This window comes from Streptopelia decaocto (genome assembly GCF_964273445.1).
Source record: "Streptopelia decaocto genome assembly, chromosome: 2".
Classification (NCBI taxonomy): domain Eukaryota; kingdom Metazoa; phylum Chordata; class Aves; order Columbiformes; family Columbidae; genus Streptopelia; species Streptopelia decaocto.
Window position 1 is genome coordinate 90,364,737 of NC_138655.1, and position 144,179 is coordinate 90,508,915.

Consider the following 144,179-nt stretch of genomic DNA (forward strand, 5'->3'; position numbering starts at 1 on the left):
CAAAGTGGCTCAGAGATGAAGGCAAATAGTTTGTTTAACATATGCTGGTGCAACTTAATACAGATAAGCTGATTGTGAAACACAACCTTGGAGGAACTGCCATTTTTAACTCAAAATTTCCCTTTGGTTGATGAGAAGAGGCAGTGTCAGGCAGGGCCCGCTGCAATAAACGGCATTGTTTGAGGAACAGGCACTAGCGTTCAACACGAATGGAGGTAGTGGGGTTTGACCTGCAGTTTCTATCGAGTGCTCAGATTCATCTCCACAGTCTTTGGCCTCTAAGTAGACAGCGGCATAATGCGGCTGTAATTTAGCCCTGGTGAGCATTGAATGCAAATGTGACTTCCTATCAATTAAGCAGGAAGAAACATTCATTTGGCTGCAAATATCTTGACTGTTAAAGAAGGCAGTTTAATTATTGAATCTTGGTGAAATTCAGCTTCATTGAGAAATGAAGTCTAGTTCTCTTCCCATGGGGGTGACTGCACTTCTGTTCCCTCAAGGAGCGTCGTAATTTCTTTCTGTGGTCCTCATGGTTGCTTAAAAATCAATTTTCTTTATCCTAATTCTGTCTACATAAAATCCTGCTGTGTGCTAACTGCAGCCACTCCCTTGAGCCCAAATGGCTACCCGTGTTGACTTTTCTTAGGAGAACTTTACCTCCCAAGCATTGTGTCATTATTTAATGTGATCAAAAGCTATTATAATGGGTCTATGTAATTAAAGTAATTAATTTAACTAATTACTTTTTTTAAATAAGGAAAACAGCTATACATAATAAATCAGTGATCATGTCTTAATCTTCCATCTTATTTCTGTACAAATCCAACCTCCAGCACATAGACCTTTTTCTCATTTAGTAAAAATAGAATAAAGTAATTTAACAGGATCTAGAAATTCTCCAGGACAGGTAATTAAGGGCTTGGTCTATCTGTCCGCCTAGCTTTCATAATTTGCCAAATATACTTATATTACCGCTCCTAGTCTAAAAGCTGGGGGATATGCTCTAGCAGAAGGTCTGTGCTGGATTGTGTTCTTTTCAGATTAGCACACACTGAAATGTTTCATATGCAAATATTTGGGATTTTGACACTTAACATGAAAAAATAACAGAGGTGGAACTTCTTATTAAGAAACAATATTCACCTGTTTTTTGTTATTCACCCCACCTGCTGCTTCAAACGGCTCAAATCCAAATGTTTTGACACCAAAATCCTGATATCAACCTGGGACTGTGGAGTTAGTGTCTTTTTTAGCTGTTGAGATGTAACATGTTGCTAGTTCCTCACACACTGTAAATTGACACACCTTTATTGAAGCCAGTTGTGCTCTGTTGGCTTCACACTAAATGAATAGTTGGTCCATTGTACTCTGAGTCTTTATCAAATTCTCATTAAAATCAAACAATACTCTTGCGACTTTCCTAGAGAGTTAGATCAGACTCTGGGAAATAAAGGCAAAACTTATTTCTGTGATTTTTTTTAATATCATACCCAAGGAAGATATATATGCAAATATGCTTGGCTAAAATCCAACAAGCACAGCTGGTGACTTCAAACAGCCTTCATCCCCTACCTTAAGGGTCCTAGAACCAATGCAAAGACCTGTGACGGCATAAGAAAAATCTTAAAGTTTAAAATTTGTCCTTTCACCTTATCAACAAGCCACAATTGATGAAAGCAGCATGCTACACGATTCTAGTTCAGTGAGAAGAGGGAAAATAAGTGTGACAATGAGTCATCTGGTACAAAGCACCAGAATTCAATAAATAAAGCAATTTATTTTTTTTTTTCAGGCAAACTGCTTTTATCTGATAAGGTCTCCATGACAGCTGTGTATTTCCAAGAGTGCCACTCTCTAGAGGCAAGAGAGCGTAAGAATACTGGTAACTCAGGGGTAACCCACTTCTCTTGTGTATTAGCTCACATGCTCTTTTTAGCAGAGCTTCTATCTCAGTAAACCAGGGGAATCACGGGCAGCGCACATTCTTATAAAGCTTTTCTCCTCTGAAACTGACCTTCGGACTCTAACTCAAGTCCTTGGACTGCTCACTGACAGATTTACAGTGCCCTCAATCAGTCTTACAAATAAAAACAAGGAACAAGGACTGCTGTTAATAAAAGGCTCTGAATTTGAAACCTTGTGATTTGCTACTGGCACAGGCAGACTGGCACAACCTTGTCAGCCCTGCTAATAAACTTCAGTCACAGTGCTGACCTGCTGACAGGCTCCACAAGCTGATGACATCTTGCAGCTTTTGAGCAAAGACTGTTTTGCATGTCAATGTGGAAGTCTTCTTTATTATATTATTTTTAGTTTAATGTTTTTATTTAGGGAGCCAGAGTTAAAACAGCACGTGAGGAAGAGGGGACGGCTGTGACATCAGTATTTTCAAATACTTCTCCCTCCTCCTTGTCCCTTAATCTATGCTGATTCACCATTCAGCGATGGAGTCTTGCAAGTCCACTCGTCCCTCAGCAAAAAAGTCAAGGACCACAACATGGCAGTTCTGGATACTGAACAAAACACGGTTCATGAAGGGGGTCCCAACCCCAGGAACCTGCTGTCTCAGTAGAGCATGAGAGGTAATGCATGGCTGTTGGCAGGCAGGGAACAGTGAACTAAATAACTACAGGGGTCAATGTAACCATCCTGGCACAGCTTTACATAGGGGTGCCCAATGACATCACTCTGCCTGTGTCCTCTCCCCTCATTAGCCGCCTGCCCCAAGTGCAGCCACACTGCACAACACCAGATACACCTGCTGAGGCTGCCCCTGCCCTGTGCAACACCTCTCAAAATCTTCCCTGTAGTACTGGGCATGGGTGCTGCCCCTCAGTGCACCCACTCCTACCACTGCACTAGCATGTGGCATCTGGATGGAGTCTGCTTGGCATTAGGTGACTGACACCTACCACACCTTGCGAGCTTTGTGCACATGTCATGCAGTCTCCACCTGAGAGATGTGAGTGGGGATAAATGAAAGAGGTGAGAATCAGAGTCAAACAAAGGAGCAGGGACAATTCTTCATTCAGCAGCAACTAGACCTGGGGGATTAGGATTAGGACAGGGAACTGCTGGAGAGAGTCCAGCACAGGGCAACAAAGTTGATTAAGGGAGTGGAACATCTCCCTTATGAGGAAAGGCTGAGGGAGCTGGGGTTCTTTAGTTTGGAGGAGACTGAGGGGTGACCTTATTAATGTTTACAAATATATAAAGGGTGAGTGTCATGAGGATGGAGCCAGGCTCTTCTAGGTGACAACCAATGGTAAGACAAGGGGTAATGAGTGTAAACCAGAACACAAGAGGTTCCACTTAAATTTGAGAAGACACTTCTTCTCAGTGAGGGTGACAGAACACTGGAACAGGTTGCCCAGGGAGGCTGTGGAGTCTCCTTCTCTGGAGACATTCAAAACCTGCCTGGACGCCTTCCTGTGTAACCTCATCTGGGTGTTCCTGCTCCGGCAGGGGGATTGGACTAGATGATCTTTTGAGGTCCCTTCCAGTCCCTAACATTCTGTGATTCTATGATTCCTTGCCAAAGGAGGCTGAAGCTTCTAGTGATTTGCACGAGTTCATGAAGGTTGAGGTAACCATTTAATAACTGGTGGAAGTTACTAAGTGTACGTAGAAACCTTCAGCTCAAAAGGCCATGAGCAAAAAACAGTTGAATCCTGGGTAGGTGCTAGTAGCAGGTACGATATATTCCATTGTGCTGGGATCAACAGTGGGGCACACTATCCTATCCTGTGATCTGACTTTCTACCTCAAGCTAATATAACCAGGTCACTACTGAGCTTTTGACTCAAAGTTGAATGTGTTGAGGGGAGGGATTAGACCAGCACCAGTATAACAGAATATAAATTCTTGCCTCACATAACTCCCAGATTCGAAGACCTGCTCATCAGCCCTACTTAATGTGCTTCTCTACTTTCTACTGTCTTCTGTGCATAATCTGGAGACAGATGTGAGCTGTAGCAGAGTCTTCACAGCTGAATTAATGCAGCAGCCTTGTAAATCTTGTGTGCCCCTGTGAGTCACAGCTTGAATGCTGCATAGTGCCCTCAGGGTCCCTTGATCATGCTATAGTCCAAGGCCATTCAGAGAACAGACCTTTATGCTACACAACATTTTTGTTCAATGGATTATTTGTTGAACTGGGCCTAGCTGGACATTCACACAATTATGCACAACTATGCACAATGTTTTGGAGAATACAGTAGTACTGGGACTCATGCAAAGCGTATTACAAAATATTTTCCATTGAATTACCAGAGAAGTCCAAAATGATGAAACTTGTTTGTTATCAGGGCCTGCATGGATGCCACAGTGAAGGCTGGGGTGAGACATTTCTAAAGATCTCCGCACTTGTTGTGGGAGGAAGGTCTGTCTGGCAGGTGCAGGTCACAAAGGAAATGTTAGCTGCAGCTTTCTTGTCGACACTCTTATTGCACCGAGGTTAGGGGATCACATATGACCTCACCCTTAGAAAGTTCTTACTGTTGACTGAGTGGGACATCCAAACATCTCTCTCCCCAGCCAGCACTGCCCAATGTAGGCTTGGTCCTCTTCATGTAGATACTTCAGCATAAAGATGAGCAGGAAACTGGGCAGTTTGGTTCCTTAATACAGCCCTCATCACTGGTGGGCAGCTGATCAGGCAATTGCATGAATTTCTGTATATGTCTTACACAGATATGTCCGGAATGTGAGGTAACTTTACATGTAATTTGCTCTCTTGGACCTCTGTTGAAGTATTCTTTGCTTTGCTACAAGCTCATGCCATGAGAGAAATGCTTGCAGGGCCAGCCCATGCTGTGGTGCAGAAGTCCCTGCATAAATTGGACCCTGCACGGGCAATGACGCCTACATGTTCGCTGGTGAATGGGTGCCCTTCTGCCACCACTGGAGCAAGGTGCATGGTGTGCTCAGCCAGAATAGCTGTGCACCACTTGACTGGTAGTGATGTATTATTTTCATTAAAGGCAATGCTGTGGTCTTGATCCTGGTGTGACCATTTAGGCTTTGTGCCAGCGAATACCTCACCTCCCCCACTCACCCAGAGCACTGTCCTGTGTAGATGACTGGTGACTTGCTATGGCTGACCAACAGGGCCAGCCTGGGACCTGGGCAAGAGCCACAGGGAGGCTCTCCTGACTGTTTAAAATGGTGGAATAGGAAATGGTGCCCTGGGGTGTGTCCTGGTTTTGTTAAAAAACCAAGTTTCTCTTTTGGTGAATTTTGCCTGTCAGCTAAAGCTTCATATTAGCTGCATTTTCCTGGAGAACCAGACACATGTTTTGGTAAACATAGAAATGGAGTGCAAAGTTATTGATAAGCATGGATGGACATCTCACGAGAGGGGCAACAAGAAGGAGGTGACCAAGAAACCGACCAACTGTGTATAACATTCCATTCACGTGAATACTTCATAAAAAAGTGGGAGATCACGAGGATCTCGTCCCTTTTGCTTATGGCTGATATTAGGAGAGGACCTTGCTAGTCGTCCCTGCGAACTGAGGCCTAGTGAGAGACTGAATCCAGCTCCAGTTGGCCACAGAGTCTAATCCAGGACTTTGGGTGCCAGCTCTGCAGTTGCTGAGACTTTCAAGATTGGTTTTGTATATTTTGTATTACTTTCTCTATTCTTATTAGTAGCATTAGTAAAACATTTTTAATTTTTCCAACTCTTTTCTCTCTGTCCTTCTTTCCCTCCCAATCACCTGTCCTTAGTGGGAAGGGGGGAGAGGGAGGGGAAAAAAGGGGAAGGGGTGGGGAGAGGAGGTTAAACAATACATCTGCCAGGGTTTTATTGTCACCCCGCAATCTAAACCCTCAACAGGGTGCCCAGCTGACATTTGCCAGGCAAGGTTCTAGCCCTGTAGATTTTCATAGGTGTAGCAAGACAAGATGTTGTCCTGTGTAGATTTTCATAGGTGTAGCAAGACAAGATGTTGTCCTGGTAATAGAATGAGGAAGGCTGAAAATAAATATTTACCAGGCAGCATCCCTTTAAACCCATGACTCATCAGCACAAGTGCATTTCTGATTCTCTTTCCATTCATGTTACAAGGACCAATATCTCAGTTAATGAAAAATTTAGGCAGTTGCTTTTCTGCCTGGTGTTACAAACTCTGTCTAATGGATGTGGGTAGTGCAGGTGACTTCGTTATGAATGAACAGTGCTCTGTTGAGGAAGTCCACGCACTTTCTCCAGCTCCTCACCAGAACATGTGAGGCTGCGTGTGGGTCTGACAAGGGGCCAAACCTCAAATTCTGAAATGGAGCACTAAGGGAGGAACTGCTGGTTCACATGCTTATCAGTCATAGCCTCAGACAGCAAAACAACCTGGATTTCAGGGGTTTGATTTAGAGGGAAAATCCTTCTAATCAAGGTGCAGGTCTAGTTATAATACAAGGCCTAATCCCACATTATTGCACTAATTATTGTATTTATGCCCTTTCAGGACTTTTTCAAGTGACACTATATCCAATTATAGCTGTTTTAAATACTTTTGTACTGTACACTGTGTGGTGCTGGAGAAAAGAGGTAATAGATGTATTTTATTTAGCTTCCTGTTCTTACAGTAAGGCTTTTTATGGATGAGCTGGCATTATTAATATTCTTTATTTCACTGATGGCTATATCTGAAGCTATCTTTCTGAGCACCATGCCAACAATGTACTTATCTGTCCTCCTGCTGGCAGAGTGTCGAATTTTAAAAAAGGATGAGGAATAGGCCCTCCATACTCTTGGCCCATTCTTTTGTGGTAGGATTTATACACTGATTTTTTCCACACACTTCATTTGCAACAGAATACTTGAAATTGTGGCATCACTGAAGTTCAAAGCAGCAGTGGAGTTGACTTCAACAGGAACAGGATTTTTCTTTGAATGTCTCCTTATGTTGATCAGTACTGCTTAGAGGAGTGAAACCTTCTGGGCTTCCTATGCAAGGGAACAACTTTCCTAGGAGAGTGCTTCTAAATTTCCTTTCCTTTCCTTTCCTTTCCTTTCCTTTCCTTTCCTTTCCTTTCCTTTCCTTTCCTTTCCTTTCCTTTCCTTTCCTTTCCTTTCCTTTCCTTTCCTTTCCTTTCCTTTCCTTTCCTTTCCTTTCCTTCCCTTCCCTTCCCTTCCCTTCCCTTCCCTTCCCTTCCCTTCCCTTCCCTTCCCTTCCCTTCCCTTCCCTTCCCTTCCCTTCCCTTCCCTTCCCTTCCCTTCCCTTCCCTTCCCTTCCCTTCCCTTCCCTTCCCTTCCCTCCCTTCCCTTTCCCCTTCCCTTTCCCCTTCCCTTTCCCCTTCCCTTTCCCCTTCCCTTCCCTTTCCCCTTCCCTTTCCCCTTTCCCCTTCCCTTTCCCCTTTCCCCTTTCCCCTTTCCCCTTTCCCCTTTCCCCTTTCCCCTTTCCCCTTTCCCCTTTCCTTTCCTCTTTCCCCTTTCCCCTTTCCCCTTTCTCCTTTCCTTTCCCCTTTCCTTTCCTCTTTCCTTTCCTCTTTCCTTTCCTTCCTTTCCCTCTCTACACTCCTTTCTTTTTTGCCTTTGTTCCTTTCCCCATTCAACAGGCAAATAGCAGAGTCATTATTGGAGACGTCAAGTTTTCCTCCTAGGATGCCTTGTTTCTTCTATACACACCTGGTACAATGAACATGCTTCACCCTGTTCATATGCATATGGTTACTTCATATGTAGACATCATCACATGCTGAACCAGAACCAGATGTAGTTTTACAACTGAAATCTCAAGTGTTCCTATGAGATATAGTTTTTCCTCTGCTAGAGTACCAGCAAGCCCATTCTGGGTGCTGCAAATTACTCTCCCCTGCTCTTATCTGTCATCCCTCCTTCCTAGACTGAGACCCTCCACCCCTTCTGCCCTGATCCTGCCGGTCGCTGTCAGCTCTGCCAGCCTCTGAATCAGGCCCATTGGTTGCAAATGGCCAAAAGTTCCCAGCTGCTGAGCAGATGACTTGCCAGACAGGGCTCTCACCATGGCACAGTTTGAGGCATTGATGGCTCCCACTGGGGCAGAGAAAGAAGAGGAAAAGCAGGCCTGTACTGTTTGGCAGCCTGCTGGGTCAAGCCTGTTGGTTTAAAGAGGAAAAGAAAGGGAAAGGGATTAGAAAAAAAAAAGAAAAAAAGGATAATAATCCCTTATGAGTTCTCCCTCTGCACTTTCAAATAGCGGAGGTCAAAACTGAATGCCAGGGTTTCCTGTGAATGTCATCATGTGTCACCAGGGAAACAGACCCCAGGTGAGAGTCTGCAGATGTCCCAGGCACCCTGCTGATCCGACTGCTCAACACTCAGTGGTGCTGGCCCACCATGGCTGGTTTATGCTATGAATTCCTCCAACCGCTTCAGGCTTCAAATTGCATTTGGGAACATCAGACTCAGTTTGTGTTGTTATGAGTTAATGTCTTCTGGTCTCTGAGTCACTGCTGGTGAGTATTCTGATGTTTGGAGCCTCATTCCCTTGCATACATGAACATTTTCCAGCAATGTTAATGAGCTACACAATCAATTGTTCCAAAGAGCAATGCAGAGCCAAGCAGTGCAAACTATGCAGGAGCAAAGTAGGACCCTGTCATAATCCAGACATCCTGACTGCCAAATTCTGACCTGCTGACCATAAGACTTCTAGAGTCACATATCTCAAAAATTACCCATACTTTTGCTTTATCCTGCATCAAAACACTAATTTCTAGTCAAAAACAGAAAATCAGAAGGCCATACAAAGTCCAAGAACTACCTCTGTAATATGTCTGAAAAATACTGACTTGAGTTAGGACTTGCTACAAAGCAAGAATATAAAGTTTCAGTAATTCAGGAAGGGATATATGATGCTAAAAGGTTCTATATCTCCTGAATATAAAGAAAAATAAAGGTGACCAGAATTGTGACAGATTTTTATGCAGACCTACTAGTCTCTATAGTTGCTCTTCTTATAGTATCAGGCACTGAGATCCTGTATGTAAATCATGTTGCAGACTCATTAGTGTTACCGCTGCTTGGTTGCTAGCTGAGACACTGTTCTGATTTAGGGTATTTTGACACTTAGCAACAAACTAAGCTTTAGTGAGCAGGTGGCTGAGCCAAAATAGTAGCAGAGTTCTCAGCTGAAATAATAACAAGGAATTGCTGGTCAGAATATGCTTTATTTCTTGATTTATTAAAACAGCCTAGGAAAAACTCATTTGCAAAGGATCCACTCCCACAAGACACCTGCTTCAAAACCACAGTGGTACAGGTATGTTGCTTTGAATGCATGGGAACAGTTCCTACACTAAGACTGTCCAACCAGTAGACCCACTCACCTGTGGTCACCAAAGCAATCCGTGTGTATGTTGTATGGGGATATAACGGAAGATTTGGCGAGGAGGTTAGTTAAATGTAAATATGTTCAAGTGACTTGCACCTGTCTGTAGAAAAAGCACATACATCACACTAATTGTTTTACTGACCTTGTGCTTGATGAGTAGAACCTCTGTGTTAGATAACATGGGCCTGTGAGAAACTCTAGGCACCATATCACTATGTCTGAGATTCCTCCTTTGTTGTGAGAAAGAGTGGGAGGCTGCGCCTGCCTGAAGCCTTGAAATACAGGCGAGCTCAGCAGGCCCAGTGATCTTCCTGCAGGGCTGAACTGACCAGCACCTGCGTCCCCGCTTGTGTCACCTCCGCCTGGGAGCTCAGGTGTGGCTTTGGAGATCCCCCAGTAGAGAGGTAACTAAAACAAAACCTGCTCTTTGCAAATGCATTTGTGGCCTCTGGCTCTTCTTGCGATGTGCCTGAGTATGTGAACACCTATGTCTTGCCTATTCAGGAGTTCTTTAACAGGTCAGTTCTAGGCTCTCCCAGCAGCCAACAGCTGCTTCTTGCACCTGTAAATCTAAAGCCACTCTTCTTTGGAGACCTGCATTGAAGAAATGGGGTATGTCTCAGGTGGTATGTAGGATAGTTTCTCCCAGCTTTGGTGTGGCATTGCCCCTTCTCTCACCCCACTCAGGCTGTGCAGAGAGGCTAAGGGCATCTACCTTTCTCTTGAGGGTCTCAATGCTACCTTGGACCGCAGACCTCTTCTCACTGGTTTCCAGCCTGACTGTCAAAGTTGACCGTCATCTGCCCAGCTCCACACACAAAACAGCTTTATGAGCAATGAAGACAGCATGAAGCTGTAGCTCTGCTGTGCAGTGGACACAACCTTTACCTTTCTGAGAGGGAAGGACACCACTGCTCCTAAGAGCAAGACCCTCTCAATGTGTCAGAGAGCCAAATTAAAAAAGAAGAAGCCTGAAAATCTGAGGAGAACCCAGCTCTTCACTCCAGACAATGTGTACTCAGTTGTACGGTCTGGTCACTCTTTATTCCTTTATGCTGCATGTTTGTGGTCTAATGCAGGAGTATGAAACCCAGGGCTAAAGGTCAGACTGAAAATTCATCTCTCATGGCCTGTGGCCACTAAACTTTTTAAGCCATAACCACCGGTTTGCCTGAAACCCTGTGCTCCTCGAGTGGCCAGTTCAGGAGGTCTGAGCATCTGGCTGCTCATTGCAGCTCTGATTTCATTGTGAGGCCATAAGCAAGCCTCTTCCAGAGTTCTTGTGTTCTGCAAAATGAGGCTAGAAATAGAAGTTTTTCTCATGCGTGAGACTTGCCATCTGTTTGGGAACCTTACTGGCAGGTTTACTGGCTGAAAGTTAAGTGTTACAGGCTTTGTATGGGAGGATGAGAAGGTGTTTGTGTGTGTTGGGGTAGGCAAGTTGGGTTGGTAGCTTTGCAAGGACTCATGCAGCGATCGCACCAGCAGCAGGGGGGCTGGGTGTACAGCCTTGATACAGGCTGCTGCAGGTATTTCCAGCGTGCTGAGTTGGACATGAGACTCCATGCTCAGGCCATAGGCCAGTGTGTGGTAGGTACTTGTCAGCAGGCCTCCATTTTCTTGGTCACTTCATTCTGAGCATCCAACTTGAACTACTTCAGAGAGGCAAAACTAATTTTCAGAAGACTGAGGAATATTGTCTGGGAAAAAAAGCTTTCTTGCAGTATCTCAGTTTGAACTTGCAAAAATCACTCGTCATTTTCAAAAGTACTGGCAGTTTACATTTACAGATAGCTATGTATAAAGAACTAAGTGTTATTAACATTTCCATAAGAAATCAAATAACATATTGCAGAGAATTATGATCTCGAAGAGGAAATAAGCTGCACGAGAAGAGGAATGGTTAACAAGCAAGGAGCTTTTCCCAGAAAAATACCATTGCCATTATTAGGAAAGCATGTGGAAAAGTGATATATATATATATATATATATATATATATAACTCAGGACATGGGTGAATTGTCTGACTTAGGGGAGAAGGTAAAGGAGAATTGTTTTCTAAAATGTTATTTTTAGGATGTAAGCACAGTCTTTAAAAAACAGGCAAGCATTCTGCATCTTACATTCAGTAGCACAGGGAATTCAGCAAATAAACACCAAACCCAAAGGGCTCCATCCCAGATGATGATTCTCATGAAAGAGATATATAAGTGTACCCCTGGGGTCACATGGAGAGATTGGGCAGGTACCTTTACAAAAATTGCTCTGCAGAGAAAGATGAGGAATGATCAGCAAATCTTTGCAGTAGCTCTTGAATAGCCCTTTACATGTTCATGAAGGGACATTAAAAAAATGCAAGCTGCTTTCTTACCAACCTGGGACATCCTAAAGGGCCAGGGCTCAACACCGTCAGACATCTGAGTGCTTCGGAGATGCCTGTTCATGTATGTGTGTGTAATGCATTTGTGTGGAGACCTTGAGGGCATTTTGATAGGTGGTGTCCAAATATTTAACCAGAACGACTTGAAATGCCTAAGATAAAATGAACGCAGTTTTGGCAGACAGACAAGACAGACAGACAAGAAGCAAGAAACACCGACCTTTGGGCTTCTCGTGCTCTTGTCCTCACATCTCAGTGCCTGATTTCTGAGTTGTTTGGGAACTCAATAACATACTCAAGGCTACTGAGTCAAACAAAGCCAGATTCAAAGTTCAAAGGTATTATAAATCTTCCTTGTCAAACCATCAGGGGACCAGGCTAACATTCAAGCTACAGGACATATAACGTACTTTACCACAAAGTTGATTAATTTTCACATCAACAGTCTGTATATGTGTTAATATTTCAAAATTCAGTAGGTCAGTTTAAAGGCAAAACTATTGGTGATGCTTTAGAATCAATATTGACTGAAGTGACTGACTCAAATACAGCAGAAAACCATCAGGGCTGTGGCAATAGAATGAAACAAGCTTTTATGGAGATATATCTGTGGCTAATCCTGAATGAAATGCATCAAAACATGACTGGATGTTCTACTACGGTGCCAAAAAAATTGTATTACTGTGTTGCTCTATATCACTCTGAGCCACTCTGGACCAGCCTTCAGTGTAGTGAGACACTTAAGACAATTTAGAAATGTATTGAGAGAGGAAACAGGTGAAAAATTTGATGAAAAATGAAAACCTGTTTGGAGTATGGAGATGTTGTTTCACTTTGCTTGTCATACAGTAATGCTCAACTGATGTACTTCTCAAGACAATTTTCTGACTCAAAGATGAAACAATGTCAAGTTCAGTGTTTGCACTAGTACCAAATTAAATTTGTCAAACACATAGGATACACACGTCCAAACTAGGACAATTAAAAGTAGATCTCTCTGTTGCAGTCCAACACTAACTGTTAGTCAATAAAGAGCACAAAGACAAACCAAGACCTTATCTAAGCTAGTCCAACTCTGACACAACAGCTACTTTTGGAATTACTTTTACTTGTCTTTACAATGCAACAAAACATAGTTAATATTGATTATTTTAAAAGCTAGCACATTATCAATGCTCTTGTATGTGTTCTGGTAAGACACATCTCTTCCTGAGAGGGGCCATGTGCTTTCACTGAAGGCAGTGGGAGCCAAGCACTTCTCACTCAGCACCTTTAAAAAACAGCCCTGTACCCTGTACCTTGCTGCAAATCAGCACTCACCAAAAGCAGCCATCTGGGGCATTTGTTGCTGGAGATGTTACATGCATGATGACTTTAACTCCTCTGCTTTATTCTACATTACATGAAGAATTTATAATAACCTATTGTAATAAAACCATGTTTCTAAAACCTTTTAAAATCCACAGCTCATGCAAGTCTTTGGAAAAAACAACCAACCAAACAGTAACAAAGAAAACAACACCCCCACCGCAAAAAACACCACCAAAAAAACCCAAAACCAAACCCCAACTTTCTGACCATCACACAGTTTTTCATTTAAAGCCAGGTAAGAATTAGCCCATGCTTTAAAAGATTTTTTTCATTCTTGTTATTTCTCTCGTTTGTTTCCCTGCAAGTGTGAAGTTTTTGTAAAAAAAACCAAACCAAACCAAACCAAACCAAACCAAACCAAACCAAACCAAACCAAACCAAACCAAACCAGTAGTGATTGTTCTAGGGATCCCTTTCTGGAGTCTGTGGCTCAGCATTAGTCCTTGGCTCCAGACAATGCTTGTGAGCAGTGTCATCCCTTCCCAGCTCCAAAACCAGGACACAAAAAGGATGTCTAAAAAATCAGCTGCAGGATCACCTTCCAGTTCTGTCTGGTTGGTTTTCTTGCCTATGTTGGTAAATGACTTATCAGAAGAAATGTTTCCCCCTTCCTCTGGCTTCAGCAGTGGGTTCACTTCTTTCCTAGAGTACAGATCTATGGCCCCTGTTCAGTTTCTCCGATTTCATTCCCTTGATTTTCCTGTAAAATCTGGAAGTCCCTGAAAGTCAGTATATGTGACAAGAGAAGCAACAGCCAGAATTTTGAAGAAGATTTACCAGCTCTTCTTTGTGTTATTATCCATGTTTTCTGGTGTGCACCAGGAAGACTAGTGCTGCTCCTGGAGCTGACTTAATTGCCTCATATCCTTTACTAGTAGCCTAGTATGGCAGCTTGCAAGAGTGAATTGATCTACTGTAACCCAGACAGACATCAACAGTATGCCTCAAAATTCACGAAACAGAAGAAACAAACAAGGAAGAGGAAAAGGACTGCTGTCTTTTAGTTATTTGATGTTCTCACAGTTTTTATTTTCAAGAGACGGAGAGGGAAGTGCACAGTCAAATCTCTCTCTCCTCTCACTGATCATTATGGTGAGTCTTCATGGCCAAGTGGAAGAGAAAGGATTTTCTGATCTCTGCCGCTACAGCCACTTGCCAAACTAATCTCAGCTATGTCAGCCTTCAAATCAGGCTTTAGCTCCGTCACCCGGTGTTTGTGTTGTATCAAATCTCCAAATTGGTAGGCTTTCTGTGGGGCTGAAGAACCAATAGCTTCCTGACTGTGTCACACATATGCATCCACATTGTGCAAGTCCAGCAGCCTTGCTGACAGTGACTTTCCCTAGGGAAGCTCACCAGGACGGCATTTGCCTGAAAGCCCTGATCTTATTGGAAGACAAAATTGTTCAACTGTCCAGATACACACATCAATTACCATAATAAATAATAAAAATAATTATAAGAACAGAACAGTGAAGTCTTTGTGAAGTTAGTTATTGCAACGGCCCATCGTTTCGGACACTGTATTGTCCCACTGAATGCAAGGTGGGATACTCCCACACTCAAGCTGCTATTGCAGACGTTTTACCCCAAGTGTGTGTCACTGCAGAGGCTCAGGGTTGAAAGTGCTGATCCCACCACTGGTATGATGTCCACAGGCAACCCACACCTTGGCCAGGAATTTTTCCTTCATCCTTTCAGCTCTATGACACACCCTTCCTTTTGGTTTCTGTTGACACTGCATCATGTCTGAAGTTTCTGCCCTAAACTCAGTAAGGCCAAGGAAAAAGAGAGGGAACCTCAGCAAGGGCTGGGGGAAGGGGTCAAGGAATACCACAAGCCCCAGCTTGCCCCACTTTCCCTCCCCACCGGCTATTCAAGCGCTGCTCAGAAAGCAGAGTTACTTTTTCTTCACAAACTTTCTGTTGCATACCATGACTGCATTTTCCCAGTAAGCCCCATAATGCACAGAGAGACAAGAAGCCAAAAGCTACCTGGGAAGTTGGGATGCTCAATTAACAGCTGATTCTTAACAGGAGTTAGACTTCCTGCCGCATTTTACGGATTCAGTGCATGACCGTCATTACCTTCTCCTGTAGCAGTGAGTACCCTGTCTCTGCACACAGAAACCTTGTGCCTGCAATCAGTCATCCAGAGCTGCAAACACCTAAATCACTCATCCCAAATGGACCCACCCACTCACCACCAGTGAGTGCAGTGCCAGTGAGGGCACACACAGCCTAAACAGTCATGACCCTCATCTTGTTCTTCTGCTAATCCTTTCCCTTGTCCACTACATTTTCCCCCACTCTTGCAGTAGATGAGGCTGTGGCCCAGTAGGCAGAGGCTGCACTCTCTTCACAGTCCTCCTGTCTGCCACATTGCCCACCCATCCTGGCCAAAGGAGGGACTACTCCTGAAGGAAAAATAAGTGTGTAATTAGTGTATACAGTGGTGATGACTGCCCTGCAAAGGGGCTCACTTAGGATGAGTCATGAACTCCTGTTTCTGAGCACTTAACTTTGTGACTGATTAATGTCTTCTACACAGAGCCAGCAAGAGCAGGGGATGGTGAGTACCTAGGACAGGTGAATTCCCCAGACTCTCTTTACATGCTTAGACCTGTCAGGTCAGAGCTGCCAAGCATGCACAAAACAGACAGAATCAGGGGGAACACAGCTTCTAAAATCTTGGAAAGATTGCAGCTTTAGTCTGTAGCTGAATGGCCAGCATGCAACACGCATGCAGCCCATTATTTTAGCCCATGGTTTGTCCCTAAGTGTCCTTTTCTAGGGACGAGTTTTGTGCAAGAGACCGATGGGCTGAACAAATATCACCTTTTCAAGGCCTTTCAGTTCTGGTACTGAGCTCAAACGATGTACTTCTGAGGCAGTGGGAAGGACAGAAAGCTGAAAGGTGATGTGGGAAGGAGAGGGGCCACCTGGTACCCAGCTTTCCTCTGGCACTGCAGGGACACCTGTCACCTTCTCAGCTTGGCCACCACTGCTCTAAGGTGCTATGAACATGTTCAGGGAGAACAATTTTCCTAAGGCTTGCAGTCCAGCTTGGAAAAATACTGTCAACTGTGTTTCTGTTGAGTGTTCATAGCATTAGGCCCTTTGGAACAGCAGAAGACACACAGATGTGGGCAACATTGCAGACAGCAGTGTCGTCCAAGCAGATAAGTGAAGTGCAACACTTTTCCTCTCCACACTTTTTTTTTTTTCTATAAGGCCTAAGCTCATCCTTAGCTCTTTCTTCACATACCATTAAATGCCACTTTCCGTAATTGCATAATTTTTCAAGATCTGATCAAGCATTACCCTATTTAACAAATCTTCCCACTGAAAAAATTACACAGTCACATCCCAACTGGCAGATACGAGTTGTGTTCTCAACAGTTTCTTTGACACAGTGGCAAAATCACATCAGAACCAGAAAACCCAGAAAGAAATCAGAAGCTGAAATTTTACAATCTATTTTAGAAGTTCCCAAACACAGGCCTGTTTGGAATCATATAAAGTAGCTGAAGAAAGGCTATATAAAATTATTGTTGTAAAGACATTCATATAGACAAAAGAAGAAAAATAAACCAGTTTCTTTTCAATCCAGATCAGCCTCCTGGGATCTGATACCATGGGTACTGCTGTGTGTGTTTCTCATTAATCATATAGTGCTGCACTTGCTCTAAAAGCCAGAGTGGCCTATCTTGGCAGTGCTTGCTTAGAAGATGGGTAATATCCATTCCATGTTCAATACAGAAGATGTGATAGAACAATTTCATACCGCTCTAATGCTCTAAAACACTCAAGCTATTGGTAATGGTATCTGGCCAAGAGCTTGCAGCTGATCTCCTTGAAAGCAAAGCAAGCCCATTCCATGGGTTTTGCTACTCTGCTGTAATATTGTCTCTTTTATGACGTTGGTTCTGCACAAAGTACAAGAAACTGGAAATAAAATGAAACATTGTTCATCTTAATATAATTTGTCCCTGTGCCCATTGTTTAGATAAAATTGTTCTCAAAAGATTTCCCTTTAATTTGGGATGGCCAGAAGTCGCATCTTCTGAAATCGGTAACATAGGATTTCTGCATCTGTCCCAAATACTGCACAGCTGGTGACTTGGATGCCAAATTTGGGACTTCCCAAAGCATAGCTCACTTATGGCTGCAACAAACCTAAACTAGCCCTTCCCAGGAGAGGAAAATACCTCTGTAGAGAAGCCTGGCAGCTCCAGTGACTGTAGAGTGATTGAAACTAATCCCCACACCGATCTCCAGAAACATGAATCCAATAAATTCCCAATAGCAAAGCTTTTATCCTGGCACCTGCCTAGTACCTCTTCCTTAGAGGGTAGCTCCAGTTCTGACAAAGGAGGAGAACAATAGTGCCAGAATGCATAGCTTTCCAAATATTTCCAGAAGACTGGAGGGAAAGGGTTTCTCATAATTCCCAGTCCAAACCTATAATGTAATCTGTATAAAGCACTTATTACAGCATTTTGAAGAAAAGATGGACTGAATTGGCAGAAGGTAATAGAGATGTTCTTGTTACACAAGAAGGGGTGTAAGCCATGAAGTCACTATCCTGCTCCAGGGAGAGAGGTATTTGACCACTGTTTTTTTGACCAGTGACATAAAGGAACCAAGATCCATTTGGTGACAGGAATTACAGATGTCAGAAAGAAATCCGCATGATCAGTTTGCCTGCTACCATATCTATGTTTTTCTAGATACAGCCCCTTCTGTCCCTCTCCCTCATTGTCGGCTGCAGTTGTTGCACTTTTTCTCTGGGAATCAGCATGTATTACTTAAAAATCAGATGTGGATTTTCAGCAATCTGTGCCCTATGGGATATAACAGACAAACTGCTGAGTGTAAGAAACTTTCACATCAACAACTACCCTACAATGCAAGCTATGTTCTTGGGATTTAAAAATCTGACCAGTCATGGAGAGGTCTGGTTGGCACTATAGGCTAGCATATGATGACAGCCAGAAATTTATTAGTGACAAAAATGCAATGAGAGAGACCTCCTCCTTCTACAAAGCACTGAGATTATGCTTCATACATTCCAACTGGTGTGAGGCAGTGTTGGGAGATGCACTGGCACCCAGGACACGGAACCCACCGTACTAAGGGGTGCATAATAGTGGAGCAGCCTTGGGGCCACACCAAAGAGGCAGATGAGGGATGCAGGGAGCTGTTGAAAACGGGATCATGGAGAGAGAAGAAGCTGGTGTCTTTTTCTGCACTAGTAAGGAGTTACAAGTACTGCAAAGATGAATGCAGTGTCTTCACCTGGTCCATTAGCTCAGTGGGGTTTTAGAAGTCCAGCTAACAAAAAGATGAACAAACTAAATGCCATTTCTCAGAAAAACTGATGTCTTACAAGAACATCCTGATGTTACACAGCTTCATTAGAAAGACAACAATAAGACAATAGTTTTACTTTCTTACATTCCTGACCCCCCACAGTCTGAAGTCTGCTTGCTTTTTTTTTTTTTCCCTTTTCCTCAAAAGGATGGCTTTTCCTATTTGCCTAACCTCACACCTTCAGTTGTAACCATGGTTGGATGCAAGTTAATTTGCAGTTGATGATGACACTTCCCCAGTGCTGAATGTCTCTAAACGCAAACACATTTTTTTTTTCTTGGGCACTAGTAACACTGATGAGGCCAACAGAGCTTTGGGAATAGGTTTTATTAGTTAAAAGCTCTGCCAGAGATAACTGATTGGAGCACAAAGTATTATAAAATGCAAAAACTGTGGCTACCTTACTTAAACAGTTGAAAGGCAGAAAATCATTCAGTAACATGTTGCAGTGGGGTTTATAATGATCCTGTGCAAAGCTTATCTTAGTACATGAAAATGTTTTCCTATAAACTAAACTAACAGCAGTGAACAGCAGAGGCTTTGGCACATGATCTTTATAACAGTCCCTAAATTAGCTCAAGTTGTTTGCTTTATAAACAACAACAAACCCAACAACGTTTTAAGCAAACAGCAGGGTAAACTTAGAGCTGCAGATAGGATTTTGAGCCACTGTACATCACTGATGATGTACATTGTACTTGGTTGAAATGAGACAAGTTCCCAAAACATGCATCTTGGTCCAATCACAAGCACAGAAACAGCTAGATCAGTGTAAAGATACTCCCAATGATCAAATGGGATCAGAGTGTGCTGATAAGAAACTAGACTTCTGGGAGACTAGAGATATTTTCTCTTAAAGTATGGCTAGTAAGAGTTCATACTATTACTTCTGAAGATGCTTACAGTGTAGAGACTATTTGTGCCTCCTGGAGTAGTGTGCAGTATCGGTGTGAGAACTTTTGCACCAGTACACAGCGAAACATCAAATGCTTCAATGTTCTTGGATTGCGCTGCCCAGGCAGGACTTTGCCGTGCAGCTGCATGAATGCAAATGTCAGCCATTTCACTCTACAAATCTACTCCTGTTAAAGATACTAATGCAAATATAGCTTAAGAATATTAATATTGAGTTACAGCTCACTGGATTTACCCTTTACTCCAAGAGGTCTTCTCTGTTCAGTTGTCTGAAATTCACAGCAGTGTTTCGCTATTATTCTGTAAGCTATTTCCAAACAGAGAATTTTGGAATCTGACAAAACAACCTAAATGGCACCACATAACCACTGTGATATGGAGACATACGTACTTTGAAGAAGAATAGAACGCAGATAACATTTAAGAGCATCTCAGAACCCTATGAATCCACATAGTGATGAGAAATCAACTGTTTTTCAAATGTTAATGCCCTATTCCTTATCAATTAATTGTTGTAGAAAGCTGATCCATGGTCTTTCCAAGGGCAGTCACACTGGTTGTTATATGAGACAGTGGAGGATTTCATTAAACACTCCATGTGAAAGAATAAAATGTGTTCAACCTTGACCATACAGAGGTTGTAACTAGGGCAGGTTTTGAATTTATTTATTCCAGTCACAGTTGGGTCCAGGTTAGCCTCATGAACGTGGATCCCAACAGACCCACATTCTCCTTGCACAGGAAGACCATTCACTCATTATCACTGTCCTTCCAAAATACAGATACTTAAAACAGCTGTCTTGTTTTCAAATGTTGCTTAAAATGACATAATATTTGGAAAGGTCTAGAGAGGGAAAAAAGAATGATCACAGGTGAGGAACAGTTTCTATGTCCAAAGTGATGAAGGTAGGACTCCTAAGTCTGAAAAAGAAGTGATTTTGGGGAAATAGAGTACAGAGGTCTAAGAAATCATATATAGACAGCATGTTGAAGAGGGAAGAAATTTTCCCCGATTCTTCCCGTACTGGATATACATGGTGTCAAAGGAGGTCAATAGGAGAATGAGGTTCAAATCGAATATGAGATGATTCTTTACATCTGTTGGTAGTACACCTGGGAAATGCCTTTCCCAAGCATGTGGTAGATGCTAAAAGCGAACAAAACTACCAGAGCAGCCATGCTGCATTTGTGCCTAATGAGGAGGCTACTGTAGCATGAATAAAATACCTGCATTTGCAATGCCATTCACTGCTACTACAGTTTTCACGAGACCAGACATTTCCTGCTTCTCATGATCAGGGTGTCATGATCTGTTTGGATGTCTTACATTTACAGGACAAAGTATTCTGTAAATTAAACTCTGTTTTATGAACACACTAGGAAAGAAAAAAAACAAAACAACAAGACAAGCAAGGGCTAAATCCTCTTTGTACACACTAGTCTAGCATGTGACTTCACTGATTCTTCACTTAATTAACGATGTTTCTAATTCACAAGTTCTCTAATTCATAATGCACAACTCATGCAGCTATGAGCAAAATGGTTACCTAGTCAACAGTGAGAGTGCTCATTCTTCCTCCTCCATCACCTGTGGGTGTCCCCTGTATCACACCTGGAAAGCACAAAATCCTTAGCAGTCTGGCTGGTGTTGGACCTGCTTCAAAAGATTGTTGGGTAAGCTGATGTATGTATACCTTCCAGCTTGGAAGCATGAAAGCAATATGCTGAAGAAAGGGCAGTATGTAAGTCTACAGCAGGAGAAAAGAGTGGGGACTGGGGTGTCACCCATTTGGCAAAGCATTTATTGATCAGTTTCAGTTCAAACCAATTATCACTGGCAGCACCAGTCATTAGAAAAGCCAGTGCTCAGACACATTCTCTGATTCTGCTTTACAAATAAGATTCTGCCATTGCTTGTGGAAGGTCACAGTTTGGTGATAAGCTGGCAGCACAGGTATCAGGACTTGTCAGGACTTTTTGTGCTTTGTGCAGCTATAAGAGCAATTATCTAATGACCTGATGTTTATTACTGACTTTGATTTAGCTGTTGCTTTGCTTCGTCCAACTGCATGGTGAAATGTTTACTGTTACATGTGCTTTTTGTAACTAGTAGACAGTAATAGCATGTAGTTATTCTGTGTAGAACAAACTATTTATGACCTCCAAATTTAGCATAAATGTTCACCAGCATGGGATGATAACAGGGGCCCTGACAGTACAGGTATAGGATGACATTGGAGGCCCCAGGCTGCAAATAGCCCACCAGGGGTCAAATCCTTGTCATCAAAGGGTGCAACCTTAGCAGGTGGATGAGACAAATTTTACATGTAACAAAGAAGAACAAACAACAAGTACCCAACACACATAAAATGCGTCGCATACAGCAAATGCAGATCTACTGTGGAGTTGTGAACCGACGAAGAAGTAACAAGATGTGGAGTGAATCAGTGAGCATGTAAAAATGACTTCTGGTGGACCATATGGTGAGAAGGAAAAAATTTTCAGATATGCTTATCCAAGCAAAGAGGAAGAGAAACCTTCCACACTAATATCAGGCTACACTTGGTGGAAGACCTGGGACACTGGTGACTTGCTGTTACACACACATCCAACCAGACTGAGAGCATTAGAAGGGCAGCATAGTGGTGCATAAAAGAGCAGAGAAAGGGGAGTATACTAAAAGGTTTATGTATGTCAGTTTTACCTGATATAGTTTGGTCTATAACAGTTAGTATCATTGTTAGAAAAATATAAAAATATAATTTCATCACATAATTATCTCAGTTAACAATAATTCTTTGATTATGCTATTTTTAATAAGACTAACAAGATATTCTTCCTAGGTTTGCATGTAAGATATGTTTCCTTTTGCTCATAACAAAATTTTAAACCTGACAAAGTGATCAGAATTGAAGCAACCTGCTCTATAGCTTGGATGTAACAAGTTGGCAAAAAATGAGGCGTGCTTTCAGGAGTGTGCAGACTTTTGTTTGCACTTGGCTTCTCTGAACTGGTGGAACACGGGATATGCAGAGGCAGGTGTTTAGCTATGGACTCTTTTCTCCCCAGTCTGTCTCTAAAATGTGATGAGTGTGTTGAGGACACAAGTTTACCGCAATTAAAAGAGACCCTCAGCTGAAGAAGTTGATCTCCAACTCTTCTCAGGTTCAAAGACCAACCAGATCTGGGGTTGCCAATCTGACCTTACTATTGATTAATTATTTCCTATTAATACATATAGTGCTATCACAGCACTCACTGTATTTTCAATCAGATTTTACCCATGATTCATGTGACAGCCCATCCACTGGGTGATGAGTGAATTAAATCCTAGAGGCCACCTTCGTTTTGTCCTCGTTTGGTAGGGTTTTTTTGTGTGTTTGTTTTGGTTTGGTTTTGGTTTGTTCTTGTTGTTGTTGGTTTGTGGGTTGGTTTGTTTTTTGTTTGTTTGTTTGTTTTATGAGCAGCTCTGTACAGAGCACCCTGGCTGCTAATGCCAAGTGCTGTTGACATCCTTGGCCTCTATTCCCAGGCCACGTTCACAGTCATCACTGAACTTCTCTTTGCTTCAGTATACCCCTCTGTCAACTCTCAAAATACTTCCTGTCTCCTCATGAACAGCATTCAGCTTAATAACTGTTAGTAAAATGCCTTGAAATATTTTGCTGAGAAGCACACTTCAGAAAAGGGAGGTAGGTAAGGTTTCATTAGGAGCATACTAGTCACTTAATGGGCTCTGACATGTTAAAACCATTTCCAGGGGAATCTGGGGATTCTCTTTGCTGGCACTGTGATGTGCTCTGGAAATTGTCACCTTTTCCAATGCGTTGGGTAGTCAGTTGTTAAAACAGAAAGAAAAACAAAGGCAAATTTTTTGTTTGTTTTTTAGTTCATTTAGATAAAGATAGGGTTTTCTCCTTAGCCCCCCCAAAAAGGCAGCTTTGTAAGCATGGCTCTGAAGCAAATCTTTTAACTTTTACAATTAAGATGCAGGGAGTGGTGTCAATAGCACTACTATAAAGAAGTAAATCGAAATACAGAACAAAAGACACAAGTGAAATTAGACGTGCTTTATTTTAAATTCTTATTATACTATAGTTATAAGAAGTCTGGAATTGAAAGCAGGTTTATATGCAGGAGCAAAAAATAGATAATTTTATTAGAAGATGTAGGCTCTGGTGGGAGTGCTTAATTACTTAACAGAGATTCTCACCTTGCATTTGCAACACATTGCTCAGTTCCTTGTACCCCAGAGGACTTATATGGGAGACTTTGACATGCGGAGTTTCTAATGTGGTCACATAAGCTGTACAAAATGAGTGTGTGCCCATGCCTGAAGTGAAAGCCCCCAAAAGTCTGCTGTTCCTGGATCCAGGGCTATTCATTGAGCATATGAAGTGGTATGAATCTTTGCTTTGTTCCATATACTTTAGCAAAACAGTAGCCTGTATTTCTCTCCTCCCAGGACTTTCTTATTTTTAACAGCTGGTCACAGGTTTTGCAAGAACCAACGTGTGGCAAGAAGAGGAGCAGAAAGTAAGTGACCTCCCTTGTTTTCTCACCAATAAAACCACAAAATGACACAACCATACACAGCATAATAAAGCCCCAGTGTTTAATGAGCATGAGGCTCCTTTTAACTTCTTTGGAAGCTCAGTTAGCTCACCTGGGCTGTTAGTACGGGACATGTGCTTATACACTATAGCCAGTGGAGAGGAATTGCCACAGCTTGTGGCATGTGTGTCCTTGACTTATGGGAAAAGATCCTGAGAAGGATTTCAGGGGACGTGAGAAATTCATACACACACATACGCTCTGCTGCTCTAGCATGATGGGGTACATGGCTTAGGATGGAGCGGTATTCTGCACAGAAGACTAATGGGAACCACAGATTCAGGGTGACTTCTGAGCCAGAAGGTCCTCAGAGGAGCGATGCCTTAGGAGGCCCAGTTGAACCTCGCAGAGGAATTTGCTGTGAGAAAGGCAGGATGCAGGCCCAGCTTGTTGAGTTTCTGACTCTCAGGTTACATCTTTATTCCTTTTCCAGCTGAGCTGTTGTCCCTGGGTATTCCTGGGGTTGCTCCTGTAAAATGACTTAATTGTGCAGTAGCTGTGTTTCCTGGGAACTTTCAGGCATGATTTAATCTAAACTCATCCCCAGGTGGCAGCTCCAGTGCAGGATATTTGCTAGGCTTGTGGGACTGGCAGGACAAGAGCCTCAAGTTGCCCCTTCTGCTTCTCTCTCCTTCACCCCATTGATCAGCCGGGAAAGCCTGGGCTGCTTTGGGGCAGTGAACCCTCCAACATACACACCTGTGGGAAACAAGGCTACAGGGCAGGTTCAGAAGAGAAGGCAGAAAAGGATAAAGCTGGACCACACCAAACTCATAAGATGTGACCAGGAAATGCAAGTTTGGTGTGATGAACTCTGAGCAAGGGCATGTAAAACTCTGGACTTTCATCAAGCAAAGGAGAAAAACAGTGTATCAACACTGTGGATGAACACATGAAATACAGGAGTGAGTATGTGTGGGTGCCTGCGCATGTGAAAGGGTTAAAAAAAAAAAAAGGCATAGGGAAGCAGCAAGAGGAAAAAAAGAACTGGGAATATTCTGGAGATAACACATCCTGAGAGATGCTTCCAGCAAAGTGAGCTCTCCATGAACTGGAAAATTATAACACTGTGAGATGAAGTAGTCCATTTAGCTAGAAATACCTGTTTTTACTGCAGTCTGAATGATCTAACACAGGGTTGTGTAATTCAGTCTAAGAATTTATGATACTGGGCTTTTTTTTTTTTTTTCTTTTTCCTTTTCAGTGAAATATCAGACCTTAATTAAAACTAAAGTTCAGACTATGGTGAATGGAGCTTTTCAGATTCCCTTGCAGCACTAATGCAAAAGACCATAAATACAAGTGAACTATAGGAATAATATGGCCTAGAATTGCCTTTAACTACATGTATCTAATTTTAAATCATTTGCTATCCAGGTGCCTTTTCAAATTCTCCCTAATCTTACCAATTACCTTTCTTTATCAAATTTTGTTCAGTACAAGGATGACCAAATTAATGATGAGTAGCTTTCCACTTTTTTTTTTTTCCCCTCCCTAATGTGATATTTTGCAATATAGCTAAATGAGAAATGAAGGCAGGACCTTTGTTCATGGTTTCTGAATCTGGACGTTCAGCTCACCATACACGTGCCTCAAAGCATCACAATTTAGGCTTGCAATCAGCTTTCGTAACCCTGGTACTTTTGGGATGCATTTTACTTCCCAGATCAAGGTAGAGTTCATTGGGATTTGCCTGTAAGGAAGAAGAAAAGTAACAATATCAGGATCAGTCAGCCGATGCTCTCAACCTGACCCACAACTGGAGAAACTGAAGGTGGGCAGTATAACACACCTCAAACTTTTTATGTTTCACTCATTCTCATAAGTGTCCTATAAATTATTCCCTCCATCTTCTGTACCTCATAGAACTGACTCTGTCAAAGCCTTTTCTAGCCTTTCCTCCAGGCTAATTTTAATTTCTGAAATGAATCCATTTTCTTCTGTCTCCTGTCACTTCCTCCCACAATCACTTTCCGAATGACCTTCTATATAGCTAGCACATATTTGTTCTACTTTATAAATCCATTTTACGTGTTTATCATAGCCTGTAGCCTGTTGATGATTGCTTAAATGGTTAAGTAAGTTCTTGTTGTGAAATGTCTAGGGAATTCCCATGCAAACCTGATGCAGTGCTGATGAGGTGCTGACACCCTCCACCAGCTCCTATCCTGAACCACCCTGTCACAGTTACAACATCAGTAGATCTCCTCACTGGTCACTTCAAATGACTTCTTCATGTCCATACAAGTAAGTCAAAGTGTTCTTGGGACTCCTACTGTTAGCAGTTGCTCTTTTACGTCATGTATGACTCTTGATAACTCATACTATAAAGCAAATATATTCTGTGCTGCTCTTGATTTTTCAGTTTCTGCTACAATCAAGATTCACAGAGAGCCTCAAGTACTGGGTTTCTGTGTTTTCTTAGTGCTTTCACTATGTTCTGTGTGCAGATTTTGAAGGCTGATACTGATTGATTATGTTTGGGGGATGTCAGGATACAGCTTCTCCAAAGGAACCAAAGGAGAAGGTAGCATAGTGGAACTCTATTTATAAAACTGAATGTTCTTTTCCTCAGCATTAAGTAAGTAGATTATGAATTTAGCCAGTGTTCTCATCTCACATGGCTATGGTATTCTGTAAACAACTAAATAAACTGAGAGTAAAGTAAGCCTAAACTTTAGTCACTGTTTCAAATTATCATCTGGTAAGTTTTGGTTCTCAGATGCCATGTCCTATGACAAGGTCAGGACAGAAGTGGCTGGCCAGGCTTAGCACAAGTTGCTACAAGAAACCTTAATTAGCTCTAAATGAGATAACCTGGGATCCTCTCACCTGAATATTTGTTTCAGTGCAAGTCTGCCCCTGCTGAAATTAGATATTTTAGCTTCTTAGAAGTTAGCTTAGGCTAGCACTGCATTTTGCATGCACAGTCATAGGGACCCTGGGGCACATACCCAGTTTTAGAAAAGGAAAAGTAGAGGAAGATCATATTTTCAGTGTGAGCATGTGCAGACCACTTCCAGCAAGTGTTTTATCTCTTTTTATCTTTGTTCTTAATGAGAGACTTGCTGTTCCCCTCAGCTGACCTGCCTGCTCCACGAAATGCCCACTCAAACGGTAGTATGAGAAAGCAATGACTTCATTTGCTGCACAAGGTTAAATACCTTTTGAAATTTAGAGTTTATGGGAATGTTCTGTAAGGGATTCTCTGTATGGAAAGTGAAGAGGATATTATACCAATTTGCCGAGCAGTAAGGTTTGGTCTACTTTCTTGAGTACTTGGGGGTCACATTCTCTAAGGATGAAGGTTTCCAGACCACATCTTCACAGTGTCACACTGAGAGAGGGTAGCACTACCATTGCTAATTTACAGGGCTATCAACTCTGCATGTATATATATGTACTTATATCTATATGTGTGTGTGCAGGAAGACAAAGGATGTGCTGGAAAGCACAACACAGTTTTTCCTGTTTCTGTACTGCCCTACTTCAAAACCAATTTGCTTCTCTCTACAAATGCTAATACTAGCTGAACTTTGACATCTAGAAATACTCAAAATGACTTACAAGCTAGTGTGAATACATGTTTGGTTAAAATCCTTTTAACACTATCCATCACTGCCAGGTTAATTCTCATTTGTCATACAAAGTCTATGCCCCATGTAGGAACTGCTGCTGCCAAAGGCTTTTCCATAAGTCATGCTCCTCTTGTCTGAGGCTAATAGCTAAATATCACCATATATATAGTCTTTATAAATGATCAAGACTGAAGACCTCAAGCCACTTCATTCCCGGAATAATGTTGCATCAGCTGGATCACACACAGCTCTTTCGTGGAGTCACCCAAGTGACACAGAAAAGCTACCCTAAAAATCCAGGGAGGTCAAAAGTCTCATCCCCACAAAGAATTGCAAAGACACATCCCATATATGACAGTCCCTGATGGACAGGGAAGCAGTGGAAGAGTGAGGAAAGCCTAGAATGAGTTTAATTCTCTTTGCAAATGGAGTAAAGCCACCCTAATCTGATTTTCCAGGAGAGAATTCAGTGATGAATGGTTCTGCGTAATATGCTGAGCCATCACCACACTCAGCCATTTATCACTTTGAATGCACGGAGGCAAATGTGATTATTATTTAAATAAACTACAACTGCCCCCCTGCTCTGTCCTCAGTGTGTATAACCTGCAGCCTTCATTCTTCTCATAGAAGTTCAATCTTAAAATGACTAAGCGGATCCATTTCCATTTGAAATTATGGCAAGGGCACTACTGAAAAGGGGAAAACATGGTGACTTGAAGGAAAATTACATCTGTTCTATGAACCATTTTTCTCCCTAACTCCTGTGCCTTTGACGCACCTGGCAACTTCTGCATCCTTGAAGGCTGGAGCTGGCCCACAGCAGCTTTTGGATTGAGAAGGATGCAGAACAACAGGGGAGGCTGGCACAGCTGGGTAGCAACGAGGGCTATTGCTGCAACTTGTGTAACTCGTGTGGACCGTGCTGAGTCGTGTTCAGCAGCATCTGTGACAAACCACGTGCACAAAGCAAGCACAGTATGATGCCCTTTCACAGTCATTTTTCTATCCAGCTCCACGTCAGAGACTGGTTTTGATCTTTTTATCCCTGGCCCAGGTGCAGTCAGGCTCAGACCTCCTTTATTGGCTGCAGATAATGCTGACAATTTACGCAGCTGCTGAAGCACAGGCTATTTTTCAAACTCCTTTTGCACACACCTGGGGACCATCAGTGCAGGTAATGATAGATAACATTGCTTTGGCTGCCCAAGACTAAGTAACGGCTGCAAAATTTTCCACGGATCTCAGTTATATATCATGGAACTGGCTAATACTGAGCTTATAACACTGAACTCAAATGGAAAGAGGGTTTAGGAAACAACTTGCTTAGTGTATGGGTATCACTCAGCGTGAGATGCAAATCTGAGCACAATGAAGGTGGCTGATGGACTTTCCTTTCCTGAGGCTTGAGAGCACCCTGTGTTGGAACCACCCCTCTGTGCCAGGGCAGCCCTCTGCAGTGTTGCTGCTGGGACGACCTGTGTGCTCATAGACCTGCTGCAGCCATCCCAGCAGGCTCTGCTGCATCCGACACATGTTTCGTGTCTTGGCATAAGCTTGCAAAGATCATCTGAGGTATCTGAATGTCTTGTATAATTGTGATTAACACGAGTGGAGAAAAGCCCTTTTTTAAAAACAGCACAGGACTTGATTTGCACATACTGAGCGAGTGTCAGTAAACACTTCATGTGTAGGATATATCTGTCTTTCTGTGATAGCGGCTTACAGGTGCTATTGTCAAGAGCTAAAAATAATGTAACACAGTGAAAAAGTAAACTCAGGCTGCATTAGCAACTACCCACAACCACTACCCCTTCCTCCAGCACTGGTACTGAACAGATTAAACACTGTCATAGTCTCTCTGCACAGACTCTCTGGACAGCCTGACTCCTGACTATTGAGACCTATAGGTCCCCTGTGCATTGAATTTTAAAGTAAGGAGAGAGTGTCTGAACTGAATCACTCAGCACAGCATTAGTTAACTGTGTCCTGTGAGCTTTCTCCTGTGAGCAAGCAGGGGGCAAACTCCCAGCTAGTTGTGCTGTTGTGTTTTCTTCTTCCCTACCTGAACTCCTTTTTCGTCGTTCTCAGCACGCCGGGTCCCTCAAGGCGGAGTGTGACATTCTCCAGGGTTTGTTTCAGGGGATTGGTGAATTCCACAGTCACAGACATTTCTTTGCCAGCTACCATCTCACCTTGGGTCTGCAAGACAAGGAAAAGACAATGCTCCACAAGCTGATAATAATAAAATGCCCCATGGTGAAATCTGTGGAGTTAAACACATAGTACTTGCAAGGAAGGAGAGGAGGTGGAATGGAGCACACAGCAAAATAGCATGAGGCAGAGAAAACTTAGCCAGAAAAGTATTGTTGGATGGGCCCATGAGTACCACTGCAGATTTTTCTATCCATTGCAATTTTCCCTCAAGCCCCACGGCAGGTCAAGAGGCAGGCCCTAATTTCCATAGGAAAAGTGGAAATCTGCATGCACAGTCCTGGAGCTGAGTGTCCAGCTGAGGGGGCCTCTCTCCCAGACTTTGCCCCCCTTTCCAGGCTCCCTACCAGCACTGAAGTGGATGGCCTGCTCCGGACATAAGCTCTAGAAGAGAAAGGCAGGTGTTATTACCCTAAATCAGAACCAGGTCGCATTGCTTGCACCCCTCAAAAGGGTTGTGCCCATCTTTGCCCTGCCTTGTGCTCTGAAGGTTTTCTAACCTTGCACATGCAAAGATCTGAGAGCCAGTTGTCCTCCAAAAACCTTACATAGCGAAAAACCAATACATTTTGCACTGAAAAATGTTAAACTGCAAGACTAACGAACAGGGATTGCATTGATTTCCATGTGTATTACAGGATCTGTCTGTTCCTTGACATCAACGCTGGCAGTACAGCCACCTGGAAAACACCAAGTGAATGTGTTTTTAAACAAATTCTACATGCTTGGGTACTTTTTCCTTTTTATTTTTTTATTTTTATTTTTTCCTCCTAGAAACACAATAGTTCTCACAGAATATAAAAGGCTCAGGCAAGGGTTTCCAGCTTACGAGTTGCAGATCCCAGCTGCTCCATGGACTACTTTAAAGGGTCTTGAGGAAGGTAAGTAAGAAAAACAAGTACCTTGTCAATAAATTTAAGGTGTTCTTCTGGGGTCTGCAGCCCTACTGAAAATTTTTACAGAGTAAGACAGTTGCAAAAAGCTGGAAAGCCTCTGATCTCAGGGACCACTCTGCACCAAATACAGATATATTGACTGGAGTAAAGGACGAGATGCCCACAGCCAAGTTCTCAACAGCTTTTGGACACTTGAATTTAGAAAAATACACCAGTGGTATTTTCAGAATTCCTAGCCCACTTAGAGGTCTTATGTCCTCCTTATTCCAACTGTCCATTTAAGATCACTGTTACATGGGAGGATTCAAAATTATCCTGAACTTCTACACATGCAACTGAGACCATGATATGCATTATATTTGCTGAGCCTATTTTTGTAACCTAGTCTCAAGCTAAATTAGAATATGGTGTAATTTTGTCAACTGTTATCTCTGACAGTCTCCTTAGACCAACAGAGTAAGATCAAAGGTGTATCCAAAGACATGAGGAGAAATAAGTTTTTTCATTCTTTTCTCTTACATTAAGAACTCTAGTCTGCCAGTCACATTCAGTGAAGAAATCTGACAAAAAAACTAGGGAGATAAACTTCCTCAAATTTCTTAAAAAGAAATAAAACAAAGTTTCCTATATAAATACATAGGTATATATACATACACTTAAAAAACCCAGCTATTAAAATTTCAGCGTATTTTTACACATCACAAAGAAGCAGAGAAAAGACAAACTCAGTTTACCAGCAAACATGGTTATTGAACAAGAACTTATCCTATATAATAAACATTCTTCCTTCATAACAGCAGGGAGGACAAAGTATTTTGAACCTGGAACTGGGGATGTTGTATAAGACATTCTGCTTTAAGTATTGAATGGAAAGAACTCTCTGCTTTTAAAATTTGGTTACTGAAGACAGGTATTTGTAGTAGAGTTCGTGTGTCTTGTTTGCCTCCTCTAGAGTGCTCAGTAAATCAGAAATATTTTGTTTGAAAACACCAATAATCTGATTAGATCATCATGACATTTCTGCAAACCATTAAATTGAGTACATTTTTTTGCAGATTTCACTGTAGTTTTGATCTATGTTTTTTAGAAAGCATTTTCTGCAGAAGGCTGCAGGTACTACATAAAATATTATACGGAATCCTGAACATTGGTGCAAATAAATATACAGGGGGGAGAAAGGCCTATAAACTTGGATTTCTTTCAAGGTCCTGAATTTTAGGAAGCTGCGTTCCTGTGTACATAAAGCTTCCTGAACAGGTGTTCTGATTTTTATTTTTATTTTTATTTTTTTTTTTTAGTATTAGGAAAAAAGCAGATGCAAATGACATCATTCAAAGCAGATGAAGGCTCAGCACTTTTGAAAATGAGGCAATTTATTTGGATGCCCAGTTATGGATTGAGAACTCTCAATCTCAGCCCTGCCTTTGCCATATGGGATAGGGTCCTTGTCCTATCACAAACATTACACTTCTGCATTTTCATAGGTACCATGCCACCATCTGCAGAGATGCCTGAACTTGCAAGGAACATCACTGACAGAACATTGACAGAGTGGCAGCAAAGCACTGAAATCCTTCAAGTTGTCTCAAATTGGTGCTGCCCAATACAAGTTTGGAGAAACTTTCCACAACACCTGCAGGAGTTTTCCAAGAAAATTCAATAGCAGTGCCCTTCATTCTCCAGTAAGAGGCCTCTGTGCTGTCTTGCTTTAAGTATAATGGACTTCTGAAGTAGTTAAGGACTTGAGTGACTTGAGTGAGCCATTACTCTTACCCTTCAAGTTTCTCAAGCTTTCTCAGATCTTTTCCCCTCCTTCCTCCACTGAGATCACTTCAGCTCTCTACTACTGGAGATGCAGTCAGACTCAGACTTCAATGTAGGGATACTCAATACAGTCTATAACACACCTCTACACCCCCATACACTCCAGTCAGCCACTGCTTTATAAGGGCCATGTTAGACTGAAGGTCTAACGTGCACACACGCACACGTACACCCCTCCATCCTAGAAGTCAATGTGACAGCCTTGTACAGAACAGCCTGCACGTCATGATGGTCACTCCCCTCCACCACAGGCTTGAGCTACCTTGATCCGCAGGGTGGGAATTTCCAGGACTGTTGCCTTCTGCATAGCCAGAATCTTCCCCGTTTCATTGATCCGTGCCGTCACGAAGAAATGAAAGGAGGCTTGGTCCAGCAGGTCGCTCAGGTACTCACTTGATTTGATCATAACATCAAAAGCGCTCGCTGAGGAGAGAAACAGGAAAGAAAAAAGGCACCTGAAGCAATCTAGTGACTGATTGCTCCTCCTGTCATGGCCAGTGGTAGTTACACGAGTGCCTTGGAAAACAGGTGTCCCACAACCAAAGGATGGCTTTGATTTTTTTCACCCAAACTATCTTCATCTCTTTAACTCGACGTCTCCCCTCTTATCTTACCCTCTTTCCATTTAGGCTGTGAGCTCCCTGGGACAAGAGCTGGGTTTGTGCACAGCCTCTGCCCAGTGCTCATCTCACATGGGCCCATTTCACTGTTGAAGGTTTCCAGGTGCTACCACAAAATAAATGAGAAGGAAGACTGACAGTAAATATCTACCAGGCATGAAGGTCCAAACCAGCTTTTGAGTGTCGCCTTTGTAAATGTTTGCTCTTTCACCCTATTCCTGTGCTTTCTCTGACTCTCTTCTCAGCAGAGGAACGGCACCAGGGATGCCACCAGAGCAGCCACTGGGGGTTGTAAGCCCATGCACACTACCTGGGAGACCACCTGCTCTCAGGGACATGTCTGGATATCTGCCTTTGTTCTACACTGGTCTTGCCTGCAAAATTTATCAAGAAGATCCTCCTGTCGCAGGCATGCCCTCCAGAGAGTTTTCACGTGCTCCCTGATGATAATTATTGGAAGGAACGAGTCCCCTTAGGCTAGATGGTTGAGATGCAGGGAATCATTAGTTTTAACCATATTGAGCGGCAATTCCCAGGCCAACAATGGCGTCAGAATGTGATGCAGAGAAGCAGACCTGCTAACTAAGTGACCAAGCAGAATATATAGATCTGCAATTCTTGCCTCTGTAAACATTCATTATAACACTAGTAAACATATCAAGATCTCTCATCTGTTACCTACGATTATTACTGTTATCCATTATTTCTATTGTATTTGTGACATACACTGTACACAGTGAGATAACTGAACTCAGCTGGGTAAATGACATTCACCCCTTCTCACTCTTTTCATCTACTCACATCAAAAAGAGTTCCTTTATTTAGTTTCAAAGCTATTCCCTTGGTGACCACCTGACCCGGATTTACCAGGCCAGTCTTAAATTTACTTGATGTTCTCCCTCTCCCTCCCTCTTTCTCACTCTATATCTTCTGTAAAAGAATTTCCCATAATGCCCCAAACTGTAAATTATAAATCAGGTAAGGTATTTCTCATCTGAGCAAAGTAAATAAATAGATAAACTAAAAAAAAAAAATAAATGTTGCTATCTAAGAGAAATTTCCTTTTTAGTGCAAGGAAAGATGAACTATTCTGTTTAAATTCAATCACTACAGCTTAAAAAAAAAAAATGAAAAAGAATAATAGGCTTCCATTTCCTTAGCATTGGCTGTGCAGTTAAGTTGCCAGTACCACTTATTGCACCTGGGAAAGCCAAGGAAGACACAACTCCAAGCTGTCTTAAAGGCTTTCAAAAAGATAGAGAAAACTAAATATAACCAAGTAGATGTGAGAGCACCTTTGAAGGCACTGGAAGGTTTAAGCTGTTCAAATCCTCAAAGATGTTTTCAACCCACACAAATTCTTTAATCATTATTCTGAAAATCACACATTTGCTTCCTGTTTGAAAACTTAGTTTCCTTCTTTCTTTCAGCAACACAGGCTGGAAGAATGCCTTTAACACATCTTTATTATATTGTAATTTTTTGTTACCCCTCTCTCTTTCTCTCTACATATATATACATACATGTATATACCCTTATTGCCATGAACAAAGCCTATAAATCCTGCCTGAGTGCCCCAAAAGGTATCCACCTATCACACTTCTGACAGAGTATTCTCACGCAGTTGCAAATGATCGCACTGCTTCCATTCACACTGCCCATCTGCTCAGACACCATTTCTGATTGCACGTTTACTCCTTTCCAAGGCAAAGGCAAAATAATTAAATGCTCAGGTTTGTCATATCACCTTCAGAGATGGCCTAACTTGTGAAGGTTTTGCCTCCTGTTACAGGACAAAGTGCTCCACAGAATGATAGCGGTAGCTCAGATATAAGCTAATTTCCACCTTGAAAGGTATTAATTTCTTAAAAAATGTCTCCTTGGCCAGAAGTAATGATGGGGACATACCTTTGGTGCACATTCAAAAAAAATCCATGTTCTGTTCTCTCAGGTGCCTCTCTCTAGTCTGTGTTCACTCACCGTCAGTCAATTCAGAGTTTCCAGCACAGTTTCAAGAAGCTTTTTACAAACCATTTACTTAACTTGGAAAAAAATGAATTATGAGGGTCAGTGATGCTTAAACATAATCTATTTGTTTCATTTCTTGTGCAGAGGAGATAGATGAGCCTCAAAACACTGCAAAAGCTGTGTTTTAGGTAATAATACCTCACATAGACCTTTGATGCAAGAGCAGATGCAAGTCCTCGAATGAAGCACAAAACACAGCCAGAAAGTGTAGCAGGAATTTTCACATTTCCTACAAGATGACTGAATTTTCTCCCATCAAAGGAGTGGCACAGAATTTAGACTGAGCAGTTGAAATTATTATTTTTTTTTACCTAGCCAAGTCTCCAAAAAGTTTTGCAGTATTTCAGATAAAATATTTAGTAACCGCTGCAAGCCAATGTAATACTCCACATGGTGTTTTGATAGGCTGTGTTGTAACAACCCAATGCGACCCAGAGTCAGCCCATTTCCAGACCCCTTGCAAATGAGTCAGGGAGGTAGAAGGAAACAGCAAGCAGATGTCAGGGCTTTGTTATAGACCAGAGATAGAATTTTTATTAACCTTCACTTGTAGATGTAAGTGAACTCCTACTTGATGGAGATTGATCATCTCCAAATCAAAACATGCCATTTTAGATGATACTCAAAGGGGAGGATTTGTTTTTCATGGCATGGTGGGAACCGTGATTCCATGGAGGTTTCTCACTGAGACAAAACCCACCCTCTTTGACAAGAGAGGTCTCACAGCATCTCTTGGGTTGGTATGAGATAGAAAAGACAGATGAGAAAGCTCAGAGGTCAGCCAGAGTGGCTGTGTTCCAGCACCAGATCACGACCAGGATGCCCATCCTTTGGCCTCCTGAAGTCCTGCTGCTCCCACTATGTTCAGCAGAGATTGCTTCTGACAGTGTCAAGAAGGCAAAATCATTGCTCCTGACTTTCTCAGTAGGAAACTCAAGCAGAGGATCCTCTGACTTAGCCTCCACAGGAGCACATTCTCATCACTTTTGCTGAGCTGGAGGCACTGACCCAAGAGCTCAGGCCTGTCAGAAGGACAAGTGATTGGCAGTCACATTTTGCTGGAGAAGGCAGGGATCTACAACCAGCCTGCTGGATAGTGCTTTGGAGTACAGCACATCCTCAGCACTTGCTAACTGTTTTCCAAATGGGGCTGCCATGGCTGACAGAAAATAGATTGGTGATATCCAAAATAAAAAAGGAGAACATGCCTCTTCCCTGCTTTGAGCATCGCAACATCCTGCCCTCAGACGCATTAGCTAGGCTGCCAGAAACTGCTTTTCCCATGAGAAGAGGGAGGTAGGGTCTCCCCACAGCGGTCCAGAGGCCACTGAGAAAAGCAAATGTTGCATCTGTAAAAATGACCTTTGAGGTGCCTGCCCAGCTGACAAATGCCCCTGCTCTATGGTGGTACATTCTAGTCACAGATCAACTTTTTAGATCACCGTAAATATAAAATCCTGAACCACCTAGTCCTGCAAATTCAGATATATGCTGGGACCTCTCAGAGCTTGTCAGCATATTTCAAGGAAGTCAATGTATTCACCTTTTTGTCCCTGTAAATGACACCCTGGGGAACCAGAACTTTACCTTCACTTTTTGAGATACTGCTAGGAGACTAAAGGTACAAAAAACGATACCTTGCAGCTTAATACCTGCGGTCCTTTGCTTTCTTTTGTACTAAATAAAAAAAAAGTAACAGTTCCCGGACAAGCAGCTTGAGGTGAGAGAGAGCATTATGCAGGGAGCAACAACTTCAAGAAAACATCTTCAGCTCTAAATGACTGGTAGCAGGGCCAGAGTTAGGAGCAGAGACACCTGATATCCAACAGAGTATCCTACCCCTACCCTCTAGAGGTGGTGACAATTAATGACACAGAGATAAAAAAAAAAAAAAGCTAGCAGGTTTGAAAACAACTATGCAAGTCTTACATGACGAGGGTGCCAGATTTGCACTGAAAGAGTGTTTCTTGAATTCATTTTTTGTGACTCCTGTGTAAAACACTATGTTGCCTGAAAGGTATGTAGTAGCAGTGTAATGGTTGTGACTTTTGTTCCTGAAAGTTATAGTGACTTTGAAGTCACTGCCAATGACTGCCTTTTGCACTTGGAAGTCCATGTCAACATCTGTCTGTGGCTGATACATGATGTCTTGGGTAGTTTGCTTTTTAACGCCGTACATCACAGCAGTCTCAAGAGCCAGTCTCTCCTCCTTTGAGCCTAGAAATGAATGAAAATCAAATTTAGAAGGTAAATGGCGGTACTGCATTAGCCTACCCACTGATCACAAGAGTACATCTTCCACAGTTCGTGGTAGCTGAAATGAACAGATGAGGATAGTGAACCTTCCTGTGGTAAAGTTAATATTAGCAGAACATCACAAATTCCAAATGAGCTGGTATTCAAGACATCAGATAGATTGACCTAGCTTAATTGATATTAATAGAGCTACACTGATTTACTCTGTGCAAACATCTGGCCTGAGTAAGAAATGACTAAACAGCTGCATAGAAAGACTTGAATTGTTTTGAATACTTTCAGTTACTCCATGACTACTCTTTATTTTCACTACAGCTTATTCAGTACAAAGCATTTCTGAGTAGCAAAGTCTGTACTCTCACCAAGGCATCTGCAGTGTTTCTGGGATGGAGTTACAAGTAAAGAGTTCCAGAGGGCACTGTGGCAGCCTTTTATGCAGCTGCCTCAGTGCCAGAGGTCTGTAAATACACCATCCAAGATGTGACTAAGGTAAATCTACATTGGTAAGGTCCCATCCCATTACAGGTTACCTTCTTGGAACTTGTAGTCCTCAGTAATCTCCATCATTCCATCACCCCCAACTTCCTTGGTCACAATCAACTGCCCAACGTGGGTTGTGTCAATTTTTTCTATCACTTGGGTTCCATTTTTCTCCCTTCTTGAGTAAACAATGTCACTATTCACCTACAAAATTAAATGAAAAGGGATTGACATACATGGAAACAAAGAAAAGAAGGGAAGTAAGCCTGTCTCCCCTCAAAACAATAACACGTTGATTCGAAGTTCGATTTGCATTGAAGTCCCATGCTTAAAATTAGCCACACGCTACAATAATGACTAGAGGAATTTTACTCTTCAAAGCTCCAGAACAACAGGCAATGTAAACTTGGGTAGGCTACAGACATACTGCTCAGACTTGGGGAGCATGATTACACATTTCTTGCACCAGAAGACTATAGACTATAGAGAGGGGAATGCTTCATAAATAAAATATCTTTATTTTCTTCTGTCCTAAGCTATATACAATTCAATTAGAGATAGGTTTGCTCTACAGCTGCTGCCATTCTGGGCACAACAGCTCTGATGGTGCCAGAGGTTAAAACTCGAGATCAGGACTTCTTGCTCATCATGGAGATATTTCCCTCTCAGTTCTGTCAGTCAAATTACCCATGTGAACTCTCCTTGACCCATTGCAGTCAAAATGGACATGGTGAGCAAAGACCTCTTTAAAATCACTGCAACCATCTTGACTGAAATAAGCAAGGGAACCTTAACGTAAGCAGCTTTGCTGGCAAGCCTGAGAAGGAGGTAACAGCTAACAAGGAGTGAAGATGAGTAGCTAGAGAGAGTGACTCATTTGCCAGCAGAGCTGGAATCTGGGATGGATAAATGACCATAGCCTGAAGTTTCAACTGAGTCAGAGTAGATTTTTCTACTTATTCACTGGTGAGCAGAAATTAGAGAAACCTCTGTCATTCATTATAGCCATATCACATCTACTAGCTGGCATATCAAAATATAATTACGAGATTTTTCTTTGACGTGGAGTAAATTACAGCGAAGCCCTATCTTCTGCCTCAGCTATGGTCCTGATGATATCATTCAAAGCACTAAAAGTTGTCAGGTACATACCTCGGCATAGACAAAAGGAGCATCAAATTGGAAGCAAACATGACCGTGTTTAATGGCTTGAACTGAGGCTGGGCCACACCTGTACATACCTGTGGGGAGAAGACAGATAAAGTGAGAGATTAAATTAGTTCAAAAACATGTCAAAACATCATATTGTCTCAAAGAAAAAGAACTATTGAGGTTTGCTGAACTATTTTGAGAGTTTATGGGAACTCCTGGCCAAGAAGTGAAAAACTTAATTTCTGTTGCCAGACCACGAAACAACACAGACTGAAGTCTGGAACAGCCTAATGGTTCAGTACCTTAATGGTACAGTCCACTATAAGTCTCAAGGTGTTGAAATGCAGTTGAAGCTGGTTTTGCTTAAAGCAGATAATTTTTGGAGGGCTCAGTTACACCACAGGCTGAGAAAGATCTTACTGCAAATTTGCTAAGAACATCTTTTAAGAACAGGAAAGAAATAGCAGTGACTTTTCACTTTTTCTCTCCTGCCTACCACCTGTTCAGGAAGCTTAGTAAGGGCTGCAGAAACTGGCTGACATCTAATGAAGGAGAATTACTTTGATCAGGCTCCTGTATAGGTTCTCTAAAATTTTAGAACCCATCTTTCGGCAACAGGGCTACATTTTTTCTGTACAAAGCAAGGCCCATCTCATACAGGATTTTGTGCACATGCATCATGAGCAGTGTTATAATAAGGACAGATTTATTGTAGAGCTCAAAACAAATCAGGAGAAGGACCTGAGTATAATTATCTGGTGCAAGAAGTTGTCATCAGCCATATGGTGGCACTGGCTCAGCTCATTACCACAAAGAACCCAAGTATTGGAAAGAGAGTTAAGGAGGACTTTAAACAATATTACCATCACTGGTTTCTTGGGGTGTCCCATCAACAACCTGCCATCCTCCAAAACCAACAGGAAGATCAGGTCTGGTCATCCATGCTTCATTCCAGCAATGATAGTTCCTTAGACAAGAGATGAGAGTGGAATGTTAAATTATTGGAAAGAAGAATACAGACCAAAACAAACCTGTGTATTTATGTCCTTCCATTACTTCAATAACAACTTTTGCCAATTTAGGGGTGAAAAAATTGGCTTTTTAAAGAACAGATTTTTAGGTCTAGAAGTTTGGTATCTATCTGTCAGAACCTGAAGGCCACAATCTTTCTTTGTAGTTTCTTGACTGCAAGTTGAAGAAGCTTTTTGATTCTTCTACTGTGTTCTGAATGCAAGTGTCCCTGAGTGCTTGAAGATTGTTGGGGTATATGAAGAGCTACACAAACTAAAATCCCCTTCCAGACAGACACCTCCACTTCAGTCTGCCTGCTAAAGCAAGCTTTGAATCTTCTTCATGCCACTGAAACTTGGTCTGCTTTATAACTACTCAGACAGAAGCTTTGGTGCCTCTTCTGAAGAGATTTCAGGATCAACTCCATAACGTACAGTGTGTAGCTTTGTTTGCATGGCTCAAGACAAATATGATTAGCTGGATTCCATGTTGATTGAGGAAAAGACCCTGCATAGCCTTTTTAAGACTATCCTCATTGTGGATACCTTGTAAGGTCTTCCCAGTCTTGTCAGGCCAATGAGGGAGGTCAGATCTCCTAGAATGTACAACTTTCCATAACACCCGTCTACAACCACTGTGGGCCAGGTCTTGCCTTTAGGGCCCAGGACAGTATATTGAAGGGTGAATTTTTGAGAGTGGTTCATTTGGGTGCTCAGGGTTGAAATGCCCTTACTTGACTGGATGCTCAGGAAAAGAAAAAAACAAACTCCTACAGCACCATCACAGTCTGCTCAGAATGTTTCAAAGGTGACCAGAAAAGAAAGACAGATATTGTAACTTCCTGCAATGCCACCAGTGCTCAAGGGAGAGCTCAAGCAAGAAAAGGAAAGGAAAATCTGGGAAGAATGTCTTGCAGTAAAGCCAGGAAAGTGTCTGAATTTCATTGCTGCAAAAATAAAATAAGAAAGGAGTAGAGAAAGGGGCATTTTTGCTTGCAAATTATACATATCCTACAGCAGGTATGAATAAGATCACATCTGTGTAGCTGCTGATACAGCCCCTAGTACATGCAACGATATTAGCAACAAAAATGGGGATTGTTAAACTCTGACCATTTCATTAATAATAGGTGAAAACCAGCCACGGAGCAGAGTCGGAAGGATCTGAGGCTTGTCTAACAAGACATTTCAAAGTGGAAATGAAAGCTTGGATCAGGGTAAAACTTGTCAGTTAGGAGAGTTAATGAAGCAGCACTACAGAAAAAGGAATTATTCAAGGAAAATGACGCACACTCAGAGAATTTTTGATGCTGCTGAGAGTAGTCAATGCTGAATCATGCTCGCAGAGCTTTGCTGAAGGCTACCAGAGAATGGGGACACACTTTGTGGTAGGTAGGTTTTGAAAACTGTTATGCCAACATGTGAGAGAGACAATCCCTGCCCTGAAACCTTCAGTGGTTCACTTTGAATCAAACTCAGATATGTCACTGCCTTTGTGTTCTATGAAAGAAGAACCTGAAGAGCAGGCAGGAGAGAAAGATGGTAAAACTGAGGGGGTATAACAGTGCAGAAAATGATAGTTCTGCTTCAATTCTGTAATTAGATAATGTAGTTTTTTCTATATTCATCCTAGGACACGGGACCTCTCTTACTGTTTTTTATTGATTTGGTGTTGGGCACAAAAGGATGGCAATTCTTTTAGATGTGCTGCCACACAAATAACAAATACACTTACAGATATTGAATATGAATGGACAGAAAGACATTGCTTGTAAAGCACATGAGCATTAAGGAAAGGAGGATGAGGGGAACATTTTCCTCTCCAAAATGTAGCAGAAACATCTCTCTGATAGAGGTGAGCACAACTGAGGATCTGGATTCCCAGCCATAATTTGTTAAAGTGCTGCTGTATTTCTTGTATTCTGCAGCAATCCTGAGACATTAAAGAAAGCAAGAATGGCTATACAGATCAATGTAGTGACCATTAAATATTTACAGGGATAATTACAAATAGGCTAAACAAAGCGATGGGGAAATTAATAAAAGATGACCAGGTGGGTCTTATGCCTGGAAGACAGTTTAAGCAGGGTGCTTCTTATTACTTATGAGACAAGCGCATGCTGGAAACAGCCGCTGCCCTTTCATTAGTTAACAAGCGCAGGCAGTGGGGTTGAGAGTGGCACTGATAACATTATTGAGAAATTAAAGGAAAAGTGAGCTGGAAGTGAACAGGAGAGAAGTCGTCTCAAAATGTTTTTCTCCATAGGCCTAGACATGGATAAAACCCCATGGGGCCAGGTGACTTCGAGTAAGTTTCTGCTGAGGTACAGACATTGGTCTGCTTGGACCTCACAGTAGAAGTGAGTCTTGATTCTCATCCAAGAGAAACATTCTTTAAGTGTCTTTATATCATCTTTAAGAAAGACAATGAGAACAAACTAAGGGGACAGAGGCAGTACTGATGGGCCCAAATCCGGCCAGCTTTATAAAAATAACTTTTTGCAAAGTCTGTGTAATTTTGTATATGTGTTCTGTTGTTGTTGTTGTTGTTTCCTATCCTGAGGGAGAAGATGATCTTTAATAAAAATAAATAAATGTCAGACAACATTCAGAGGGAGCCCCACACTCTGCAATTGATTGGACTAAAAATCCTGGCTCCGAGTATCCCTGAAGTCTGAGAGTATTTAAAACCTGGAGACAGATCAGCTCCAGCAGTACAAGGCAATAGAAATGACATATTAATAAAGAAAAAGAGCTTTGATTCTGGTTTTCAGGAGATTATAAATAAAAGTGAGAAATACATTTTAAAAAATCGTTATAAACACCTTGAGTTTGTCCTCTTAAAAAAAAAAAAAAAGAGAGATATTAAAAATAAAATCAAGGTTAAGATACATGCCATTTAAAGTCAGCATGTGAGCTACCATGGAGTGTTACAGAATAATGGAGAGAGAGGACAGAGAGGAGAAATGAAAAGAGGTGTGTAATGTATTATGTCATGCCTAAAGGGTTATGTGTACCATATACTAATAAATGCACCAGGAGAATAAAAGGATAAACAAGGCAGTTCAAGAAGTAATCAAGCCAAAGAAAAGCAAACATAGGGTGGCAGGATGAAATGCTGGCATGAAGTTGCATATGGATTTCAGTGTGGCAAGGATGATTTTGGATGATCTGTCTCTGTCCCAAAAGAATGGAAAAAAACAGGACTGAATTAAGAAGTCTTGGGAAACAGCTGGTAAAAGAAGAAGTAGGGAAGTAAATGGAGATGTCAACAGCAGGTGAGAGCTGTTTCATAGATCAGGTTAGGAGAAGGTGAGAAGAGTTGAGACAGTGAAAAGTCTGAAGTGTGGCAATGATCCACTTCTGGGTGTATATTGACTGAACAGTGAGGTGGCCAGTCATAGGGTCTCGTTTTGCATCGTCACAGGCAGAGGAGGTTTCAGAAGAGTGATTGTTCCTTTACTGGTCTTTGAGCCATAGCAGACGCATGAGACGTACTGAGGTCCTGCTGTCACATAGATCAGATACAGCTTAGCAAACTGGGACATCCCAAGGATCCTAACAGGAGGGAACAAGGCAAACAGCAAGCCCACAGCCCTGGACTTCAGGAGAGTAGGCTTTGGCCTGTTTAAAGTCCTGCTTGGAAGAACCCCATGGAAGGCAGTTCTGGAAAGAAGATGGATCCTGGAGAGCTAGTTGTTTTTCAAGGATGACCTCCTCCAAGTTTGAGGACCAGCCTGATAGCTTTCTGAATGACTGAGTGGGCAAGGGGTGACTAGTGCCTGGGGGCTGGTTTCTCTTTTGACTTCAGCACCACCTTCCAGACATTGTCATAGACAAAACATTGAAGTATAGACTAGATAAGTGGACAGTAAGATGTATTGAAAATGGGCTGAACTGCTGGGACAAGAGGGTTGTGATCACTGGTGTGAACTCCAGCTGGAGCCTAGTCACTAATTGTGTATCCCAGGTGTTGATACTGGGTCCAATACTGTTTAACATCTTCATTAATGACCTGGATGATGACACCTACCACACCCTCAGCAAGTTTGCTGATACGGAATACTGAAAGGAATAGCTTATACACTAGAGGCTGTACATGAGAGAGGTTGAGAGAGATGGGACTGTTCACCCTGGAGATGGGAAGGCTCAATAGGATCTTATCCACGTCCATAAATGTCAGGTTAGGGAGGGGTAGAGAAGAAGAGAGAGCCAGACTCTTCTCAGTGACACTCCATGACAAGGCATGAAGCAGTTGGCACAAATTGAAACACAGGAAATTCTGTCAGGAAACACTTTTTTACTGTGGGAGAGGTTGAGAACTGGCACAAGTTTCTGAGAGAGGTTATAAAGTGTCTGTCCTTGGAGATATTCAAAACTCAACTGGATACAACCCTGAGCAACCTGCTCTAGCTGACCCTGCTTTGAGCAGTGGGGTTGGATGACTTCCAGAGGTCGCTTCCAGTCTCAAATATTCTGTGATGCTGTGATACAAGCTCTAGATGTAAACAAACATAATTGTTTTCCTTAGATTCCCTCTCAATAGCAAATTATAGAAATCACATAAAAGAGGTTACAGCAATCGGTTCAGTCGTTTCCTCAACTACAGAATTACAGTTTTCATATAAAGACTTCCAGAGATTAAGTTGTTAATGAAACAGGCTGATGAGCATATTTAGGTTCCATTTAAATATGAGAAGAAACTTCTTCACAGTGAGGGCGACAGAACACTGGAACAGGCTGCCCAGGGAGGTTGTGGAGTTTTCTTCTCTGGAGACATTCAAAACCCACCTGGACACATTCCTATGTAACCTCATCTGGGTGTTCCTGCTCCAGCAGGGGGATTGGACTAGATGATCTTTCAAGGTCCCTTCCAATTCCTAACATTCTGAGATTCTGTGATTCTATGCTGATGAGTTGAAGATATTATTGACACAAAACAGGTATATTAACACTGAATAGAACAAGTATCTGCTGAATATAGGAACATATACAGAGGTCACATTCACTGCTTCACTCTGAGGAGGAGAGACTTGAGGCCAAATAATCCACGCATAATTTCTACTGAGTAGAGCATATAATCAATATATGCTACACAACTCCTGTCAGACAGGAGACAGTAAGAGTTCAAGAAAGAAATTAGAGCACTGTCTTCTCCAAAAGAATACATGGATTCCATTTCTTGTTCCTAAGGAGTTTTATTTTTATGAATTAGGTGATAGCACTCCAGTAACTTGTACAATACCTTGGCTTGTTTCTTTTTCAGATGAACTGGATTTATTTTGGAAAGTATCTATTTGCAACAGTGACTGCATGCACACTATGTAAACCCAGCCTACAATTATGGAAACCAGGCAGATATAGGACAAGAAGGGTGTTTTTCCATAGGTATTGAGGTATCACTTTGAGCTGACACCAGAGTGATGGAAGTACTTATCCTACCCATTTCCATTTTTAGAGATAGCCTGGCCCTAGGGAGCACAAACCCATTCCAGTTCTCCTCCAGTGTGCTTAAATAGGCACTATACTGAATGGTAACAGTAGTAGTGGGAACCCCTAGAGTATGTCTCCTTACATGACAAGCAGTTCATATCCGTTAGCCTACTAACAATCCTTTCATTCTGTTTTACATAAGCTAGCAGTGTTCTTTAATACACAGAGAAATAAATAAACCACCGGCATTACTGTCATGTTTTTTCTACTTACATAGTTGACACATTAAAGACATTCACCAGGAGAACTCACCAAATGGAGTCTTTTGTAAGTTTGGTGTCCACTTTCCCTTCATCATCCAGAAAGAAGTCCAAACGTAAATTGGCATTGTTATCATGGGCAGAAGAATAGTTGGTGATGAGTCTTGCAGGTATCCCCAAGCACCTCAGAACTGTGGCATAGAGAGAATTGTTATAAGAAGGACGAATATGAAGAATGTGCTCATGGATGACAGGATGAGTAGAGAGAAACTATTAATAACTAGAATAAAATTGAAAATCTCAGTCAAATCAACCCAAATAGTTCCTCCTATCTGCCTTTATATAGAATATGTTAAATATTTTATTTGGTCCCAACATGATGAAGATTCAAGATATGTAATGGTACAATGGTTATAACCTAAGCAGATGATTACCAATAATTTTAGAATAGTCTTGCATGGTGAACATACTGTAGCTTTTCAGGGCAAATCTGGGTGCAATGGGTCTACTGCATAAACAAATGTGGTATAAAGAAAAATAAGTTTGAGCTTGCAAGAAGTGCAAAATATTTTAAGTATCCTAGTATTAGTAACCCAAGAGAATTATGAGAGCCTGTTAAAAAGAAAATTAATAGAAAGTGTCTCCTTTTGGTTGATTTGGAGTTTTCCTGTTTAACCTCTGCCATCAGAATAGTTCTGGAGAACACAAAGAATAAAGCAGAAAATTATTGCTAGTAAGGGGAAAATCTGCATAATTTGTAAGTGAAATGTCAGAGAGTCCAAACAAAATGCATTACATAATTTGTATTGATTACTAAGTAATAGTATTTTGGAGTCAACAGTACCTTCCCATAAAGGACCTTAAAATGAGGATAAAAACAGAACCAAAACCAAACAACCAAACCAAACCAAACCAAACAACAAACAAACAAACAAACAAACAAAACCAAAACCCGCCACCCTACCCCTAAATCTCTGACCGTCATGGTATGGCAGTGATGGCTCTTCTTCCCATTTGATGAGAGGTAAATTTGGGATACTTGGAAGTGCTATGGCTATGTCTGAAGTCCAGTAGTGCACCATTAGGCTTCTGTGTTTGTGGTGCACACTGACTGATAAATAGGCATGGACTGTGTCCCCGAGGGAGAAGTGGAGCTCCAGGGTGACACATCATCTCAGCTTCTCCAGATGAAATATCTTGTTTCCCAGCCAGAAAAAGCTTTCTGATTTAGGAGCCAAAATAGTTCTGCAGAAAACAGAGGGGTGTTTTTGGAAAGGGACAAGATTTTTATTGAAAATCCTATTTAAAAATAGTTTTGATTCTGCAGTGTTGAATGGCCCTTGCTGCTACTGCTGGGTTTTATATATTCATTAGTGTCACTACTGTGACTCCCAATAAAGTGTAACATTGCACATTCATTTCAAGTTTCTGGATGACAAATTACCTGGATGCATCCAATACCATATGTACCTATTGATTAAACTTAATTCAAGTGCCCTCCCAGACTTCCAGCACATGAGCCATCAGGGCTCATTGAAAATAATTTGTCTGACAATTTCAAGATTAATGACCATTTTTCAGAATGTTTTAGCATTTTTAATGGATGACTATCCAGAGTGTACAATACAGTAACCTTGGAAAGCTGGACTGGTCACAATGAGAAAACTCTGTCAGCTGAGAAAGACTCAAAATCAGCTCAGAATGACCCTTTTAGTTGCACATGGCTGTTTGGACCTTTGCTGTCCCTTCTGTGCAGAGGTCAGCAGCTGGACGTGTCAGTGACTATGTATCAGATCAGCCTCTGGACAACATTTTCATTTCATAATGCTCAACAAACTTTATACTTCAGCAATCCTTGCAACAGTACAAAGTGCCAGGTCTCTGACTTGACTAACTTAGTCAGCAAACAGAGTCTAGTTTTGCCCCAGATAAATACGCCTCTCTGTTTAACACGTCAGGCCCTGGGCCTCTGCTGCATCGTCCCAGTTTCACAGTGGCCTGCAGGCAAAATACTGTGTAGTGGTGATTTGGGGCCATTGCAGGGAGAAGGTGGGAGAACTGGTGTGTGGGTCTGCCTAGAGAAATCCAGATGAGCCAAGGGGTGGAAGCCAATGTCAAGAACTGCATCCATAGGAAACATTTGCAAGAGGCTTTTCAAACCCATTGTGTTGTGCGGAATTTGAGGAGCATCAAGTACAGACTATGTGACCTCAAGTGGTGAAGGAAATAGACTTCTCTCAGGTTCTTTGCATATGGGTGATTGATGATTATCCCATTGCAGCAGGAATAAAATGAATCATTTCATGTGTCGAAGGACAGAGTCCCTGCCAGTGCCTACCCACATCAAAACAGGAACCTCTCCAGACATATGAAAGAGAAGCAGAGAAATCTGAAACTGCATCCCCTGCCCCAGCTGTGAGAAGTGCATGCCAGCAGAAGGCTAGGTGGCCAGAAGACAGCTTTATTTCTAAGGTCCTTACTGAAGTACCTGAGGTAACCAAAGTGAGTTATGAAATTCAGTTACCCAGACTGGAGGAAAATTATGTACAAAATGAAACATCCACATACAGAAGAGGCAAAAAAATAAAGTGAAAACACAGAGATGTCCAGGGCTGCCTGAGAGCGAAGAACCAGTCTTGTAACTTGTCCTTAATTATTCAATTGCCATGTTTGCTGCAGAAGATGGGTGACTAATATCCCTCATTTTTTATAAAAGTATAATGCAAAGATAAGTATAATGCTGTTCCTTGAGAGAGCAATATGTGACAGTTTTGAGACAGATTAAAAAGGGAAAAGTTTCACAGGGAGTTTTTCTGTAATTTCTTGTTAATGTCTTAAATACAAGGACCAAAGCTTAGACCTTTATCTGTGGCTGAAAAGTTCTTGATGCAAAGTAGGCTCCAAGCCTGCAGAAATGCCCATTATGTCCCCCTGGTCCTAAACTGGTTTGGTCCCCATGAATTTGATAATTAAATACACATGTTATAATTGTCTCTAAGAAAAAGCATCTTGGCTTAAGACACGTTTAGTTTCTGTTTAGCTTCTTTTATTGGCCAATGCCATAAGCCTAAGAACTGCTTGACTGTCTCTACATTGGAAGCAACGCTTATGTCAAGTACTAATGTGTAGTCCCTGTTATCTGTACAACGTACATTTTTTAAAATCCCAAAGTCTTTCTTGACTCCTAATATGCTGCAGTGTGTTCCAGTGTACTAGTAATATTTATCTGGGATACTGCTGTTAGCAAGTACTAGACTGTAAAAAAATGGGACCAATCCAACACTGCTTTCCCTATGAGGTTTTACAGCCTGCAACACCCATTTGGTGCAACACTAGAGCTCCAATTTGAGCAAGAGTGTTTAGACTTAACCTTGTAGTGCTAGGCGATTCATAAACCAGGTCAGCATTTTTCTCATTGTTCTCGCTCACGAACTCCATAGAAAATGTTAATGGTGCTCAGTAGACAGGTGCTGGGACAGTGCATGTCAGTCTTGCTAGGAATAATCCTAGGCGGGTGAGATCCTTTCTGGAGCAGACACTATCACATGTCCCATACTGGGTAATAGTTTCATGTTCCAGGTCTAGATAAGAAGGCCCCTGCTCATCTCAGGTTTCCTAACAGAAATGAGGACTGTGCCAAAAGACTTCACTCTCCCAAACTTATCCTCTTGATTCACTGAATAATTTTACTGAACAAATAAATAGTTAACAGATTTGTGTGGAAGAGCAGCTGAACTGAAGGAGCTGCCAAATGGTTATTTAAAGAGCATCTATTTTAGCCCTATATTTTTAAGTATGTCTACTATTTACTCCTAAATACCACAGAGCTAGGAAGTATTTTAGTTAGTTTAACCTAAAAGCTTCCTTTCTTATGTAAGAATTGCATAGTAGGGTGGAACTTGTCTCACTGATACCTACATGTGTTGAAGACACCAGCAAAGACCCAGCACTGGCCGTATCGCACTGGTTGCTTAGAACTATAATACTCCAAGAGGATGTCCACGCTTCCTGTCCAGGCTGAAGGTGCAACTCCGTAAGTGTATGTATTGTCCCAGGATCCAGCAATCACACCATTATCATCCTTGGAGTTGATCTAAAGACAAAGAAAACAAGGGTTAGGGATGTCAGAGACTGAATAAGTTTGTTAACCCAGAAGACAAAGAGGATTAGAGAGACTGGATATAGCCAAGTTTAGGCTAGAAATAAGACAGAAATGTGTAATTATGAAGGTACGAGATGAATAGAAAAATCTTGCTAAAGGCCATGGATTCTCCATCACTGAACAATTTTGAATGAAGGTCAGACACTTAATGGCGAAATCAAATCACTACACTGAGTATCCATTTTGCGAGTTTAGTAAGTTTTATTAACCTTAAACATGTTTACTGCTATGTATATTTTAAAAAACATAATCAGTTATACACTGATAAACAGACCTCAGAAATATTAAACTGGATTCTTTCCTAACATCGTCTGTTTTTTCTGTCCATATCACTCCAGAGATGTTAATAAAATTGCTCCTGATTTACAGCAGATTGAGAGGTGAACAAGTCCACTGTTATTTTTAGAGTAGAAACTAATTTCTTCAGTCCAGCACACATGAAAACAAGGAGGAATTTGCTGTGTAAGTTTTCCCCTGGTAAGATTATACAAAGCAAGTTTTGCTGACTAATGACTGTACTGATAGGCATTAATGCGTAATATATCTACTAGCTGCAATTTGAACCAAATCAGTTGAGGCTGTGCAAAAAGCTCATTCGCTCTGTACCTTTTAATTATGCTAATGTGGAATAGCTACACACCAGGCAAATAAATCACAATTCTCATTTAAAAGCTTTTGGCTGGACTAACTACTGTTTTATAATTAGAAAATCGACTTACTATGAACCTTAGGACTGAATAAAGATAAGTATTCAGAGTCATAAGCAAAGGGTTAAGGGGCTGTGCCCATCTCACTGTGGTGGGAGACATGCCAAGAAAAGAGGCACTTCAAGGACAGGGCAGTGTTTTGATATTCAGGCTTTCCTCTGGCTGTAAAGAGACAAAGTGAGCGACTCTACCTTCTCTATAATGTCAGGAAGCCTCAGAAGGATCCCAGCATGGATACAGCTCGTCAGATGAGCTTAGGTCTACTACATCATGTCTTGAGCAATAATGAGGGTAAGGAATATGGGCAGGACTTGAAGACCTGTTGGCCACTTCTTACTGAGGTCCAGATTTCAGAAGGCAAAAACTCCCACCCAGCTATGGCTTAATCCTGCAGATTACACCTAAAGCCCATTGACTCCTGGATTTCCAATGGTGAACGTCTTCAATTCCCTAAAATGATTGGGTGGATAAAACCCTAAGTAATGTTCAAGCCCCCTTTGGTTTCACAAACTTTGTGCTATTCTACCCATAGGGCTTCCTTTAGGAGGGATCCTTTACATCTCTAGCCTGGTCATGAGGGAACCACATTCAATTCTTACTTATGTCTGAAGGTCTGAAGCCATATTTCTAATGTTTGGCTTGAAAGAACTAACCAAAAGGTTACAAGAAAATGAGAAGTGAGAGTGCTCTCAATCCTTCTCACTGAAGCTGTTCTATTTAACTTGATGTTATGCAAAAATCAGCATGTGACACTGAGAGGATGGAGATCCCATTTCAGTGTTGCCTAAGACAAAGAGCACATTCTTTCAGAGCCTGGGCAAATGCTGTAAGGAGTGGATTAAGGGATCATTCATGTCCAGAAACCATGTTTTGCAGACAGTCTATTTTAGTAGCTGACCTTGGAGAACATCTAATGATGCTAGCTCAACAACTAGGGTATTCTTCCATGAAGCAGAAGGCAGCAGTTCAGACCTCTACAAGGCAGAGAAGAGGATTTAGCCTCTGCCTTCCACATCCTGATGAGTCTTTCATCTGGATACCAGGGATGGGGCTGCTGTTGTACCCGCAGCATGACTCCTGGTGCCTAGCAGCTGAAAAGAATGGAGAAGTGGGAAGTCTTTTCCTTACTGTTTGCTTCTGATTATTTTAGGAACCTGAATTCTAAACACAGTAAGTTTTGTGGGCCCCATTTTTAAGAGCACAGCTCCACAGTGCTTTCTTCTGGGTGACGGTATTTTGCATAAATGTCATCAGCTTGACCAGGACATCTGAGGTTTAAAAATCAGACACAGTGACATCCACCATGGCAGTGTCTTAAGATCTATTTGAGATTAGTGCTGGAGTTCACAGGAAGTGTCCCAATTTCCCATCCCAAATTCCGCCCATCATCCCACCTTACTGTCCCATGGCAGAAGCAACTTTCTCAGTTACTTCAGCTACTGGAAAGTGAACATAGTACCACAAGAAATGCTATCATTACTGGAGAGCAACTTCTAAAAGTAGCTTTACTAAGAATGAGGTACCACTCTCAGGAAAAGGTGATGAACTGACATAAATATTTCACCTTTAGTGGAACGAAATAAAATTCCAGACCCCAAAGATCAGAGTGGACAATTGATCTGTCACCTGTTGGAGTGAGCACATCAGGGCACAAGGGCCAGTTAAACCAGCCTGGCTTTGATTTACAAGTCACTTCTGACATATCTTAGGCATCTATTACATACCACTGCAGAGGCAACACGGCAGATTTTGATTGGGTTTCCACGGCCAGAGAGCTCCAGTTCTGCCTTGTCCATCAGGAACAGGCAAGCATCCAGAATGTTTTCTTCAAACTAGATAAAAGAAAATAAAAAGTGAAACAGAAGGAAAATAATGTCACTTTTTATTCTGGAAAGCAGACCAAAGTTATCTTTCGTCATTGTTATCATAGCTGATCAGCTTCAAAATTAGTTGGTCAAGGCAAAGTTCTGTGTTTAAAGCCACAAGTTTCCTTCTAGAATAATCATCTGTGTATAGCAAAAAAAAAAAAACAACACCAAAAAAAGGCAGCGAGATGCTGTGAGGGAAAAGAGAGTTCATTTTCAATTCAATCTCAGACTGGTTTCCAGAAGGTTAAAATGACAACACAGCCTTTCTGACAGGACATAAAATTTTAAGTGCTAACAACTATATAATAGGAAGATATTATAATAATAACTACAAGAAGCTAGTCTGCTTGCGAAGGACTTTGTGTCCTTCACAGATTCCAGACCTGTTAATTTCAGGACTTCTCTGACACAGTCAGTGCAATGCTGGGGAGCTGAACAATAAATGGTTTGCCAAAGTTAATTTGAAGACACTTATATTTTAAAATTATTTTTAAAAATATGTTTAAAATTGACAAGCCAAAAGGTGATTATATAAATTAATCCTGGTCTACAAAACTTAAACATCAAAAATACCAAGTGACCTAAAGTAGTCTTTTTCAAAAATAGACTGAAAAGGTACAGTTTCTTTGATCCAGCATGAACAAGCACAAGAATGAATTGAGGGCAGAGGTGCCTAAATAGTCAAGAAACCATTTGTCACAGAACTTGCCCTGTGATGTATTTCATTTTCCTTTGGAGAAACTGCATAGCAAAGGAAAATACCTCTGTCTCCTGGAAAATGGTAGGAGAGAGGGAAATGCTCATTAATAAAACAAATATCTTTTAGATGCACAATCTTACATTAACATTCAAGGCTATGACAGAAACTCCACAGTGCTTGTCCCTTTGCTTTATGAGGGTTTATGTTCTACATTTGCATCCTTAAAGATATTATTCACTCTAACAGGATTTTTGCTCTCATGCTGTTACTAGAGCTGGATTTATTTTACACCTGTCTCCAGCCTGGCTCAAGGTTCCTTGGCAAATGAGGGCGATCTGAGTTTTACCTCCTGAGCAAGAGCCCAGGCCAAGCTGCTGCTGCCTTGGTGGCCTGGGGAGGGGCAGAGGAGGGAGAAGAGTAAGACCAGAGAGATGGAAAGAAAGCCCTGAAGAGGCAAGATTGCTGCTGATGCTGCAGGGAAGATGGAAAGGGTGGTGGTAACATCCCAGGGAGCCAACATACCCTTTTGGCCTCTCCCTTACCGGCAACAGCTGAGCCCTGGTATAGGCAAAGAAAGAGGAGACAGCACCATGTTTCACCATCCTCAGCCATTTCCCATCCAAGAAAAGAAAGTCCTCTTCTTTGCCTCTGTCTTGAGCCTGCCTGGCTCTCATTGCTCAGGGTAACACCACAGTATGGATCTTTTTCAGCAGACGTCCCCCAAGGCACCACACTCCTCTCTCACCATCACCCAGACTTCCTCTGAATTACTTTCTCTGGAGCAAACATTCACTAGTAAGTGATACCTCACAGTCTGAGCAAAACTGAATTAATCGTGTTTGGGCAAGCAGGGAAAGAAGGGTCAGTGTTTTCTAGGGACCTATTCCTAATATCCTATCGCCCCTGGGAAGCTGAATAATTGCATGGTAAACTCTTCAGTCCACTCCACTGGTGTGTGATGCAAATAATCTCAGGGAAAAATGATCATGCTCTGGAGAACCTTCTTCCCAAAGAGAATCCTCACAACAGATAATGTAAACTCAGGGCCCTCATAGCCATCCTTCTTGCTTCAAGTTCACTTTTCTTCTCCTTTGGTCCTATGATTTATCACTTTCGCCAGTATCAAAATCTGCTTTCTGCTCTTCAAGTCATCAGCAGTGCCTAAGACCTGAGTTAAATCAATAAGAAGTTTACCCTGCAAATTAAACCTTTTTCATCTACAGTTTATGAGACACTGTCAATCTTGCCAACATATGCAGGAAGAATGAAGAGGAAAGAAATTGCTTTCAGGGTTGTTGCTTTCCACCTTATGACACGAATGCTTGTGAAATAGCTGGATTAACAGGAGAAGAGATATAGGACAAGCTGTAAAGTCCAGCTGCCTTACACTGTTGTAAGGATGTAGGATGTACTGTAGGATGCAGAGTTGCCTTAACTCTAAAGCCAGCTTTGCCCTTCTTCACAATCCAGAGCTTTAAAAACATTTTATCAAACTAAATCAGTTTTCTGCTCTCAAACTTGTAATAAAATGCTATCTAGAGGCAAGTGGAATAGAAATACAGCACTTGTAAGGCTGAACATCCCTGAAATGTCAGAGGAACCAAAGCAGCAGTCAGCAGCCAGGACAGGTGAATGAACTTGTGCTAGGCGCAGGCACTGCCTGCTTAATGCAAGCTGAAATGGAAATAAACCAAATTCAGGATGAAGGAACTTTGGCAGAGCCACCTGGGAAAGACTACAGATGGAAAACAAGGCATGGGTGGAAATACAGGCAAAAGGATTCTGTCTGTACACAGACCTGTGTTGTGTTAAAAAGCAATGCATTTAGTCGGGCTGGCCTTCAGTGAGAGTCCTCTTTCATGTTGACCTGTTTCTAATAGATGACCCTTCATTTAAATCAAAGTAAGAGGGGCTCTATCACCTTTTGCACTGGTTGAATTAGGGCTGTATTTCTCACAGTCAGTTGCAGGTGGGTGTGATCTCACATTGCCTGTGGTTTGACCTGACCAAATGCACCTGTGTAACATTGTGTTTGCACTGTGGCTGCAAAGCTAATGCAGCTCAGTGTGTGGACACAAGACAACTCACGATAACAACAAGAACTCTACGCCCACTTGTTTTATTTTAATTTTTTCTCTCTTTTCCTTCCCCCTCCCCCCCCTCCAAAAAAAAAAAAAAAAAGAAAAAAGAAAAAAAAAAAAGAAAAGTAGAAGTTAAACGATCAATACAGCATCCAACTTTGGCATTTCTCAGCAAGGGAAGTCCTATGTGCCTAGATTTCTTCCAAAGCCAAATTTCCCCTGAATCCCCTGTGGGCTTTTCTGAGTGACTGGCTATTTATACTTTCTTAGAAGAAAGGAATCACAGTCATGTTACAAGGAACACCTCCATCCTCATTCATTATAGCCATGTTTCAACTGGCCTGTTGTTTTTTCTTCCTTGGTCCATTTTTCTTGCCTTTCCTCCTCTCCTGTTGATGCTGCTCATTAAGGACAGCAGCTGTGAGAATCATCTCCCACTAGTAACCCAGTTTTGAATTGTGTGTTCCTTTTTAATTTACAACTGGAGTTAAAGCTTCCAGCTGTCATTGTTCAAAGCAATTTTTTAGCCTAAGACTAGCCATGCACAAGTCTATCTGTATATTTGTATATTACCATATATACCTTTCATCTCTATGACTGTATGTGGCCTTACGTTTTTTACTTCCACTGTTGTACAGAGCTATATGTCCGAAATACAAGATGCATACCTGCGTGATATAGTATAGGCCTTGCTGCTAGTGCTTTTACTCACTCATAGAGATGCTCTTATTATTAACATCCAGGATTGCTGAAAATGAGGCAGATCCATGTTCTAATGACTGGAAATTGTCAGGGTAAGAGCAGGAACATCATGTCTGCTATCTCAGTGAAAGTCAGGGAACCAGAAGACTGTTTCTCCATTGCTTTGCAGTTTGAGGTGTCTGTTACACCCACACAAGCTGATTGATCCCATTAAAACTCTTGGCTTGGGCCCCCTTAGTTTATGTGCCACACTCAGTTTTCACACAGGCAAGTGACAACAAAAGGTGCACTACAGCACAGCGTGGAAATCAGGTCCTCCAATTTTAGACAACACAGAAATGAAAGTACTTGATAAAGAGCTGTGTAACAGCCCTAACCTCCCAGACAGCACTACCTCCTAGCAAAACCAAATAAATAATGCAGTTTCTCTAGGGAAGCTGGTGTTTGTGTCAGGAAGGTGCCAGATTTGCAGAATATAAGCACCTCAGGCCAAGCCACCATGGGCCATAAATTTAGCATTTTAGGACATAAATCCAGCAGCTAGTTTAAGCAGCACCGTCCACCTCCAGCCACTCATTCCCCTCTCTCCTTCCCCCTTACATCTGTTATGGAGTGAATCCTGAATCTAGGAACAGACCAAGCCCAAAAAGTAACCCAGGGGAAAAAAAAAAGTAAAAAATCAGGCAGATGTTTATTCAGCTAAATGAGCGCTCCAGTCTGATTCACTTCACAGCTGCACAAGCACTTGCAGGGGGAAGGAAGGGCCAGGAGGGGGCATTTTTGGTCAACTTAAATACACACCCAGCTTTGGCCTCAGGATCCAGTTCTACATCTCTTATATCAGAGGCACCATCAGCTTATGGAATTGCTCCCCACCACCACCTTATTTCAGGGTGACAGGTGTCAGGCTGACAGTCAGACCCTGCAAACAGCCGCACCGACAAAACGAAAGGAACGGTGCAGAGGCAGGAACTCCCTAAGGTGCTGCTGCAGGAAAGAAGATGAAATTATACCTTTAAATAAGGAAACAAGAGAGATGCAAGTTCAAAGAGCTCTCCAGGGCAAGTACACTGGCAGCCCATCCAGCTCAAGCTTTGAGGTTGTCTTTAGCTGAGGGAAAGAAAGCAAACAAGAATGTCCCTTCTGCAAGACTGCACCAGGGAGGTGCCACAAAAACTGAATGAATCTGTCAACATAGCATTAAGGAAATACTTCAATTCTCTCTTGATTGTGCTGTTGTGTAAATCCAGGAGGTGAGATGAGCAGAGTCCACCATGTCCAATAACTGTCCATTGCAGCCTCTCTGAGTGACAGCTAGGGGTTAGTTTTGCTCAGTTTGATTCTGCTCATTAACGCCTTTTCCCTATTCTCAAAAAAAACCCAAACCAAACCTCTTTCATCCCATAGGGATTTTCAGTCTGGTTAGCACTAACAGATTGAGGTAAAACAGACAAGCAAGCAGCAGGGATCTGATATTATTGAAGGCACACCAGTTCCGCACACCAGCCTTGCTGAGATGTTGCCCACAGGCTGCAAGAGGTCACTGGAAACTGATGCTGTCAGGTCCAGGCAGCAAAGGGAGAGGTTCCCTCCCTTTGTCACTGTGGCAAGAAAATGTAAAACTCTGGGATTAAATCCTGATTTGCCACAGGAACCCTGTGACATGCTGACCCCTGTGCAAGCAGATGAGAATAATTTCCACCAAGTTGATAGAACTAAAAGGAGTCAAAAAACAATACAACTTATTGCTGAAAAATGAAAAGAAAAAACAAACATCAAAAAAAACCCCTAAATGAAACAAAAAATAAAACCACAACAAAAAAAACACAACAACAACAACAACAACAACAAAAAACAAACCAAAACCAAACAACCAAACAAAAAAACCCAACATAACCTCTCTACTCTTTCACCAAATCAGTTTGATCCTGAAGCAGCAATAATGTAGCAGCAAAAATACTGCTGCACTGTGGAAACCTCAGCTAATGATTAAAACTTTCAACAGGTAGCCTCTTAGTATCTGAAATATGCCCCTAAAACAATGTATTTAAATATTAGCTATTATAATATTGTTTTTCTGGATTAGGCATATACACTCTTCATACAATTTTAAAATTATGCCCCTTGACTTTCTGAAGGAGAGATCAATAATGCACTCCAGAGCCCACAGTCTCAACCACAGTCTGGTGTCAATTAAATTCACTTGCTGTCAGCAGCCAGAGAAAGTCTAAATAGCTCACCTGACCATAACTCCAACTTCTTAATCTGATGTCATTGATGTTTCCATGGAAAACAATACCAACATCATTCAGAACGTATTCTTCCCTTTCTTTCTCATCATCCAGATACACAGCATCTTCTGTAACAGTTTACCAAAAATAAATGTCAACACAGTCACTTAAGTTTTTATATAGGATAGACAAAAAAGTCTTAAGGTATAATACAGTCATCTTCGATGAAAAGTACCCAACTGCCATCAAAGAAAACATTACTTGTTTCAACAGAGTACAAGAATAAGGAGGTAGTGACCCCAGTTAGGAATATGATATGCAACTTAAAAGCATGCAAGATGCAAAAATGCTGACAACTCCCGCCTGTTTTCTCAGAATCTGTAAACTAGGATTAAAATGTCACATCTTATCAAGAATTTTATGATTACTCTGTACCACTAATTTGAAAGTTGGAGTACCATGACGCAGTTCTGCATCCGTACAAACAGATCAAAGAACAATTTCAAACCTATTAATGTTAATGGAAAACAGCTCCAGTCAAGAGATCTAAAGAAAAATCTGTAGTGCATTAAAAAAATTGGAATACAGTTTTTATAGTTTATTAACAGAAGGGTCTGATTGCTTTTTCTGTACATAAGTTATTGACTGGAGTGTGCCTCCCTCATGTAGCTTGATTGACCAGCTAATTTGAGGAGAAATTCAAGTGTCCAAGTGAAAAGTGGAAGTAATTGGAAGAGATCTTTACCAAAACATATACAAAGGGTACAAGGTATATTGTTCTTATATCAAGAACGAAGATCGTATGTGTGGACCCTCAGCCTGCAAACATGATTCACATATGTAAATAACCCATTATTAATATTCATAAATGACAAGAAACTATTCAGACATTCACAGGTAAGTGTGAAGCAGGTCATGATTCTGTGGTGCTAGAACAGTTAAGGATTCTTTTCTGTGCCAATGCTTGTATTTTGAAATTAAGAGATACGGCTTAACAATTAATAGTAAGGGAATTAATTAATTTGAGGAAATCAGTAAAGTGGTACCAGATAGCAAATTAACGGGAAACAATAACCTCTGACAGTTTGATACAGGCAAGTATAAAACTACCACTCACTACTGCCATAGTGGATGTCTTCAGCTACAGCTGCTTCACTAGAAATTACTAGAGGATCATTTCACTTTTAAAAGCCTATTGATTTGTTACATTTTGTTGAAATACAAATCAGATCTGTACTTCCTTGTAAACCTCATCCTCAAAAGCTCCTTCATTTGCCCATAAAACTGCAGTGTGGCTGAAAATAAGCTAAAATCTGAGCCCTCTGAAAGAAAAAAAAAATCAATGAAAAAACTTATATTGGCTTCAGCTAGGTGAAGGGTTTTGCCAGTCTACACACCTGACACTGCTGAAAGTTTTGTTTCTCTGAAGATATATTTATATCTCTAGGTTTATACATACATAAGGGATTATGCATAGATGTGTAATATAATGACGTCCGCATTGGTGTGCGAGGAATGATAGGGAAGCAGGTGTTAGATGTAAGAAGCCTTCACTGCATTTGAAGTGATCAGCACTTGCCATTATCCTTTTAACAGGGTTGCTGTACAGGCTTTGCAGACTATGCCCAAATCCAAGCAAATGGAGAAGCAGCAGGTTTTATTGGGTTTTCCCTAAGGTGGGCAGGTCTGAGAACCCACTCTTGCATGTGATGGTTTGGTGGTATTCACCCGGTTTTTAAGAGCTGGGTCATCAAGAAGTTTCTTTCTGGGGTTGTCACCACCCATGACCTAGTCGACCTGAGCCCAGGCACAGAGTGGAAGATCACAGGTTTATTATATTCAGAGGTTACCAGGTAAAAGAGACTGTTAAAACTTGACAGTGAACCAAAAAGTTGTAGGCATTTGTGCCAGTAGGGACTCTCATACATATGAAAGTGTATATTACACAACTTTTTTGAGGTCCAACTCCCAGCTCTTAACAAGTTCTGCATAACTTCCCATGAAAAATGTTGCAGATGTTACAGACCATTTAGGTTCTGTTTCACTAGGCTGGATCTGCCTGATTTGCTGATTGAACAACTATATGCATTGACTTACTGAGCTCTGGGTTTTATTAAAGCATATGTGTACAAAAGGTACTGAGAATGCATTTAAAGAAGGAGAACTCACACCTTATATACAGTTACACATTCAGTGGAGTGTGTGCATATGCTTTCTTGACAGCTGTTTTTTTCTTTCAGGGATTAAAAATAACAATATTGATCTGTTTGGTATCAATTGAGATGCTTATGTTATTTTGAGACTGCGTGATCTTTGCTAAATCAGATGAAAATTGATTAACTTCTCTGTCAATTATTTTAAAATATTTGTGTCTTTTGATAAAGTAAAAAGGACTTCTGTGTTTCACAGAGAAGCCAGCTGCTTTGATTTTTGACAGCTTTCACTACCCTTGAGACTGTTTAGAAGAAAATATGAGACATTTGTGACTACTTTGGTGCTAAGCATGTTCTACATAGTACAATTCCTAATGATTTTGTGCAAGTGGAGGCTCACATTTGACAAACAGAATAATTCCACGGAAATGTGCTGGGTTTGTTTGTTCTTTTTCTCTATCAGTTTAGTGATTTTTTTTACTCACTTCTTTTATCCTGGGAAATTACTAAAACACTAGCAATGCTACAAAAAAGTAAATTAGCCCCTGTGCTTCTCTCTTTGAAGATGGATAAGGTGAAAATACACTTCACGTGAAGATGGTACTGCAGGCGGGGAATCCCACTGAATACAAGATCTTCATAGAAGAGATGAGGAGTACAGAGAAGCCCTTTGAATTTGGGAAGGTGAATGAGCATGAGAGGTTCCTACCCAGTATGGGGGGACCCCATTCCCAGCACAGCAGCGAGCTGGAGTTGGAAAAGCTATTTCTTTGTGCAGAGAGTGACTGCTGAGCACAGCAGATGAGTGGAGGCAGAGGTGCAAGGCTTGCCCTGAGCACCCAGCCACCCTTCAACACGCTCCCCTGGGAATGTAGGAATGCGAGGGTTGGCTTCCCTGGAACCACAAAGCTCCCAGACTCTTGTTGGGAAGAGGACAGCGCTGTGGCAAACATAAAATCATAGAATATTTTCCGTTGGAAGAGACCCTCAGGATCCACAAGTTCAACCATAACCTAACTCTAGCTCTAAACCATGTCCCTAAGCACCTCGTCTAAACACAGCTGCAAGAGCTAAATGGAGCTGCAAGAGCTAAATACAGTAATCTACAGTTCAAATACAGGCATCTACAAAACACACTCCACCTAGGGCCGAGCTTAGTATGCTGCCTTGCAACTGGTAGTTCTTGCCTACATTAGTGTAGCAGAAGGATGAAGTTCTGCATGAATTTCACACACATGGATTCTATGATACAAGAGATCAAATTTAGGATTTAGCTAATAACACCAGAAAATGTTATTGGGCCAAATTTGGATGACTGATAACACATAACAGGAGTCCAAACTCAAACACAAATTACTAAGCCTCAAACTGTTTTAGGACATTTGAGGCATGTAATCTGAAGAAATGTGCAATTGACTCAATGAAGTTACAATATATTTAATTGCTTAAATATAATGCACCTTACAGAAGGCTTGTGTGAATGAAACACACACCTCAGCCCACAGTCTGCAACTTACTCAGATACACTATGCATTTTCACCTGTGAGAGAGCCACACAAGTCAATAAAGGGTCTTTTCCTGATAAGGACTGAATGTTCCCCAGCAGAAAGTTGCTGAAGCTCAGCACCTTCTTGGAAAGAGCTCACAGTATCCAGATCAAAGGAGCCTTTCTCTGCTTTTATGTAGTCTGATACTGCTAAGAGTTAAGTTAAACTCCAAGAAGTTATCCTTAACTACCTTCCACTTTTATCTTCTGTTTCAGAACTGAAGAGGGCTCCGCATGCCCAAAAGCACATCTATTTTCCCCAACTATGTCAACTTGCTGAAGTAAAGGATGCTGCCTCTCCTCACAGTCTTTACCTTCCTTATTAAGTAGTGCAAATCTCACCTGAGTATCTGAAATCTCAAGCCACTAGCTTGCTAAGTTCCCAGATGTTTGGGGGTGGTGTATATCATTTTGCAGGATCAGGCCCTGCATCTGCATCTTAAAAGCATTCTTGGTGATCAGCCTTAAATATAGGTAAGGAGATTAAAACATATAAAAGCATATGATGATTTTGGAAGCAAAGTTCTCTGTAGCTGGACTGGTATTCAAATTTGTTCTGAAACAGCAGAAAAGAACTTGCATTCTTAGCTATGAAGATATGTAGAAAATTACCTACAGTAAGAAAGGGAGTAATAAAAAAGGGCACAAATGCCTCTGTCTTAAAGAAAAGCTCATACCGGCACATTGATGTTTCTCCAAAATGATGAGTAGGAAAGCTGCACCAGACGCTGACAGAGCCTGTACTCTGCTCCCTGCTATAACAATCCCCATTCATTCCTGGCATCAGCCTTCTCTCTTTTTAATGAGGCTTTTCACTCAGACTTTTCTGCTTAGCTATTAGCCCAGCAAACAAGTCTAGAAGATTTTCAAACTATTGTTTTCTCTGCACTTTAACTGCCTGAGCTTTTATACCCTTTCGTCATTCCACTGAACAATCTTTTCCAGCCAGAGGATAAAGTGTGGAGAAACAGTCCCTGGTTTTCTAACACAGGGAAAACAGGAAAAAGAAGATTTAGAAGCCAATTAGCCCAAACTACCTAGGAGTAAAATCAGGGGCAAAAAAAAGAGAATAAATCCAAATCCAAATGAAACATGCAGAAAACAAAATTTACGATAGTCAGCAAGGACCAGGACCTGAAGTTATTGAGACACAGCTGAACGCGTAAGCTGGAGACAAAGACGTGGTTCTCCAGGGGTGACCCTGAGTTGTCTCCCCTGGGCCTAGGGGCTTGCAGCACGTCCTTGCTGTCCCAAGACTCTCTTCTGCTTTCCTGAAGCAAAGCTTTTCCGTCAGCTTTGCTGATGAATGCAACTACTACGTCTCGCTCCCTGCGGGTTTGCTCCCACGCTGTGGTTTTAATCTTGCTGGCTTTTGGCCCCATTCAGCTGAGGTGTGAGGGAGGGAGGACACAGGAGAGCAAAGTGCCCATGTGCCATGAACAGATGAAGACCAGTCAGCACAGGGAGCTGGTGGGGAAGGTGGTGAGAAGAAGGAATCATTTTTCCCCTTCAACCCCCTGACTAGCAACTTGAATCAGCCTATGTGGTCCCAGTCACACCACAATGGGGCAGCCAACCCCCTGCTTCACATTTTTTTTTTCTCTATGGCTCTATGCGGCCCTAGCTGGTTGTATGCTAGTCATGAGGCAACCAGGGGTAATCTAAGAATCTTTTTCTTTGGGGTTTACCCCTTTCAAGGAGGTGCTGAGCCACTGCATAGTCACTGCGCTGTCTAACAAACTGGCTGTTACGACATTCACGACTAAAGCCAAGGGATACCCTACCTTGGGGTGGAGAATTGCATGTTCCTAGCTGGAGCTGTGGCAGGCTGACGATGCCTTGACAGACCTTGAGCAGTTTTGGCTGCTCACAGTGGGTCATAACTTCAGCAATGACTCCTTTCTTTCTGTTAAACACTCTCCATTCTCTTCCAGAATAACCTCTTAGCATACTGATAAGAGGTATCTACCTCCATGCTGCTTTCAGAAGTGTCTTGCAGTGTCGTGGGGCCTTGGGCCCTGCCCTTCCCGCCTATTGCCGCTTAACTAAGTTCGCTTTACTCAGCATTAACAGATATCTTCCTAAATAATGTATAAGCTAATCACTGCTTATATTCCCTTGAACCAGGGGCAAGTAATGAATTCAGCACAAATCATTCAATGTACTGACAGTAGTGCAGCTGAATAATGGACTCTATTAATAACGCTAAACTTACTCATCACTCGGTAGGATGGCCTTTGTTTGCTACGGGATTATTTGATTCAAATGCTCTGGTAAAAACACTGAAAGATAAAGGAAGAGTGGTGGCAAAAGAATATTAAAGTCAGCTGATGACCTGAGTATATAGCAATATTTATGTCAGACTTGGAGCCTTACAAGTGTTGAAAGCTGAGACACTCTGCTGCAGCCTGTTAGAAGGCTGAGCCAAACCTCTCCAGTTCTCCTTGCCTTCTCCATAAAGCCACACATGTAGTTCATTGGGTAAAATACTATTCTGTCAACATAAGAGCTGATTTTAGCCAGGATCCAATGAAATTAAAAAAAAAAAAAGTTCTTAAATGTGCTGGTTTATTAGAAAAGGCTTATTTGCAAAATGTTCTGTTCCTCACAGAGGACAGGGTTACTGCCAATTAGTCACCAGTAAAGGGGAAGTTATAAGGGCAAATGCCATGTAGTGGCAGGAAGGCACCACCAGTGATGCCACATCAGGTTGACTCCATCCAACCCCTGCGGGAGCAGCAGCTTCTGTTGAATTCCTGCAGGCTTTTGGCTGCAGATGTTTGATTCTAAATGTGGCAGTCAGCAGTGTAACTCAATAGAACATGGGACTCTGCCACATCCTGCCCAACACCAGATCCTGGAAAAAAAGCATGCCCATATTGACTTGTCAGTTTAACACACACAGGCAGGCAGGAGGCTCATGCCAATGCCTTTTAATGTCAGAGTAAAGCCCTAGTGCATATTTACTACAAGAAATTACTATTCCTCAGCCTGAAAGATTTGCCTTTTGTTAGAGTTACTATAGAATTTCCAGACCCAAACTGGCATGTATCCAGCCTCCTTGGTACCAGACTTCCCTTCCTGGACCAGCCATCCCAAAGCCTGATGAGACCGGCAGCAGAAAATGTGAAACTTTGACTCTGATAAGGTACTTACGCTGGCACCATGGATTGAACAGGATGTAAGTGTCTGTTGCAGAGTTTCTTTGTGTTCGGAGGATGCCAAAGGGAGTCCAGACAGCAACATACAGGCGAAACTTCCCAACAATACAGGTGGCAGAGGACATGATGGACAGGCGAACAGAGTTGTTCTCCTTGTGGGTAATCTTGGCTCCCCACTCGCCAGGTTTCAGTACATCACCTACCAGGATCGGGATGTAGGTGCCTTTGTTTTGCTGCGGGTAGCGACCTGGAGAGAAAGAGAGGGGGTGATAACTCCATGAAGAGGCTCACCTTGTTCTTACAATCTCTTCATTTCCTGGCAGTCCTCTATCTCTTTGTCTATTTTTAACAGAGGTGGCAAACTTTAGCAGACAGAAACCACCTACCTCCCTCATGGCTTCACACAGTGCCTGGTCACTTGGCAGTACAGCCACACAAATACATGCAACACCTCCCAGCAGGTAGCCTGTGCGGACACCCCCACCTGTCTCACTCCAGCAAGCTTCAGTCTCACTGGTTCAGGCACCGCGAGGACTGTAGCCCTGGCAGCATGAACAGGGTTTGTCCCAGGATTTCTATGCTCACCATTGTTTGTCCTAGTGCAGCAAGCTGCACTCCAGCTTGCTCCTTGCCTTGGTGTCAGCTATACTGTCGGTAAGTGTGGGTAAAAGCCCCTTCCTCAGTGCAGATGCACCCACCACCCTTGTTGCTAGCATGGAAGTGCTCGCTGGGACACAGAGCTCAGTTTTGGGGCTCTTTAGCAGAGAAGAGCCTTGTTTTTCCCACTGCACTACTGTGCCAACAAGCAGAGATCAAGTGGTCTTTGAGCAACTCCACATAGATGGAGGAAATACGAGTCTATCCACCAGCAGATACCCAAAACTCAGTTCCTCCTGAGCATCTGCTCCTCACGGATGGAGTGGGAACCAACTCTGGACACCCAGAATACAGATGAGCACATTAAAGCTGGATAGCCAAACTTTCTCTGCAAGCAATGAGTCCCAAAGTATGACACACTTCCAAAGTACTGCACATGATAGCCTACTTCATAGTAAGACCAATCGCACCCCAGAGAAGCCTGTTTAACTCTACCAGCTATAAAAAGCATCTAGACGGATAGACTACAGGTAAGCATGTACGCTGCCAGGATTCAAAGTTGTGTGAGGATCCACCCTTTGAGCCTGAGGTAGAGCCAGATTATATCAGAAAGTAAACCAGTGGTGTAGACAGGAAAAGGCATTCGTGAGAAGGCTGAGTTCCTTTATCTCATTCTCAAATCTATCATTTGTTTCATATTTTAGGCTGAAATTCAGACTCTATTGTTCAAAAACAGGGTAATGAAAAGTATCAATGGCAGACAGAGAGACAGACTTCTATATTTTTCATTCCTGCTATTTAAGAACTTCAAAATTAAACTCACAAGGGTGTTGATTTTCCTGTTTGCTTACTTTTGTACGGCTGACGCAGAGAAAATCCCAGATCTGAACACTGCCACATTCTGGGAAAAGACAACTCCAGCTTTAAATGTGAAGCTTGCAAGCTGCCATGACTTTCATATTCCTAAGAAATCTGGGGCTACTGTGCTTCATCCAAGAGATTATTCAGTACACATGAATTTCTATTTTGCAGATATTCAGTGCACATAAATGGCCCACTTTGCCCTGTTGGCCAGGCATGCTGTAACTCATGAAGCCCATTCAGAGCAGTGAGGGACACAACAGAAGGAAAAGACCTACAGAAGAAAAAAGGACTAGAATAAGAAAACAAAATCAATAGAAAACACTAGAAGATAAAGCATTGGACACTTCAAATACAAGCCATCAAAGGAAAGCCAGCCTAGAGAGAAGAGCCTATAGAAGTAACAGAGATGAGTCTTGTGCCTGCTAACAATTGCGATCTGAGAGCTGAACATATTTTTATTCTTTGTAGTGCAACTGGGTATGACCCAGCTTGCCTCTGCAGTTGATATTTTGCTTCTAGTTTTGACATAATAATTTTTTTAAAAAAGCAGTCCACACAAACGAAGCAGCAGAGCAAACCAAGTAATTGAACTGACATCCTTGAAAACTGTTAACAAGTGCTACTTTTAAAAATAACTCCCTTACCTCCTTCAGAAAGGTGGGAGCGAGGAAAGATTACTATTTTAACATGGTTAGGAACTGACATTATTATCTTCACTCGAAGCTGCATGTCAGTGTGGGAGCCTACTGGGACAGGAGGAGCTGTGCTGTGGCAGGGGCTTTGCACCACCACATACATGTGCACCACGTGCACACAGGGAGGCTGAAGAATCACTCCACAGCAAATCTGCCTATAGGAACCAGCTAAGACCTCAAAGAGGCCATGAGGCCTTTGCGAGACATCCTTATGGAAACCCTGTCACTGGCACCTTGTAGCTGGTTCAGCAAAACACCAAGCCCCTGTTATTTCCACTTTTCTGAAACCTCAACATGCAAAACTCCATTTGCCTTTCCAAACAAAGGTCCTTCTTGCATGCAAAGCCACGAGACACCCTAATATACCTGCCATTTGACAAGGGAGCACTTGTAGACTGGTGCTGAGGAGATCCTTTCAGCCCAGAGCCCATGCTGCTCCCACGCAGTAAGAGGAAGAGGGCATTGCACTGTCTTGCTCACCCACAAAGAGAAGACACTGTGGGGTATTGCCTGCATCTTGCAGACACAGCAGAGATGCCAGGGAATGTATATCCTAGAAGTCAAAGTAATTTGCAGATGTTACAAACAGTAAATACAAGAAAGCATTGTTTGCTTCTGACAGACAAGCAGGGTTCAGTGCTTGTTAGCAATTGCATAAATCCTGAAGTGAGGAAGGCTGGTAAGATGGGCAGAGCCCTCAAGAGCACAGTTAGCCATTTTCAACATTTTCTTTGAAGAGAGGACAGGTTCCCTAATCTTCTGAAAAAAAACCCCAACAAAATGCAAAAGGGGGAGTAAGGGAGTTGTAACTTCTGACAGGAGCTTGTGCAGCTGAACTGTAATCAAACATCTAGACACCTGACAGCACCAGCCACACTAGTCTCATATATACACATCTGTTGTCTTGATACTAGAGTGCTATAAAGCTGAATAACTTTGGCATTACATGCTAAGGTTTTTGGCAAAAGCATCCTTACGTAGGTTCAGTACTATGTTTATCAACATTGTAGAGAAGTCCTCTTGGGACAGCTTGGCCACTTGTTTTTCATCTACATCTTGAGCACACATTTCTGGCTGCACTGGAAAAGCAGGGCCAACTTTGGGTCATAGTTGGGATATCTGCAATGTCAGCCCTTTCTCAGAAGGGATTATGTGCAACGGCGGTTTCATTCTCTGGGTTAGGGTCTCTAAGGAAGAAGATTCAATATTATCTGAAGACTCATCACCAAAGGCCTGCAAACGCCTGGCAGAACAATCTCTGCAGGGTCTCTGTTGATAACGCAACCCATGGAGAGTCAGGAGGCTGTTTGGGTGCATGTCAGGACCAGGAGCCATGCAGAGAAGATAAACTGGTTTTATGCTGACAGAAGGGTACATCTGCCAGCAGCATCAGCTGGCTCAGGATCCCTCTCACTCTCATTTACTCCAGGAGCTGGCAGCCTGAACCATGCTCCACAGCCAGTTCTTTGTGGCTGTCTCAGTCCCTGATGCTCACGTGTGCTTTGGGTGTAGGAGGCCTTGGCCCTCAGTAAAGGACATTTCACAGCCAATTGCTCTGTGAAAGACAAAGGAGTTGCATGACATCATGTTGTTGGGATGTCCCTCTCCTCTCTCTAACAACATGCAAAAGTGGGAAAATCCGGCCTGAGAATTCTGAAAACCTAGAGGTTGCTGCGCTTTTACCATCAGGCACAGAGTGAGTTTTTTATAGGCTCCTTTTGCAGCTATGAAGATATCAGGCATTAGAACGGGAGCTGCTGACTGTCTTGCCTTTGAGGTAGGAGAGGACAAGAGAGAATTCACAGTGGCCCTCTCTTATAGTGCTCCAACTCTTCACGTTTTAATGCTAGGCACTGAGCCACATTACTGCCAGAAGGCATTTTTTTACAGAAACCTCCCTTTTACCAAAGGTTTAATGGCCCAAACATATCTATTTTCCCTGCTACACAGTACACAGACCTGCAACCCTTACATACTTTTCTTATCCTTTCTTAATCCACCTTGGTTTCTGTAGCTATCCAAGCTGGACTCCTAAAGCTCCTGCTCCCTTCAGCTGCAGCTTGGCTCAGTTCTACTCCTGGGGTTTCCAGGAGCCCAGGAAAAGAGGACCAAAATAGCTGCTGTTGCTATAAAGGAGCTCAGGTCTCCCTCAGAGCTGCGCCACGAGGTTTTGAAAGTAAATAAATACGAGTGGAGGTCTACATGGTGAAATGCACCATGACTGACGAACGTGTGAATACAGGCATGTATGAGATACCCCTCACACAACATACACTTCACAGTGGCAAAAAATCAGAGAGCCATGTTTTTAAAGCTTGCCAAAGTCTATTTACACAGCAGCAAAAGAATGAGCCGTGTAAAACACAGAACCGTGGCCACACGCACGCATTCACAGTGAGTTATTTTTAACATATGCCTCAGCTCCTTAGCATGTCAGCTCCAGGCTTGTCAGGCATGGAGGCAAGCTGTGTTTAATTCTGGGTGAAACTGCCACACCAGAGAGAGATCTGCAGCAACAGAGGGAGGGTGAGAGGTAGGTACAGCAAGTTCAGTCAGCGAAACACGAGTGCTCCTCCTCCAGCTACCCAAGTCTGGGGCTGGTCCTTCAAAGTGATTAACAGGGACGAGGTCTTGCTCAGATGATACACCTCCTCCTTCTCCCCTGCTCAGTCCCTTGAAGCCCCTATCTCCACCTAATTTAGTTTTTCCCCAGGGGATATACATGTTGCTGTATGGTGTGAGTGCATTAGACAGCTCCTAAATGCCACTGCTGAGTTAGCACCACACTGTCAGCACAGCCAGTGGAGGGACCAATGGCTGCTCTTGGAAAGGCCCTACACAAGTGAGTAGATGTTTTTCTTTCAGCAGGGAGGAGGGGAAATTTGGCAGCACAGAGAGCTTCAAAGGACAATCCTTCTCTTATGGAAGCAGGATAACTCAGAAGAGAGGGAAGTGAACAATGCTGTTTCTCAATAGTCTTTTTAGGAACCCTCCTTAGAAAATTGGTTTTTAAAGGAGTTGAAGAATCTGTCTCCTTTTGGGATGTACATTACACATAGTAAGATTGACAATTTTCCTGCTAGGTTCATTTGTTTTACCTAGATACAACGTTTCATACAAAGGGTAAAGAATCTATTTCAATGTCAGCCCTGGAAGTTTAATAATTGTGAGAGGCTGATAAACAAATCTGAGCTGGAAGCCACAAGTAGAGTAGCTGTGTAGCAGAGGTAAGCTTTATTGTAAAAAGCAGCCTTGGGAGGGGTTTTTACAATCTGGGACCAAGCCTTATTAGTCACTATGAATAACTAGAAGTGTCAGAAAAGGAAAGAGGAAGGAGGAGACAGGAAAGATGAAAGAGGAGACAGGAAAGAGGAAATGAAGTAGAACAAGGGAAAGAAGAAGAAAGAATGGAGAGGAGGAGAGAGAAGAGGAGAGGAGGAGAGGAGGAGAGGGGAGGAGAGGGGAGGAGAGGGGAGGAGAGGGGAGGAGAGGAGAGGAGAGGAGAGGAGAGGAGAGGAGAGGAGAGGAGAGGAGAGGAGAGGAGAGGAGAGGAGAGGAGAGGAGAGGAGAGGAGAGGAGAGGAGAGGAGAGGAGAGGAGAGGAGAGGAGAGGAGAGGAGAGGAGAGGAGAGGAGAGGAAGAAGGGAGAAAAAGGGAGAAAGGGGGAGAAAAAGGGAGAAAAAGGGAGAAAAGGGGGAGAAAGGGGGAGAAAGGGGGAGAAAGGGGGAGAAGGGAGAGAGAAGAGGGGGAAAAAAAGAAAAGAAAAAAGAGAGATAGTCTAATAAAACCCAAATAATCAAAACAAGCAAGAAGGAGAAACATATTTTTCTAAAAATCATTGGTGTCTTCAAACCACTACTTTAATATTACACCTGGGTTCTTCCCACCCTCAAATCCCATTGCCCTCAGAAACACCGAATATGGACTTTGAAATGTAGGAAACCCAAGTATCTTGAAATAATTCTTGCTTTGGCTCCAGCTAGGAATAACATCTGACCACTCTGTCCCAGAAGTGAATGTTTCTAGTACTTTATAGTCATAAAACACACATCAGAGTCACACACCTTAGGTACTAAAACCATTTAAAAATACAGATAGATTTTATGTGCCACTTGATGCTGCAGCAGCAGTGCAAAAGAACATAATAAAGACAAAGATTCCTTTGTATGAAATATGGCTATTTATAGAGCACCTCAAGGGACTCCCTCCTCTCTGCTCCTCTAGGGCCTGGCTGGGAATTCCAGGGAGGAGCAAAAAAATATCCCAAAGCCTTCATTCAGAAAGCAAATTTTGTTGTTCTTTGCTAAGAGCTGGCATACAGGCCTCTTCTCTGGAGTAAATTTGTAGGAAATGCATTCCACTGCTGATACATTATTCTTTCTTCCCCCAAATGGGACTCCATGTTCAGACAGGTGTTTCTGTATCAATGTTCAATTTTTGTAGTTCTTTGTTAAAGAGGCATATAGTGATTTAATAAACTCTTAGCACTGTGTTACATACCAGCACCAACAGACTTTTCCACCAGCACTGAAGTTAGTTGCTCTTGTATAATGCCAAGAAGGCTCCTAAAAAAATAAAGATCCAACTTTTTTCCAATGAGCAACTTTTTCCCAGAAGCAGAACTCAGCTCAACATCCCATCTGAGGTGCTGGGGGACACCTCATGTCCCAGTCACTCCATTAGCTACCACCTCCCCTGCCCCAGAGCTGCTGAGGAGGACAGGTGACAGCAAGGGTAGCAATACTTCCCACTAAGACAGATTTACTGCCTGACAAAAGGAACAAAACCTCAACCTTCCTGGAATAACCCATGTCCCAACACTGCTGTGAAATTAGATAAAGACTGTGGATACTATGAAGAGCTCCACTGATGCTGGTGTGAGTGTCCTGAATTGAACCCTTGATTATTTAGTTGTATTTAGATGCCCCTCTGACTATAAGTGGGAATGTAGTGTCACCTAAATAAGCCATATAGGATCAGCTAAAACATCTTTATGTTCTTAGCTCCTTTCTTGTGTTTATAACTATTCCTGTGGAGCAGGCCTGGAAAGACTGTAGAAAAAGGAGCAGTAAGTCTCTGCTCTCATCTCAGGCCAAAAGGCAACGATTTATAGGAGCCTGAGCAGTGCATATGGGTGGCTGCATGGGTGCCCATGCATGCACATGTGTGGAAAGGTGAGTGTAGCCTGGCGGACCAGGATTTATGATCATTCCAGAAATATGCCAATGAATAAAATGTTCCTAATAATATTTAGGGCTAGACCAATATATATAGATTTATGAAGCCATTTAAGGAAAATACAAATAGACAACAATTTATGAGGAAGTGGGGAAATATATCATTAGAGTAAGGATGCAACATATAAACTCATCAACCACTGTAGGATTTACAACCATGTATAGGAAACTACTACTAAAAACAAGACTGAAGGCCATATAAGCCCATCTAATAATTCATCTCCTTTTCAGAAAAATCAGTGCTGTTGCAGCAGTGACTGTGGAAACTTTGCAGCACTCATGCTAAACTGGCTGCCCCAGGTGCAGGAGCCATGCTTGAACAGAGTGAGCTCCACACTGTGGAAAGCTAAGAGCAGCACAAAGTATACCCACTGCCATGAATGTGGTAGTCAAGAGAGATCAAGAAGGGTGAAGGGGTCATTGGCTCCTCTACGCTCCCTGGGGCTCCATGTACACTGCAGTTGTTTCTGCTGTGGGATGTAAGCACAGCATCCACAGCTCTCTTGTGGCTCTTTCATCTTAACCCCAGACCAATAAAATGAGTATTTCCCCAGGGGTGATGCTCACCTTGCCTCCTATTAAAGCCAGGAAATGGGCTGCGAGGAAGGAAATATGTAGTGATGGAGCAGCTCCGAAACCACAGGTACTGGGGCAGGGCTGCAGTCCAGCATGAGACCAGAATAACATCGCACTACTCTTCATAAGTGGATAATTTTCCACACGGATTTTTTGACACATTCATTGTTTTCCATACTTTGGCAGACAAGTATAGTCCTAGTTTGATGAAGCATTATGTGAAAAACTGAATTATAATAATTCACGTTAGCACTTCATCCAGTTTCACTGATGATGACTCTATGGAAAACAGTCTTTTAAAGTGAAAAGGACTTTAGTCATAAGGAACTATCAAAGAAGAATATCAGTAAAAGTGACTTTCAAGAGGCTGGAGTGAATTACTTACATATTTACACATATATATTTGTTTATATAATTTTGCCCATGAATTCCAGACTGTGTGAATGGTCTTTAAATGGACTGTGGATTAAAAGAAACTGTTGGTAAAGACTGTTCTGTGAGTGTTTCAGACCCACTTTCACAAGACGCGAGAAGCATTTGTCCCAGGTACCCTTGATTCATTATCAATTAGTAGGATTACGCAGTCTCTTCTTGCTTTACTTGCTTCATTAATCATCTTTTTAATGATGCAAAAGAAGCAAAAATAGAAGCAAAGAAAAGAGAACTAAAACTAAATTTTAGGGAATAGAGGAAATAGAATAGTTCTGCACACACACAGGATCAAGTCATTACCATTGCCTCATTTTTCAGGAGCAAAATTAGTCTTTAATGGACAAAAATTCTGTGATGGATTAACGTCAATGCTGGGAAATTTCCAGTGCTGGGAACTTATAATTTCTGAACAGCTTTTTATGGTGCTATTGTACAAACAGCCCTCAGTGTTGGTACAGCCCTGCAAAAAGAGATGTTGAGTTTTCCCAGCTCCAGTTGAATTCTCTGGGAGCCAAGGCCAGCCAACCCTACCAAAAGTATCTTTGTACCTTGTGAGAATAGCACCTTGAAACACCCAAAAGATTCTACATCTTGTAGACAGCACGGTCCATATTGCTTGAAGTGGCCTCCCTACCTTTGGAGATACCCAAAACCTGTCCCTAGGGTGAGGCCCTGAGCAGCCAGAGCAAGATGGGCCTGCTTTGAGCAAGGGCTTGGACATGAGACCTCCAGAGGTCCCTCCAACCTAGGTTATTCTACTGCTCTGCTGTACCATTTGAAGTCTGCTTGGGCACAGAGAGAGCTCTTTGGAAAGGTAATTTTACAACCATCTGCCCGTATTTCTGTGTGTCAATCAATTTAATCTTTCAAACTCAGCACCTTCCTAGGTGATATAGCCCTTGTTTCCCTGAGCTCAAGCTGCCTCTGCTGTATGGCTCTGGCCTGAGCCAGTCCCTTGGTGTAGCTCCTGCCTGACAGTACCACAGGGCAGGTCTTTGGTGATCTTAAAGTCAGACCTTGGTCTATGGGGGAGAGTCAATGGGAGAAAAAAAAAATATCCAGAAGGGAGTTGACCCCATTTTAAGACAGCAGGGCTAAACTGCAACCCAAGGCAGTCTAGGGACAGATTTTGGACTGGGCTCTGGCTTTCAGGTAGCTGAGAGGTGGATGACTGCTCTTCAGGCAGAAGAACAGAAAAAACCTGGATGTAAAAGGCCACAGCTCCCCATTACAAAAAGTTTAAGAGCAGAACACTGAAATCTTGAGCACTCTGTTCCCTTTCCTAAGTACAAGAAACCCCTTCTTTCTCCTGGACTTGCCAATAAAAGGAGAAGTAGCGAGAGTCAAGCAGATCATCTCTGGATAATTTCCTTCTCCTTTGTGGACTGTTTTTGTCTTGCTTTCTGTTGCCAGCCTCTGAGAAAAAAATGTACTGTGTTTTCACCACATGTACATAAAAAGAAACATTTGTGGAGCACTGAGTATTAACCAGTTCCTAGAAGAGGAGCTTGAACATCTCTTCTCACAGCTGAATCTCTGTGAGCTATAATAAATTCATTGTAGAAAGAGGGCAGTGGTGTTCACAGAAACAGACACTTGAAAAGCAGGAAAGGGCAATAGCATTATATACTATCCTGTATATGCAGCACTTTTCTTCAGCTGATTGCCAGATACCACACATGGGACATCAGCATTACTGTTCCCATTTCACAGTAATAGCAAAGAATGGGGAGGAGAAGTCAACCACAGACTCAGGGCTGACTCCAAAGTCATTCAGAGCTGAGTTTGTTGCAAAGTCTCCCCTGGCATGTAACCCCATTCCTACTGTGGCTGAGGATGAAGGGATTTTTATCCCTGATTAGAGATTCACAGTACAAACCATGGACAGATGTGTTAGGAAAGAGCAAGAGGAAAATAAGTGAATCTGTTCTCTTAAGTGGACTGTGCAATGTCAAAAGAAGTGTTAAATTTCTTCTTCCAATATAGAATATCTGATTAAAACAAACGCAAACTGCACACAATTCAATAAAAAACAAATGTTCCATTTTCCACTTCTTCTTGCTACAGCTGTTTGTTTTAAACATATAAAGATAAGAACAGTCTTGAATTTAATTAAATCCCAAAAGAACTAATGATATTTATGCATATTAAATTTTTAAAGGCACTTGTGGCTGTTCAGCCAATCATTCACTGGACTGTCATAACATGCCTCCCAACCCTAATTTAAATTAGAAAGAAGAGACCCATGAAAAAAAATGAGCAGACAGTAACCTTTCCACTGCACATATGTTTAAGAGATAAATGCCCATCTAGGTTTAAAATGCAACAAATCTAATAAATGGCCACATCATCATAATTCAATGGTGGAAAAAAATCAATGTTACAAATTTTGGAACTGCATCTCTCAGGAAAGTAAATTAAAACGTCAATTCAAACCTACTTTAAAGAGTTTATAAGGGAAACATTGATGTCTTAACACAGAAACTCCCAGATCACTCTAGGTGAAGCTGGGGCTTTCCCAGAGCTGTGATGCAGGGAACAGTATTCAGTGGGGCCATCTTGGGAGAAAAGTAGGAGGCTCCACTCTGTTGCTTGGTTTCCTTCTTTAGCGAGGTCATAGAATCATTTTGATTGGGAAAGATCTTTGAGTCAAACTGTTAACCTAGCACTGTGGAGCCCAGCTCTAAACCACATCCCTAAGAACCTCACCTACACGTCTTGTAAACACTTCCAGGGATGCTGTTCTCTGGTGCTGTTCCTTCAATAAACCAACAGGTACCTTAGGACCTGGGGCTCTGATGAACTCTCAGTGAGAAGAAAAATGATTTCTTGCTCTTTTTGCAGTAAATCAAGAAAGCCTCTGAAGTGCCCCTAAGTAAGTCTCTGGTCTAAAGCTACAATCTCTGAACCTTCTCCCTTGTTACCAAGTTGGCTGTAAATCACAGAATCATAGAATCATTCCAGTTGGAAGAGGCCCTCAAGATCACCGAATCCAACTGTAACCTAACTCTGGCACTAAAACATGTCCCTAAGGTCCTCATCTACACATCTTTTAGACACCTCCAGGGATGGGGACTCAACCACTTCCCTGGGCAGCCTGTTCCAGTGCTTCACAGCCCTTTCCATGAAGAAATTTTTCATAATATCCAAACTAAATCTCCCCTGGCACAACTTGAGGCCATTTCCTCTCGTCCTATCACTTGCTGCTCAGGAGAAGAGACCAACACCCTACATGCTACAACCTCCCTTCCCATAGTTGTAGGGAGTGATAAGGTCTCCCCTCAGCCTCCTTTTCTCCAGGCTAAACAGCACCAGTTCCCTCAGCTGCTTCTCATCAGACTGGTGCTTCAGACCTTTCACCAGCTTCATTGGTCTTCTCTGAATTCTCTCCAGCACCTCAATGTCTTTCTTGCAGTGATAGGCCCAAAACTGAACACAGGATTCAATTTGTGGCCTCACTAGTGCCCAGTGCAAGAGGACAATCACTTCCCTAGTCCTGCTGGCCACATTATTGCTGATACAAACCAGGATGCTATTGGCCTTTGTGGCCACCTGGGCACAGTGCTGGATCATGTTCAGCTGGCTGTCAATCGGCACCGCCAGATCCTTTTACACCAGATGCAGGCTGCAAAGTTGCAAGGCTTCCTATTCTTCCACCCTGTGTAATTTTCCCACCTTGCATACTCAGCATTTTGTTATCCCAGTTCATACATAGTCATCTCTCCCACCTCAAACAACAGACTCCTCCTCTCTGCATCTCCTAGATGCTAATAAAATATGTTTCCCGTTCCACCTACTTGTCAGAATTGCCTTACGGCATTAACTAGAGATAAATTTGAAAGTCCCCAATTCTGCTCTTCTTCTCTCACAAGAAATTCTACTGACTTTCTCGAGTAAGGATTCAGATCCTGTTTAGAAAAGCTCTTCCTTGCCTATGGTTAAGCCTGTTTTTATGGTTTAAGAGGAAAAGGCCCAGACATTGAGTACTGCTGTGTTCCTGTTTATGAAAGACTCTTCAACCTTACTTTGCTGATATGACACAGCCTTTACCAGGCACTTACCTATCAAATACTCCAGCCAGAATTGGTCCGTCTCTGGGTTATAGGGCCGGTTGAAGTCAACCTGGATTTGGAAAAGCTGTCCCCGACGCACTATCAGCTTGGGGCTGTAGTACTTGTCAGTGTGGTGCTGCTGCTTGTTGATCTCATGGGGCTCCTTGAACATCTGAATATCCACAACACGCAGGTAATCTGCAGGGACATGTAAATGAACAGAGAGGAAAGGAGTCAGTATATCGGAATGTCAACACAGATATCAACATCATGAGAAGCCCTGTCCTCCCCTTCTCCAACATTGCCTCATCAAGGAACACCATGCAATGGAGCATGCTGGATCTGTTCAGGGTTTACATCCTCCTGGCTGAGCAGGGACTCACAGACTGACACTTCTCCATCTACCTGCCATTTTCACAGACACTGCAAGGTTTCTAGTGAATTATGAAAGCAATTGCAGAAAGACCAGGTTGCTATGGGTAGAAAGATCAATGTCCCCAGGGAGAGCTGGGCTCCATCTTTCCTTTGGCATTGGCTTTCTGCAAGTCTGGGCCTTGCTGTCACAAGTTTACCAGTGCAATCAGTGGATCTTTGACAGCTGTGGCTTCATGTCTCCCATCTTGTAGCCCTTAATTTGTAAAATGTAAATTCACAGGGGGTTTGTGATGTTTAAATATATTAATGTTTGCAAAGCGCTGCTACTATTGAGCGCTGAAGAGCCTGAGATGCAGATAATGATCTTGCATTCAGCTGAGAGCTTGGATTGTCTGTATTAAATAAGGTTTTGGTGTACTGTATGTGTCTAGACTCAGCTTCTCAGTACACTTCCACTGCTATTACCGTCTTCTTATGAAAACTAAATATAACATTACAGTGTATAATTACAGCATAGAGTTATAGGCAAACAGCAGTAGGTATCTATAACATGCATGGGCAAAACTTCACTCCCTTCAAATTAGGGCTGTCTAAAGGGTTATAGCCTACCACTGCTAGAACTTAGCCTGCTCAGCTAATGACCATTGTGGGGTGGCATTGGGATAGCCAAAGGCACTTGCAGTCACCACGAGCTACATGACTGCACCGTTCCGGGAATTTTCACAATGGGAGTCTTCTCACAGAACAAGCAACCACATGAAAACAAACTGGACATCATTCTTTTGCCTACATACTTGGGCAGATAATCACAAAATCTATGCCAGGAGGACCATTAGTACCCACCACCAGGAGAGAGATTGAAGTGTAAAGCTTGATTTGCAGCTCTCAGCTTGTCTTTCCAGGTGCTGACAGTTAGAAACTAGATAATTCCTGCATTTTATACTGATGATACAGAGCCAAATTCATGCCTGGCAAAAAGAGGTGCACATTTACAGCAGCTGGTGGAGCTGTGTGTACTCCTGATGGTGGCTAATTTGGCCTGGAATTGAGTACACTGTGAGATGGAATGATGTGCTCAGCTAATGAGTTGGATATTGAAGTCACTGAGGACTGGATGAGGCCTGTTTCATGGAATCTCAAGCAACAGCTTTGTATGCTGCTCTTCCTTAAAGGTAGGGAGATGTTGCATGGTGGCTGGCTCTGAACAAACAGCAGAGCAGTTCCCTCTGGGATGCACAGACTCCAGGCTACTGTGGCATCTGCCTCAGCCCCGCCCTTCTGCAGGGATGTGTTCCAGACAGCAGCAGAGCCCGCATGCAGCAACTCCCCTGGACACCAGCATGGTCCTTCTGCCCCAGTCAAGACACCCAAACTGGCCTCTGGGTGGCAGGAGACAGAGAGGGGGCATCAGGAGCAGGTCCTGCTGGTGCATTATCACCATCAGCTGGGAGGAGAAAAGGGAAGGGAAAGGGAAAGGGAAAGGGAAAGGGAAAGGGAAAGGGAAAGGGAAAAGGAAGGGACCTGTCTGAGGATCCTTTTATGGAAAAGCCTTGGACAACTGAACCTAAACCCATCCACCTCCTGCTAACCCAGGCTGGAATATCCTGTTGAATCCTGAGGCAGGCTTGAAGTCCCATGGCAATGTTATTGTTATCCTCCATTTAATTCACTAGGCTTCTGGAGTAGCTTCTGTAGATCCCTGCTGGCTTTAGTGCTGGCTGAAGTTACAGAGATGGTTTTTGTGTGAAACATTAAATGTGTTTTGCTCAGAAATCATTCTCATTTCTACTCTGTGAAGTGGGGCATGTCTTTGCCTCCCTCCCTGCAAAACTTATCAATGCTCACTCACAATAACACTGACAAAGCTCACAAATCATGTGAGGCAGGAACTTCCCAGAGGGGGGTAAAGCAGGGGCAGGGGAGAATGTCTCCAGTTTTCTCTCTCAACCCTCCCAGGTTGAAAGCAGTGCATGTAAAAGCTGCATACCTTGGTTTGAAGCTATCAGTAAGTTTGGCTCAGCTTCTCCCTCCTTCCAAGGAGGCATAAAAAGAGAGCTGAGGGCTTTTGTTTTCATCTCATGTTCTGAATTAAAAAGCAACAGTGACCCTGCCCTTCTTTCGCATGTTTTCCCCTTCAAGGAACTGCAAAGCTAAGCCACCCTGGGCCACCAGTTCAGTATTTGCTTCATTTTATCTCAGACCCTTACATGGCTCCTGTCAAAACATAGCCATACGCACCTGCAGAAAACACATTCCACTTTCACTGTTAGAATGTATGTTGAGCTTGCCAGATCGAGATAAACTGTGACCAAGCCTGTGTTAATTACAGTAATGGTAATTATGGAGGACAAAACCTGAGCAAGGTAACGGTCTGTGCTAATCCATCACCAGAGTGTGATCAAAGGAAGGCTCCAGACAAAGTGCACGTCACTGCTCGTCTGTTTGTGAGGGACAGGTGGCCACCAAGGCCTCCTTTTAAGTCAGGTCCTTTTGTTAGTTTGCCTGTAGCCTGGTCTGTTGTTTAGTGCAAGCAGGTTTGCTGCATGAGAGGCAGCAGTCTGATGCTTTCTTAAAGCTTTTGCAGTGTTAAGCTTGTGTGGAAATAAATGAGCACAAGCTTGAGCTGTTTTTCAAATAACAAAAATAGCCTTAAAATATCAGGTTTTCTTGAAGGATCAGAGAAAAAGGGCTCAGGATTACAAACCAAATAGTGTGAGTTTCCAAAAGAGGTGCCCATTGCTGTGCCAACAGGGGAAGCACGATTCTCTGTCGAGTTGCTGAACATTGCAAAGGAAGGTGCGTGGGGAGCTTGTAGACCATGGGGCCACAAGGCTGCGTCCTCCCACCAAGCAGCTGTAAGTGCCAGGCCCACGTGTAACACATTGTGGAGAGATGAGCTAGTTAGGAATAGCCAGGGGGAGGACACGGCACAGGTGTGCTCACAGAGACACAGGCTTCTTGCTGAAGAAACACTCGGGGGTTGAGCATCCTCCTCAATGAGCATCTCCTCCCACAAGGAAGCTGGGCTCCAGCAACAGGCAGCCCCCTGGCCAGGCTGGGGGTGCAGCAGTCCCCGTCAGCCTCTGCCACACGCTCCGGCTGTGATTCAGCAGCACAGAAGTGGGTGTCAGCAGAGAGCTAGTCAAGCACAGAGTTTACCTCATGCTACAGTAGTAGCTAAAATAGGTCAAATGAATCACACCTTAAAAATGCCTGTTTCGCTCTGTTGGCTGTCAAGGGGAACGAGGGTGACTAGCTCAGCTGTAGACACCTACATTGCACAGATCAAGGGCAGGATTCAGTTAAATTTAGGTATCTAAATGATGCGAGCCTGGTACGCAACTCTTATTGTGGCCAGTTGATGGCTGGTTGCTGTAGCCAGAGGAGTGTGGTACAGATCACCCTGGAACTGACACTCACAGCCTCTTTGGACAACCTGTGCCCTCACCTCCACTTGCTGGCTGGCTCTGTGTTGATTATGATCTGATGCAGGTGAAGACACTGACATTTAGATGTTTATAGCAGGTGTCCAATCCTTCCCCAAAGGCTAGAAAACACCTCAGTTGCAGCAGCAGGGATAAAAGGGATAAAAGCATTTGTTTGCTTTTTTCAGTGTGTTACAGCAATGAAATGTGGGAACCACTACAAAAAATGTGGACAACCCAGAAGTGTAGAGGTGTGCAGGTGAAGGGGAAGGAGGTGGCACAAGCAGCCCTCTGCAAGGATGTGCTTGCAGCGCTATAGCCCTGCCATGCTCTGCTGCTCCAGCTCTGCCTGCAGGTGTTCACTTTATTCCTCAAGCACAATGCTGTGAGTGCTCTGGGCAGGCTCAGCTCCTGAACATAAGTCCCAGTCTGAGCTCCATTGAGCTATAAACCTTTAGTGTGGTCTGACAGGTGACTTAAGCATCCTACCCCAGTGTGTCCAGGGATCATACTGACATCAGCTGGTATCACAGGCTTAGATCACAGGTGATGTGCACTGAAACAGGAAGAGGGCTGCAGTCCCTTCCCTTCCTGTGACCCCTTGTAGGTTGTTGCTACAAGCACTGCAGAGCTGAACTGCACAGCAGAGCTGATTCAGCTGTACAAAAAGAGTTTTGCTGTTATGCAGAAGTTTATTTTTCAACCATACCACTCCCACAGAGGTGTTTATCCTCTGGCCACACAAACTCTTGCTTTGGACAAAGGCTGTTTTTCTCACCAGCAGTATCACCTTAAACACATACTTGGTTCCTGCCTCAGGTCACTTGAACTGACATTCTTAAGTTTCAATTGTATTTCAGAAAAGCAAGAAGCTCCCATCCAGCAGCACCACACTTCATTCAGAGCCTGACAGGAAGCACATCAAAAAGCAATAGGAATCTTTCTCCTGGTACCAGTGGGCTTTAGCTACAGGCTCTATTTGTTCCAAGGTATCCCACACCCTTACACAACTCCAGTTGAGCAGATTGGGTTTGGAGCAATATCTAGTTAGGACCTGTATTGCATTACATTTGACAATTTAAACACACATACTTGCCCCAGAGCTACAGAGTTGTTTGAAAATGTTCAAGCAAAGTTTCTATAGCCTTAACATGCCAGCTGGTTTGCTCAGGCATTTTTTTTAAAATATATGCGTATTATAATGGGGAACATGTGGTTAAGACACATGATTAGGATTACAGAAATAATTCTTTCCAATAAAAATTTGAGTTTGTCACTGAAAACCTCTTTGCCCATTTCCCAATGTGTAGAATGCCAGTAATTAATGCTTGTCCACATTTATTCAGCCTTTTTTCAACCCTGCATGAGAAATCCCATATGAGCATTAAGTATTATTACATCTGCTACCCTGAGTTGCCACATTCAACAAGTTCTGCTGTTCATTTCCAACAGGCCAAAAAAACAACATCATTTAATTGGTGACTCATTCACCAGCCAATCTTGATTTTTTTTTTTTAATGAAATCTTATCTATTTTTTTTTAAGGTTCACTCCAAAAAGTTTGCACTGAGAATGTGGATTGATTTGCCTAGCCCCTACATTATATTGTTTTGACTTCCCAACCAAATGATTGAAACACTTTTCACAGCAGAATAATTAAAATTATGGGGATGTCTTTGAGAATTGCAGTCATTTTATGAGAGAGTTGAACATCTAGCAAAAGTTTTCCCTGCCAGTCGGCATTTTGCAGTAGTTTTGCAGTCAGTTCAAGGCCAGACAAACCAGAAAGGCCATTAGGAAGGGAGCCTCCTCCTGTCCCCTTCATGCAGTGTTGCCACAGCCATGCCTGAAGCCAGCACTTTCTAAAGTGCCTCTGTGATTGTGATCAAACTGGGAAAACCCATCCTTGGCTTTTTCTTAACCACTCCCACAGTTCAATGTGAAGACTGGTCACTCAACTTCTTCGCTCCTTGCTTTTCTTACCCTGGAGGTAATGTTTCCAAGCACATGGGTGTTTTTAGTAAGTTATTTCCCTGAACGGCAACAAAAGCTATCTGACATCAAAATACATAAGGAGACTGAGGGGTATGTAGGACACAAATTACAATACTAAGCAAAAAGTGGTTTGGTTTTAATTCACAGACCTGGGCAGGGGTGAGTATGGAAGAAATAAAAATAGATTCATGGCTTAATTGTACACTGTACCTTTTGGATTAAATCCTCTAGGTATCAGTCCAAAAGCCTCCATCTCAGGGACCTCATTTTCTTCTTCATTAGAGTTGTTTGATGGGAGGGCTCTTCTCCCATTCAGAGGAGGTTTCCTCTCTTCATTGGTATCCGTTGTTTCAGACATCCTGTATTAAAAATGTTGTAATACCATGAAAGAAAGAGATATTGCAATTAAAAACAAACATGAGCCAGCATGGCACATGTAAGATGGGAGAAACCAAAAACAATGTGTGGTGCCAGGAAACTACACATTTTTAGACACACATAAATAAAAACTGAGAGGCAGAAAACATCAGTCTAATGGTGGAGTACAGCTCTCTAAGGAGTGGAAGGCATTTTGTGTTTGTCAAAACACATGAATAAGAGAAGAAGAGGGGTGGGAGAAGCAGAAGGAAGCCTAACACAGAAGTGTTTGTCTGGGAGAAGCAGGACACTAAAAACATTAGGGAGTTTCAGGTAAACAAACTGAAAAAATCATTCACTCTTCTACCATCCAAAACAGCATTATTGAATCCAAAATAGCAAATTATATTTCCAGAAAGTGCATCACACACTACCTCCCCCTAATAAAAATGACATTCTAAGTTATACTGCAATCATCCCAAATACTACAGCCTACAACAGTCTGTGGGTGATTACTGGAGAATTGTATTTTTGTCCCTATGCACACAAACACCCAATATCTAAAAGGCTAACTCCTGTACCAAGACAATCCACTTTTGAGAAAGAGAGAGAAAGAAAGAGAGAGGGGGGAAAGGAAAAAAATAAATAAAGGAAAAAGCACTTATCCACTTATTTCTCTCCTGCTAACAACCTTAAGGGAAATCTCAGATGTAGGCTGATCAGAGACTTCTCTTTGAGCTAGTCAAAACTGCTTTCACATCTATTTCAGTGGAAGCATGTAGCAATGAAAGTGCCATGCCATCTTTCTAAGAAAATATTCATGGCTGAGAACGAAACTTCTTCCCAAAGCTCCTGAAAACAGCAATTCAAAATGTAGCAATTATTTGACAACAGTAAGCTCTTAAAGGAAGTTTTTTAGTTAGCAAGGGTACCTTCTTTTCAGATAGCTTTTTTTCTTTCTTTCTTTTTCTTCTCCCTTGCAGAATTTCAGAAGAGCTATAGAAGCCTGGAAAAAGTTGGGGGTTTTTAAGTAACCTCTGTGTACCCTCCTCCCTCCTGTTGCAATAGGACAGTGCTGATAGGGTTGCCAAGCCCTCCCCACACCACCTCGGAGGATCTGCCACCGCTGCTGGCACATCTTTGTTTACTCCCTCCCTCTCTCCGCCTGTCTCGCCCAAACCCCACTCACCAGGAGCATCTCAGGGCGCTTGGGCACCGAAGTTTCAGTTCTTAGTGAGACGGAATAGAGCTTCTCATGGCACAAGGGCATGAGGGAGACCAAATGGGATTTTCTGAGGGACACAGCCCAAGAAGCCATGCTCACCATGTTGCTGATATTTAATGGTGTCTCTGTCTCATGGTGCCTGCAATGCAACTTCATGTGCTGGTTTTCAGAGTACCCCCAGGCAGACACAGTGACAGTTCCCCTGCCTGGTGCATCCTGCCAGTCCCTTCAGAGGACTGTGTGGAACGTGGACATGGAGAGCTTGTTGGTAGCCCAGCAGAGCGGATCTTTTTCTTAAGACCCTCTGCAGTTCAGGACAGTGAACGTATTTTGCACCAAACAGCTATGTTTGGCAAAAATGACCTTCAGCTCTTGCCCCTGATAAAACGTGTATCACCTAACAGCCAGGGTCTGGGGCAGTACCTGGTGGAAGCATTTTAGCTCCATGCCAACTTTGTTCAGTTCCACCAAACTCTAAGATAACTGGGGAGTGTGTGTGACACCTCCTCTGTCAGACATAACTCCATGAACCAGTGGAGTGAGTTACACAAAGAAAAAGCAGTGTACAGGCAAGAACTGAGGCCCACTGGTTGGCAGCAGAGGTACAAATTACCTACTAAGTGCACAGACAGGCATACACAGGCCAAGCAGTGGAAGAGCCCCACTTAAGCACATGGGACCTGCCATTGGCACTTATTCACCTCAGTTGCAGGGCAAATAAAGCAGCAAGGAGACACAGTGAAGAGGACCCCACTCTCTTTCAGCTAGCTATGACTTCCAGTCCTGTAACATCAATGATGCCTCAAACCTCTGCTAAATTCACATCACTGAAACCAAGCCAGAAGGCAGAAAAGATAATTGTGTCACATTCCTGTAATGGGAAGCAGCAGGTAAATAATCTTGAAGACAGGACCCCCACCCTAGCTCCCTGGAAATTTCCCAGTAGGGACCACAGCAAGGTAGAAGCCAGGATACCCACATGGTGCAGGGCAGAGATACCAGCTGGGGACCTGGGAGCGTTGTGTCAGCACCAGCACGTCATTGCAGCTGGGCTAACCAGCCTCCTTGGGCTGATTGCTGAGGCACAGCACCAGGCTGCCGTGGTTTTGGAGGCAGCCTCACTGTCTGCACAGGAGCATTGCACTATGTTGTCTCATAGCCAAAAGGCTCAAGCTCTCTCCCACCTCCCCCAGCAGGTTGTTAGGCATGTAGCATAGCAAGCCACCTAGCTGGGGGACTCCCCTTCCCCTCTCCCCCAGGAGCACAGGCACCCCACAGGGAGAGGTATGTTTCCATCACTGGCATCCTGAGCTATGATTTCTGTTGACTCACTTTTAGGCAGATGGGACCTGCGGTAACCATCTGGAGGGCAAGCAGCACCCCTGGCACCCAGGAACACAATGAGCTTTCTGGAGGAGGAGGCTGGTTGCTGATTTTCTTTTTTCTTTTTTTTTTTTTTTTCCCCCCTTCTACCCTGATTCCTGCGTGGCATGGTGTGCTTTGTGCCTCCCTCTCCACTTCCAGCCAACACTTCAGTTCCCAAAAACTGCAGCTGCTGCGACGATGTTACAAAAACTGATATAAATATTGCCTCGGTGCCATGCCTGCTGGAGGCCTGCAACACAAATAAGAAACGCCGTCTCCAGAGGAAGTCATGTGCTTCCCCAAGTGGCTGCGGTGCTGTCAGAGCCAGGAGGAAAACTTCCCGTCAGAGCGAGGAGGGGAGAGAGCGGATGCAGCCAAACAGATCCTGCTCCAGCCATTGTGCTCTAGCAGCCAGCGGTTGCAGATGTCTCCCCGCACCCATCCACATCTCTCCAGGGTTTTCGGCAAAAGCTGGTGATCACATGGAAAGCGGGGAGGCCAAAATTTTTGGCGGTAGTGGCAGGAGTGGGGCTTTGCATCCAGGGAGAGTAACGTTCTGCAGGCTGTAATTTATTTATTTTATGGGGAGTGATGTAGATTCATGCTTATGACAGCTCCAGATGGCAGGTATTTTCTCATTACCTTGACTTCTTAACATTTGCTCTCCCTTGCCTATTAGACTGCATTGGCCTTAATTTGACTTCCATGGTTCGAACTACTGACGTCAGGGCTGATGCAACAAGGGGCAAGGCAAACACAAAGCCCTAGTTTTCCTGCAGGGTCTTATATTTAATGAATGATGCACTGGGATGACCGGTGAGAAAGCACTCTTCCTGAAGCCACTTCTGCACTGCACCCTGTGGGGAACCGCGAGCCCATACCCACTTCTCAGAGGCAGCCTTCAGACGCTCGTGGGCTTTGCCAAAGACCTTTGCAGTCATGGGCACTGTTCCCACTGACCGCAATGGACTTTGGATGATGGACAGCCTGTTCTTCCCATCCCCACAAAAAAAGTCCTTAAATGGCTGCAAAGCTCGCACCACAAAGGGTTATCCAAAATGCAGTTCCTGTTGTCACCAGAGCCAGTATCGCTCTGTTCCAAGTCCTCCCATGCCAGACAGGAGTTTGTGGGGGAACAAAATTCTGCAAAACACAAGAGTCAGTAAAGCTCTACAGCCAGAGGAGGGGATGTGCCAAGATCTGTCACAAGCAAACTGATCAACCAGGTGCTCACATAAATGGGTTGCTGTGCTGTGTGCCAGCGGCTGGATGGGAGGGATATTGTGCCTACCACTACTGTAGCTACACCAAGCACTCCTCAGCAGCAGCTGAGCATCGTAAAGCTTTGCAACAGGGTGAATTGCTTTATTTCTTTCTTCTTTTATTTTTTTTTGTTTTTTTTTTTTTAATATTACCCTCATTGCAGTCTAGATGGGTCTTCAGATGCACTGAGACATTATACTACAGCATGTGCACAAGTGTACCTGTGACAACATCATTCTCACTCCCCATTAAACAGATTCTTTCAACTCCAATCTATATGTAATAATACATTATTACCCCTCTCTTGTCCTCTCAGAGCTTCATTCAGGAACTTGCACTCTCTCTTAGATGATCAGGTTTGTCTTCCACCTGCCTCCAACATCAGCACTTGTCTCCCAGAAACTCATGTTCCTCTTCCTACGATGACCTGCTTCACAAAGGCTGCAGGCAGAGTAGAGCAGATTCCATTAGAAAATACAAATAAAAATTGTGTTTTTAAAACAGAAGCAAATTTCAGAAATGTTCATTTGGTGGTTTTGTTTTCATATTTTGCTTTGCTTTTTTAAAAAAAAAACCCCAAACCAACTAATATATCTGTCTGTGTGTAACAGTTCTGGCTACCACACACAGAGGAGTATATTTTGAGCTAATGGTGAAAATTCAGAATGCCCAGCTCCGAGACCTAGCACATGCACCCATGTCTGTGTGTGTGAAAGAGGGGCAGAGACAGAGATAAAATGGCATCTCTTTAGACAATGGAACATTTGGAGAAGGGGATATAGGGCCAGTATTCAAATTATATTGTTGCAAATGTTTCTGTTGCAGGGAGAAAAAAACATATATATATATGTATTCATACACACATTCTGCTCGGAAAGTGTGGGTTTGGAAATTTATGTCCTCTCTGAAATTGTTGTTCCAAACTGCAAGTCTAAATTCAAACTGTGGATCTGTATCAGCATCTACATCTGAGCTGGCCATCTTAGGCTCCCTTTATCCTCCGCACAGATCTAGTCTAAGCAGTGATTCATCTCCTCCTACAGCAGACATGTAAATAGGTCAGATGAATCATGGCCTAAAAGTGCCTGTTCCCTGTATTGACTGCAAACGGAGCGAGCTTGGGGTGATGGGTCCTACCATATGTGCCTACACTGCTGATGTCTACAGTGAGGTGAGATGAATCCTAGCCTAGGCACAGAAAAAGAAAATTATTTTATTTTGGTTTTGAGGCCTGGCTTTCAAGTGCTAAATTATAATTTACTTTTATGGAAGTTACTGCTGAAAATCATTATCAGTGATACGTAGTATACAGTTCAATACACTTTTTTCTCTCAGAATATGTGGCTGCCATTGCCAATTATGTAAAATAGATTTCTTGCAGTGCGTCAGATTACAGTAAAATACATACATGCTCATGAGATCAGGCTTGCAAAAACACATGTATCTTTTTGTACTCATCTGTGAAGGTTTTTTGCTTCCTCAGATGGAAATATAACTGTACATGTAGTAGCTGCAGCAACATAAGATAACAATCATATTGCCTGTTACAAACAAACAGTTCAGATTCCCTCTCCTATTCTTACTGACGTCAGAAACCGAAGCATTCAGTTGATTGGGTACTAGGGTTTGCCTCTGTTTCTTACAGAAAGAGTAAGAGAGAAGCCACGCCAGGGCAAAGGGGTCTTTCATAACAGACAATATTCACAGGCTCCAGCTAAGTGTACTGGTTTATGTTTTGATGAAAGAACATGTCTCAAAAATGGGATTAAACAACAACTCTGTTGTGGCCAGCTGACTCAGAAGCTGATAGAGACATGAAGGCAGTGGACCCTAGATTTTTATTTCAACCTGAAAAGGACAGGACATCAAAGCAAAGCCATAACTACCCAGAGACTTAAGCAGAAAAAGCCATTTTAGATAAAAGATTTGCCTGAATAAATTTCACCACATGTGCTGTATGTTTGGTCTTTTCTGAAGGTACTACTTCAGTATCATTTTGTCATCTTAGCTCCACAAACACAAAGAGAAGCTCTTGGCCTAAGGAACAACCCTACCTGGTCCATCAGTCAATGAGTCTGAGAAAAGGGACTGTAACTTGAACAGCAGAGGAAACAGATTATTTGTATGATCTCTTTTCAGAGACTGTTGACAGATAACTACTCCCTTTTGAACAGCCATTGTATCTAGAGACAGAGAGAGCAAACAATACAATCAGTCTGATAAGACTTAGTCTATCATTTTTGCTACAGGCTCACAGAGATGCTTGATTTTTTTTCAATGCATCAGTCCCCTTCTGGTGAACACTGATTCCACAACACGGAAACATTTTCAAGAAAATTACAATTCATTATGGTAAAAGAGTTAATAGAAGTTACAAAAAAATTTTTAGCTTTGATTTGGTCATTTTAGCTTTTAAATTTGCAGCCAGGCTGCAGTCCCCAGGTACTGGAATGTCTATGGCAGGACAGGCTTGGGAAGCTCAGGAAAGGGAACCTTAAGGTTCCTGCAAAGACCCACCTTGAGTTTCAGTAGCTGAAGCTCAGTCCTGTGTCCAGACTTGCTGCTGCAGAGCTGCAGCCCTCAGCTCCAGAGGGGCTCACTTGTCACATACAGCATCAGATGCAGATGAAGGTCATCTCCTTGTGTTGTGCCCAAATTACCGTGGCTCCTGAACAGTGTGGAGTCATCTTGAATACCTCCAGGCCAAAATCAATCAGCCAAGGAAGACCCAAGTCACCTACAAGCATGAGCACAGGGTCTGTGTCATGCATCTCTGAAGTGCTCATGTCAGAGACCTGGTACAAGACTCTTGAGATGTCCCTACATAGAGCCATTTGGGTTGAGCAGTGTTTAGTACGTTGAGCTCTACCTCATGCACAAGTTAATATCCTTGTTTTAGTGCTAGGTTGAACAGCATTGTTCATCGAGCATTGCAACTCAGCCAAGAAGCTTGATCAGACCGGAGCTCATCCTGCATCCAGGGGGTGGGTAATACACAACCCAGGCAATCCCGGCATGCTTAGTTGACAGTTGGTTCTAATTAATTTATTAACATATGTGGACATGTTATGTTTCGATCTTAATGTCACAAAGCACTTCAACATTACTGACACACAATATTTCAAGTATGCTCAATTACAAGATTTCTGGAATTAAAGATTTCCTAAATTTCATTTCAGAGTAAAACTTCCTGTTCCAGTTCAGAACAAAAATGCATTTTAAAATGCCCAAATGTCTTGTAGAACAGCTTTTCCTCTTAATACAAACACAGATGTAGTGTGTAGGCCCATACACAACAAAACACTTAAGCATATCTTAACTTCAGTCATGTAAGTAATTCCATCTTTAGGCATATGCCTGAATCCTGTAATGGGCTCAGCTCAACCAAATCAAGGCTGTACAATATCTGTTTGTACAGAAACACTTAAGCTGCCTGTTGATGTTGCAGTTTAACAAGTCTTTAGTGCAACTGCTTCTTGACTTGTTTCAAAGGAGGTTTCCAAAGTGGGTTGTTGATCTGGCTTTCAGTGCCAAGACTGACCTTATCTTTGTGCATATGAGCTGAGTAATTGCTTATTTAAGGAAGTGTGCAGTGTTTTGAGAAGTAGGTTCAAATGTGGATTGTAAAACATCACAATTGGTTGGCTTGTTAATGGTGGATGTTCTGGAAGGGGAAAGGAAATTAAAAGGGTGAATCATTATCCAGATGAAGTTCAAAAGCAGTTTAAAAGTCATTTCATAATCACAGATGTGTGCCAAATATACCCGTCCAGCACAAGCTGTAGACTTTGATTTTTGTGAAGTCTGCAAGTTCTTTCCTTGCCTATTCCCACTGTAACCTTTTGCAGTGTCGTTCAAAAAAGTAGAAGGTAAGAAGAAATTAATGCCCCACTTCTAAATGCCCCACTTACCTGCCTCTTTCTATAGTGCTGAGCTGTGTCCACAAAATCACTATAAATGTGCACAGTGGAATACAAATACTTTTCCCTTTGTGCTCACAGTGAGCTTGTAGTTGGAGTAAAGATAAAAGTCAGATCAGCTGAGAGACACTGCATCAAGAGGGCAACTCCAGCACACACCTACAGCAAGGTCCACGGCTGCTCAGCTAATTTTAAAACCCTGTGTTATGAATAATAGGCGTGCACAGTATTTCTCATGTCCAGAAGCTGTGTAAATCCTGTCAAAGCCATACAAAGACCAAGGTAATAACCATCGTCAATGGGTGCCCTCTCCATTTGAGGCTTGTCCATCCCCTCCCGCAATTCCACTTCTGGTTGAGTGCCCATAGCAGATCAACCTCAACAAAGTTTTAGGCTGTGAATCTATAAGAAGGCATGCTAAGACAAAGTTCTGCAGGTGGATATTTTCTCCTTGACTCCTTGATCTCCTTCTGGCCCACCTCTCTCTCTCAGCTGTAAACTTCACAAACTTTTGCAGCTATCACAGGAATAGTATGATCTTTCACTCTTTTCAAGCCGTTTTCTTCCACAACCTTACACTGCTTTTGATTTCCTTTCAAAATATCAATAGCTGATTGCTGGGGCAGCATTTAGTATTTCACTAATAGATTGAAAACTCATATGGAAAAGAGCAGTACAATCAAAATGGGAACTGATCTATCTTTTGTATTAAATGATCGTTTCCTCAGAAAGGCCCTTGGAATTCTTAATCTTCAGACTTGTAAAAAATTATAGCTTGTTCAACTCATACAAAAAGGGGCTCACTGGCTGTGGCTCAGCTGTCTTGGCCCAAGTGCCTTGTTTGCCTGGGATTCCTCCTTCAACTCTGTAGTCCTTGTACTTCACTTGGATAATTCCCTGGAGATGTGCATGAAAATGGGGTACAAGCAGCATGTTAGGAAACAATAAGAAAAGTGCTGGTAACATTAAGTTGAAGAGTAGCAAATGTGTTTTCAAGTAAGAAGATAACCTTCCTTTAAAGGCTGGAATATACAGATGGAAATTGGTTCATTCAAAGTCATGTCCCTTAAAATGGTCCATGTCACCATCTTGCAGTTTGATTTCCCAGCTCTTACTTGCAACTCAGACATCTAGTCAATGAACAGAAACAATATCTTAACAGCATAAAGAGCAGCAACTAGTTAAGGATGATCAGAAGCAAGTAACATGAATAAATAGCTTTTGAGCAACCAATAAGTGGAATTGGTTTGCATTGTACCACAATAAATTTTAATCAAGAACATGCATTCATAAAAAGCAAAGTTGATTTGCAGACCTCTGAAGAAAAACGTTGTGGCAAGTAGGCAAACTGTAATGACCTACTTGCTTAACTTTTCCCATTTGTAGGGCCATTGCTTGACTAATATTTCTGTTCTGTACCTGCTGACAGTTGGTGTTCAAATGGTGTTCAAATGCTGAGTCTCTAGCTGACACCACTGTTGCCAACATTTTCTATTGCATTCAATATTAAATGTAATTTTTTGTGTTTGTTACTTGAAATACCAATAACACCTCTTTAAGAAATGTGTCTCAAAATAAAATATGTGATTCGTGGGCATAAAAATCAGCAAACCCTTGGAATATCTAAAGAGGCCATGGTTGCATGTCTTATCTAATGAATACTACCATACCATTGTGTTTATTCTTACAAAAAACACAGCCTTTCATGAAGAGATATACACACAGAGCTTCAAGAATAATGCAAATTATGATCTAAACTCACTGTAGCTATGATATCTTTTAGAATGAACTCCCATCAGAACTCTTCATCTTCTTCACAGCTCTGAAGGCTGAAAACATTACACCTTTTCAAGACGTTAACCATGCCAAGAAAAGAAGTGCTGTCTTCCCGTAATAATGTTGTCTTAATTATGTACAATAGTTAGCACTAGTTTTACACCAGATGAGTCACAGTAGAAGCTTATACTTTGCTGTTTGACTAAATCCCACAGCCCTCAGAACTCCCTGCAGTGACTGCTTACCAGCTTGTGCTCAGCTCTCCTCTCTTGTGCTTGCTGGATCCTTCAGGGGAGGCTGGTTTAAAGGGTGCTGCAATAGGATGAGCAGACACTGTGGTTGGAAATAAGGGCTCAGAGTCAGTAAGAATGTGCTAGAGAAATGTCTTGAAAGCTGCTCAGGTGTTAATGCTTCTCCAGTCATGTCCATCTCAATTAGTTGGGATCCTAGAAATCACAGAGCTGGGTTTAATTGCCTTCTTTTTAAAAGCAGTTTATCTTCTGAGTAGAAAGGTGGTCATTTTTGGTTTTTTTTTGGTCATCCTGTGCTGTTTGTTGTAACAATTAAGACAATGCCAAACAGGCAACTGCAATACTTGCAACCATTTAGGGAATCCCTGTTTACTTGCCTTACCCCTCCCTGCCCTGTCCCCAACAAATCTTTTACCAATAAAAATAATCACATAGAAGCAGGTACCTGTCATTTTATGAAGAACTTTTACCACTGGGTTCTCCAGTGAGATAACATGGGCTGCTAGGGACCTCTTCATTTGTGCAGAATTCTTCTCCTTCTTATATTTCAGGGTTGAACTCAGTAAAATCCCAGGTAAACACTGGATCTTCCACCAGGTCCCTCCACATGCTCATCTCAGTAAAAAATGGCCATTCTCAAATTAGTTGTTACTTTGACAACTCAGGTCTCGTAATCTGAATACCACTTTCAAACATTCATAAATTGTATCGGAAACTTTAAACAAAAAACACTATTAGATCTCTTTAAAGGTATTTATGAAGTTCAAGAGCAGATGGCGTTGCAGCAGAGTATACTACAGTCTTCATTCACAGTCAGCAGGAGAGGTAGGCTCCAGCCTCATGTTCTTTGAATCTCTGTCTGGAAGACCACGTAGCAAATTCAAAGTTAGACATTGTGAAAAATTGTTCCCATCTGCCTCTCCTCCTTTGCCCAATGGATTCAGAGAGAGCCTAAGTACTGTGCTGTCACAGATCATTGGGAGGCAGTTGCTGAAGCCTCTGTCTACGCGAATGACAAATACTCTATTCATTAAACCTCCCCGTAATGAATGTCCTGCTATGGCACCTTCTGAGAGACTCTTGATTAATTGAAAGAAGTAAAATACTTCAGGTTGAAGTAACAGCTGGTTATACTTACCAGTATCAGCTGATGGTCTGGATACAGACACTTCACCAGGAAGAATTCACTTCTACACATTATTTAAATAGAAGCTGTTTTTTACAAACAGTACCTTGAAACTGAAGTTTATTACATTTGGCTAGTAGGGTCTTTCTAGCTAACAGTCCGTATGTTTTAAAATACAGCACCTGTCTTATCAAAAGTCTTCCCCAGAAGAAACCACAAGGAGTGGTGTGTATGCCACACTATGGTGTGTTGCAAAGAAGATGCGTCCGATTGAAAGGGCAAACAAATCATTCTGGTCACAAAGTAATTTCATTTCCATTTTAGCCAGGAATGCACTAAATAATGCACCATGCTTTGGCTACTCAAAAGGTCACCTTTTGGTCTATGAGCAGCTGCAGCATCTGTGTTCCCCCAAGACTCTGCTGCGAGCACAGAACAAAGCAAGAGAGCTAACTACAAGCTCAGGGGATGCAGGTATGGAACAGGCTTCTGGAGACCTCCCAGCAGCTCCAGCTGAGAACCACTCTCAAATTTCCTTTCTCTCATTTTTTATTTCAACCCCAAATAGTCTTCTTTTTTCCCCTCCCCTTCCTAAGTAAATTAATCATATATAAAATATGAGAAAATAAACAGCCAACTCAGATTTTGACACCATGCAGGGACAAGTATCCATGGAGATTAAGGATCTCCTATTCATCACTGATTTCCCATCACATTTGACAGGAAGGTACAACAGAGAATAAAATAGCCCCCCAGGAAGGCACTCCATGAGGCAGCGTTCAGCTTAGAGGCTGCTGAGTCTCTTATGCCTAAACTATAATGCAGGTGAGCTGCTTCTGTGACAAAAATCCATATGCAGTAGAAGCATCTGACCCACAGCTGGTCTAGATATATCCTTGATATTTAGGACTTTCATCCAGTAGATCTGGATGAAAGAAACTGCTGGCTTCTTAGGTATTATCTCATTATGAGGAACCCAGACATGAGTTTCATGGCTAGGAATCCGTTCAGCTTTGTAGATCAGGGTGCTGGTTACAATATACAGACTTTAGTTTGGAGGGAGGGAGTTTGAAGGGGTAAGAAAATGAGCCTGGATTATCATCTATTTCAGAATCTGTCCTCCTAACAGATAGGTTGGGGCAGTATGAAGGAGATGTCCTGATCAGACCTGGCTTTGATGGGATGGTGGGTGAAGCAACATGCTGTTCTTGTAGGATTTCCTCAGCTCCATTTCCTGAACAACTAAATCTAAATTGCCTACAACCAGAATAGCTTTTGTTTCAAATTAAATCAAACAAGCAAGGAGAGAAATAACAACTACATAAGAGAAAAACAAGCACGTAACTCACTGTAAGGGCCATCTTGCATTGATGCATAGCAATCCCTCGTAGACTACAGCCTGGGGAACACTTTATTTTTAAAGGTCCAGCACACAATAACAGAATCATAGTAGACATTCATCTAACCATATGCACCACTCATCTTTCCTTACCCAGAAAAACAAGTAAACCTTGAAAAGAGATGGGAAAAAAAAAACCCAAACAACAAACACTTAATTTACAAGCACTGAATTAAATATAATGAAAAAAAATTCTAGTGCCTCTGTATTCCTTAGCCCATCCAGTTGTGCTTTCATCTCCTCCAGTCACTCACACATCAAGTTTGCAGCACACCTCCATTAAAACCCCCGGAGCTCTGGGATTCCCATCCCTGTTCCAGAGTGGTGTAGGTTTCATTAACTCTGGATGCTGCTGTTAGGTTTGCCCTACTGCAATAGTTCAGTGTCACTAGCAGCCAGCACAAAACCCTGCCCAAAAACACATGCCATGTGGCAAGGCTCTGCAGTTCAGCAGGCTGACATCCTTGGAGCCACAGTGGGCACAGCAAAGTAGCAGATAACAAGCAACATAAGAGAGAGCAGGGAGTGGATGGGCCCATAGGGCTCTTGAAATGAATAGGCAAGCTAAATTTAAAATTTGCATTTTAAAAATGAAAAGCAGAGTATTACAGACTAACCAATTTTGCCACAAACTGCTCTTTAATGCAAGGTGGAGGTAATGGCAGTGAAACCCACAAGGGTTCCTCAGCTGTGATCGGACTTAAACCTCATACTTCCTCATGTACCCCGTCTGCCACTGTCACCTGAGGGCCCTGAAGGACAAGTACTACAAGTCAGGAGAAACCCCAAATGCTTCTGACAGTAGCTGTCTAAAGCATTTTCCAGGCATGTTACCGTCAGGTACAGGTGATTACTGGAATTCAGTCTGCATCAACATTACAGTATATACTGGACCCATCATTCTGTAGCTACTCCACACAGGGTGAGGATACAACTGGCATCACTTAAGTCATCTAGCCAAGCCCAGGTATGCATTGACCTACATGAATGAAAATAAAGGAAAGCAAGTCTGTTATCAGTAAGCTTAAATTTGTTCAGCAGCAGCATGGACCTCCTTTGCAAAACATCTATGAGCCTGAAAAGTGTAAAAGGCTAAAGACACAGACCACTCACACTCCACTTATTTAAAATATGCTGTCTCAGAAAAACTGAGGGACATTTCTAGCTAGAAACCCAAGACAGAAAACGATGGCAGCCTGTTGGCTGGCTGACAATCTGGGGTTCAGTATGGGATCAACAGACAGATTAAACAAGTGCTGTTCCTAATGTCAGGAGGCATAGGAATGGAAACACACAGCCTTGGCTCTCCAAGCCTACCCTTGTCTTCCTGTGCTTGAAAGTCACATGCTTTTGGGCTTCCCTAATATGATTTTGGAGTCTTTGATGCATCCTGAATTTTCCAAAGATCTTGATGTCATTACCAATATTCTAAGTCAGGTCCCTTCCTTGGGCCAACTCTAAAAAGGCCAGCCTCTCTCTGCTGACCATATGGGCAGCCTTGTCAGAGAAAGCTTCCAGTGCAGACTCCTGTACAAGGTACTTAAAGTCAAGCAGTGACAATATTGTTCCTGCTCCCCACCCTTCCACCCCTGTTCTTCCTTCCCTGGCTAACAGGGCAAAGGAAACCACACCCAACACAGAAAAACAACCACCAGACTGGAGTGAGAATGCATCTACCCTCCCACATCGGGGTGAGCAAACCAGCCATTTCCCAGCTTCACAAAGAAGAAAGACCAAGAGAGCACAAGTGTCCTCCACCCCATCTCCAGGCCACCAGAGGCAGAAGAGCCCAGCCCAACAGCCGGACTGGAGTGCCCCAGTGCTGCAGTAAGCACCATGCTCTGCGTCGCATCTGCTGGCCTATTAACATACAAACACAGTAATTTTTTATTCTTGAGCATATTTTCAGAGCAGTCCCCTTTGACATATGTATTTAGCAAGGTGCAATCCAGTTAACATATGTGCACACACTCGCAGGCACACACACACACAGAGCTGATTACATACAGCTTTCCTGAGAGTTCCAATAATCTGGATAATTTATTCAGGTTCGCAAAGTTTGAGTGATTTTCCATTTCCTCTGCAGAAGGGGAGAATTGTGATTGTTGCTGTGGTGATCCTTCCTTTCATATTTTTAGCAGTGATCTGTCTTAAAGTCGTGACTGGCTCTGAAAAGTGTCGTTTTATTAAGGCATAATAGTAAAACATTGGTGAATAGCCTTTTATTTTTCACACTGAATAGTATATATACCTATTCATTGAAATTCACATTTACAGATGAAAATACGTAGAGATTCCTTTATCATAAAGAGGGCTTGTTTGGGCCTTTATTTTGTAACCCCTGTTCTCCTTCATCCCCTTGGGATGCACAGTCAGAACCTCTACTCACCTGGGTTACATTTTCAGGGGGGTACATACTCAGAAACATCAATGCTGACATTAAAAGTAGTAGCATGCATAATCCTCCAGGCATGGAGTTTAAAAAAAACCTACCTCCTTCCCTGTTAGCAAGGTTAATGACTGCTCTGCAGAAGGGGAGGGAGGCGATTTCATTTTTTCTCTTCATTCCTGAGGTTGCAGAGCCAGCATTCCTCTCTCTGCGGAGAGGACAGCAAATGTCAGCTCCTTACTTTCTTAATTTCTGCCTTGATCAATGAAGCTGTTGGCAGAGAAGACTGTTATGCACAGTAAGAAAAAAAAGTACAAAACTTCTCCTGCTGATGGAAACAGACGATGGCAAGTTATTCCCATTTGTAGCCTGGGCTGTAGACATGTGCTTGTAAGGCTTTACCAGAATAAGGGTGGGAGCACCACCACCCCAAACCTTTAGCTCTGGTATTGCAGAGCAGCAGTACACAGCACATAAAGAGGTGCTGATGGGGGTGCAGGTCCAGCCTTTAGCAATCCTGCACCTCTTTGCTTTCCCTTCATTCTGAGTAGAAAACCCAAGAGTCCTGGGAATGCTTGTGTTTTTAAAGTTGCTAAGCTGCTTTTGTTAGACGGCTTTCATTAGACTGCTTTCCCATAATCTGCTTCACATTGAGTTCTCCCGTGGGATTAATCATGGGAAGGGATACCATTCAATACAGATGAAAATAAACTAAACTGGACCAATAGAAAGTTGTCCTCTCATTTAGTCGTGATTTTTTGAAAATTATTGTTTGAGATGAAATTTTGTTTCTCTGGTTTAAAATCCAGAATTAATCATTTGGGAAAGCTGACAATTCTGTTTCTTCATTTTGTGTCTCCTATGGGTTTTTTCCAGCACTTAAAACAATTCCCAGGTTATTATTGTTTGAGGTGGGAATGAACAAGAGGTTTGTTTATTTTCCATTCAGGCAAATAAAATGGGACCCTCCAAAAGGTTTTATAATTTCCATCATTGCAACCAAATGTGTTTGGTTTATCTGGATAAACCAGATTCAGATATTTCTTCTTGAGGTGCACTAACAGAAGCTAACACAAAACTTTTCTTTTACAATGAGATTGCAAATATAGGCGATATGAAACTATATATTATCTTCATTTTAACAAGAATAACTCCTAGAGTCATAAGCATAGAAGCTGCTTAACAAACAGATGTACATATATTTATTCACACACAGACACACAACACATTTACTATCAACTGCATTAAAAATGATGACAGAATACCACAGCATGAATGTGCCTGCGTATTGTTTCTCTCTGCTTCTCTAGATATTTCAAGATATTTAAGATTCCATCTGCAAGTTTTCAGTAGGTGCTAGAAACCCATGCCTTCCAAAAAAGCAATGCAATCCTCCATGGTGTTAACACTATCTGGATAGATGCTGGTAGTTTCAGCAGTCTGGTGATGCAGCAAAATACATCAGAGATAGAAAAAAAACAACCTGTGCCTCACTGATGGAATCCAGATGTGTCTTCCTACCAGCCCTCCAATCCCTTCCCACCATCAACAGCCCAGTAAGGGTACTTGGACACTTGCCTTCCCACCAATCCCTAAAGGCAATACCCTGGACCAGGATGATACAACATATGTGGCTAGACTGCACCCTGTGTGATATTTTGGGGACACCCGGGATGCTACACAGTGGCTGAGCAGGGACACTGTGCTTGTGCTGATCCACACAATGCCATCAGGCCTCCCGCAGCTGCAATGACACCGCTCCATGTTAATTCTCTCACCAGACCATGCAGGGCACAGTCTAACCTGTGATCTTAGCCATGCGCTGGCATAGGGAGGGCTGGATTTGATGGCTGGCTTGTTTTCACCTTGGTCCTTTCCATGCTCTGTGGCATACTGTGATACCACCGCCACCAGAGCAGCCTGCAGCAGGCATGCATTTATTTATACGTATTGTGTACGTGTGTATTCTTCCCCATGCCAAACCTTAAAAATGACAGAATTCTGCAAAGAAAGAAAGTGACAGCCTGGGAGCTGGGAAAAAGCATGCAGGGTCAGCTGAATCTCTTTTCTGGGTCATTTTAAAGGAGTTGGGTTTCACTCCTCAGACCTACTGTGATTTAAACCCAGACTTATTGTGTGAGAAATAAAACCAAAGCACAGCAGACTCTCTTGGATGGAGCACAGTCTGCCTAGAGCTACTTCAACTCCTCATTAACTGTAAATGCCAGGTCTCGCTTCCCATGCTCTGCCAAAGGTGCTCAGTTTTGGCTCACCTCTTTTTAGAACACACTGAGCCTGACCTAGCTGCAGTTTCATGGGACCTGACTGAACCTTCAAAGTCCTGCTCTGTCATGCTCAGCTCCATTTCCATGCAAACTCTCTGCATTAAGGCAACCTTCCAACACATACTCCAAGCAAGTAGAGGATTTCCTACCTGCTGTAAGGTAGCTTTATTGTGAGTGTATATCATAATATAGCTTTTTACATGTTACTCCACACCCAAATTGCTGCCTTTGTTGCAGGGGGCTGAGCTACAGCCCCTGCGGGAGCTATGAATGGTGCATTTGCAAGTAGAATGTAGGTTTCTGTGCTATTTCTGAAGCTCTGCAATTCACTTCCTGCCTCGCACGCGGACTGGGGTTTTGCTTAGATGCAAAGCTCAGACTGAGCTGTCAGTCACAATATACTTCTCTTTTTCCCATTTTAGAAAGGGATTTATATCTGTAAAGGATGCACTCAGCTCAAAAACTTGTAGACTTAACTACATTGGCTCTGGAGCAAAGTATCAGAGAGAGATGAAGGTACATGACAGAATTAAGCCTGTGTTATAAAACAAGACTAACTTCTGTTCAAATCCCAGCCTTACTGATGTACAAACAGTAGTCTCCTTCAGCTGTACTGAACTTGGAATGAAATCTTTGCTGAGCTTAATAAGAAGTTTTCCAGGTAAAAAACAAACTGATTTTTTTAACAGCATATGTCCTAGTGATTTCAATGACTGCTGCTGACAGTTTAGTTTAAAGGACCAAATTCTCAGACAATATCTCATGACCTAATTCTGGAGTCAAGACTACAGTTCACAAGTAACTTTCCCTATACACGCCTCATCAATTTTGGAAAGAAAGGATGCTAAAAAAAGGACATAGTAAGCACAAAGAGACAAAAACAGTAGACCAGATTTTTAAACCAGATAAACTCAACTTAGTAATACAAATTTTCAGCAGCAGTTTTTGCAAATCCATAGAGGGGAGCTTAGCAGCTCCTAAGTCAAGGCAGGTAAGAAGCTGAAGAGCCTTAACTAGTTACTGCCTTACCCCACACCACCTGCTTACCTCCACTCCTTGTGAAATGGAGGCAGAAGATAACTCACAGATAAGAAAACACACTGAATGCCTTCAATTCTGACTTCATTCCTCATTCCTTCCTCACTACCAGCAGGTATTAAGATGTTTACACATCTGTCACAGTTTAAGCTAGCAATACAAACACGATAGCTGCTCCCTCCCTCCCTCCCCACCCCCTGAATAGGGGAGAGAATTGGAAGTGAAGGGAGAAACGGGTGGATTGAGATAAATACAGTTTAATAAAATAACAAAATACTAATACACTGCTACTAACAATAATCTATATAAAGTGGAAATAAAATATAAAAGATACTCAATGCAATTCCTCACGAATTCCGTCTGCACCAAGCAGCCAGTCCCAGGCAGCAGCACCTGGTCCTGAACAGCTGATTCCTGAGACAGAAAAGTGAAAAAGGCCCAGAGGCCTCTGCAAGACAGTAGGATGGCAAAAAAAAAAGAAAAAGCCAAACAAACTAAAGAAACTCCTGAACAGAAAAATGCACCAAAACAGAGCAGAACCTAACATGTCTCTGTCCCTGTCCATCCCTCCAGCTGGAAAATCCCGACTCTCCTTAAATACGAAGCATGACACTTATGACATGGAATATTCTTGTTGATCAGTCTGGATGCCAACCAAGGTCTGCCTCATCTATGACCCCCTTCCCAGCTGCCTCACACTTGTGGGCAGAGTGCTCAGAAAGACCTTGACTCGCAGCCAACAACAGTTGGTAACATCAGTTCTGTCCCTGTGTGTTATCTCCTTGTTATAAAACTAAACTGAAATGATGACCGTGCTAGCTAGAAAAAAGAAAGGTTTCTAACTGCATGAAGAAAATTAACTCACTTTCAGTCAAACTAGCACAACACCTTTACTAAAATTAGGATCATAAAAGACAGAGAGAGCTCAACTGGGGGCAGGGGTGTTAGAAATCAAGACCAGGATATTTACTGTCTCACCTTTCTCCAGAGCTTAATTTTGAATCAGCTTTGTGCCTTGGCTAATTAGCCTACACACTGATATTTTTAAATGATGATTAATTTTTCCAGCTCCCCAGAATACAGGCTTAATTCCTGTGATCACAGCTGCTTATTGTTATAGCTTGTTAATGCATATTTAATCCTTGAATCCCTGACTTAGAGCCTCCATCTCTCGATACCTTTAAGAAGAAGTTAGACACACATCTGTCAGGGATGATGTTGATAAAGTTGCACTTGCCTTCAGAGGAAAGGTGGTTTAATGGTCTTTTAAGGTCCTCTTCAAAGCTAACTTTATAGGATAAAGTCTGATCATCACACAACCAAACTTTCAAGAGAAAGTTACCCCATTCCAGTGTCTCTCCCCCATTCTCCTGCTTCTCTTCTGTTTGTGTTTTAATAAATCCTTTCTCTTTAGTGTAGCTCAGCCATAAGAAAAGCAGGAAACATATATTTGAGAAGGTACACCTACGCCAGATGGACAACTTTCAGGTGACAGATAGGGAACCATGAGCTCTGTTTTTCTCTTCTACCATCTGTTGTGCACGGCATAGTGCTAGGATATTCAATACTGGGAGGAGAAGGATAAAACAGTTTCTTACCAGGGTTTCACAGACACAGGCTCTGGGTCTCTACACCGGCAGAGCACGAGCAGTACAAATTTGATATGGATTGGATCTGGACAGTAGACTGTATTTCTATCAAGTTAGTCGTAGTACCTGAAATACAGGTAATATCCGTTCCAGCACAGAAGTTGTCATTGTTATCTCCAACCTCAGGCAGTCTTTGGATATTTGAACCATATCTGGATACAGCTGAATGATACTTATGGCACCAGTGCTCTACATTGTGTGGCCACAATGCCCACAAAAACTGGGGACCTTTCTGCTGGGTTCGCAGTATTGTCAGAGTCTGATCTAAAAAGAAATGAGTGCCTTAGCCCCCTGACATTTCTGACAGACTTTTTGAGTCAGGTCCTATAACAATTATGAAGCAGTTCACAACTTACATGTACATATTTTTGAAGTGTAAAATGTTCCAGAAATTCCTGGTGTATTCTCCACAGCTTCTACCTTCTGTGTTGCTTTTCTTCTTCTTTTTTTTTCTTATTTCCATTTTCTCAGTAAAGATCAAAAGTCATTATATTGTTCAGTTTGATGGATCAAATCCCTCCAGACTAATCTCTGCAATGGTACACAGATCTGCAGACATGTTTTTCTGGAAAATGTTAAAAAACATTTGAATATTGTTCACTATATTATAATATTTTGTCTGTTCATTTTTAATTGCCTCTAGAGTGAAGCTTTATGTTTTTCATTTGAACACAAAGATTTCTTTTATGCCCAAGATGTAAATTAGCAGTGGGCAAAGCAATTGGAAAAAGAGAAAAGAAGAAGGGCTGAACATTTCACCTCCCATCAGAAAACAATAAACCCACAGTGAGCTACAGAGAACAGATGTCCCATAGCTGAAGGCCTCTCCATCTTCCCACTACTCACTCCTGTGAGCTGGTGCAGACCCAAGCCTATCCAACCCACATAAGACCACTATTTGAGTGCTCTAGTCCCAGAGAGACTTTGAAGACCAGCACAGAAGCTTTAAGCCTCCCACACTCAAACCAAGCCTTTCCCTTTGCTTCTTTGCCAAAAACATCTGACGGGACATCAGATGTAGATGTTCTACAGATGCTGTTTCCTGAGCTGGGGCTGTACCATGTGGTAAGCCATAGTAGCAGGCAACTGGAACCCCATAAGTGCCTGTGTTTGTTCCCAGAAATGAGTACACAGATCAGAGGATGAGGAGAGAGGAGATGTCTCCCAGCAGCTCTTGGTCTGAGTGTACTTACCAGAGTTTTTGGCTACCACAGAGCAAACTGGAAGGAGACACTTGGTTTGTAGCCTGCTGGCCAGCAGTATGAGAAGCAGAAGAAGACTATAGAAGGAGTTCTGTGGCTGTAGAGGAGAAAGAGAGCACTTGGTTATCAAAAGCACATGGATGTCAGGGAACCATCTGGACCTCTTTCTGTGGTTTGCAGCTGATCTCCAAATATTTAGCGTAACGCTGGTCCCCATGGATGCAAATGCTAGCTCTTCCTCACAGGAGAAACAGTAACACACAATTAGAAGTAAGTTTGATAATACTGTTTTTTTTACAAACATGCCAGCTGGGAAAGGATGAAAGTTGATTCTGGTTTTAGGTGATTTTGGTTTATATTTTAGCTCTGTAAAACTAACCATGGTAAACCTGAATGCATTTGATGACTAAATATAACAAAACCAAGACCTTACTGTCTGTCTCTAAAATAAAACAGACCAAAACCAATCATCTAATTTCAGTTTTTAAAATTCTCAGACTGCAATTTCTTCTGATACCATAGGTAAAAAGAAGGGTCTGATCCCCTACCATTGCCTGTCATACAATCCAAGGGACAGTACTGAAGACTATGGCATTTCTCCAAATGTATATGACCAGCAACAAAATCTGATTGGGTGAATTCAGGAAGAGTTTTCCTAGTGGCACATCTGTGTTCTAACCTGCTACAGGGAACAACAGCAACTCTCTCTTTTGGTACAGCACACCCATTACACAGCCACAGACGGATATAGTAATACTGTGCTGAAACTATGTACTACAGACGGCATCAAAGACAGAATCATAGAATGGTTTGGAAGGAATGGTTTGGGTTGGAAGGGACCTTAAAGATCATCTAGTTCCAATCCTCCTGCCATGGGCAAGGACACCTTCCACTAGACCAGGTTGGTCAAAGCCCCATCCAACCTGGCCTTGAACACTTCCAGGGTTGGGGCATCCACAGCTTCTTGGCAGCCTGTTCCAGTGCCTTGCCACCCCCATGGTAAAGATTTTCTTCATTATATCTAATTTAAATCTACTCTCAGTTTAAAGCTATTACCCCTTGTCCTATCACTACAAGCCCTTGTAAAAAGTCCCTCTCCAGCTTTCTTGTAGGTGTCCTTTAGGTACTGAGGGCTGCTATAAGGTCTCCCTGGAGCCTTCTCTTCTCCAGGCTGAAGAACCTCAACTTTCTCAGCCTGTCTTCATAGGAGAGGTGCTCCAGCCCTCTGATCATTGTCATGGCCCTCCTCTGGACTCGCTCCAGCAGGTCCATGTTCTTCTTATTTTGGGGGCCCCAGAGGTGGATGCAGTACTCCAGCTGTGGTCTCACGAGACCTGCTGGTCACACTTCTTTTGATGCAGCCCAGGATACTGTTGGCTTTCTGGGCTGCAAGGACACATTGCTGTTTCATATTGAGCTTCTCATCAACCAACAGCACCAAGTCCTTCTCCTCAGGACTGCTCTCAACTTCTCCTCTGCCCATCCTGTATTTGTGCTAGGGATTGTCCTGACCCAGGTTCAAAACCTTGCACTTGGCCTTGTTGAATCTCATGAGGTTTGCATGGACCCATCTCTCAAGCCTGTCAAGGTCCATCTGGATGGCATCCCTTCACTGCAGCATGTCGACTGCACCACACATTGTGGTATTGTCAGCAAACTTGCTGAAGGTGCTTTCAATTGCATTGTTCATGTCACCAACAAATATGTTAAACAACATCAGTCTGGATACTGGCCCCCTGAGAAATGCCATTCACCACTGGTCTCCACTCGAAGATTGAGCCATTGACCACAACTCTGAGTGTGACCATAGTAAAGAGGCAGTGGAGAATAAAATTTTCCATTTCCTGATCCTCTGGCAGATTCACTATCAGCACTGAGCTTTCCTCACCTAAGGAGGGGACCCAGAACCAATATATTGCTGCCTTCCCAGAAAGATGTCCTTTGGAGCAGAGCATGGTCAGAGCCAGCCCATTCCCAAATCTCCTGCCACTGTCCTGCCAGCACAGTGTTTTAAATAGTAAGGTCTTACTCTTAATGTGCTTTGTGCCCAGTCTCCCCTGCAAAGGTGTGATGCTTCCTACAAACATAATTTCATCAAGTATTTTTCTACCTATGCTGAGGAAACACATGGCGTAGACCCTCAAGGAGTTCAGTTTGGATCTGACGAGATATATCAATGATTCTGCACTAATATGTAGTCCTCGTAGTCTTTCATAAGACCCTTGGTGTTGCCAGGACATTGTGTGGTTTGCACTAAATGAACAATCTCTTAATTAATCTCTTAGGTACCATATAATTTTTTCTATTTTAAAATATTCTGAGATTTGTCTGGGTAGGATTTTTATGCAAGCATGTGCCTTTGTCTATTGACTTTGCTCCAGCCAGAGGAATGACGTTTTTCTGAGTGTAGCATTGGTTGCACTACAAAAAGACCTCACATATCCCACCCTACAGGCTGCAATATTCCAATGCCGTTTGAAGTAATTGTGTCTGTAAACCCATCCCTTTGAGGATGTGATGAAGGGTGCTGATGTATATACCAACTGTACACCAATTAGGGAAAAAAAAAGACACCACATCGGAAGTGGTGGTGTTGTGAACTGGATTTATAGCATTGAAAAAACCAACAAGAGGATGTGTAATATGGTGTACCTACAGATCCAGATGCTAGCTTCTTGTAAGTTGGAGTACTTTCATTGAGTGCTGAAAAATTAACCTGGTTATAGAAGAGGTCCTAATTTTATTCAAATCTGACCAACTATACACTTTCATCAAGCAAGAAGTTACTGGATTTGTCAAAGATGTAAAGGAAACCTGTGTTACCTTAAAACCTGCAGCAGATAAACTCATGGTGAGTTTTGGACTAACACCTAATAAAGAATCTGCTGTACACTGTAAAGGCAAGAGCAATCTGGTCAGACTACAGAAGCCATGTTATGGGCCCACAGCAGAGACTGTCATTTAACAATCCACTTTTGGGAACCACAAAGTCACACTCCCCTTGGGATGCCCAAGTAGGTTGGCTCTTGAATCCCTCTAAGCATTCAAAAAAACTGGGGGTCTCAATTACCACCCTTTACAACACACACACAAAAGTAAATCAAGTACATTTGGACTGAGATGAAATTTGTTTCAATGGGGAACAGAGTACAGTATAGTTTGGCTGCAAATAAAACCTAACTGCTCTTAACAGCATCTTGCAAAACTGCTAAGGACCTACACATGGACAGCAGGATCAATATAAGCTAAACTTGCATTTCATAGCTGGAATCGGAGCCACTTCATACTGACAAAATAATAAAACAGCAAAATAACAATGAGACACTCTGGCACACGTGTACATTTTCTAAAACCACACATAATGAAGGCTTTAGCAATGCAGAACTCAACCTCCCAGCTCAAAGTTTTATTGGCCATTATCTTACTGGATTTGGAGCAACAGCTCTGAATGCAGTAAAAGGCATTCATTTTTCACAGTTTCCTCACAAAACTGACAAATTTATGATTGTTATAAAAAAGGACACAATTTTGAAATCCTCAGAGTGTCTGACTTGTAATGGTGCCAAATATCTTTCTCTTTTCATTAGCATTCAGGGATCAATGTGCCCAAATCACCCTCATCTACTTTTTCCACTCACATAGATGCAGCTGATGTTGGATCATCAGCCACCTCAGTTATGGTCCAAAGTAATAGCTTTGAACCAGAGCAATCATATATACTGGGATGCTGTTTCCAAAGTAGGAGGGAAACTGCTAGGCATCCCCAACGTAGCCTCCAACTGACCTATTTCAATATGGTGTGAACTCCGTGAAAATCTTTTGGCTACCCCACCTACCTGGTTGAGAATTATAGACACTTCTATCAGTTTGTAGAATTGTTGCAAAGGTAGATACATTCTGAAAATTAAAAAAAAAAAAAAAACAAAAAACAAAAAAAAAAACCTCAAAGTACTTGCAAGTGTTAGATAAACCTCTGGAATGCATGTATTCTTCAACAGGCTTGGCGCACCTCTCACCTTCAAGGAAAGAAAGTGAATGAAATGGGAGCACAATATGTTCCAGATAGGAACTGTCTGAAGAGGTCACAGGCAAAAGAAAAGGAAAAAAATAACAGGGCATCAAGGTTTTCGGTTAGCCAAATTTTGCTTCTCCCAGGCAGAAGTCCTGTCCTCCTTTCATACTGCAGCCCTTGTGAAGAGAATGAAAACTTGAAGCCAGAGACCCTCTGCTTTCTCCTGGGGCTGCTCAGCTCTTTGAACCTCAGCCCAGTGGCCCAGATCTCAACACCACATAATTCTGAAAACGTATTAGATAACATTGTTTCTCTCTTTCATGAAGTCTCCTTGGGGACCTGACACAGGAAATAAACATGGTTCCCCTCAGCTGGAGATGCCTACACTACCCTGCTGGAAGAAGGCTTCCTCAGGAAGGCTGCACCCTTTTACTTCCATGCCTTCACTGGACACTTCCTCATTCTGCCATCTCTTATCCTGTTCATGGTCCTGCTCACCTCTATTGCTCTTTTGCCCACAGCTCTCTGTTCTCTCAGATACCCATCCTGGAGCTCACCACAGCCAGTGACACCATGGAATGAGATGTGGTGGCCATTCACATCATCCTCTGCTGACCCCTTGGATAACTCTTGCACCAGTCGTATCTCTGTCTTCTCGGATAGCCAGGTTTCAGCAGGCAGTGGTATGACAGTGAGTACCATTAACCCAGTCACATCCACACATCACGTTTTACCTTACAGAGCCTGCAGGAAGGATCTGTCACCTTTATTTTCACTTAGATTCTTCTCATCTGCCCTTGTTGTAGCCCTCACTCCATTTTTTTCTTCTTTGTCCTACTCAGACCTAGCCCAAGTGAGCAAGGGTTGGATACTTCTCTCTTCGCAGCCAGTTAGGAGTTTGACATGGCCTTTATCAGTTGTCTGTCCTTTCTCTGCAGTAAAGAGAGACAGTTCCAGAGGACTGTTCATCTCACATGTATGGCAGAGAGGTGGGAATCCATCACCTTAGGGAGAGCAGGAGATCAGGCAGCAAGCTCTAAGATGAGAAGCTGGACATTCAGAAAGACAGAGACCAACTGATTGAGAACTTCCCTCCTCTGGAAGCCCAGATGTCCTCACCTTTCCCTTGTTGTTTTCAAGTTGAGGGGTGGAGGTGGTGACTTCTGGTGTCCACAGGAGGTTGTGAAGACCATAAGGGCATATTCAGCACTGCTCTGTGTGGCCAACATCAGTTCTTTGCAACATCATGCTAAGTGTTAGGTTATCATACAGGTCAACAGCCACAAATGTTTCTTTCAAAGTTATTTTCAGACTTTGTATTAAAGTGAAGCCTAGTTCTCCAGGATCCACATCAGCCTCCATTTAAGACAAGGAAAACAAAGGAAATGGTTCCTTTGAAACTACTAACGATTGAAGCCTTTTAATTCTTTTCCTGTTTGCCATTAATTTCTGCCCCTGTGAGTCTCAGAGCTTGCTCCTTTAACTTCTAAGCCTTAGAAGCCTTGTTTTCCTCAAGGACACCTTGGATTTATGAACAGTCCGTTCTTTGTTCACCATGCCCTTCCAATTTTTTTTCAGAATCAGGAAGTCATTACAGCACCAGTTGATTCTCTCTCCTTGCCAAGTGAACCTTGAGTTTGGAAAGTAAGTATTTTCTGTATGCAGGGAATCCTTTCTTGATCATTTTCCAAGTAATACAGAATGCCTATTATAAGAAAGACATCTTTGTGTATTCTTACAAAAACATAACATTAATAAAAAGAGATAAATCTAGACTGATCCTGAATTTCCCTTCCCCTAACTTCAAAACAACAAAAAAAATTATATATTATCGTCATTCAGTGAAAATATTGTCTTCGTCATAAATCAACAAATTCATATTTTCTCAAGCCTGCTTCTCCTTAATAGTCTCATATATACTTTCCTTTTTGCCTTGATTCTTTTCTCTCTGCTCATTATCATTAGGAGTCCTATTCTTACCAAGCATGTAAATGGGTATCCTGAAGACTTTTCTGATGCCCACATCTATTATTCCAGTTTTTCCTTTATGTCCTTCCTTCTGAGTCCAACCTAAGCAATGCACAGTCAAATCAGAGACTGCATGTCTTTATTGACAGTGAGTCCTACTTATAAACGCAAAAGAATTAAATCTCCTCTCCTGATTTGACAGGTGTATCCAAAAGGGTATTCCTTCAGTTTAGGTTATATCCTAATAATAGAATTAAAAGTTGTTTCAGGTCTCTTAATTCCTCTTGCCAATTTGTACAGCTTTTCAGGCATTGTCCAAAATAATGTTCAACAAGCAAACCCCATCAAATTGATAAATGAGCAAATACGAAAAAAATTCTGTATGACAAACCACCAAAATATGTTGCCAGACTATCCATACTGGCAGGGAAAAAGTTGTGGAACAATAAACCAAAGCCAGGCTGAGTTACCATACATAGTTGTTAGCAAAATCATACTGTCATTCATAAGGTGAACAAAAGAAAGGCCACCCTCGTGGACCTCACTGATGTGTTGTAGAAGGCAACAATGAAGTAAAGGGCAGAGCCTGGCCACCTACATGAGGAGGATGGGATCCCACTTGACCTGGAAGAGTAAGGTATTTCCTACTGGGGTGCTGCATGTGATCCACTGGGAAGGACAGAGATGGAGGGGATTTCTTGTGAGTGATCCCTGTGTTTACTAGAAGATTTGAAAAAGAAGCAGCTTTCAGTGTGCTCCTGATGTTGCCAGTGGTGGGAGCGAAAGTCTATCCATGACGAGTCTGTCAGGGGCAGGAGGGGAGAAAAAGAAGTGAAACTAAGAAGTTTATAAATTTACAGTTTATCCCTGGGTTAAAAGCCCACCTTGCATATTGTTTCAGATCACAAACCCAAACCTGTTTCCAGGGAAGCTTCAGGGTCCATTCCAGTTAAATATTTTATATCCTTGCAAGGGATATTTGGAACATCAGCAAACATAAACATTTCCAGTTCCTTTCATCACACAGGTACTTGTGTTCTTTTAGAGTATAAATATTTTAAAACTGTTGATTTTTGCATCTTGCTCTTACCTTTATCATCTTCAGAAGCTAAAATATAACAATCATTACCCCCACTCCATTTATTTAAAGTCTTGTCAGCTTGTCTACACAACACAGGTTCTCACATGGATGAAGCCACAGACACTCTTTAGACATTCTTGGGGTACTCCTCAGAGCTCTGAGAGCAAGGCACAAGATGAGCAAGCAGCCTAGGTCTGACAGCCTGTTCTGATCTTCCTGCTACACTGACGTGCAGCAAGACAGTACAATCTGCATGACAGATCCTCATAATGAGAAAACCAGCAAATGGGAGATAAAAATCAGGAAGGAAGGCATAGCCATAGGATCATAGAATAGTTTGGGCTGGAAGGGACCTTCAAAGCTCGTCTAGTCCAACCCCCTGCAGTGAGCAGGGACATCTTCAACTAGATCAGGTTGCTCAGAGCCCCGTCCAGCCTGGCCTGAAATGTCTCGAGGGATGGGGCATCTACCACCTCTCTGGGCAACCTGGGCCAGTGTTTCACCACCCTTGTTGTAAAAAATTTCTTCTTCATACCTAACCTGAATCTCCCCTCTTTTAGTTTAAAACCATCACCCCCTGTCCAGTCGCATCAAGCCCTGCTAAAAAGTCTGTCCTCATCTTTCTTATAGGCCCCTTTAAAGGGCTGAAAGGCCCCAATAAGGTCTCCTCAGAGTCTTCTCTTCTTTAGACTGAGTCCTTTGTCTCTTCTTCCAGCAGAGTCCACTTGAGAAGCACAGACAGAAGCCCAGTCTGAGCTTTATATAGGAAAGTCACAGGCAAATATTTGCCAGGTTGTGAAAATCTGTTCACATGCAGGTCACACTCTGAAAACTACAAAGCTGTTCTTCACAATGAAAAGAACACAAAAACTGCCAAGACCTACATTCCTGAAGCTTTCCAGTCCCTTCACTACTTGGAATTTAGAAAGCATCAGTCCTCAGTTTTTTTCACAGTGAGATTCTATCCAGTGGTACCTTCCTAGCAAAAAGGAACCCCACCACATCCCTTTCTCTTGTAGCACAATGCAGAGGTCATCACTGCATTATGCCAGTAGTGGGCCCTGAGACCAAGAACCGCAGAAAAAATTTTATTGGCAGTCTATGATGTCTGGTCCTGTTCCTCACCAGGAGTGCAACCCATTAGGAAAAGCAACCCAAACAATTGCCAGTGAAGCTTTTAAGCTGCCCCCCAATTTATATGCACTTTCCAGATATATTAACTGGAAGAACTAAATGAAGCAAGTTTTTTAGATTATAACCTTGGTTTTGCTGGGATGATTTCTGCAACATGCTGCTTGTCTTACCAACTCTACAGATCTTAGAAGGAGCAAGGGAGAGATAATAAAAGAAACATCACAAAAAATAAGCTACACCAGGTTTTCATTTCAGAATCTTCTACTGTGAAGCAAAAGCTGTACAGCACGTTGTAATGCTGGTAATCTCTGCTTTTCAGCAGCATTATGCTTCTGTTTCTAGCTCTTGTTCTGGGTAGTCAGGGATTCCTGAGAGACCTAACAGGTTTCATACTGAGCAGAAATTAGATATTTAATGGTGCAGGACAAATGCACATAATTACACAGCTCTGCATTTAGTGTATCAGTATTCTTAACATCTATTGAATACAAACATTTCTGTGTCACCATGTAGAATGACTCATTTAATCTGGAATTAAAATTTATTCAACTTGAGGGCAAAACAACACTGCTGTTTGACTACTTGTAATCGTAGGTCAAGAAGTGAAGAAGAATATCACAATCAATTAATGCTTCTTACAGCCTGAAAGCTGCTGAGTGGATTTTAGTCACTTCACTGGAGGGAACACTATCATTCTTATGAAGAAGAGACTGGAAATTTCCTCATTATAAATATAGCTAACTAAAAGACAAATTTTCCATCATGCAATAAATTGCAAGATACCAATATCTAGATTTCACTAAAGACAAAAAAAAACCCAAAACCAACCAACCGAAAAAACCCACACCTTTAAAAGCAACTTTTCGAAGTCAAAACTTTCAAATATTTAATGAAACAAAATCCTCTATAAATATTTGATCTGAGTGCTTTTTGGAAAGCCTGAAAGGACTGTTTGGATAAAATCGTTATCTTTTTGACTGTTACATAAATTAATGGAATATAATATATCTGAAAAGAATTGTCAATAAAGCCAATACATTTTTCCGTTAAACGTTTCAATTTGTCTGCTGAACACTGCAACACAAAGTTTTCCGCCAGCTGGATGTACAAGTAAGCAGCAGGAAGAAGTATTTTCTGTAATGTAATTCTGACCATTATATCATGGAAAAAAGTATAATGGACTTAGAAATAGCAGTCACACAAGCACTTTTCACTAAAAAGCAGTGAAAACCATGTCGAGTGTTTGTGGCCTTCAAAAATTCCTTACTCTCTTTCACTACTTGTGTCTCCTCGTGAGTGTTCTTTGAGGGGATGAGGATGTGCAGGAAGGTTACACTGTGCCTGTCAAGCTGGAGCCAAGTCAGAGTCCACACAGCTCACGAGAGCTGAGACTCACAGGCTCAAAGAGGCTGCACAGCAAACAAAGGCTGGACACCTTGTCTTGCCCTCTCCTGGAGCTCTTGTTCAGAGTCACAACATCAATACTAAGCCAAAAGTGGTGAGAGACGCATTCACATCAGTTTCAAAGACTTGTAGACAGAAAGGTTGTGGAGGAAATTACTGACCCTGGAAAAAGAAGCAGCCTATATGAAATTAAATTTAAAAAAAAAAAAAAAAAAGAAAAAGAGAGCACAACATATTGATCTGAGCTTTGCTAGAATAAAAAACTAACCATAGGACCCTTTCCTCACACCATTCACAAGTATTACATTGATAAAAAAATCACAAAGATGACAAAGTAATCTCACAAAACAAGAAAGAAAATAATCCAGGGAGATTTAGAACAGAATTTGCCCCAAACGTGTTTTCTTAAAACGTTTTGCCACAAAGGGCTTCACTTAAGGAGCTTTACTTCCTCTTCTTGGGTACATGTTTGTAAATCAGAGAGGAAAATGGTCAGCAGCAGGCCTTCACGGATTTACAGGAACTTTTGGTTGTATATTACATGAACTTTGCTACCATGTGAATGTAACATCTGTCAGGTTAGATGTGATCACAACATAATAAATCACAGAGATTTTTAATACGTGAATCACTCCTGCAGCTTCCACATCCTCTGTCTAGTCATCCACCTCTCTGCTATTTATAAGATAACAAATCCCAATCCTACAGGTAACTCCAAGCAGCAGTAGTCTGTAAATCAACCTCCCTGGTAAAGCTTCTCTCTCCTTTTTGCTCTAAATGAGCTGTGCTACCCCTCCTGCCCTAAACTCAGGACTTCTTCATAGTTTTCTCTTCTCCCATCCTTCCAAGACAAAAGAAGAGGTTTTAGGGAGAAGAAAGGACTTAGTTGATGCCCTGGAATGTTCTGAGGCTTTCATTTAGTGTCATGTCATATTTACATTTTTTTCTGGGATTTTATTGTCACCTTTTAACTCTAAAAATTAGAACTTCTTAATAAAGCATTTGTCTTCATGACCAGACAAAAACGGTTCCAACATATTTTCCAAATCTGTCTAAAATAGTTCTTGATTACTCCTACTGAGTTATAGTCTAGGAAAATCCACATGATTTATATGCCATAGAACTGACAAAGCCACAGCTCAAATAATACATATAATCCTGCACCAACCACAACACCACACAGTCCCCGAGTGACTGAGCATGACTGCATGCACATACACCCGCAGAACGTAAGTACTCCAGTACCAAAACTCTTTCCATACAGGCCACATATGAATGCACAGCTTGTGACTAACCCAGAGTGACCCCTTCTTGGCTTCTTTTCTTCAATAGGACTATAGTGCCCAGAAGAGACCTGCAAATACAACACCCAATAAGAGAATGGCCCAACACAGGGCATTTAGTGAGATGCACCATCAGTAATGTCAGCAGCAGCGTGGTAGTAAAGGATATTAAAAGGGAGAAGTTTCAACTCGATACTCAGCTTACAAAGGAATTCAAGGAAGAATGGCAGAGTTTAAAGAGTAGACACACACACAGACCCTCATGACTAGCAATTTGGGGAAAACAGTAATAGCACAGGGACAGGACTACTGAGAAATGGAGCTAACCAAGCCAACTCTTTTGGCTTACATTTCTAATGAGCCCTCACTTACACAAGTTCACAAAGATATTTCTGTGGGAGTTTTTTCCCAAATGAAAGCTGACTAAGAATTTGGCCCAGATGAATTTGTAATTAAAAGAGCCGTGAAGCCACAATAGGAGAAACTGCTTTTTGAGGGGTTGACAAGGAGCATCGATACTGTTGCCAAGGTAAGAAAGATCATTCAAATATACTTGATAAAAATTAAGTAGAATTCCAGCTGTTGCCATTTCAATATGATGTGGTCCAGTACTCCCAGAGGAGAAAGGTCCACATGAGTTCAATCCAGATGTGATTTACATATTCCAAGACTAGGCCTTGGAACAGATATGTCTGAAGCAACACACCTCGACTATCTCCACACTAGAAACATAAATTGCATTATAATGCACAAATTGAATTATATTTAAAAGAAGTTTAATAAAATAAATATGAATATGCCTTTAACTCTTCAAGTGGAAGCATTTGTCAGACAGATGAAGCTTTTTCTACAGCGCTAAGGAAAACCTCATGATAAGAAGACAGTTTCTTTACTGCCAAATTACTTAGGACTTCTCTCTACTTTTTCCCTGGGTCCTTTGAGACACCACGACAACCCCAACATATCAGGGGTCAGGCAGAGCTCAGATTTGTTTGTTTGGAAGGAGATGAATCATTTTGTTCAGAGCAAATGCTTGTTTCACCAACATGGGACCAGTAGCAATAGTATTGAAAGAGTAACCTCATTTGGATTGTCCATTATTAAGGGCTTATTTTTGGCCTCTGAGCCACATGACTGCTTCTGGAGGAAAATTTTGTCTGGTGTTGTCTCTTATTAACATAAAGAAATCCATGACTACCTGATCACACAAAGTACGGGCTGTGATCAAATACAATGAAAGGAATCGGGGAGCAGGCTGTTTCTAAGATCAGGCTCTCCATTATTGCACATATGAAATTTTCTATGTGGAAATTCCATTAGAATCCTTCTGCTTTCTGCTTGTTCCTACTGCAAGATTTATTGCTCAAGGGATCAACAAATCCAGTCAGCAGACCCACTCCAAACCTGGTTTGTCACAGTGGTAACCATTATGAACCATCTGAAATTTTCAGTGGAAATGTCTCTCACATTTCCAAAATCTGTGGAAAAAGCTACAGTCATGCATTCACTATGTTCAGATTTGCATTCAGATGATCCAGTTTCACCATTGTGAGTTTGCTGCTTACATCTTCAGATCTGGAGTTTCATTGAAGCCAGGTAGCCAGCCTGCAAAAACCAGAAATGAGAACGGGCTTCAACAATGACACCACTGAATCTTGACCTCAGGGCAAGAAATTTTTCCAGTACAGCCAGAGATTTGTGAAATGAGCGATTACACAAGAGTTCTCAGAAGTCAGAGAAGGTCAAAGGAAAAACACAGAGGTATTTTCCAGAAATACGTCAACCCTGTACGCTTTATGGGATGCCAAAAAAGAACTTTGGAATCAGCTAATATCCTCTTGTGCAGCTGAGCTAAGATGTCTTAATTTCTTCATCACTCATTGAGGACTTTGCCTTTTAGGATTTGTGGGAAGGAAATTGCAGGTAGGTCTCAGTGTGCATGTGTGATGAAAGGGGGGAAAAGATGGAGAGGATCATTTCCAATAAAGTGAGACTTTATTTATTTATTTATTTATTTTAAATTCATGTAACTTTTCCCCTTTAATAATTACAGTTCTCTCTGCTTGTTTTTGTCATACCAGTGGAGTAGTGAAATATCACCACTTTGGCATAGAAACATCTTGAGAATGGAGAGGTGATGGTGAATGTGTTGCCCATGATTTCAGTTCACCCTTTCGAATACTTGCTAGTCCAAGCTTCATTGTCCATTTAATTTTTAATATTTCTACTTCCTCCATCTGCTCCTAACATGATTTTATAAATGCCTGTAAAGTAAGTATCCTCAGCTGTGTCTGAGATACATCAAGAAAGCTGTGTGTAAGGCACAGGAGGCTTGCTCATGTTTTGAGTTTTCTAAATGTTGCCTAAGAATAATAACCAAATTTGAAGTCACCTTCAAGTCATCAAGCAGCTTAGACTCATTATTTTATCAGTCTCTGTCATGGCACTCCATCACTGATAGGATGAAGAGTCCAACTCTATTCAGCTACTGCGTGTACAGAAGTTGTTTCATACCTTTGAATGGTCTCCCTCTCCGTACATTTCCTATCTCTCTCCAAAGACCCCTCTCTGTGAGCTCTACAAGCTGCTACGCAACTATTTCTCTCACCAGTTCCATGGTTTTTCTGGAGTAGTTTCCCGAGTCCTACATCAGTGGTGTCAAGCAAGCCCTAACAGCTGCCGTTCAGGCAAGGATCTGTTTGAAAACTGTATCCCTTCAATTATCCTATTTCAGAGCAGGCAGAGATAGTGTTGTATCATAGATCCCCCACATGCAACATGGTAGATTGACTGACCTGAGCTACTCTCTTCTTGGCTTCTAGTCAAACTCTGGCTCTGCTCATTTCAAAAATCTTTTGAGCTGCAACTACCTCAAAGGACGTCTTGCTGGCAGCAAAGTCCTCTCCAGTTTACACGTGAAGTCTGGTTCTCCGTTTCCCATCAGAGCCTGAGAGAGGCCTTTGAATCGCTCTGTCTCCTCTGGAGGGTTGCAGATACACCTGTGATTTTCCAACTGCAGGATGTTCTGAACAGAGAAATTTAAAAAGACATATAGAAATAAGGAAGTGCTGATTTACAGGTACTCTACAGCAGGAAAAGTGGGAGGATTTCTTTAGCACACTACTGAAATGTCTCTCTTTTACTTTCACATGAATATGTCATTTTAAATACCATATTATGACTCCACGTGTATGTGAAATTCCTTTCTGATCTCCAGGGCTGTGGTTCTCTGCTCGCCACTCTACTACAAGCCACAGAGTTTTCCTAGATGTCCTTAGTCTGTGGAAGACCCTTTTTCTGTTTCTGATGCCTGTGGGATCAAGTCCCAAACCAGCCCATGTTGTTTCTGTAGAGCTTCGTCTTGAAAAAAGGTGCACTGGGGAGGTGGGTACACGGTTTTGATCTTAAAGAGCCTAATTTAAGATAGTTCATTACCACACATCTAATATTATCGCTATCCCACTATAATTTGAAAGTAAATGCATACAGAATTAATAAAAACACTGTTTAAAAAATTGAAGCGTTTGGTACTGTTATATCCAAATACTTTCGTATTCTTCACTTGAAAACCAAGCAAATTTTTGTTTTTCCAAGAAATACACAATATTTGGCTTTTCTTTTGAAGTTCAAACAGATGCATTAGAAATAATGGAATTTCCTGTGGAACTGAAATTTCAATTCCTAAAAAACCTATGTTTTAAGTTTTAGATCCTTGTTTGCTTTGTTTTTAGTAAGATCAGGTACTATTTAGATAAGATACTGGATAATAACTAACGTCTGCCAAAATGAATAGTTACTATAACAATAGTTGGGCAATTGATAATGTTTGTGAGGTCTTTTGAAGGTAACTGAATTTTATATATGAATCCCTAAGCAAGTAACAGTAAAAACCCAAAGATAACATAACTCCACTTTATCCCTTCAGCTGTTCAGTTTCGAAGAAATATTGCCAAATTAGTGCTACATAGTTCTGAGAATTTGTAAAAACAAGCTTTTGCAAAAATCTCTGGACTATAAGAATATTTCCTTTCATGTTCTCATGAGCAGAACTTGAATTAACAAAGTAAAATATTTCTTTTTACCAGTTCCTACCTTAATAGAGATGTTTTCAAATGGGCATTGTTCCTTCAAATTGAAAAAAAAAGGTTCAGGCTTATTTTTCCAATTGTCATATGTATATATATATATATATATGCATATGTATGTAAAAAGAGGAGTGAGAAGGGAAAAAACAAGAGAAAATGGGATTTTAAATAGTTTTTCAAATTCAAAATGATTTGTTTTTTAAGGGAGACAGGTAATTTTTTTGACTGATTCTCAGTACAAATAACTGAAGATACAGAAAGGAAAACTTTCTAAAATAACAACTTCTCTTAAAAAAAAAAAAAAATCTATCATCCACCACACTGCACAAGAGAATTAAGTGTTTTAACTTCACCATGTCAAATTCTTTTTCAAATTATTCATAAGACTCCCTACGTAGGCCATCACTGGAAATGGCTCCTTAATGTAAGGTGGGCTATATCAAATAAAAGCTCTGTCCTGTAAGAGCAAGAATATTAAAGCCTATGACACACACCCTGCTCAGCTTCTACTGGAACAAACACAGAGAAGTAGCAGGTCTTGGACATGTGGCACGTTGGAGCTGAGAGTTTGGACTGACATGAAGGAAAGCAGTGACATGCTATATTAAGAAGGGCATTTTAGGAGAAGGGCCTGGAATCTGCCAAAAATGGGAGTATGAGCCAGGGAAACAGAGTCACCAAGAAAACTAGCTGGCTTCTGAAAAAAGAGCAACGCCTTTTGAAATGCATCATGTCAGTAAGAGCTGTGGGAAGCCTGTTGTGGCTGCAGCTGTGGTGTGTGTCGCGTGGTCACAGATTAAAACAAACACGTGAAGGGTGCAAAGGTGCCTTTGCTCTGGAGAGGCATAATAGCACCAGTAATGCATTTATTGAGTCAGTAATAGGGTGCTGCCCAAGGACACTTGGAAAATGGTGCTTAAAAATTAATGTTTAAGACACAAGTGTTTCCATACAATTCCAGAAAAACTAAGCCACCTTATTTTACCACCCGCTTATTTTATTTCAGCTTTTAGAGCCAAGTATCTTTTCTGCCTATCTGAGATTTTATAAAAAGCAACTATGAATCAGGAGAGGTGGTAGAGGTCTGGGGTTTTTTTATTTCAACAAACCATCAGAGTCATTTTTCTCCAGCTGTGGAACACTGTAATATTAAGCAATGCAGTCTTGGACATTGTGCATTTTTTCCTATCTTTGAAGTCCAATATTTTCTTCACTAAAAGGCCAAGAGATCCAATTTCTTTAAAGACAACTGTGTCCATTAACGTAATATCATTTGGAGAACCAGAGACCTAGCCCTACAAGACCGGCCTTAACAAGCACCATTTGCACGAATAATCAAGAGGCTCTTACCAACAGAGCATGATAATAAATTTATGCAGTGACTATTGCTCTGATGTGTATTTACAAGAGATGTAAGAAACAGAACTCCAGTTTGACCTATTACACGATGTATTTTCCTCATATGGACTTCCAAGTGTGATTGTTATTATCATTACAGCCAGCACTGTTCAAAAGAGATGTTCGAAGAAGATCTTCAGTGGTCAGCATTGGGACTTCAGGCTACTATGTTATTATCAGACTAGGAATTGACCTAGCCATGCTTTCTAAACTTGCTACAGCATTCTGGAAAGGCAAGAAATGCTCTTGATTATACTTCATACAAGAGGAGGAAATTGAACTGGATACGCTTAGACATTTCAGATACATTTATTGCTGTTTATCAATTTTATGTTTCTAAATTTGTCTCCTCAGAGAAAATTTCTCTTCTTTGAATCTGCTCCTCTCAAAATGATTTATAACCTTCTTCTTCAATGATGCCAAGATCTTTAAAAGATCTGAGACTTGAATTAGAAAGCAGCCACCACTGAATCAAAGCTACTCCATAGGGCAATACTGTATGATATTGTTTGAAGATAAACTCAGACCTTCTGTGCTTTGCATCACTTACAAAGTTTGAGAAGGACAGCAATTGTTATTTTTCTTCAGAGGTGAGCACATACTGGGATTGCAAAGGTCTGCTCTGAAATGAGTACAGGGCATTTGCCTCTAACTTCTTCTAAAAGCCCTGCCATCCATTCTCACTTCTCTCATCCCTTGGAACCATAAGTTGCCTTTCAGGTACAGTCGGGACTCTTTACACAAGAAATTCCCCCAAAAGAAGGCATTTCGTGATCCTTCATCCACTTTTTTTAAGGTATTATCAAGGGATAGTATATATTCAGCTCTAAAAGTATTGACTCCACTAACTAGGAATCATCATATTATTACAGTACTAGTAGTGCCCTCCATTATGACAGCTATAAGACAATTTATCTCTATTGTATTTCAGCATTTTGCCATTTTTGGTAAGTAGGCTGGATAACCATAAAGGGAACTTGAAGAGGACTTGCCATAATAGGGAGAATTAGAAGACAGCCTGTGTTTCATAAAGGGAAAAATCTCTCTTCATACTTCTATCATATCAACATACACTTCAGCAAAGGCTACAGATTCACATTAAGACCCAAACCCCCATGTTTGTTTAGAAAGAGAGACAGAATATCCTTTTTTAAAACTAACCCTTTCTTATACAGAAATAGTGTAAAGTGCTTCTGAGAGACTGCAATAACCTCACTGCCGAAAAGCAGGGCACAGCAGACAGAAAGGAAAGCTGTGCAGAGGCAGCAGCGTTGAACCACCCAGGGAGATCTTAGGTATGCATCGGATGAGTCCGACCTTCAGTGTGTGGGTGTGCTGAGATTTCAAAGATGTGCCAGTCAAGGAGAAAGAGGAGTCTCCATTTTAAGCTACATACCACATTCTATGTGTGTTAAACAAGGTAAATTCCCAGATTTTAGGGACCGTGCCCAGGAAGCAGTTAAGGTATTTAGGCAGATAAAAACCTCTCTCCATGCTGCATTTAAAACACAACTGATTGAGAGACTGATCTGCACTTTGCTCATAGTCCTTGATAGAAGCAGCACGTAGCACAGCAGAGAGACTACAAGGTGAAAAATAAAGCGATACGGGAAACCAGCCACTGCCCCTCACAGCATAGCTGGAAGTCATTTATTTATCAGCATCATTAATTTATTAGCCACAGGTCTAAATTCTGGTGCTTTGAGAAGCTTGGCTTTTTTTGGCATGCACTCAGAGCCATGCCTGGGCTCCTGCCCACCCTCCTCTATGGCCTCCCAGAGAGCCCCTGCATCCACCTGCAGTGCAGCACTTGGCCACGGTTCCTCTGCGTGCATGAATGAACACACAGGCTGAGAAGAAAGGCGTACGTGGAAATCCTCAGGCCTGGCTCGCTGCCCTGTGGCAACATGTTGCTCTGCCAGCTGAGACACCACACTGCAACAAGGCTGGGAAAAATCACCCTGCGTTCATCCTCCAAACCAGGGGGAAACCCAGCCCTGCCCTACCAGGGGAACAAGTGACAGGGCACAGGTCTCACACTTCTCTTTTTTTACACTCTAAGCTGGGGTGGCTTTATAGCATTATGTTCCAGTAAATAAAAATAAGAACTATTGACCTCAGATCTGTGCAGCATGAAGATGCTCAATAGAACTCTTCTTTCCCTTGTCTCAGGATCTTGTAAAAGGTAAGAAGGGTAAGTGCTCACAAGCCCTCACTGGCGTGCAAGTAGGGATATAACAAGTGAATCCATCTATCAAAAATAACAATTTTGTTCTTTGTAAAGCCAAACCAAGTACCTTCTGAGAGCAAAATAAAGGCTACCTAAATTCAGTAACACTAGCCAAAGGAGACTGAGGATTCAGGGTGGCACAGAGCTGTGTTTGTATAACTTCAAAATAAAGTTGTTGATCTAAGGCGGCAGAGACTCTGCCTCTTTTCCTCGAAGTACATATATGGTCTTCTAAATGATGTTTTCTGTTTCTCAATTCATGATTAACCAATGTACCTGCATCCTATGTATCAACTAGAAAATATTTGTGGCCAAAACAATTATACCTGTCACATGAACATTCTACTTGAGAGGCATCACAGGTCTGATCAAAGTCAGACTTTTTACAATAACTTTGAAGCCATTTAATCACACAGACTGTGATTACCATCAGCCCTTCTCTTACTCATGCAAGTGCCCACACAATTCTGGGTTTCTCCTCACCTTAAAGTCAAAGTTTTCAGGAAGCAGCTGATTTATTGTCAGAAAGATGTAGTTTTTCACAGGCACCATTCAGGTGGAAATCAAACTAGTAACAATGCTGAACAACTTAATCATTCAGACCTCCCTGTGTGTGTTGCGGAGGTCTTGGAAATACATAAGAAGTAGTGGAGAAGGTCCCACCCCTGTAGCAACTCCTCAAGAAAATACAGTGTTCCACCAACTCACCCGTTTCTTTGAGAGGTCTTTTTTCCCCCAAACAAGCACTCTGTTGCTTCTATTTCCATGTGCATTGAGGTCCCTCCCCAGCCACCTCAGAGATGAGGACTGTGGTAGCAAAAGAGTGGGTACTGTTTTCTGGGACCACATACCAGGCAGCACCAGAGAACATCATCTTCTTCACCCACTGCACTACCCTGTGCTATGACAACCAGGTGATTGACATCAGACAACACTACTCTGTCACAGCTTTTGCAAGAATGTGCAGAAAAACTGCCCATAGAGGAAAACCTTCAACTTAAAAAAGCACATGAAAAAATTGTACTTTTACCTGCCAATAACAATACACCAAACTCCACTAAACAATACTCTAAACCTGAGGCACCTCAATGAACAGTAAATTGTTCTATTTTAAAAAAGAAAAGCTATTAAAACCTTGCTCTAAATACTTGTTAAGACAAGTAAAATACAGGAAAAAAAATTCAAATCAACAAACAAAAATTAAATTTGTTGCCTTGCAGCTTCATTTAATTCTTATTTGGAAACTTCCAAAAATTTAGACTGTAATATGAATTTAAGCACCACTTAATGACTTGGCTCAAGCTGAATATATCCTCATTATGCAAATGTGTTTTAATTTGTCCTGATTAAGTAACCGTCATTCACTACTATTAGGTGAAACAACTCCTAGAAGGGTCCCCACTAAAACAGACATCCCAGCTGAACGTATCATTTTCCCCTTAGTTTGAACCCAGGATGTTCAGACAAGGTCCTTCTTTAATGTCCACAAAGTGTTGGATCCGATACTATGATTATTTAGAAAAAATCGTGTACTGTCAATGATAAGATCTCATTCCCAAAACAACAGCCCCAGATAAAGCAAAATAAACTTCTCAAAACCTTTGACGTGGTCATGAGTAAAGGCAATAGAGTAGATCTTTCCAAGGCTGAGAAAGGGTTAATCCCTATAACTCTTGTTAAAAACAGTAGGTAAATCCCTAGGAAGACACTGAAAACTTCAGCCCAGACCTTACGTCTCATTGCTCTCAGAGCAAATAAACCACAGACCACAAGGGAGAGTTCACCCGCATGGACAGGTGCTCCTGCCAGCCCCCTGGCCAGGAGGAGACGAGCTACAGCTTCCACAACACTGTCATTTGGTGCAATGATATAAATCAAAATGCAAGTTAAATATGGGTGATGCACTAGAGGATGAGGACCATGCATTAAACTGTCCACAGAAGGAAACACCTCTTGCTGTGCTTCCAGAGTACCATGTAATTTACAGTCACTGCTGCGGGTTCTCTGGGAGAATATTAATGTCTCCACTTCCCAGACAGAAATATTAAAAAGTCATTGTTATAATCTGAAACTGTAGGCAACAGGGCTGAAAAGAAAGGGGGTTCTCTGCATAGACATTCTTTCCTGGCTAGGAGCTGAGTGTAATACACTTTTTCTTAAGCTTTTATTGAAATGGGCTTCCACACCATATTCAACCTCAGCCAAGTACCCTATTCACATCTCTTCATCAAAAATATGTAATTTCCTTTATTTATATTTCAAAGGGAACAAAGCTGATTTAAGAAAAAATATTTTGTGTGTGTTTGTTTGTTAAATTTGTTGGTATTTAAAAAAAAATGAATTTCAAAATATAATTTTCCAAACAATTTTTTTTTCTGGTAAAAATGTGAGATCTTTATCCAGAATCTGCTTTTCTAGCACACACTAAAGTAGAAACAGAAATATCTGCTTAGATAAAGCATAGCTGAGCATGAGTCGATTCCTATGTTTTTTTCTTCTCCTTAGCAAGGTAACACTTTCAGATTCCCATTTACTTCTGGGCACCTTGGGCAACTTCATCAGTTAATACAATGGCTTTTGTGTTTCTGTTCAGTGTGACATTTCTCTCAGTATGCAGGATATTACCTATGCAATTCAGACCATCTTTGCATGACTAGCTAGTGTGATAATGGCAACAAATGTGGGAATGTTTTCAGCAATAATGTTCTGTGTCTCTAGAGAGTCCCTGGCCTGAAAGGTGACAATGAGCAGATGTGCCTTCTGTGTGCCATGCAACACCTCCATGCAGCTGATTAACTCTGCCACACGCTCTCGCAAAGTGAAGGAGGAATTTTTTCCTTAAGCTTTTAAATTTCAGTTATGACCATGCAGTCATAAAATGGGAGAGCTAATCAGCCAAGCACAGACCTCTGCTCTGGAGAAGCTTTGCTATCTTGGTAACTCAGCCACCAACTATACCATCAGAATTAGACCATCCCAACTGTTTTATAATGAAAGTGTGTAAATGATGTCTTTGTATCTTATTATGGATGCTGACATACCCACACATTAAGCTGGGAACCCAGTGGGGAAAGGGAATTTTTAAGGTGATCCAAACCAAAACACTAGAAATAAACAAAGCAAATGACAACTAAACCAAGTAAGGGTCGTGAAATTTTTCAACTGATATTTCTACAGAAATAGAAACTGACAATATTAACTTGAAATGTGGGGACCATCCCAGTTCCTGCACGGAGCTGTTTCATGTTAGTGTGTTAAGTTTGATATTCTATCAGCAATAGACCAAACTGAGCCAAAAAAATGCTGATCTCTCACATGACAAGATACTAATGACGAATCAGAGAACACTGATCACAGAATAATCTGACATGAAAATGGGTATTTTTAGAAATAGCTGGAAATACAGAAGCAAGCCTGGAGTCTTGCTTGACCAAAGTGACAATCCAAGGAGGGGTTCTGAAGAAGAAAGTGGTGGGAGTAGATGTCTGAGAAAAGTTCAGTGAACAGCCAAAGGCTTACATGACCAAAACCAGTTTGTACAGTATGGTTCAACATCTTACGCAAACCTTGAGAGTCAATAGGCTTGCATGAAGGTACTGGAATTTTCCAGAATTGCAAAAAACAATAGATAACAACAAAAGACATATTCTGGGCATCTAAAATCTTTACGGGAAGAGTGGGCCACTTTGAGTGGCTGACAGCAGCTTTGCAAGAGAGCAACAGAGGCCAGAATGTGAACTGGGAGATGCAGAAAGTCACATGTACTCAGACTGTTGCAGACTCAAACTTCTCACTGCCCATGCACCATGTTGGCTGGGCAGGGAGCAGTGTGAAATTCACACAGCACTCAGTGCGGACAGAGAAGGAGAGGCTGTCAGCCCTAATTTATGTAGATGTACTGTCAGATACCATGCTTCATTCAACATTTTACTCTTTGAATGCCAAAAAAAAAAAATACTCATTGGAGAAACAGCCAATGCTGTGGTCATCTCTCTTTTAACTAAAAGTATATTCATAAATCATTCAGCACTCTGAGATGCTTGTGCTCCCAATTCTTATGTATGTCAAAACCCATTGTAGCATTCTTGCAAGGGCAAAAGACCTTATCTGTTGGTGCTGATACATCAAGTGGCTAGAAAAAGGTCTGTATACAAAAATAAGAATTGAGTCTACAGGTCTTTACAGTCAGTCTTGGTTCATGGCCAGCAGTGAATTAGTAATTTTTACTGTAGCAGTTGTATTATGATAAAACAGATTTATACTAGGTGCTTGTGACTGTTCACAGCCATGTACTCAGAATCCTGGGCAGAGGGTAAAGCTCCACCAGGCAGAAATATATGTATGCACACAACATGTGACATCCTTTTTGCGTCCAGTACTTCCAGAATGTACAGAGATGCACCAAGGCAGAACTGCGAGTTCAATGGAGTTGCATATCTGCAGAGGACACACACTGGGTTTCCACATGGCCTGTGGTATTGTTGGAACTATTATAGCTCTTTTTTTCTGCTGCAAGTACTTTTGCTCCAGCAAGGCTACAAAAACACTAAGAATCTTTGAAAAAGTCTGAAGTCCACAAATTCTGGGCAGAAAAACAGACACAGCTGAAGAACCTGAATGTAGAGTTACATTAGCCAAGGGGTACATCCAAGCATTAGTCTAAGTAGCTCACAGGCCAGGCTTGTGGGGGGAATGAGCTGGGAGGGTTTTTTTCTCTCTGAACTAAATTATAAAACAGAAACCCCCCAGTGACCTGCAGAAAGCCTATCTACTTGAATAGTTAAATCAAGATGCCAGCCACTTGCAGTAGCTGAGGACAGAAGCAGCACATACCAAGCCAGAAATGAGAAAGTGTTAGAGATTTTTTTACCTCAGGTTGGTTATATTTGGTGTTGCTGCTTTGAGGAGTCCCTTCTTGTTCCCACATGGCATAAAAGTACTGATAATAAAATATATTTAAAAGGACTAAAATTCAGAAGAGCTCTACAACTAAGGTTTTTCACCCTTAATGTTCCTCTTTAAAGTGTCCCTGAAGTATACAAGGTCACTCTGTAAACACTCAATTTTTGTGAGACATGCATTTCCCCCTGCATTTTTATGTCAGCTTTCCTGCATTTTAAAGTGCTACCATTTTAGGTATCCCCAAACATGGTCATACCAGCATAACTTATAAAATACGACCTAGAAAAATATCTTTTTTCCTTCTCAGAAGTATTCTTACCCTCTTTAGAAACCATTCCAATAGCAGAAGAGGATTCTTAATTCAATATCTAACAATTCAACGTATTTATGTACAGAAGAGCAAGAATGAGCCATGAACAGTCAACCAAACAGAGCAAAGGGCCAAAGAAACATATCTGGAATAAATGCTTCAGGAAGAAGAAGCCTCCCCTGGTAATCACATTAACCTGAACAGCCAAAGGGCCATTAGGCCTAAGTCTCATGCTGTGGAATTTTGTTGAGTTTTTACTTACCACTTTCACCACCTCTTTTCATGGCTATTTGTTTGAAATCAGTTACTTAACTCCACATTTGGGCTCACAAATAACTGGGATGAATGAGAGAAGCACTCAGCCCCGCCACATTATCAAAAGAGCAGGGTTAAGTACAATAAATGCTGTAAGGGTCGTGTTTCAGCTGAAACATTTAAAAGTGAATTGAGGTACTTAATGATCATCTTAATTTTCTGTAAATGCAGAGCACTCGCCTTAAGTAAAGCAGGCTCTTCTGAGAGCATAAGTTGAGCAATTGATACCACAGATGGTTTTGAACATGTTGGTCCATAGCCTGAAAAATGCAGCTTATATTTTTAAAACACGGACATATCTAATGAACTTGTTTGAATATTAGGCATCACAGCTAACATGAGGTGGAAGTCACAAAAGAGAACGTGATAGGATAGAGGCACAGAAGCCCACAGTGGGAACGTACTGCAAGCCAATTCACATATTTTGGGCCAAAACTAAGTATTGCCTAAAACCAGTTTTCTTCTAAGACACTAGAAAGATCTACAAAACTACAAACTTCACAACCAGATATGAACCTGTGAGCAGGGCTGAACTTACATCAAATTTAGGAAGTGGCAGAATCTAGTTTTGAGTCCAGATCTCTCACAGATACGTGTACAGTAAATAGAAATGCACCATTACATATTCACTTTTCACAACTTTTGTTGTACCTTAAAGTAGGAGGGTGCTTTAAAAATGCATTAAGCTTGACAGTTGGAAAAAAAATGAGGCTGATCTAACATTTCAGAGTACAGAAGATTTTATCTCAACTTTAGAGAGATATCGAACTTCTGCCATGGGAGATCAAGACTGTCATTGCCAAGTGATGGAAAAAGCTGGTAGACAAAAACAAAGTGTTTTTGAAATGTTACTAGATTATTAAAACATTAACTGTAGTTCACCCACATGCAAGGCTTGAAACTACACATACAAATGGTGTTGGAAGAACAGTGTATTTTATTTAAAACATGGCTGAACGTTACCTCTTTCTGTGGGCTAGTAAGTTAGCTGCACTGTTCCAGTATGAAACTATTTTTGACCAAAAAAAAAAAAAAAAGAGTTTCTGCAAAACTGAGGGGTTTTTTGTCTGTTGTCACTCTTGAAATCAGAATCTTACTCTCCAACGGACTGTGAACCATGCCAGCCATGTTACTCTTCATGCTTCCGTGGAGTTTTACCCTTGAGGTCACAGTATTTTGTCACTCTACCATGGGACAACGCAGCAAGGTTTTGCTGCAGCACAGTTAAGACATGTCTCCAGAACACAGAAATGTGCTGTACATCACAAAAGAATTACTCATTTTCTGGAGCAAGTACCAAGAGGTCTTAATCTCAGGAGTCAGGTCTACTAGGATCAAACACTGGCAAGCAGGTTATTGCTTTATTTCTCTGCACAGCAGAGAATGAGTTTAGTGAATTTGTCCCATCACTCAAGTGCTTATCACAAGGGCTGAGCACAAGCTAGTACTGCTCAAATCTTCTGATGTTCAGACTGGAGATAAGAGGATTGGAAGTATGGCAGACCAAATTCATATAGCCTGACAGAGCCTGAAAATGCACACACACAGCCTTTACCTTAGATGCACTCATTCCCAGAGCAAAATTTTCAATTGCACAGACACTAAACTCAAAACATGTTTTGAAAAAATTCTAAATAGCAACATTACATCACTGCAGCTATTCCTGGGCTGAGAGATGCACGAAAAAAAAAGAAAAAGAAAAAAAAGAGAGACAGAAATATCACTATAAAAGCTATTCATTAAAATGCCCTTTTCTTACCTCACCACGCTGTCCCACTTGGGATTAGCAAAAGCAGTGTGAGGTTGACAGGATTAGGACACTCCCTTGGAACATGATTATCCTGTTTGAGCAAACACCACGTGGTTTTCATTCCCTTTACCTAACACACAATTTCTTGGCATGTGCCTTGGATACCTGTCTGCTAGTCTTCATATTGGTGTAGAACAGGAGTAAACTCACTGAAATGCAGGTATTCCATTTTCAGATCTCTAACCAGCATAAGACTCCCAAGACACAGGCTTTATGTCTCTACTGCGGCCTGCTGATTTCATAGAATAATAGGATCATTTTGTTTGGAAAAGACCCTCAAGATAGAGCCCAATGTTAGCCTAATGCTGTCACTAAACCATGTCCCTAAGAACCTCATCTACGCCTCTTTTAAACACCTCCAGGGATGGTGACTCAACCACTTCCCTGTTCCTATGCCTGACAGCCCTTTCAATGAAGAAATCTTTCCTAATATCCAACCTAAACCTCCCCAGGCACAATTTTCATATGCTACCACATATGAATGTAGCCCACAGATGCTCTGAAGCCATCAGCTCTCTTAAAAGGAGGCAAGTGAGTTGCTTCTCAGCACGGTAACTGGCTGTTCACATTTGGACTGTTTCAATACCAAAGCAAATCATGGCGCTACACTAAAGCTATCCCACTTTACTCCTCTGCAGGGTATCCAAAACAAAACAAGTGACCAAGGCTGCTAATAGGCTTTCAGGATTTTTCATCAGACTTGGGGTAGGTGGCACAGCTAGTTCCTGCAGCTCCATGGAGGACAGTAACTTGCCCCTGTGTGAAAACTCAATTATTTTCAATCATGTAACGAGACCTTAGAGAGCCAGAAGAAGGGGTGCTGACTGCTGGGAACAGCCGAAGCCCAAAGAGACTTTCCCTGGGTTCCCACAGGCTCTGAGTGTGATTTGGAAGTAGCATAGGGGGATGGAGTCAGTATTCCCTCAGGTACTGATCCACCCCTCACTGCCAGACTGGATATAATTTGGTTGAGGAAGCCACACAATTCACCAGAGAACTGGGCTCAATTGGAAAATTAGATTTCATCTGTTTGTAACTAGAAAGGCAGACATTTTTGCCAGAAACCACCTCCTGGTGGTGGGCAGACACCTTAGTGCAGTCATCTGCATGAGCTGATTTAAAACTGAACATGAGTCCCTTCCAGCATCGCTATGATTTTAGATCCCAGAGTCTGCTATTTAACAGGTCTTCAGAACACGACTTTTCTACATGTCTGTAACACGTACATTCTAGTTCCACATTTCTGTTTTATTTCAGTTGCCATCAAACAGCCCTTTCTCCACACCTCCAAAAAATAAAAATAAAAAAAACAACCCTGCTTATTTTAAATGGCAACTTCATGCAAGGTTTCAACCCAAGGTTATTTTTTTCTACCAGTTCTTTCTTTCAGAACAGATGGTATTTGCAATGGTTCAGGATATATCCTATTTTTAAGTGTCATATGTTTTCACTCTTCTCCAGTGGACTTAGCAATCAGAGGAAAATACCATGAGAGCTGGGCTTTTTACATGATGAACAAACCACATTGTCTCATGCTACTAGGGAAATTATGTCCCACTGCAAGTAGCCAGCAGCCACCCTGCTCTGTGTCCACCCTTCTGGTGCAACATTTCCTGTCAAAACTCGATAAGGAACAACCTGCATCCGGTGGTGCCAACTCAGCAGAGCACTCAAATATTGACACAACAAAACCAGCAGTGAGAAAGTTCAAATTTAAGTTATAAAACGCAGCGTGACCTCTAGTACGTGGCACTGCACGGAACAGTCCCATCTTCCACCACAAAATTCAATATGATGAGAACATCCCATATGTTGCTTGATTTTCTTTTTGGTATTTTCTCCTGTACATATCGTATTTTGACAAGGTAGCAGCTCTCCCAGAACAGGAGAAACAATGAAACATGGAGTCAGGAACTGACATGCTGTTTAGGTTTGCTGTTTCTTATATTGCAAAATTCATAGAATAAAGTCAGCCCTACTTTGCATGTAACCACAGGCTCTGTCTGCCTCTATTTTGATCCATCTGCACAAGAACCCACTCTTAAAATGGAAAGCCAGCTACCAAAATCTCAGCTTGAGCTTTTAAACCCTGACAGAGAGATCAGGCCAGGCTTTGGACCATGCTACACATGGCTAAATGGCTGCTGGGTCAAAGCTGTCTTCTATCCAGCAAAGCAGAGGGAGTTCACATAGATTTGCAAAAGCCCACATGGATGTATCTCAAGTTAGGATTTGGAAGTAGTCACCTGAACAAGGGAAAAAATGTTGTCATGAATGCTTAAAAAGGGAAGACAACAACTGCAGTGATGCATTCACGAAGGAAACACAAAAGCTGACATCTATAATCCTCTGCCAAAGGTCTATGTGTTGTCTCTTCCACTGGTACCCGGAGCACCTCCACTTCGGTTCATACTCCTGATTAATCTCCATTTTGTTTCTCCATCAGGCTGAGCTCAAAAGTGGCAACAGCTGACAGGCCACATTGTCTAAGGCTGCTCTGGCTGAGTCCCTCATGGCCACCCCCTCAGGGCTCAGCCAGCCCTGCAAGGAAGAGCACTGCAATGGCTTGTGCCAGCAGCTTCAGGATACAACAGTCCATTACACCGGCATGGAACCCCCTCGAAAAGAGAAGGAAGGAAAACACAATCTATCTGGGATCAGAATTCATATCCAGATCGTGAAAATTAGGAAACGGAACTTTTCTCATGTGTGAATCACACCAAGTCAGTGGCTGGGAAGAAGGAAGTCTCTGGCTTTTTTCTACTGGTTCCAATGATGAAGGCATTCATCTGGGACAACGAAGACAAGGGTTCCTCTTTCTAATGAAACAGGAGGAGGGTTTGATCTTCTTGTGAGAATTTCTCATCTGCTAGACCACTCTGCAGTTCTGGCTTTTGAGTCTCACCTGGTTCCTCTTCACCTAACCTAAACCCAGTGTCTCTGTTTCCCCACAAGAGCCCTATCTGGTACAATATAAAATTATTCTCATTCTCTGTGGTCCCATGAATATGTATTGTTTGCCAAAACCCCAAACTGATCTTCAGTTCTGTTTTTAACCCATCTCTCAGAATAATGTGAGACTTTTTAGATGCTTGCATTTGGAAAAACAGAATGGAAGCATTTCTGAGAAATTTATTGTTTACTTATTTCTGCATATATTCTTTAAATCAACGCTTATACCAGAGAAGTCTCAGAAGGAAAAGAAATAAGATGTATCCCCTAGAAAACTGAAGCTGCTTTACCATAAATATCATAGGCAAAAAAAATAAAACCTCTTAGATAACCTTCCAACCAACTTACATAGTCCATTCCTTTAATGCCAAAGTTTAATGTTTCTGCCATTATGCTGAGTCCCCAGGGTATGTCACAGTAAGCTTGAGTGAGCACATATGAGAATTGCTAGTAGGATAAATGGCCTTCTGATCTCGCATATGCTTATTTTCTTGCTATTTTACCACAGTACTTAAAACAGCTGGTCTTGCCAGATACTGATCTCCATACTATTGCTGTTTTGTAGTGCACTGCTTTGAACTTGTGAGGCTACTTGTCAAAGGAAGGTACTCAAGTTCAGGAATAAAGTCACTGTTAAGAAACCACAAAACTGCAAAGCAAAAAATCTGAACCAAAGATCCATTTTCAGGCAGAGCACAGAGGCTACTTCCTTCTCTTTCAGAAAGACCAGGCACACAATCCATATTCCTTTGTTCAAAGAAATAAAGTGTTGCAAATTCTAGCCCCCAACAGTCAAGGGAGATGCCTGCGCAAGCCCTCATTCATTCCCACGGATTGTGTGCTCCAGGATCCAATGTTTGGTTATGCAGTATTTTTCTACAGTTTTCAGCATCATTCAGTGTACAGGATGATTTCTACCTTGGGCACAAAGGGAGCATATTAAAGTGGACTCTGCTCTGATAGCACTAACAATCAAAGAAGCTGGGAGATGTGTGGTGCTTCCCTTTGATGATAAACCAGGAGATAAGGCAGTTTTACAAATGAAAGGTATCCAGGATTTTCCCTTCCTTCATACCCATACAGGAGCTGGAGACTTCAGATACAGAAAAGGCAGATGAAATACTCTGCAGGCAGCTGGGAGGAATGTCCCAATCCTTATCCCTTGTTCTTATGAGGGAATTCAACCTACCAGATGTTTGCTGAAGTACAAGACAGCAGAGAGGAAGCAGTCTAAGGGGCTCTTAGAGTGTATGGAAGACAACTGCCTAACACAGCTGGTTAGTGAACCTACTAAGGAAGGCACCCCACTGGATCTGTTGTTTGTGAACTCATGGGCAATGTGTGACTCATGGGCAACGTGTCGGTTGGAGGTCACCTTGGGCACAGTGACCATGAAATGATTGAATTTTCTATCCTTGGGGAAGTTAGAAGGGTGGTCAGCAGAACTGCTGCCTTGGCCTTCTGAAGGGCAGACTTTGACTCGTTTGGGAGGCTGGTTGTCAGAGTCCCTTGGGAGGCAGCTCTGAAGGACAAAGGAGTCCAGGAAGGCTGGTCTCTCTTCAAGAGGTAATCTTAGAGGCGCAGTAGCAGGCAGTCCCCATGTGCCAGAAGGTGAGCCAGCAGGAAAGGAAACTGGCCTGGCTGAATAGAGAGCTGTGGCTGGAACTTAGGAATAAAAGAAAATTTATAACCTTTGGAAAGAGGGGCAGGATACTTAAGAGTAACACAAGAATTTCATGAAGTTATGCAGGGAAAAAATTAGAAGGGCCAAAGCCCAGCTAGATCTGAGCCTGGTGACCACTTTAAAGGCAACAAGAAATGTTTCTATAAATATATGAGCATCAAAAGGACAGAAAAGGAGAATCTCCATCCCCTGATGGATGCAGAGGCAAGCATAGTGACAGAAGATGAGGGGAAGGCTGTGGTACTAAATGCGTTCTTTCCCTCAGTCTTTAATAGAACAGTTGTATTCCAGGTACCCAGCCCCCTGAGCCAGAAGACAGGGATTGGGAGCAGAATGAAGCCCAAATAATCCAACAGGAAATTGTTAGCAACCTGCTACGCCACTTGGATGCCCACAAGTCTATGTGGTCAGATGTGGTCCACCCAAGGGTGCTGAAGAGGCTGGTGAAGGTGATCACCAAGCCACTTTCCATTATCTGTCAGCAATCCTGGCTAACTGGGGAGGTCCCAGTTGACTGGAAGTTGGCAAATGTGACACCCATCTACAAGAAGGGCTCGAAAGAGGATCCAAGGAACTACAGACCTGTCAGTCTAACTTCAGTGCAGGGGAAGGTCATGGAGCAGATCATCTTGAGTGACATCACACAGCACATACAAGGAAACCATGCAATAAGGTCCAGTCAAGATGGGTTTATGAAAGGCAGGTCCTGCTTGACCAACCTGATATCCTTCTATGACAAGGTGACCCACCTAGTAGATGATAGAAAGGCTGTGGATTTTGTGCACTTAGATGTCAGTAAAGCCTTTGACACCGAAACCCACAGTATTCTTCTGGAGAAGCTGGCAGATCATGGCCTGGATGGGTATACTCTGCAATGGATAAAGAACTGGCTGGATGGCTGGGCCCAAAGAGTTGTGGGGAACGGAGTCAAATGCAGTTGGTGGCCAGTCATGAGTGGTGTTCCCCAGGGCTCAGTATTGGGGCAAGTTCTGTTTAATCTGTTTATCAATGACCTGGATGAGGGAACTGAGTGGACCTTCAGTGAGTTTGCAGATGACACCAAGTTGGGTGGGAGTGTTGGTCTTCTGGCGTATGGGAAGGCCATACAGAGAGATCTGGACCAGCTGAATTATTGGGCTGAGGCCAATGGTATGAGGTTCAACAAAGCCAAGTGCTGGGTCCTGCACTTGGGTCACAACAACCCCAGGTAGCACTACAGACTCAGAGAAGAGTGGCTGGAAAGCTGCATGGTGGAAAAGGGTCTGAGGGTTGATTGACAGTTGGCTGAATATGAGCCAGCAGTGTGCCCAGGTGGCCAAAAAGGCCAACAGCATCCTGGCTTGTATCAGCAATTCTGTGGCCTGCAGGACCAGAGAAGTGATTGTTCCCCTGCACTGGTGAGGCCCCACCTTGAATCCTGTGTTCAGTCTTGGGTACCTCATCATAACAAAGATATTGAGGTGTTGGAGAGAGTGCAGAGGAGGGTAACGAAGCTGGTGCACAAGTCTGATGACAAGCGGCTGCGGGAGCTGGGGCTGTTTGGCCTGGAGAAAAGGAGGCTGAGGGGAGACCTGATCGCTGTCTACAACTACCTGAAAGGAGGTTGTAGCATGGAGGAGGTTGGTGTCTTCTCCCAAGTAGCAAGTGATAGGACAAGAGGAAATAGCCTCAAGTTGCACCAAAGGAGGTTTAGATTGGATATTAGGAAAAAATTCTCCACGGAAAGGGTTGTCAGGCATTGGAACAGGCTGCCCAGGGAAGTGGTGGATTCACCACCCTTGGAGGAGTTTAAAAGGCATTTGGACAAAGTTCTTACAGACATGATTTAGTGCTAGAGTTAGGTTATGGTTGGATTTGATGACCCTGAGGGTGTCTTCCAACTGAAATGATTCTATGATTCTATAGTGTAGAACAAGAGTCCCTCTTCTTGCCCTAAGTCCCCTTCTGAAAGGTCATGAGGAGAGTTTGGCAGAGGATGAAGGAAAACCTTTCTGTGTGCCAAGTCTTATAGATGGGAACCGCTAGGGCTGACTGTGAAAGGGTGAAAGTTGTCCACAGGAAAGACATGGAAATGCTTTAGGTTTTTCAGAGGACCTTCTCTTGTTCAGGTCCAGGGGTCCTCACCCTCAAATTGAGCAGTAGAGAGAAGAGCTGACAACAAAAAGTACCAATTGGTCAACACCTGACTTGGTGAAGAGCTGTAATTCCCACAGCAGGTTTGACCGAGATTGAGCTATCTGCCAAGCTGACTTGAAAGGGTGGGTTTGTAGTACTGGCAATTCTGTGCCACTCTGGAAAACAAGATTTTCACCCTCCTCTGGGCACAGCTTTCCTACACCATGGAGTTCCTCAAGACCCTTCCTAACCCAGCATCCTAAATGTATTCATGCTTCTTTTTCCAGTTGTCTGTTTTGGGACATTTGGTACATGGATAAAGCATAGGAATTCCCATCTCCCACTACAGGTTAATGGGAGCTGTGTTTTAAATGCAAATACAAGAAGATAACAAAATTCTAAACACTCTAGTCCCCCATATCCCACATACGGAATCCAAAATCAGGCAGTAATGGCTTTAACATCTGCATCTCAGAGGCTCACATACATGATGGGGCTAGCAGCACTTCACCTCATGGAGTGGTAGCTGCAGACAGAAATCCACTTGTGTTCATGAACAGCTTAGAAACTATGATCAGAGAATTCGTAGTCCCTGAGGAACGTTCATACTCACTGTGGGGTGCAGAATCCATAGGACATCATTTAAAGGAGAATAAAAGGAAATGAAAAAACTTAGAAAGGTCAGCACCTGAGCAAGCCTTGCCTGGGATGTTTGTTCCAAGCCAGTCGCTGCTGCTTTCAGAAGTAATGACATCCCTCCTACAGCCAACTGCAAAATGATTTCTGGTTTTCAGACTCTCAAATAAATACTTTCCATTCTGTTTCTGAAACCAATCAATGTTGCAGTATCCACAACTGTTTCTAATACAACTGCCTGAAGAGTGTGCATAGATAACAGTGCCAGAAAACGACACCTTTCAAGCTGGAACATAACATTTTCTGCCCTGTTCTGTTTAGCTCTCTGCTTCAGCCTCTGGGTATGTTGCTGCTGGGACTGTGCTTCTGTTTCACTAAGAGTCTTTGATGAAGAGCAAAGTCATAAAATGAGATGGTGAAAGTTGGACACCTCCTTTAGAAAGCCACTCTGAGCTAATGCTTATGCTATGTAGAAGGTTCTGCCTCCAGAAACCACGAGGAGGTTTCCCTTAACTCTAGTTTGCTGCACAGTCTCAAGGTTGTGGAAGATCATGGAAAACACAACCATTTTGTGAAGGGGAATCAAATAGTTGACTTAGTTAATTATCAAGTTTTATCAGAGTAGACAGAGAGGGTCAAAGGAATAAGGAGCCCATCAGCCACAAGTGACATTGGCTCCAGAATCTCAGACTCAAGTCTTCGGGGCCCTGAATTTTATTACAATAAAATTTTCTTCACATGGCATAAATTCTATGTACTGTAGTAATGTTTACTTTACTTTTACAATGAAATTCACTATAAAAGGTTCCAATGACATCCATACTTCCATGTACTGGAAAATATAACCACCCTACATGTGCTGCAGGGCTCTCAAATCTCCAAACTTTATCACCACATCCCATTCATGGGAACATCAGGCACTCATTCAAAACAAAACAAAACAAAAACAGCTCAAAGGACAGAGGAGAATAAGGAAAGTTATGAGCTCCAGCCAGGTTGCACCCCACACATCTCATCTCAGGCAACTCCTGCTGTCAGAAGGTAAATGGTCAGGCAGAAGCCGCGAACCACCAAAAGCAGATGTCCCCAATCTCCCACATCCTGATCCTTGCCCTGGCAGTGGCAGCAAACCTAATTTCCCCAGGCGCTGGCAGAGGCAGAGCAAGCAATGAAAACTTGGCCATTTTGCTGTGCCCTTGGCAGGTGGCTGCTGCCCAAGGCAACAGCCTACATCACCTATTCTCCCAGCTGGCCCTGTTTTGCAGTCAGTTCTCTGTTATGTCTTCAAATTGCTCTATTAGCACCTCCAAATAAGTCATTTGGGCCCCACCTAAGGTTCGGAGAGATTTTAACAGTTGCCTTGACTCATGGATCTGCAGAATAGTTGCAAGCACCATCCAGGAACATTAAAGCCCCCACACAATTGTGACAACTTTGATATTATTGCTTAGAACACTGCCCACTTGAGTCATGATTTCATTCAGTCATTAGTATTTTCATGGATAAAAATCGTATTTTCTCCCAACCCCATATCAGAGTGGGAAGCACGCAGAAAGGATTTATCCCACATAAAAACAAATTACTATTTGCATGTCAGAAAATGGCTGTAAAAAACCCCAGAAAAATAACAATTATTCAGAGCCGCGGATAAACAAAAGGAGATTTTTTCCAATTTTTAAAAAGAAATAGGTTATCTGCAAGCAATGGCTCCATTCTGCTCCCTCCACCCCCTAAAGCAATTGCTATATCCTCTGTATGGAGTGTACATATCAAGTCTGACACACTGGTTTGATTACTGTGGGAATGAGCAAAACAATGAGCTTTTACAGCCAAAGAGTCTTGAATTTGAAGAGATGCCAATTCAAACTGTAGAGAGATAGTCCATTGTGCCTTTGAAAACTTGCCCAAAAATATTTAAAAATGAGAGAAAAATAGAAAAATAGCCTTTCATACTTTTTTTCAAGAGGAAAAGAGAGGTTTTCCCTTTTAGTCAGTGACCTGAAGATGTCAGCTCCACTCTTACACATTAACATGCCATTAGAACACAAGTTCAAGGCAATTATCTTGGTGAATGTGATTAAATACAATCTAAGACACCACAGTGAGAAAGAAGCCCATAAATCTCCCTGTTAAATTATTTACATCTCTGTTACAGGCAGATGTGCCCGTTGGGCAGGGATGAGATTGCTGCCTTGTTGCCTGCATGTTCAGGTTGTGAACATGGGTCAATGTCTCTGCCTTCTCCATCACTTTTTCCCATATGAACCAGGACAAATAGCCCAAAATGCACCGCAGAAGTCTGCTGATGTGCCAGGGCAGTTATTCCATCTCCTACGCCGAATAGTGTCCAGTCTTGACTCCGCCAACATCAGGAGGAGCAGCAGTATCCCTGCTCCCAAGACAGAATGGGCTTACTGTGGATTTAGCTCATTTTTTCTTATTCTGACAGGTTTTAATGAGGCTGGGAAAAATAGTGAGCACAGATAATGAAAACAGTGTCTTGTGTGGAGAGTTAGTTCCATATTAGCTTGACTGAGGGATAAAATAGCAGACTGTTGATAGTGGGCTTTTCTGCTTCATCATCTATTTTTCTTAAGATGGCACACAGCTAGCAAAGTGTTCATTAATGGACAGTGACAAGTAGTTTCCTGTGGTCTTAAAACAAACTATCAATTACAGAGGGCATTTTCAGTTCTGGAGACTAAGAAACATTCAACACCATTCAGCTGGTTGCATGTTTTTCTGGTGATGAAAAAGTGAAAAAAAAAAATCAAAAAGAAAAAAGAGGTAAACTATTGTGCTTTCTTCAGATCAGCATGCTTCAAAATAGCTTTCAGCAGAGGCCTAGTTATTCAGTGTCCCTGCAAAACAAATGGCTCTTTGAAGAGCTACAGCCTGATCTTCATTTGACCTGATCATCTTTGTTCAACAGGTCAGTAAAGGCTCAGGTCCCATAAAGCAAAGCACGAAGTGACAAGAGGGCCAAGCTGTAGCTTGAACAGATGCTGCCAAGAAGGTTTGTTCTCACCACTTTTTCTTTCTATTTTAACCTTTGTGCACTGACAGGTCAAGAAAGAGGAGACTTCAAATGAGTTACAAAAAAATCACTTATGAAAGCAGGAACTTTTTCCGCCTCTAGAGTGGCAGAGGACACTGCATCCTCCAAAAACAGCCTGTTTTTCCTTCACTTGAAATGACTCCAGTAAGAAAACAAAACTGTGTTGGCAAACGTTACAAGACCAGTTGCTCACTGTAACACACAGAAAGGGGAACCAGTTGCACCACTGGAAACATGTGAAATAACAGCAGCCTAAAGCTGTATCACAAAACAGAGCATTGGACATCATGTTGCTACTTATACCATCTAAAGTAAACCAAGAAATCTTCCCAGATGAATTTACATGGTTGCAAGAAAAACACAGCTACTGTATTTAAAGTGGTGACAAAAACATGCTTCTGAGCTGTAGGCACAGAGTGAACTGAGCGTTCAAGTACATCTACACCTTTTACGCAACAGACGTGAGGTTTGGAAAACGTGGCTCTAGAAAGCATAAGGTCATATCCAAGCAAGCTCTGGTACTACAGGCTCTAGAGAGCATTTCCAACACCATAACCAGTTCTGAGTTCCCTTTCATAAGCAGATTGCAGCACATTATAGAGCCAGTCTGAGAGGCCTTTACATTAGGCATTACCTAGTGTCATACACTTCAGAAACAACTTTTGACAGCACAACTGGGTTTTGTGCATCTGCCTTGTAGCCCAGCATTTGAGCTGCACATCAGCCATGACCCAAAGCCCTAGAACTCAGTATGGGACTAAGAAGTTTTTCAAGGTTTCATGGGATTTGGGTCCAGAGGTCCAGTTTAGGACCACCCTCTAGTCACCCATCTCCTCCTTCACCAACAGAGACATGTGCACCACCTTTAGAATGGGTGAAGAGTACAACTGTATTCTAAACTAATATGAAGTGAGTTCAACAAAAAAAAAGCTGTTTAGCAAGATGCTTTTTCTGGACAAGTGTAATGTTAAGCTATTTCGAATTCTATCGTCATTATTCACCCCAGAGGATATCGTGTCAGTTAGATAGACCAGCGGTTTCACAGGAACGGCATGGGTTATCTTGCTATAGTATAACCACAGTGCCAACCACAAAGAAAGTATTTCCGCCCATATTAATATTTAATACAAGCATTATCTTTGTGTAGAAGCAAGGATAGCAGGGACCCCTTTGAGACTATGCTGAAGCATGCTTACTACAACAATACCAACTCACTTCAGTAGAGGTTGTCTATACCTGCTGGCTCTCAGAGCCAAGACTTATCAACGTAAGTTTTATAACCTTATTCAGGGTGAGTTTACTGAAGTCAGGAAAGATATACAAGGAGTCGTATTAGCATGACCTACCCACATCTTGGGTCAGGTCGCAGGAAAAATAAAAACCAAACCTTCATTCCCTTTTCAGTCATAAATTATGTGCTTAATTATCCAAATGTCAAGCTGTGCTTGCAAATAACTAGGAAGGTCAGATCAGAGTGAGTTAAACCTTTAAAAGCCAGTTTCAGGAACCAGTCCTTTCCACATTACAGTTAGAACTCACCACCACTTTTTGAAGGTTGCTCCAACAAGGGCCACGAACAAGGAGTGAACTCTTCTTCCCACTTAGAGCAGTCAAGGAGCCTGTAATGCCAGGGTCTGTGCTATGCACTTCCAGGAAGACTACATTTAAATTCCAGGACTTGCCTATGTGAACATCCAAACATATGGAGCAGGAGGTAACCAACTCTCTTTCATTATGGAGAACTGTTCAGACTCCTCATGACCAACTACCGTTTACACTCAGGACAATCTCAATGCAGAGAAAACCCAACAGAGTGTGGGACAGAGGATGGATTAGGATCCAGGGTGTTTTCTTTGAACTGTTAGTTACAGTAGGAAACTACTAAGTGAATGTTAGATTGCAAAGGCCTTCAGGCAGGAACCATAGGCCAAGTGTCACGGCTGTAAGCAGAGGCACACTGAATAAAATTTGAAATGGGAATAAGTAGAATAGAACCATAGAAACATAGAATCTTTTCAGTTGGAAGACACCCTCAGGACCATCGAGTCCAATCATAACCTAACTCCTGCACTAAACCATGTCCGTAAGAACCTCATCTAAACACCTTTTAGACTCCTCCAAGGGTGGTGAATCCACCACTTCCCTGGGCAGCCTGTTCCAATGCCTGACAATCCTTTCCGTGAAGAATTTTTTCCTAATAACCAATCTAAACATACCTTGGCGTAACTTGAGGCCATTTTTCTCTCATCCTATCACTTGCTACCTGGGAGAAGAGGCCAAAACCCTCCATGCTACAACCTCCTTTCAGGTAGTTGTAGACAGCGATCAGGTCTCCCCTCAGCCTCCTTTTCTCCAGGCTAAACAGCCCCAGTTCCCTCAGCTGCTCCTCATCTGACTTGTCCTTCAGGCTCTTCACCAGCTTCGTCACCCTTCTCTGCACTCTCTCTAGTACTTCAATGTCTTTCTTATAATGAGGGGCCCAAAACTGAACACAGGATTCAAGGTGGGGCCTCACCAATTGCTGAGTACAGTGGCACGATCACTTCTCTGGTCCTGCTGACCACAGAATTGCTGATACAAGCCAGGATGCTGTTGGCCTTTTTGGCCACCTGGGCACACTGCTGGCTCATATTCAGCCAACTGTCAATCAACACCCCCAGATCCCTCTCTGCCAGGCAGCTTTCCAGCCACTCTTCCCCAAGTCTGTAGCACTACCTGGAGTTGTTGTGACCCAAGTGCAGGACTTGGCCTTGTTGAACCTCATACAATTGGCCTCAGCTCCATGATCCAACCACTCGAGATCCCTCTGTAGAGCCTTCCCATCCTCCAGAAGATCAACACTCCCACCCAACTTGGTGTTGTCTGCAAACTTACTAAGGGTGCACTCAATTCCCTCATCCAGATCATTGATAAAGAGATTAAACAGAACTGGCCTCAATACTGAGTCCTGGGGAACACCACTCGTGACTGGCCGCCAACTAGATTTGGCTCTGTTCCCCACAACTTTTTGGTCCTGGCCCTCCAGACAGTTCCTTAACCACCAAAGAGTACACCCATCCAGGCCATGAGCTGTCAGCTTCTCCAGGAGAATGATGTGGGATATGGTGTCAAGTATTAGAGTGCAAGGGAGACAAACACTGAATTTGGCACTTTGGTTTTTCACAGTATGTGGCTACAAACATGCTGGGTCTAGCTCCTCAGACTCAAAAGAATCCTATTGACTTCAGCATGATTTGGATGGAGTCCAAGGTGTTTGTAAGAGACACAACTGTTAACA

General features: G+C 42.2%; 1 protein-coding gene across 2 annotated transcripts; it reads right to left on the minus strand.

Annotated features, from left to right (window-relative positions):
• Positions 1-23,413: 23,413 nt before the first annotated feature.
• Positions 23,414-84,671, minus strand: F13A1 (coagulation factor XIII A chain). Of its 2 annotated transcripts, none has more exons than XM_082045619.1 (15): positions 84,570-84,671; positions 83,491-83,639; positions 77,496-77,684; positions 65,030-65,281; positions 58,184-58,302; positions 52,317-52,424; positions 49,642-49,816; positions 45,776-45,914; positions 39,884-39,987; positions 39,021-39,109; positions 37,919-38,072; positions 37,062-37,349; positions 32,747-32,907; positions 29,616-29,752; positions 23,414-25,665 (listed from the first exon to the last, which is right to left on the minus strand). In XM_082045619.1, the coding sequence occupies exons 2-15, from the start codon at positions 83,636-83,638 to the stop codon at positions 25,521-25,523; spliced, it is 2,208 nt and encodes a 735-aa protein (XP_081901745.1). In that variant the 5' UTR covers position 83,639; positions 84,570-84,671; the 3' UTR covers positions 23,414-25,520. The 2 variants fall into 2 exon arrangements, with proteins under 2 accessions (XP_081901745.1, XP_081901746.1); XM_082045620.1 differs by lacking the exon at positions 84,570-84,671 and adding an exon at positions 84,329-84,482.
• Positions 84,672-144,179: the final 59,508 nt, after the last annotated feature.

Bases quoted from the DNA above. Each gene is read 5' to 3' on its own strand.
- F13A1 (XM_082045619.1), bottom strand. From the start codon at position 83,638: ATGTCTGAAACAACGGATACCAATGAAGAGAGGAAACCTCCTCTGAAT. The intron at 52,425-58,183 runs GTGAGCTATTTA...TCTTTTATCTAG, and splicing joins GAAGTTGGAGTTATGGTCAG to TTTGAAGAAAACATTCTGGA. The intron at 38,073-39,020 runs GTATGTACCTGA...TTAATTTTGTAG, and splicing joins CTCCTTTTGTCTATGCCGAG to GTGAATAGTGACATTGTTTA.